The 143,063-nt window shown below is 45.0% G+C and overlaps 5 protein-coding genes across 18 annotated transcripts in view; 2 read left to right on the forward strand and 3 right to left on the reverse strand.

The window, feature by feature from the left end:
* CD8B (CD8 subunit beta) overlaps positions 1 to 11,657 on the reverse strand; it is a 15,416-nt gene extending 3,759 nt beyond the window's left edge. The window contains exons 1-4 of the mRNA XM_047851344.1: positions 11,536 to 11,657; positions 8,026 to 8,385; positions 4,255 to 4,344; positions 557 to 646 (exon numbers count right to left, since the gene is read on the reverse strand). Coding sequence (XP_047707300.1) covers positions 557 to 646; positions 4,255 to 4,344; positions 8,026 to 8,385; positions 11,536 to 11,578 — 583 coding nt within the window. The 5' untranslated portion in view covers positions 11,579 to 11,657. The remainder of the gene's footprint in view (positions 1 to 556; positions 647 to 4,254; positions 4,345 to 8,025; positions 8,386 to 11,535) is intronic.
* Positions 11,658 to 29,630: 17,973 nt separating this feature from the next.
* Positions 29,631 to 46,820, reverse strand: KRCC1 (lysine rich coiled-coil 1). Of its 4 annotated transcripts, none has more exons than XM_047853688.1 (3): positions 46,649 to 46,820; positions 34,585 to 34,697; positions 29,631 to 31,088 (listed from the first exon to the last, which is right to left on the reverse strand). In XM_047853688.1, exon 3 carries the CDS (start codon positions 30,989 to 30,991, stop codon positions 30,218 to 30,220), a length of 774 nt encoding a protein of 257 aa, XP_047709644.1. In that variant the 5' UTR covers positions 30,992 to 31,088; positions 34,585 to 34,697; positions 46,649 to 46,820; the 3' UTR covers positions 29,631 to 30,217. The 4 variants fall into 4 exon arrangements, with proteins under 4 accessions (XP_047709644.1, XP_047709645.1, XP_047709646.1 ...); XM_047853689.1 differs by having other exon boundaries at positions 29,631 to 31,013; positions 46,649 to 46,819; XM_047853690.1 differs by lacking the exon at positions 46,649 to 46,820 and adding an exon at positions 45,630 to 45,800.
* A 155-nt stretch (positions 46,821 to 46,975) lies between these two features.
* On the forward strand, positions 46,976 to 97,734 carry SMYD1 (SET and MYND domain containing 1). Of its 3 annotated transcripts, XM_047853684.1 has the most exons (11): positions 46,996 to 47,095; positions 51,716 to 51,847; positions 69,967 to 70,143; positions 73,604 to 73,817; positions 79,109 to 79,239; positions 81,585 to 81,623; positions 84,536 to 84,725; positions 89,530 to 89,622; positions 91,752 to 91,915; positions 93,185 to 93,353; positions 94,655 to 97,734. In XM_047853684.1, exons 2-11 carry the CDS (start codon positions 51,771 to 51,773, stop codon positions 94,811 to 94,813), a joined length of 1,413 nt encoding a protein of 470 aa, XP_047709640.1. In that variant the 5' UTR covers positions 46,996 to 47,095; positions 51,716 to 51,770; the 3' UTR covers positions 94,814 to 97,734. The 3 variants fall into 3 exon arrangements, with proteins under 3 accessions (XP_047709642.1, XP_047709640.1, XP_047709641.1); XM_047853686.1 differs by lacking the exon at positions 51,716 to 51,847 and having other exon boundaries at positions 46,976 to 47,095; XM_047853685.1 differs by lacking the exon at positions 81,585 to 81,623.
* A 5,718-nt stretch (positions 97,735 to 103,452) lies between these two features.
* On the reverse strand, positions 103,453 to 109,415 carry FABP1 (fatty acid binding protein 1). Its single transcript, XM_047853483.1, has 4 exons — positions 109,349 to 109,415; positions 107,569 to 107,741; positions 105,380 to 105,472; positions 103,453 to 103,503 (listed from the first exon to the last, which is right to left on the reverse strand). Exons 1-4 carry the CDS (start codon positions 109,413 to 109,415, stop codon positions 103,453 to 103,455), a joined length of 384 nt encoding a protein of 127 aa, XP_047709439.1.
* A 30,672-nt stretch (positions 109,416 to 140,087) lies between these two features.
* THNSL2 (threonine synthase like 2) overlaps positions 140,088 to 143,063 on the forward strand; it is a 16,173-nt gene continuing 13,197 nt past the window's right edge. For 2 of the 9 annotated variants that reach the window (XM_047854092.1, XM_047854098.1), the window contains exon 1: positions 140,258 to 142,097. In XM_047854092.1, the coding sequence (XP_047710048.1) occupies positions 141,875 to 142,097 (223 nt within the window). In that variant the 5' untranslated portion in view covers positions 140,258 to 141,874. The other 7 variants (XM_047854096.1, XM_047854095.1, XM_047854094.1 and 4 more) reach the window with 7 other exon arrangements.

A 143,063-nucleotide genomic window follows, 5' to 3' on the forward strand; every position in this document is an offset into this window, starting at 1 on the left:
ATGAACCCTGGGAGCCCAGAGCAGATGATCTCGTCTCCAGAGGGGCTGAGAGAGGCAGTCATCTCTGAATTTCCCTGCAGCCTCACAGAGAAGGAGGAGTTCAAGTTTCTGGGAACATAACCCAAACCCTACTGCAATGTCTTCTGTGTACTGTTTCTGTCCCAAGTGCTCATGGGAGTTCCCGCTTATCTCATGCCAGGCACTTTGGGCAGGACTTTACAAACAGCAACCCTGGGAGGTACGTAATATTGTTACTCCTGGGTGGGGCAGTTGAGGCTCAGAGAGGCCAGGGCATGTGCCCAGGGTCACTAGATCCAAGAATAGTGGAGTTGGATTCAAACCCAGGTTTGTCTGACTCCAGAGACAGGGTGGTGGTCTCTGACCTCTGCAGAATGGCCTCGGGCCAAGAAGCACCTCTGGAACTACCAGATGGGAAGGTGGGTATAAACTTCCACCAAACTGCCATCTGTCCTGCTTCCCTAGAAGAGGAAGGACCTCAGGGACACGTCCAATGGCAAAAGGAGTCGCCATCGTGGCCCAAGAGGCCACAACTTACGGTATAGGTGGATGGCCACACCCAAGGACACCAGCAGAACAAGGACTCCAGCCACCAACAGGCCGAGGGTGAGGAGGCCACAGGATGGGCCTGGGAAAGACACACGTATCAAACATTTGAGACATGCAGATAAACTACAGAGGGAAAAAATCAACTGATCAACTGGAAGCCCCACCTCCCAGAGAATACCACTGCTGCACATTTTTCTCTCGTTTTTTCTAGGCACTTCAAACATGTTGAGATAATTTTACACAGAACATTTTACATCCAGGGGTGCCCTGGTGGCTCAGTCAGTTAAGTATCTGACTCGCGATGTCAGCTCAGGTCATGATCCCGGGTCGTGGGATGGAGCCTGCCCCTCCCACCCCACCCAGCATCAGGCTCCACGCTGAGAGGGTGGAGCCTGCTTAAGATTCTCTCTCTCCCTCTCCCTCTGCCCCTTTACCCTGCTTGTGTGCTCTCTCTCTGTCAAAAAATAAAAATTAAAAAATAAAATAATAAAATAAAAAAATTTTATGTCCCACATCATCATTTTAAAAATTAATTAAACGCAGGAGCTACTTATGTTCTAAAGGAGATAGATAATTTTCATGCCTGGTAATGAGATTTTTACTATTTATTTTTAAAAATTTATTTTAATTTCACAAGAAATAGCTGAATATATTTTCATTGTAAAAGATTCAAGTATAGGGTTAGAGTGTTCCTTGGTATGCTAGCTCCTTCACAGAAATAAATGCCATGGTTAACGTGGTACCTTTCTCTTTGTATTTATGCAGACACATACAGGTTTTTTAAAAATGTTTTGTTTAAATTTATTTTTTGAGAGAGAGAGACAGAGCGCGCATAAGTGGGGGAGGGGCAGCGAGCAAGGGGGACGGAGGATCCAAAGCAGGGCTTTGCATTGACAGGCTGATAGCAGTGAGCCCGATGTAGGGTTCGAACCCATGAACTGTGAGATCATGACCTGAGCCAAAGTCGGACACTCAACCAACTGAGCCACGCAGGCATCCCCACAGTTTTGTTTTTGTTTTACAGCATACAGTGGCTTATATTGTACAAACTGTTTTGCAAACCATTCTTTCTTTAAATATATCAGCACACTCCTTTTTCTAGTAGAGTCACATTTGAAGTATGGACATAGCATGGATTATTTAGCCATCAGTGGGCTTTTCGTTTATTTCCTATGTTTTACTTTTATAAATAACAGTGCAAAGAACATCCTGGTACATTTTTCCTAATGTGGGAGCCTGCCCGAGGCAGATATTGAAAACGGAAACTTCCAAACCATAGACTATGTCCATTTAATGTTGTAACAGACACTGTGAAATGCCTTCCAAAAAGGCCGCACTGGTTTTCAGTCCTAACCACCAACTGTGCACCTTGCCGACCCTTGGTATCAGAGTGTTTAGTTTTTGGCCAGTCTAGTGGGTGAAAAATGGTGTTTGTCAACTTCAGTCTATTTTCATATATTGGCCACTTGTATGACCTGGCCTGGCCTTCCTTGCCTTGCATGGGTTTCGGAGTCTGCTGAAGTCTGAAAGTCACCACGTCGTTCCTGACACAGCAATTTAGAAATTGTCTCAGAATCATCTCAAGGGACAGCCCTAAGCCTTAGGGAGCACGTCCTTCCCCAGGGTGGCCGCGTGGTTTCATTCATGATGACAAGTTTTGAGATCTATCTGGGTGTCCCCCAAGGTAAGTGCTTTGCATATAGCATCTATTTAATCATGCCTTCCCTTTAGCCAGGTAAACACCCCTAGTTTACACATGAGGAAACAGGTTCAGAGAGGCTGAATCACTTGACCAAGGTCACACAGTATAGGCATGGTAGGCAGAGTCAGACCTAAACCTGGCTGACTTACCCCAAAGATACCCTGTCTCATGGCCCCCACCCCCAATGCAACCTCTACTTCTCCCCGCCAATCCCCACCTGGCCACTTTCACACACAACCTGGTTATTCTTAATAACCTACTAATGTTGGATTTGCATTCTTGCCCTGGGATCTTGTTGGGGGTCGACATAAGGAATGATGCAAGAATCTCAAAGACCTTTGTCCACATCTCTTACAAAAGTGTTGCTCTACTGAGTTCACTATTGTTCAGCAGGCCTTACAGAAGGATGAACAGAGCAGACTTTTTCTAGAATTTAACACTGAGATGAAGGCTTTGAAGCCGGGAGCTTGGGGTTGTTTCTTTCTATCACCGTGGGGGGCAGGGTTTGTGCGCCATGTTATTTGGAGTATTGCCTTTGGTTCAGCTGGTTTTGCCGTTGCTCTAGAGTCACAGCACAGACCCAACTCTGGCACCTTCAACGTAACGGACCTGTTGTATTTGCCTTTTGTGTTGTTTTGTTATTGTTGTTGTTGTAACTTGCCTAAAATCCTTTAGGCGAAGTTGTGGGGTATAGATACTTTATAAAATGAGGTCAATCTATCTCTACCTTTATGTTCACCAAGACTTTGCCCTTCTGCATTTGGGTTGCGATTTTTTTTTTACTGGGACCTCATGGGGTAGCTTCCCGTTCCCATTCTCCCAATCCCATTAGATGCCTGTCCCTAAGCTCTGTTACTTTATACATTTAAGACAAAGCCAACCCAGCAGCACGGGGCAGCCCTAGTGGGGCAGCTTGTCATTTGTTCCACAGGTGGGAGCACATGACACTTTCTGTTTGTCACCAGTATCTTTTGGGGAGCAGAGGTCAGTATTTTTCCAGAAACACATTTGCACGTTTGGGCTAATGGTTCCAGGAAAGTGCATGTGCGTGTGTGTGTGTGTGTGTGTGTGTGTGTGTTCTCCAGCTGCTGTGTCTGGTGTTCATAGCACAGAGAAGCAAGTTAGGTCACTCATTAGCAAACAGATATTAGCACATACTGTGTGTTAGGCCCTCTGTTAGGTATTAAAACTGAAAAACTTTAAAGTTCTGGTCCCGTGGGTTGGTTATTTTTGTTTGTAAACAGTCTTACTGAGATATACTTTACATACAAAGTTCACCTGCTCCAAGTGTATAATTTAATGGTCTTCAGTATATTCACAGAATTGTGCACCCATCAAGCACCATGATCTAATTTTAGAACATTTTCATCTCCCCTCCCCCACCAAAAATCCTGTACCCATTTTAGCAATCTCCTCCATACCCTCCCAACTCCCCAGTCTTAGGCAACCACTAATCTACTTTCTGTCTCTATGAAATGTCACATTGTGGACGTTTCTTATCAATGGGATCACATAATACATGGTTTTGTGTCTGTTCTTTTACTGTGTAATATTTTCAAAGTTCATCATGTTGTAGCCTGTATCAGTATTTCACTGTTTATTATGGTCAAATAATATTCCATTGTATGGACAGTCCACATTTGGTTAATCTATTTACCAGTTGTTTCTACCTTTTTGGCGATTATGAATAATGCTGCTAGGAACACTGGTGTGCAAGTTTTGGGGTGGACATATCCTCCATGAAGTTTTGCTCTAGGACAATTTTCAAGCGTGTTCCTCATTAGACTGTGAGCTGTTGGAGGGCAGCACTGTGGTCACACTCAGCTTCCCTTCTGACCCCAGATTGGGTGGGGCCAGAGAAACAGGCTAGAGTCCACACATGGGAAGGGAAGGGAAGGGAAGGGAAGGGAAGGGAAGGGAAGGGAAGGAAAGAAGGAAAACTTCCTGCTCTGTTTCTGAGGGTCCAGGAGAATGGGAGAACTCACCCTTCTGGGTCACTGGGCTTGGGGGCCGGCACATTTTCTTCCTGGGGGTGGGCTTCTTGGTGGGCTGGGCAGTGGTGGGAAGGACATCAACTACAGAAAGCAAGCAAGACACATGTCTTAGCCAGGTAATCAGTAGGTGGACTTACAGACAAAAGTTAAAGCCTCATGTCTTCCATGTAGATATGAAAGCCCTTATGACTGTTCCCTGGGCTGCTGCAGGGCTCCAAGGTGATAGAGTAATCAAGTTTTCTATGTGCTTCCCCAACTCTCAGACCTATCTGAGAGTCGAGGCAGGGGGTCACTTTGGTGTCTGGGGAAGAGAGGGGCTCTGGACCCACATGGACGTGAAGAGAGCCCCAGATGCCCTGATTAACCACTGAGTGACTTGGGGCAAGTCCTATCACTTTTCGGTGCCTCAGTTTTCCCATCTGCTGAAATAAAGATGACTCCCAGTTCTTTCTTGGGGTTGTCGTGAGAATTAAAGGGGACAGCATGCCCAGCAAATGGTGCAGTAGAGATGGCTCCCCCTGGCCAAAGACCCTGAGCAGAAGCTGGAGTCTCCAAGTGCTCGACGAGACCAGCCCCTCAGCCAACCTGCCAATCCCTAACCGGGTGGAGGAGGCTCACAGAAAGGAGGGTGCCCTTTAACACACATACGATACCATGCAGGTTGCATATATGGGGATTTTCTTTCCTTCTCAAGTGTCTTTACAAGTCATCTACTATCAGAGCTGGAAGGCTCTAGTCTCAACCTTTACTTTCAAAGACGAACACCAGTGATGTAAGGCGCCAGCCCCTAGGCCCCACGATGCCAAGCGCCTGCCTGGACCACCCCAACCCTGTCTCCTGACTCGTGGATGGGTCACTCCTCTCTTTCGTTCTACGCCAGTGTCACATGCTGACGTGACGGGGCAGGGCAGTGGGACAGGCACACAGAGTGAAGGGAGACACCTGAGGTTCTGAGATGCTAGGGACAGGGTGGTGAGCACTGGGTGCTGTTGAACCCAGCCCTGGTCTCTGTGGGTTGAGCAAAGACATTTCACAAAAATGATCCTCTGCAAAACAGGAGGAGAGGGAAGATAACACCATCAGTTTAAACTCTAGCATCGGGAGGACAGGGAGGGGCAGCCAACCCAAATGGTCACTTCAGGGCTGGCATCTTCCACATAAAGAGTGGACACTGTGGACCCTCGCCGACCCGAGTCTCCTCCGGGAAGCAGAGATGACACGATCTGCCTGCTTCGTGAGGTTTCTGGGAAGAACCAACCACCAAGAATGAACCCTTGCTAAGTCCCGCCAGAACTGAGAACTAAGCAGCTCAGCTTAAGCGTATTCAACCCAACCACTTTGGCGATGGGAACGAGTATCTCCATCTAATCCCCGAGGAAGCCCAGGCGCAGAGAACGGAACTAGCTTGTCTGAAGTTCAAGAAACCCTAAACAGCACAGCCGGGATCTGAGCCAAGAGACCCCGATTCTAGGCTCTCACTAAGCCACACCACCTCAGGTGCACATGCTTTTCGACAAAAAGGCCCGTCGGGTCAAGGGCCTCGGCCGTGGGAATGCGGAGGGAAACTAGCATAAAAGGAAAAAAGGACACTAGCCGTGGTGCTCCCAGAGCATGTGGGAGCCTGGCTCTCTGCTCGGGGTGACCCAGCATGGCTTTCCCCTTTACTCCTTACGGCCCTGGAGGTGTCCACTCCCTTTACTTTGTACACGAGGAGGCGCAGATGTCTCTCGGCTGGTCGGTGGGAAGCCTGCAAGGGAGACAGCTCTATAGGACCTCAGGGTCTTGGCTGGGCTCAGCGGTCGGGGTTCGATGAGGGGTTTGTGGGAAGGCTTGTTCCATTTTAATTTCTTCTTGCCCAGAGCTGGGTCCCCTTGATTCCTCCTGACTCCCCCAGCTCCCCATTCAAATCTACCCGCTTCTCTCCTCGTTGAGCGGGACAGGCCTTTTGAACCCATAGTGTGATTAGCCCCCAAAAGGCCGTTTACCCCCCCACCCCAATACTTTCTTTACTGCCCGAGCTTCCCCTTTCAGTATGCGCTGTCTTCCGCAGGAGGGCCGGGGCCTGGCTCTTGATACCCTGACTCTGGGGAGATGTCGCAGTTGCAAGCACATGCTTTGGGGAGGGTCAGCATGAGGGGTTTGGAAATATCAAAGCCAGGAGTGGGTGAGTGGTGGTGGAGGTGGAGGGGGAAACTTCTAGAAACCAGTCTTACTTATTTCATCATCTATCTTTCTCAGACCCCCAAATCTAACGAGTGGGAAAATGCGGGGCTTGTAGAGACAAAAACAATAAACCACACCCAAACCCCACACCCCCCAAAACCCAGTGCTCAATACAGGAATCAGTCAACTCCCTGCTGAGAATGCCTCAGCTTCTGGTCCCAGAGATCTCATCCCCCAACCCCTACCTTCTGACTGAAGACCCAAAGCTGGAGAGATGGGAGAGCAACCTCACTCTGGTTTTTGTCTTCCTAATTGTGCTGCTGTCCTAGCTGTCCCTGCACCTTCCCATGCTGAGTGACCTAATTCCTGGGGGGGGGGGGGTGGGGTGGGGGGGCGGTGTTGGGGGGGACTTGGCATTCTCGGTGCCCCCAGCCTGAGAAGAACCCAGGTGAGCGGGAAGCAGGACAGTAGGAGGACCGCAGTGGGGGGTTGGCCGGCCGTGGGCTAACCTGGGGAGGGGGCTAAAGCCAGACCAGGCCTTTTGAGAATTTCTGCCATGACTCCTTCACGCCTCTCACAGCTTAATCCTCACTCTCCAATACTGCAGCCACCTGTCGCCTTGGCTACCGGCCAGTCTGACTCGAGGTGTGCTGTATGCGTGAAATGTTAAAAACACATCGAACGTTTAGTATGGAAAGGGAATGTAACACATTCCAGTGATAATTTTTATATTGATTATAAGGTAAAATGATGATACTGTGGGTACACTGGGTTAAAAATATAGTATGTAAACTAATTCTACTCATTTCTTTTTCCTTCGTTAAACGTGGTATTCGAAATTTTTACATTTTATCTGCGGCTTTCTATTTCTATTGGGCATGCTGATTCAACTCACAGAACTACAGCTTCTCAGGGTGGCTGGCGGGGGGTGGGTCGTGGAGGCCAGCAGCAGCCCCATGATACAGATGGGAAAACTGAGGCCAGGGAGCAGAGGGACTGGTGCAAAGGCACACAGTGAATATGCAGCAGCATGTGCAGCTAGGCCTGGGCGCCAGTCTCCTTACTCCCTGTAACTCCGGGTGTGGGTTTGAGCCATAGGCCCCTGTTCAGAATGTGAGGGCATCTGCCCCTCCACTGGCCCTAGAAATGCTTTCACTGGGTATGTCCAGGCAATGAGGACTTTCTTTCCTGGGATGCACACGTGGTGGGAATTTCTGAGACCACGGTCAGGTCTGGGGACTGAGGCCAATCTAGGCATAGCCTCAGGTAGGCCTGATGTGGCGGCCAAAGGACAGCACTGCCTCGTCCCCAGAAGAAGTAGCAATGCTTCTAAGCATCCCATCTGGAACAGGACTCAGTTCCCTACCTCCCCGGGTAGATGGCAGCATGAAGTGAAATGACTACATAAAACACTTGTGTGTGCTTGGCCCTGGCTAGGTCTGTTCCTACTAGCCGTAGCTCTATGGCTCATGGCTGGCACCCCTCCCCCCCGCCTCCTGCAGAGTGGGGCTCGCTGAGAGTGGGGGCAGCTCTAGTGTCTGCCATGCACCCAGAACACAGTAGGTGCTTCATATTGGCAGCACTGAGGTACTTTCTTACCCACACTCAGCCGAGTTCCCTTCCCGAAGGTCAGCTCGGGCGACCCAACGGTCATGCAGAAGTAGATGCCACTGTCTGCAGGCTTCACACTTGTGAGATTGAGAATGGACCGGGTTGCGTCCGGAAACACAGTTAGCTTCTCTGGCTCCACTTCCTGTCCATACACAATCCCTTTTATGGGATCCCAGTAGGCCAGGCACTCGTAGTGACTGTCCGGGCTTGGAGCCTGGCGATGTCTCAGCCAGTAGATGCGCGTGCTAGTGGGCGAGGTTTTGGCTTCGCAGGACATTATCACCATTCCATTGGTCTGAACCATTACGGACCCAGGAGCCTGCTGGAGTACGGAGCTGCCACGGAAAGCTACGAGAAGCAGAAGGAGCAGACACCATCAGCACATTTTCCCAGCCACTGTTGCGGGTCCTGGGAGTCACACTGAGTCAAGCACTGAAGGAAAGCTGTGGAAGAACCTGCCCAGTTGTGGGGTCCAGGGGCTGTACTCAATGCAGCTAGTGGCTCCTGGACTCAGGAGACCATCTGCAAGGCAGGTGTTTCCTATGTCCAGCTTTACAAAGGGGATGGGGAGAGAGCTGCCATTTCTTGATTGCATGCCTATAAGCCTGGCTCTTTGCATAAATTATCTTAACCCAATCTCAAACTTATTTGGGGATTTTTATCCCCATTACACAGACGAGGAAGCTGAGGCATGACGTTATTTGTTCCAAGTCCCATCAATAGCCAGTCAGTGATCTGGGATTCAAACTCAAAGATTCAAAGTCTGAAGTCAAAGCCTTTCACCTTGCCTTGCCGCCACTCTATGTACAGACCTTCAACAGGCTTCAAGCAGGTGTAGGAGACTCAGGTAGCCCAGGGGAACCCAGAATCAGAGGCAGAACACAGGGCTGGTCTGGCCAACCACCCTTTCTGGACAGTGATGACAACAGCAAGAGGAACTCACTGTTGCTATTGGTGCAACCATAGCCTATCACTCCTCAGCCCAGCAAGTGATGGGTTCCTGGATCCCCATTCTCGAGGGGAAGGACAGATACCCCAGAAGCAGCACTTGGATTTCATTTTAGTCTCAAGATGGGAAGCACGGACAGGCAGGGGATTGCTCATGGAGAACGAACTAGACTGGAACTCAGAGACCCGGCCTTCAACCCAGCTTCTGCCTCATACCAGTGGTGGGACTGCAGGAAGTCAAGGAGCCTGTCTCTATCCTTTAAAAGGAGGGCAGCTTGGGGTCATTGTCCTGCTTGCCTGCGAGGGTTAGAGCATTTAAGAAAACGCACTGTAAACTCTAAAGCAGTGCACACGGGTAAATCATTTTCTACGTGTCTCATACATCAGAGGTTATTACTGGCAGCAGATGAAATCTTAGGAAAGATTTGAATGGGTCCTTCGCAGCCAAGTCCAACAAACTGAATCTGACCTGGCAAGCCTTCCATTTTAGCTGTGGGGCAGAGAGAGACCCCACAGACCCAGGCAGAGACCCAGGAACAGCAAGGCACAAAAGGACATAGACTTGGGTGGGCAGAGGAGGCCAGAGAGAGAATGTGTGTGTATATATATGTATCCCAGGGGAGCTGGCTTATGAGGTAGTGGCCTAAAGGCACAATCCTGCTGATGTTTGTGTCTCAGACTTCATGGTTCCAGAATGGGCCGTGAACTTGAACTTTTTGACTCTACTCACAGGCCACTCTGAGCTTCTGCTTGTATCAAGAATGAAATGGTAGGGGTGCCTGGTGGCTCAGCTGGTTAAACATCTGATTCTTGATTTCGGCTCAGGTCATGATCTCACAGTTTGTGAGTTCGAGTCTTGCATCGGGCTTTGTGCTGACAGTGTGGAACCTGCTTGGGATTCTCTGTCTCTCCCTCCCTCCCTCTCTGCCTCTCTCTCTCTCTCAAAAATAAATAAACATTAAGAAAAAAAAAAAAAAAAGAAGAATGAAATGGTACTTGGGGTCCAAGTGCCTGCTGGCCCTTCTCTTTTCTCCCCAAACACCATACTGCCTTTTCAGCAGAGTAGAGGGTCTTCATTGTTTGGGGTCACTGACATCTTGGGGGAGATAATAAGAATCGATGATGCCAATATTCACTGAACTGTGCCCAGCATGGTGCATGCATTATCTTGCTTAATCCTCACCAGATCCTGTTTTATATCCATACTCATGAGTAAACAGAGGCTCAGGAAAGTGAAGGACGTGCTCAAGGCCACACAGCCTGTATGTGGTGGATCCAGATTCAAACCCAGGTCTGGGACCCCAGAACCGGAACTTTGAGCCACTCCCCGAATCAAGGAGACCTGTGATCCTCTCCTGGATCACTGTCATGTCATTGCGTGCACACAGTGGGTCTACAAATACACAGACTCCCGAAGTTCTTCCAAGAAAGCCCAGAAGTGACTCCTAAAGGGGTAAAGGGGCCCAGAAGGACCCTGGGTTTTTTGTGTATGTTACCCCTGCTGTGTCCTGACATGCAGACTTCATGGCTGCAATATACCCTGGTCTCTCTCTTATGTCCCTGGAGACTTAATGCCAAGCTCTATCTGTGTGCCAGACACAGAGCCAGGCCTTGCTACCTATGCGGTCTCATTTGATTCATCTGACTCTCTTCCAGTGACCCCCTTCTCAGAGGGGCCTGCTGTTTCTAAAACGATCAGCATTAACTACTAGTTTTGAATGGCCCCGACTAACTTCTGCTTGAGATGTGGCTGAGCTCGTGGGTCAGAGTAGGGGGCTGGCAGGTCTTGTCACCTCTGGCAGGTGGCCAGCTTTGGGCTTTTTGGGTAAGAGAGCAATCAACCACAGGTCAGTGGGCAGTTTGGTGCGTGGAGGGGCCTCTTCCAAAAGGCAGTCTGGCTGGGCTTATGAGAGGGACAGCGGAGACTGCCTGCTACATTCTAGCTCCAGCAGGGCTCCCATTGGAGCCAAGCTCCACAGCACACACAACCCAGGGACAGTTGGGGTGGGGGGTGGGGGTGGAAACAGGGAACCCTGAGGAAGTACTCTGCCATAGCGGTCTGGGATCTGGCAATAGCCTGGTGTTTGGCAGATTGCCCTCCGAATACTTTCCCGGAAGTACTAAAAATGTGTCTACAGAACCCTGGGTGAAGTGCAGAATACCAAAGCCAGAACTGAGCCTCTGGAACCTTCCTGGGGGCACACCCCTGGGAGGGAACCCTAGACAAGGGCATTTTTCCTTTTACTCTGCACTTCCTTCCCCTCTTTTCTTCCTTCTTGACTCCTGCCCTCCTTCCCCTCCGGGCTTTTGGGCAGAGCTAGCCTCATTCCCCGGGGCTCCAGGGGCCCCTGGGGTAATGAGCTCTGGGGATGAATTTCCTCGCCACCCTTAGGGACTGTACCTGCCATGCCGCCTCCCGAGTGCGCCCCCAGCCCCGGCTTCTGCATTCTGCCGGGACAGCCTTTGTAAACTCTACAGCTCAGGCTCTTCCCGGTCCCGGGGAGACCACCTGCTCCAGCCCCGGGCGCCCCACAAATCTCCCGGTCTTACCTGCCAGCTGCGTGGCCAGGAGGAGCCAGAGCCCCGGCTGCATCTTGGCGAGCCCAGGACACCTGGTCCCGGCGGGGCTCTGCGGAGACAGTCCTGGCTAGGGGTGGGTGGGGAGCGGGACTGGGCGGGGCAGTTTGGATGGGGGAGGGGAGAGGGGGGACGGGAAGGACGAGACCGGGCGGGGTAGGGGAGGGAGTCCAGTGTGAGGTTGGCAAGGTCTCCGCCCTCATCCTCCTTGCATTTCAAAGGTCTTGGGTGCGTTTCCTAAGAGCCCACTGGGACCCCTTGCTTTCTTTCCAGTGAGGGGGTGACACCACTGTCCTGCGCCAAGCAATTGCACGTGTGTGATGGACGCCTGCCCTGGGAGGTGGCCAGGACAGGGTCATGACTCCCTGTGACAGTTGAGGCAACTGAGGCTCACAGAGGTCAGGATATCCAAGGTTCCCACGGAAGTGCAGGGTGGAGCTGGACCGTAATTCGGGCTTTTTTTTTTTTTTTTTTAATTTCTTTTCTTTTTGAGAAACTCGGTGGGGCCTAGAGTGACCAAGACCCAGGCCTTGCCCTCAAGGACACACACTTGTGAGGGATGAAGGGCTGCTCCCACAGCCCAGCCAGAGGCCAGAATCTCTCAACATTTTCATTGTTCCCATGAACAGTGTGAGGCTGAGCATACACTGGACAGACAACCCTGGGGACACCCTTGGCTGGCGTGAGCTGTTTTCTTTTTTTTTTCTTAATTGAAGTGATATTTACATAACACAAAATTAAACACTGTAGAGGGTGCAATGCAGTGGTATTTAACCACCTCTATCTAGTTCCAAAACATTTTCATCTCCCCAAGAGAAATCCCTGAACCTGTTATGTAGTCATCTTCTATTGCCCCCTCCCCTTCTCACTACCCCCCTCCCCCAATCATCCTTTTGTCCCTATGGTTGTACCTATTCTGGACATTTCATATAAATGAAATTGTACAATATGTGGCCTTGTGTGTCTAGCTTCCCTGGCTTAGCGTAGCATTTTTGAGGCTCATCCAACACGATGGCGTGTATAAGTACTTCAGTCCTTTTTATAGATGAGGACTATGTCGTTGTACGTGTATGAGACAATTTGTTTAGAGATTCATCTGTTAATGGACATTTGGGTTGTTTCTCCTTTTGGCTATTGTGAATAAAGCTGCTACAAACATTCTTGTACAAATATGTATTTGAGTCCTCGTTTTCAATTCTTTTGGGTATATTCCTAGGAGTCTAATTGGTGGGTCGCTTGGTAATTCTATGTTTAACTTTTGGGGGAACTGCCCAACTGTTTTCCGTAAGAGCTGCACCATTTTACATTCCTGCCAATAATGTATGAGGGTTCTAATGTCCCACATCCTTACCAACACTTGTCACTTTTTTTTTTTTTAATATATCCATCCTAGTCTCTGTGTTGTGATATCTCACTGTGGCTTTTATTTGCATTTTCCTAATGATTAACGTTAGACATTTTTTCATGTGCTTATTGGCCATTTGTGTTTCTTCTTTGTATGTCTATTCAAATTCTTTACTCATTTTAAAATTGGGTTGTCTTTTTGTTACTGAATCATAAGGGCTCTTTGTACATTTTTGGATACTAGACCCTTCTCCGATACATGATTTGCAAATATTTGTACTGTTGCAAATATTTGTACTGTTGGTTGTCTTTTCAATTTTAATGTCCTTTGATGCATAGGACTTTTCAATTTTCATGAAGTTCAATTTATGTATTTTTCTTTTGTTGCTCATGCTTTTGGTGTCATATCTCAGAATCCATTGCCAAATCCAAGGTCATAAATATTTGCCTTGATGTTTTCTCTTAATATTTTTATAATTTTAGCTTTTCTATCTCAGTTGTTGATCCATTCTGAGTTTGTTTTTGTATATGGTGTGAGGTAGGAATACAACTTCATTGTTTTGCATGTGGATATCAAGTTGTCTTGGCATCATTTATTCAAGAGACTCTTCCTTGCCCATTGAAGTCTTTGCACTCTTGCTGAAGGTCAATTGAACATAAATGTATGGGCTTATTTCTAGATTCTCAGTTCTATTCCACTGATCTATATGTCCGTCCTAATGCTAGTAGCACACCGTTTTCATTGCTGCAGTGGGATGGTAAATTTTATGCCAACTTGGCTAGGCCATCAATGCCCAGATATCTGATTAAACTTTATTTCTGGGTGTGTCTGTGAGGTTGCTTCTGGAAGAGATTTGAATTGGTGTACCAAGTAAAGCAGATGGTCCTTCCCAATATGGATGAGTATCATCCAATTTATTGAGGGCCTGAATAAAACAAAAAGGCAGAGGAAGGTTAGATTTGCCTTCCCTCTGCATGTCTGCCTGAGCTGGGACATTGATCTTCTCTTGCCCTCCACACTTCTGGTTCCTCAGGCCTTTGAACTTGGATTGGAATCTACATCAATGGCCTCCAGGCTCTTAGGCCTTCAAACAACACCATCAGCTTTCCTGGGTCTCCAACTTGCAGATTTGTTGTTCATGGGACTTCTCAGCCTCCATAATTGCATGAGCCAATACCTTATAATAAATCTCTATATACATCTCCTTTTGATTCTCTCTGGAGAACCCGGACGACTACATGTAGCTTTGTAGTAAGTTTTAAAATCTGGAAGTATGAGTTGTCCAACTTTGCTATTCTTTTTAAATGTTGTTTTAACTATCTGGAGCCCCTTATATTTCCATATGAATTGGAAGATCATCTTTTCCATTTATGCAAAAAAAGACTGTTGGAATTTTGATGGGATTGCATTTAATTTGTAGATTGCCTTATGTAGTACTGCCGTCTTAAAAATATTAAATTTTCTAACCCGTGAACACAGAATGTCTTTCCATTTATTTAAATCTTTAATTTCCTGCAACAATATTTTTTAGTTTGCAGTGTACAAGTCTTTGACCTTCTTGGTTAAATTTATTCTTTGCTCTACAACTGTGGGATGGTACCAACCAGCAAACAATGAATACTCCCAGAACCTGCAAGATTCCCAAAGTCCTTCCAGACCTACCGCCAGGTGAGTTATCTACTCATCATGACCTAAGCCAAGAAATGAGCTCCATCTTATACATCAATAAAGCTTTCCTTTCTCCTTTCCATCTTTGTATTTCACTTATATTTCATCCTCTGCTTTATCTTAGTACCTAGAATAATGACTGGCATTCAATATCTGTTAACTAAGTGGATAGGTAGGTGCCTATTTTCCTATTGGGTTGTTTATATTTTCTTATTAATTGATAGATGCTATTTGTCTGGGAGGGCTATATCGGGGCTCAATCAGAAGACAAACCATTCCAGTAACTTAAACACAGAAAATTAAATATAAAATATTTTAAGCAGATAAATGTTTTTTAACTACCAAAAGTGGTACAAGGAGAGTCTGAGGCAGGAATTGGCAATTTTTTTCTGTAAAGAGCCAGGTAGCAAATACTTTAGGCTTTGTGGAATATTTATATATCACAATACAGAATGCAAACCTCCACAACCTTTGTCTTGATAAAATTAAAAATATAATAGTAACTGAGCAAAAACTTTGGAATAAAGTTCTTTAATGAGAAGAATGGGATCCATTTTGTTGGGATAGCATTTTGCTTAGTTGGGGTTCAAATGTAAGAACCAATCTTAGATAGAGGGCAGCACAAAAACAGGCAGGGGGCTGAATTTGGCCTGTGGGCTGCAGTTTGCCCACCCTTGGCCCTTGAGGGAGGTAAACATGGAAGGAAGTGAGAAACTTTGAAGAGGGACTCTCCGCATGACTGAGATTCGGACTCTGCAGGGAGAATCTGCACAGGTCAAGCAGCTCACCAGGGACAAAGAAATATGTCAGAAGTCATGGACTGCACCTAGATCACACCCTCAAAGACAAGGACTCATTGCCAAGGGAAACTGGCAACCTTGGGAAAAGGGACAAAAGTTCCTCCTATTTCCAGTTTACAATGTCCTTCCAGCGCCCTCTATTGGCCGAGACTATAGCATCAAGCTCACTGGCAAAGGAGAGCAGTCTCCACCATCCAGTTTCACAGAGGGGCAAAGAGGCAATAATTTGATAACTGACACAAAAGATATAGAGTGTTACAAATATTTTTCCCACTGTGTTTCTTGCCTGTAAAAAAATATTTGTTTATTTAAAAGGTAACAAGCTTGGGGAATCTGGCTGACTCTGTCAGTGGAGCATTCGACTCTTGATCCTTGGGGTTGTGGGTTCCAGTCCCACGCTGGGGGTAGAGATTACTTAAAAATAAAAAAATCTCGAGGGGCGTCTGGGTGGCTCAGTTGGTTAAGTGGCCCGACTTCGGTTCAGGTCATGATCTCAAGGCTTGTGGGTTCGAGCCCTGCGTAGGCCTCTGTGCTGACAGCTTGGAGCCTGGAGCCTGCTTCAGATTCTGTGTCTCCCTTTCTCTCTGCCCGTCCCCCGCTCACTCTCTCTCTCTCTCCCAAAAATAAACAAACATTTATTTTATTTTATTTTTTTTAATGTTTATTTATTTTTGAGAGGGACAGAGACAGAGCGTGAACAGGGGAGGGGCAGAGAGAGGGAGACACAGAATCTGAAATAGGCTCCAGGCTCTGAGATGTCAGCACAGAGGCCTACGCAGGGCTCGAACCCACAAGCCGTGAGATCATGACCCGAACCGAAGTCGGACGCTTAACTGACTGAGCCACCAAGGCACCCCATAAACATTTAAAAAATAAAGTAAAAATAAAAATCTTAAAAAAATAATAAAGGTAATAGTCTCAGATATTACAAAATTCAAAATAGAAAGAAATGAACACTTTGAAAAGTTAGTCTACCTGCCTGCCACCTCTGTCCCCTACTCAGTTGGTTTTTGTCCCCAGAGCCAACAGTTCAGCAAGTCTTTTTGGAGGTGTTCTATTCATATATACAATGTTTATCTTTTTTTTTTTTTAATTTGCAAAAAAAAAAAAACCCTTCTGTTGTACAGATTTTTTTTTCATTTTTTAAATTATTTTTTAATGTTTATTTATTTGTGAGAGAGAGAGGGAGAGTGAGTGAGCAGGGGAGGGGCAGAGGGAAAGGGAGACATAGAATCCGAAACAGGTTCCAGGCTCTGAGCTGTCAGCACAGAACCCAACATGGGGCTGGAACCCATGGACCTCGAGATCATGACTTGAACCGAAATAGGGCACTTACCTGACAGAGCCATCCAGGTGCCCCTGTTATACAGATTTGAAATGTTTCTGCAAACACATTTATTTTTTCTTTTTTATGGACCCTGACTCTTGCGTCTCATTCAGGAAGACCATTCACACTCCAAGATTAAAAATAATTTTCCTATGCTTTCTTCTAATAGTTTAAATCTTTAAATTTATTTCTATTTTTTTTTTTTTTTAATTTTTTTTTTCAACATTTTTATTTATTTTTGGGACAGAGAGAGACAGAGCATGAACGGGGGAGGGGCAGAGAGAGAGGGAGACACAGAATCGGAAACAGGCTCCAGGCTCCGAGCCATCAGCCCAGAGCCTGACGCGGGGCTCGAACTCACGGACCGCAAGATCGTGACCTGGCTGAAGTCGGAGGCTTAACCGACTGCGCCACCCAGGCGCCCCTAAATTTATTTCTATTTTAAAGAGAGAGAAAGAGAGAAAGAGAGAGCAAGCAGGGGAGAGGGGCAGAGGGAGAGGGAGAAAAAAATCCCAAGCAGGGTCTAAGTCTAGAGCAGAGCTTGACACTGGGGCTCGATCCCATGACCCCGGGATCATGACCTGAGCTGAAATCAAGAAGCAGATGCTCCACTGACTGAGCCACCCAGGTGCCCCCTCATCGTTTTATATTTTAGCTTTTACATTTACCTCATTAAACCATCTGGGTTTTATATCTTAACAGAGTCTGAGGTGGGGATCAAGTTTCATTTTCTTCGAGGTGGTGGCCACTGAATTGCTTCAATGTCATTGAATCCAGCCTTTCTTACAGCTTCAAGTCATTTCATATCGGGGCCCCAAATCCCCAACATCAGTAACAGCTGCCGAGGATAGCTTCATCCCACAAGTCCCTCTCCTGCGTGCTTTCTTTGCCCGGTTGCTTCTTCTCTCTCTGGGACCTCCTTCCCTCCTTTGTGGTGTCCTGGTTGCTATTCTTTCTGTGTTTGGGCTTCTCTGTGCTGACTGGCTGCACCTTGGCCTTTTTCTTGTTCTTTTTGTGGGAATCTCCATCCTCGCCGTGCTTCGTCTTCCCCTCTACCTGCTTCTCCTTGCTGCATCCTCCTCTGCCATCCTCCTCCCTGGACCTTCTCTGGCCTCGATCTTGATCTCCAGCCTGATAGGCTCTGGTGTAACCCTCCTCCCGCAGGCGGCTGGTATCTTCTCTGCGTTGTGCAGCATGGGGGTCGGGGGGCTTTCCTTGCACAGGTGGGCTCGGAAGCCACAGGTTCTTGAAGAAATGGTCGTGTTTTTTCTGATAGTGGTTTAGAGATTCCAGTCTTTGTCTGGGGTGATGTAGGTCAGACCCCGGGAGTAACTGGTTGCCCACTGTTCTCTGCCTTTTGTGGGAACTGGGGAAGGCGTGGGACCTCCTGAAGGGGAGTCTCCACTCCCCCACTAGAGGTTGGGGTGGAGCGTGTCCCCTTTCTCTGCACGCAGAGTTTTCTGTCATCTTTCTAAAGCAAACCTCTGGCTGTAATCCTCTGGCTTTCTGCTTTCTAACATAATCCTCAAGTTCAGGTTGAAAAGGGTCATAGATCCTAGAATTTTCCATTCTGTTGACTATGGACGAATCTCTGCTAAGGAAGATAGAGGAATAACTTTCTGTTAAATGCATTCTTTTGCTACAAATGTGTTCTTTGTCCTTGAAAAGATCGAGCTTTCAAATTTCTAGCGGAGATTATGTTATGCTCATATACTACAAATACCAGGTAGCCATTGATATTGAAAGTGTGTATTTTTGACATAGGCTGAGAATCCTAAAATATAACAGACTAAGGAAATGAGTCTTGAAACACCGTGTAAATTTGAGGATTGGAAATACATAATGAATGTGTAAAATTTATCAGTGGTTATCCTTAGGTTTGAGGATTATGGATAATTTTAGTCTTTCTTACTTAATTGTATGTTGTGATTTTTTTTTGTCATAAATACTACTACTTGTGTAATGAAAAAAAGAAAATGGGGTTATTTATGAGAAAACAAAAACATACCAAGCAACGAATTTAAACTAGAATCACTCAAAAATTCTACAAAACCAGAACTGGCTTGACCCTGTGCTTATGCCCGAAGAAATAATAAGGGTCATCAAATATTCTCTCCCACACACACTATGTGTATGTATATAAACGTGTGTGCGTGCGTGTGTCTGTATTTTAACCTCATAGTTGGCATGAAAGAACACAGGAAGATGCTATTAATTGTGGTAAATGTGGACCTATCATTATTCCTTTTTTTGCAAATGAGGAAACTGAGTTACAGAGAGTTTAAATAACTTAAGGTCACATGGCTAGAAAGTGGAAGGGCCAAGATTTGAACCCATGTGGAGAGGGTCCAGAGCCTGCTCACTTGACCACTCCAATAGTGGTACCAAGCTTACAGGCGTTGTGAGGTTTAAAGCATGATTACAAATGAAGGGCTTGGAACTGTGCCGGGTACAGAGTGACTGGTCGGTGGCTGTTAGCGATGACACTCTCAGAGGGAGGCTGGAATGACACGGCAGCATCTAATGGGCTACGGGTGGTCTGTTTGGAGACCTTGTATCTATTCTACCTCATTGTGTTGTGTCTTTCCATTTAATCAAAATAAATACCTGTTTGTGCTAAACGTAAACGCCCAAAACAAAAAAACCAAAAAACCAAATCACAGCGACAATTATACACTGCAAAGTCACATTTCCCCGGCTTCCCCCTCCAGAGATAACTACTGGGTATATTACTGTGTTCCTGAAGCCTTTGTATCTAAATTCTAATCCAACAGATGTGAGGTCAGATGGTGCATTCTGGTTCTCAACTCAGCTTTTCTTCCCAAATAATGTATTTAGATCCATTTCCTATTTCAGTGCACAAAGGGTTTACCTCATTTTAAAGAGGACCGCTTGCTGTGACAGAACAGGTGTGGACTGTGATTTAAAAGCAAAATGCGATCCCTGCAAATGTAGGTGCTCCTAGTTTTTAGCTGACCAACAAAGCAGCAATGTTTCGCACACACCCAGTGATCTGGGCCCACGTGTGGCTGTGCACACCCAGAGGCTGGGCTGTGGGACCAGGACCCTCACTCATCTTTGGGAAGGTTGGGCCGGTCTGGCCCTAAAACGTTACTGGTCGGGAGGGAAACCTCTTTCCCTAAATAGAACCTAAAGCGAGACTGAATTTGCCAGGAGAGGCATTCAATGTTTTCTGGAGGGTGTTTTTGTTTTTTTGAGAGACAGAGGGCGTGAGTGAGCCAGGGGTAGAGAGAGAAAAAGAGAGAATCCCATGCTGACAAAGCAGAGCCTAACTGGGGCTCATGTTCAGCTGATGCAGGGCTCAACTCACCTCATAAGAGGCTTGAACTCACGAACCCTGAGATCATGACCTTAGCGTAAGCTGGGAGCTTAACCGACTGAGCCACCCGGATGCCCCTTGCGGGGGGGGGGTTTAAATCAATTCTGGATCTTGGCAAAATGAAATAATTTCAGAGAGGCCGCAGGTCACTGCCTCAAAATGGAAGAATGAGGAGTGAAAATTGGGCCGGTGAAGGATTTACTAGTACAGGCTGGCAGTTAAGATCCCAGGGTGCCTAGCCCAGCCTAAGAGAGGAAAGTGCCAGAGTGTGTTATAGGGTCCCCATCCCCCCGGGGAGGACTTATCCCACAGGCTAGGGCTGGGGCTGGGTTTCACTTCTGGTAGGAGTGACTTCAGCCAGGTGACAACCGCAGGCAGATGTGGATGTGGAGCCAGGCTGGTCGCTTGCTCATGTGTTGACTTGCACGATTGTCTTATTCTATCAGGGTCCCGGTTTCCTCATATGTAGTGCCCCCTGTGGTGCGAGGTGCCAACTGGTGTGATATTGTTGTCTGCCCATCCATGACACATGCCCAGTTGGGCGTGCACCCTCAGCCAGGTGCTACGCTTGGTATTGGGCAAGTATGAGAACTAAACGGACATGTTCTCTGCCTTGGGGAGGCTTACGGTCTTGTGTGATGGCCGGACAATACCCCTGCCCCCTCAATAAGCAAAACAGCCATGACAAGTGCTGGGAAGGAGAGGAGAGGTCCAGGCCGTGTCCTGGGAGGCGGACGGTGGGGGAAGGGATGTTGAGCAGAGCGAAGCAGGCTCTGCTTGAAGAGGACTCAGGTGCCGGCAGAAAATGTCTGTATCGTGAGACCCATCAAGTCTGGCCTATTTTACCTACTAAACACCCTGGGGAATATACCCCTGCCTTCCGACCTCGCTGCTCCATCCCTTGTCTGAGCCCCGTCTTCTCTCACTTGTGTTACAAATCAGCCTTCATCCACTTGAACACACCCTTGAATCATGCTCCAGGAAGCAGCCAGAGGAATTATTTTTTTTTTCAGAGTAAATTTTTAAAAGTCAGTCTGGTTATGCCTCCTCCAGCCAAACCCTCGTGTTTACTATTGTTCTAAAATAGTCCTTAGTAAGTCCCCTAGGCCACCCACGTCTGGTCTGTTACCTATTCCTCAGTCTCCAAGTACCAGCCACAACAGCTGTCCCCCATTTCCCCCAACCTCTGTAAAAGCCGTGCTCCCTCAGGCCACAGAGCCTCTGTTCAGGCCATTCTTGAGTCCTTACCTTAACTACTACTTTTCTCCATAGCCTGCTAGGTTGTCACATCCCCCCCTACTTCTTCTCTGCCTCGTTTCTGCCTCTCTGGCTTTGTTTTCTTAGCTGGGGTGCTCTATATTAAGACAAACGTGGCTACACTATACAGTAGAAAGCAGAATTTGCAAAATAATGTGCAGGTGAAATCAAATTCTCTAAGGCATTTCCTTCTGCAATAGGGCTCTCACCCCAGACCCAGGAGACTCCGGTCCATGCTTCTCCGAGGAACTTGTGGGAGGTTAGGGGAGCCTGCTCTTCCGGCAGGCTCTTTCTTTATGTCCTTTATTCCTGTTCCTCCTTCCACTGCTCAGACCAGAGCCACAGGAGACACCGCTGCTCCCTTGCTTTTCTCATGTGGCACACACAGCACGTCAGTTGGTCCCCCGTGTTCTACATTCAAAATACACCCCGAATTGGAGCACTTTTCTTCACTCTAATGGTTCCTTCCCCGGGCCAGACCCCATCTCTGCTGAATCAGGCCTGTCAGCTGCTAACTGGTCTCCCAGCTCCTGCTTACTGAGTCTATTTCCAAACCGGCTGCCAGAATTAATCCTTTAACTATAATGTAATCCTGGCTAAAAGTCACTCCTCTGCTCAAAATCCATCAGAGGCCCTCCCTCACGCAGAAGGGCCTAGAAGTACAGGCACTATTGGTTGTCCCACTGCCCTGAGGTCTCGGCTTCCTCTGTGACAGCAACCCCAGTGCTCCTGCCTTCCAGCTACACCATTCTCCAGGCTGGAGGGGAACAAGCCAGCACGCCCTGCCCTCAGGGCCTTTGTCCGTCTCCACCTGAAGCCAACAAAGCTCTTTATTTATCTCCTGAAGACTCCGCCTTCCTAGGCCTAGATACGGTGTCACCACCCTATGCCCCTTCCCTACTTTGTTGCTCTGCGTGGCATTTTCCATGACCTAACACGGGGCTTCCAGATATTGTTAAAAAGCTGATTCTGAATCACTGGTCTGGAATGGGGCCTGAGATTCTGCATTTCTACCGACGGCCCAGGTGATGCTGGCATTGCTTGGACCCAGACTACACGTTGAGTAGTAAGGATCTAAATGCAATTTAACTTTTTGAAATTTGATTCATTTTCTATCCCCAACACTCAAATATAAGTTCCTTACCCTCTCGAAGTGTGCGGGGCATAAAGTAGATGTTTCATAAATACTGCTGAATGAATACACAAGCCAAGGAAGGCCCGGACACTTTATCGCCAATGTGCGGGTCCCACTGATGCAAGAAGTCCCACCTGCCTCGGCCGGGCCTCCCCGCCCCCTCCTCCAGTTCACACCTCAGCCGTCCTCCCTCTCAACTAGCGCCACATGCCACCCGCATGTTTGGCTCACCTCTTACCTGGAACGCATTAGCTTACTGAGAGCAATTTCCACAAACGGATGGAACCCTCATCTCGAGCTTCCAAGTCTTTGAGGTCGTGGTAAGTAGAAGTCCTGTGGGCCCACAGAGAGCAGAGGCCTCTGGCTAGACTCTCGAGGGGAAGTAAGGAGTCTCGGGCGGGGTGCAAGTTTCACTCTGAGCTCCAGGAGAAGTCCAACATTCTCACTGCTCAGCCTTCTCAGCCAGGCCCCTGGGAGCCAGGGAAGCAGCAAGCCACGCCCCTTCCCTAGTCTCCGGCTTTTGAGTTTTAGACCTCATCGTCCTACAGAGCCAGGCTCTCCCATCACAGTTTTTAAGGCGATTCAGGAACACTTAAGCCACCTTGGAATGCAATCTGTCTCTAACCTAATCGACATCATCATATCCTGTTTCGAGTCTATTTTGAAAAAAATTTTAAATAAAATACGCCACTCTTAAATTGCAAAATAAACACATATGCAGAAAGTATGCACAAAACAAAAATATAAGGCACAATGATTTATTACAAAGGAAATGTCCAGCCAACTACATTCAGGTCAGTGAACAGAATGCCGCTCACACCTCAGAAGTTTGGCTCCTTTTCCTCCTCATCCCAACTGTGGGGCCCTACCTTGGCTTCTGTGGTAATCTCGTCCTTGTATAGCTTATCACTTAAGTAGACATCTCAAAACATGATAGTTCAGTTTTCGTGTTTGAACTTTACCTAAGCGGAATCATACGGCATACTTTAGTTCAACACACTTCTGAATTTCACTACAATGTGTTCCTTTTCATGGTTGTGTGGTATTCCATTCTATTCAAAAATATATATAATCACAGATCATTTATCCATTCATGGGCTTATGCATGTTTCTAGCCTAGGGCCATTTTAAACACCACTGTCATGAATATTCATATATACATCTTCTGAAGCCCACAAGTCTGCATTTCTAGAGGCTGTTTGCCTCACAGTGGAATTTCTGTGTTAACATGGCATTGTATACTCAGCTTTAGCAAACACAACAACACCAAATATTTTTTGAAAGAGGTTTTACCAATTGAACTCCTCCCCCAGAAGTGTTTGGGTGCTTCTGATTCTTTCTAATGCTTGGAATTAAATTCTGTATCTAATTATAATAATTAAAGTGAAATTCAGAATAAATGAAAACAAACCACAAAACAAAAACAGGCATTTCCCTGTTTCCAGTGATACTGAGTACCTTTCCTAGTATCTCCTGGCTTTGGGGGGTTGCTCTCTTGTGAGAGAGTACGCGCGCACAATTTGGGGAGGGGCAGAGAGAGGGAGACAGAATCTCAAGCAGGCCCCACGCTGTCAACGCAAAGCCCCTTGTGGGGTTTGAACTCACAAACTGTGAGATCATGACATAGCCAAAATCAAGAGTCAGTTGGACGCTTAACTGACTGAGCCATCAAGACACCCCAAGAGAGAGAGGATCTGAAGCCGTCTCCACCACACGCAGCATTGAGTCCAACACGGGGTGCTCACTCCCACAACCCCGGGATCATGACCTAAGCTGAAATCAAGAGTCAGCTACTTAACTGACTGAGCCACCTAGATGGCCCACTCTCTTGCGAAGTTCTGGTTGAGGTCTCTTGAACATTTTTCTGGTGCATAGTTTGCATTTTTTCTATATTCTGCAGATGAGTCCTTTGCTGGTTCTTCTCTCTCTTTTTTTAATGTTTACTTATTTTTGAGAGAGAGAGAAACAGAACTCGAGCAGGGAAGGAGGAGAGAGAGAGGGAGACACAGAATCCGAAGCAGGCTCCAGGCCCCAGCTGTTAGCACAGAGCCCTATGCAGGGCTCAAACCCATGAACCGTAAGATCATGACCTGAACTGAAGTCAGGTGCTTAACTGACTGAACCACCCAGGCGCCCCTCCTTTGCTGGTTCTCTGGGTGTGAGATCTCCACTCTTTGCCTTACATTTTCATCCTCTTGGTGGCATCTCTTGACAGACAGCTCATGATAAAGTGTGAAATTTCATGGTGCGTGGCTCCTTTCTCCCCATCTGGAGGGAAATCTTCCAGACCATCCGGTCCAATGTCCTCTTTTTATGCCTAGAAACAACCCGCTACCCCTTTCCTATCAGACCAAGACTATCATCTTACTTTTCAAGGACTCCAGCACCTTCTGTGCCCTCACATTCTCTGCATATTCTATGAGGCCTTCTGAGCCCTTCAACCTTACTTTTCAAAGCTCTCACGAGACCTTCTGTGCCCTCATATTCTCAGCATATTCCCTCATACATGCTGAGGTGACTTCCTCCTTTCCTTCAAAGTCTATAGTAAAACTGTTTCCTCACTCTTGGCCCCTCCAGGAAGACCCTAGATTCTCTGAAGTCCAGCCAGTACCCATCTGCCAGCTACCCTCACCCACCACACTTTCTCCTGCAATCTATTGCAGCTCCCTAAAGGGCTGGCATTCAAACCTCAAATCTGGGAGGAGACAGGCCTGGGCTCCAGGGTAACCCTGGACAAATTACTTTGAGTGGTTGTGGGGATGAGATGTACAAGAATGTCAAATGTCTGTTGTGAGTCAGAGCCCAGTCAGCATCAGACTGTTATTAGGGTCTCTGGTCTCCAGGCAATCCACGATACATTTGGATAGCCACACTGCCTATGAGAATTGTCCTTTTCTTTGGTTTGTTTCTTGTCCATGGAAGTCTATACTTTATGCTCCTGGAAGAGCCAGCCGAGTCCCCGAGTGCCCTTGCATCCATCGTTTCCAGGGCAGATAGCCTGGGGGCAGGTGGCAGGGAAAGCCTAGAGTGCACCCTCTTTCCTCCATGATTAGTGCTGCGGCCCAGGGTATGCACCTTCATACCTCCATCTCAGCTGCCAGCTCTCTCACATGCTTTCCTCTGGCATTCTGGGTATAAGGACTGCCTACAAAGTACTAAAGCAGTGTGCTCAGCCTGAGGACTGCCCCATTCCAGCCTGCGGAGGTTGTTTGTTTTTATTATGCTGAGTATTTTATGGCGTGTCAGGCACTTCACATATATCTTCTCATTTAATCTTCGGAAGAGCCCTGCAAGGGTACTGGTCTCATCGCCATATTACCGATGAGAGAACTGAGACCCAGAGAGATTAAGAAACTCACCTAAAATCACACAGTATATAAGTTAGTTTTTGCTGCATCACAAACCGCCCAACAGCTCATGATTTCAAACAGCAAGAAGTTTTCTCACAATTTTGTGAGCTGGCTGGCCTGGCTCAGTGGGGGTTGGATGACCCAGGTGCCTTGTGTGTGGGGAAGAGGAGGAGTCAGTTCAATGTCAGCTGAGTGATGGAGACATGGCCACGAGGCTCTCATTATTCAGCAGGGCTTGTACCCAGTGGCTGAGTTCCAAAAGTAGCAGGAGTAGCAAGCACAGGCACTTTTCCAAATCCAGCTTGCATCATATTTGTTATTCTCCCGTTGGCCAGGCCAAGTCCCACGGCCAAGCTCAGCAGTACGGGAACGGACTACCTAAGGGGTGGTACAGGGAGGAAGAATTATCGCTGCCATTTGCCCCAACAGAGAATGTGCCATACATAGCTTGTAAGTGTACAACTGGAGTTCAAAACCAAGTATGTCAGATCTGAAAGTTCAAAACTGTCTTGGGAGTTATTGCCCAGGGTCAGAACGCTGCATGCATTGCCTAAATAAGTCAGCCACCTTTTGCATGCACACCTGCAACTGTTTTGCAAATGCACATACATGTTGCCATTAAGAAACACAAGTTACACATCACTAAACATAGCTTTAAGCGTCTGTTCTGCTTCACTGATTGTTTTCTTCCTTAGAGACTCCAAGTGTATTTGAGTCTCCTTTGCTTATCTTTTATCCTTAATCACCTTTTTTGCAGGTCTTTTGTATTTTTTTCCTTACTCTTGTTGCCTTATCCTCATTATTCTCCTTTCTATGCTTTATTTCCTTTTTCTATATTGTCTATGCTCGCTTCAGCCCTGTTTGAAGTGTTAGGTCAGAGTTTTCATCTGCTTAGTGTCTGAATTCTTCTGGTGTCTTCTTGTCAAAATATGTGCGGTTCATTTTTTCTCTTGTAATACCTTATGCGTGGCTAGATCACTTTCTCCTCTTTTCCAAGATTGAAATGAAATGTATTAACCTTGACTACTGGAAGGTTCCTTTCTGAGAAAGGAATGACCTAGGGTACCTTTCACAGCTTCACAGCTCAGGGCTCCCTCTTTTGTTATTGTGAAGGGTACAAAATACTACTTCTCTGCCTTTCAGGGCTAAGGCTCGTTTCAGAAAAATCTACTCTATTTTCTATTGGCCTACAGGTCTTACCTGCCAAGGCGAGAACCTTAGTTGCTGTATTTTGCTATTACAGCAGTTTCTGGGTTTTGTTTCATCTGGGACCTTTTCCTGCTCCCTGTTTGAACATTCTCTTCTCCTTACTCCTAGTGTTACTTCCCAGCTCAGTTTGGTTTCTCAACCCAGCAGATTTTTTTGTTTTGTTTCATTTTGAGGCAGGGTTTTGTCCTTCTGAAGGAAATGTTTGCTGGGTATTTCTGAAATCCTCAGGGCTTAGATGGCCATAACAGTCATAGGTTGCTGGGTGCCTCTGGTGCCTGTTTTGCACTCACCAATTCAGAACCCATGATGATTTCTTCCAGTTCTGCAGCTCTTTGCAGACTTACTTGTCCTGTTTAGTGCAAGGATAAACGATGTTTTGGGATAGGATGGCCGTCAACGAAGATGCAGAGAAGTGGACAATAGGAGAGATTATGTGATGGTATAACCAGGGGGAATTACTGATGGGCCTGATGTAGGAGAGGAAAGGTTGAGCAATGGAGTTGGTGTTGTTATTCACAGAGATGGGGAAGAGTGGACGGTGAAGAGGCGGGAAGGAACGCCTGATGATGAGGGAAGCGAGTACTCTTTTGGGTTTCCAAGTGGAAATATCAACAAGTGCAGTTGGCTATGAATCTAGAACTCAGGGAGAAGATGTAGCCTAGAAATAGAAATTTAGAGGTATCTTAGATAATTTGTGTTGCTATAACAAATTACCATAGACTAGGTGGCTGATATAGCTCTGGCCTCTTCTTATAAAGGCACTAATCCCATTCCTAAGGGCTCTACCCTCATGATCTAATTCCCTCCCAAAGACCTCACCTCCACACACCATTACACTGGGGATTAGATTTCAACATATGAATTTGGTGGGTGGGGAACACGTAGTCTACAACATCGATATACAGGTACATTTAAAGCCATGGGCCTGGATCAGATCACTTAGGATGTGTGATTACAGAGTGATGGTCTAGAGCTGGTCCCTGATGCACTATACATGATGATGCATTTCGAGGTAGGTGGAGAAAGAACCAGTAAAGAAGCCCATGAGGAGGAGGAGCTAGGAGGTAAGGAAAATCAGGCAAATGCAGTGCTATGAAGGCTGAGGGAGGGGCATTTCAAGGAAGAGGGGCTGACCAGGTGGAAGCTGGTGAGAGGCTGAACTGAATACAAATAAAAAATATCCATTGGATTTGACAACACGGAGGTCATTGGAGATTTTGACAAGAACAGTTTCAGGGAAGTGGTAGGGACAGAAACTAGATGGAAGAGATGGAGGAGAGAATGAGAGGTGAGAAAGTGTAGACAGCTGGCATAGACAAGTTCTTTTGTGGAAGAGAAAGGAGGTAGCTGAAAGACGATATGGGGGTCAAGGGAGTTGTTACTGTTTTTTGTAGAGGGGAAACAGAAGCATGTTTGCATTCTAATGGAATAATCCAGTAAAGGTGGAGAGACTCATGGTGCAGGAGAGATGAAGACCTTGAGGAGGTGAAAGGGTGTAGGATCCAGTGCATGAGGGGAGAGATTGGTCTTTACTAAGAGCAGGGACACCTTAACTGTAACAGGAGGGAAGACAGAGAACAGACTACCTGAGGGAAGTTTATCAGTCTGGTGGTACCACAATGAGTTATAATCCCCTCTGAAGACTTCTCACTGGAGTGTGAGGTGAGGTCATCAGCTGAGAAAGGAGGCCTTATGGGAGGCACTAGGAAGGGAAAGTTTTGAGGGAAGAGAATATAAAAGTGGTGTCTTTGAGAGTGGGAAACTTACTATGGAAACTCAATGGATTGGAGGTTTGTGGTCATTAGTTTAAAATAAAATGGGTCATCTACCCTCTCTTCCTTCCTCTTCCCCTTCTTTCCTTCTTTGCTACTTGGGGCCTAGGCAGGTAGGAGGCTAGGCAGGGTGGTGATCCAGAGAAAGGCCAGGGCTGAGTAAGGCAGCAGCCCAGCAAGGGTAGGGAGACTGGTTACATGCAAGAGGATGGCTGTGTGTGTGTGGGGAATATATGGAGTGATTTATATGATACATATATATCTCTCATATAACATATATATGTGTATATATATATATATATATATACACACACACACCTATAAATATTTATATGTATTTTAGCATATAAGCTAAAATCACCTTTAGCAAAATAATTCTAAAGTTAATATTAAAATAGACATGTAAGACATGTAAGCCCAGCATTGTGGAAAGCAAAAAGAGTTTTCATATCACAGAATCTTGCTATCCAAGGCATTTTAGGGGCCAATCTTTCTAGTCATATTTGATAACGAGGAAAATGAAGTTAAGTGACTCCCCCAAAGTCACATAACAACTTGATGGCATAGCTGAGACTTGGATTCTGGGACTCAGTTTCCCAGGCCATAATTTTTTTCTACATAAAAAAGGGAATTATCAATTTCAACTATTTGGAAAAATTATGGTCATTAATAGATTTCTATCCTAAAAAGTGGATTGAAATATGAATAAGCAAGGTAGAGAATTTTTACAACTGTAAAGTGTGACCCACCCAAAAGATCTTCCTCGCAAGTATAACTACTCCATTATTTCTCTTCCAAAAGAAAATCATCACTGAATGGGAACATATAATTGACACAGAACGACAAAATGCAGAAATTAGAACACTTTATTATAAATATTTCCAGAATATAAACTGATTTTATATCAAGACTCTTTGAAACTTTTAAAACTATATGTAACCTTAGCTTATTATTATTATAATGTATTTCATTTTCCACTTTGCAATCTAGAAAATACACTGCAAGTTAGGTCTAACAAAGGAAAAAAAAAATCAGTCTAAATTGTGTCAAAGAGAAAACTAATGAATATAAAAATATCCCACCCCAAACTAAAACAAACCTAATCAAGAAATAGATTCTGCAAAGCCCGTTAATACTTCAATTTAAAATAAGTGACCTCCCAAGGGAAAAATACTTTACTATCATAGCATTTTGATGAGTAAAAGCAGTGCCACTCTCATTAAGGAAAATTACATCGTATAGAAGAAAAATGTAGGGATGCTTTCAGGAAATGAGGAAAAGTAATTTCCGTGCTGGAGAGTAACCACATTAAATACTTTCGGTTCACTCGGCCTGTTGTTAGAAATTAAAGTACCTGTTCACATGAAAAAATCGATATGAACATGGACATCATAAAACCAAGCTCCTCAACTATTTTTTCAATTTAACCTCAGGAGAACCAACTCAGGATCTTCAAAATCCAAGGATAGACTGGTCCCAAAGCATTTCCTCCTCTGTCCTCTCTTTACCTTGTTCCTTTTTCTCTTTTCTACGCTTACGTTCCTCTTTCTTAGAGGCCACATCTCGGCCTTTTTTCTCCTTTCGATTCTTAAGCTTTTCTGTACTGACCCTGACTGTTTCCATTTGTGTTAGATTTCTTTGGAAGTTCTTGTGTTTGTCTAAATCTATTTCCTCACAACCTTTTTTCCTCCTATGCTTGGGCCGCTCCTCCTCTACTTTTTCTCTGGCTTCCTCTGGGTGCCTTTTCCCCTGCTGATGTATCTGTTTATGACTGGCTTGATGGGCGCTGGCACTGTTTTCTGAGGAGAGACGCTTGTAAACTCCAGATTCCACACTGTATGGGCGACAGTTATACGCCTGCTGACTAAGGTTCAGGGGTCCTGGTTTTTCTGAGAAACAGTCCCTGGTGAACTGGCAGTAGCTCAGAGAGTCTAGTCTTAGCCTGCTGTCATGAGCTGGTAGCCACTGAGGTAACCGGTTTTCCACCTTTGGTGAAATAGGGCATGATCTCGGGTAGGTCTGGACAGTCTCAGATGAGAGTCTGTGATCAAACATTCTATGCCTCGGTCTGTAATCAACCTCTTCTTTGTACCCACAAGTTTCCAAACAGTCCTCTCTCATCTTTCTGAAACAAGTCTTTGGCTCTAAGCCTCTGGCTTTCTGCACTTTGATATAATCTTCAAGTTCATCTTGAAAAGAGTCATATGTCTTCTTTGAATGCTTCATTAGGTTGACAACAAGGGGTTCTCTGTAGAGAAGATGGGAGAAAATTCTTCTTACTAGATTATTGTATTCTGAATATTTCCTTTGCTCTTGAAGAGAGCTTCAAAAAACAAAACAAAGAAGCCCAGACAAATTAAAACCTAATTCAGCAAAGAAGTTAAATATCATGACATTATACACCAAAATGGTACATTAGGATAGTCAAATATCTCCCAGGCCACTCACAAGTAGGTTTATCATTCTCAGAAGTGGGATGAAGAGGGCAGAGAGCAGATGACATATAGGGTTCTGTTGTATGGCTAAAAATGTAAGGCATATAGGGATGTGTGGTTAAGGGCCACACATCCCTGATAGGTGGCTGATAGTTTTCATAGTTTTCCTAAAGTTCTGACTAATCAGTTTCTTGTATATTGTTTTTTAAGAGAAGTAATAGAACCATAGAGAAGTAATTTTTAAAATCTTCAGTTTACTCAAACAAAATAAAATAAATACGCCTACTTACCTGACTAGAGTACCATAAGACTTAATAATAAAAGGATGTTTATAAAATGGTTTGGGAATGCTGGAAATTGGAAATTCTGCTACGAGATGAAACTACTGTTTTGTATAGGGCATGAGGGAAGATGAGGGAACAGAGTTCTGTATCTTCTGTCCAGGGCTTGGATTTCATTCCATTACTTCTGATTGGTAAAAAAAGCATTCTAGAATGTCTTCTGGTTTGTCCTCTATTAAAGTACTGGTGGGAGGGTTAAGGGAGGAATGGAGGTGAAAGCGGAGAGGGGGTCAGACTGATGCAGAGAAAAGTTTTAGAAGAAATTTAAAGTAGAGACACTAATTTTTTGTTGGCTTGTTTGATTCTTTTGGTGGGGGCAGCACTATTTCTGATTTCTTTCCCCTATCTCAAATCCTGCATTAAGTACAAATGTAGCAGAAAACATCCTTACTACAAGATCATGTCCTATGTAGTTTTGATGATATACTTTGTCTCTAAAAATTAGGAGGTGGCATACCCACGGAGAACAGAATGTTCTTCCCTTTAACAGAAAGAAAGAAGCATGACATAGCACTCCAGAGTCACTAATGATCAGCTACGTTTTCTGGAAATTTTAGATCAAAAAATAAAGTCTAAATGAAGTCTAATTTGGTGAATCAGAAAATTTAGCTCCTATTCAACTTAAATAGTACAAAAATTCTCACGAGAATAACGCAACAAATATTTGATTATAGGCAAAAGATTTGAACAGACAATTCAGAAAGGAATATATACAAAGGGCCAATGAACACATGAAAAAATATCAACAGTCATCAGGTCAATGTCAATTAAAACCACAATGCAATTCCACCACGCACTCACTAGAATGACTGGGATAAAAAGAATGACACCCGCAGTGTAGTTGGTGAGGATACGGAACAACTAGAATTCTCACACACTGCTGGTCAGGGATAGAAAATGGTACAACCACTAGCAAACAGTTTGCTGGCTTCTGAGGAAGTTAAACATACACCTACTGTACAATCTAGTTATTCCATCCCTCAGTATGTCCCCCCAAAGAAAAGGAAATATATGTCCTTACAAAGAATGATACATGAATATTTATGGTAATTTTATTTGTAATAGCCCCAGAAAGGAAAAAACAGAAATGATGATCAACAGGTGAATGGAACTATCAATAGTGGTACATCCATATAGTGAAATACTATCAGTGGTAACAAGGGAAGAATTATTGGTTATTGATAGAGTCAACAATATCGATGCATCTCAAAATAATTATGCTGAGAGAAGCCTGACAAAAGAGTACATAACATATGATTCCGTCTGTAGAAAACTCTAGAAAATGCAAACTAATGTACAGTAACAGTGTTTGCTTGGGGATGAGACAGGAAGGGATGGGAGGGATGATTATAAAAGGCACATTATGGAGTCTGGATATGTTTACTATATTGATCATTTGATGGTATACACATATATCTGTCAAAACTCAAATTTTGTATTTTAAATATGTACAGTTTATTGTATGTTAACTATATCTCAATAAAGCTGCTTTTACAAAGTCACTAGCAAGATGAAAAAGATGGTGATAACTGTTGAAGCTGGATGCTGGTATATGAGGGTTCGTTATACCATTTTGTCCACTTTTATGTTTAGAAATTGATACTTCATGCCCACAAGGATGGCTATAATAAAAAAGACAGGTGAGATTCAGTATTGGCAAGGATGTGGAAAAATGGGTCATTTCATTCATTGCTTGTGGGGATGTAAAATGTGCAGCTATTTTGAAAAATAGTTTGGACTTCTGGCCCCACGCACACAGGTCTGAGCCTGCCTAGAGCCAGGTAGACCATCACCATGAAGTTCAACCCTTTTGTGACCTCGGACCACAGCAAAAACCCCAAATGCCACTTCAGTGCTCCCTTGCACATGCGCAGGAAGATCATGTCTTCCCCACTCTCCAAGGATTGGTGGCAGAAGTACAAGGTCTGCTCCATGCCCATCCACACAGATGATGAGGTTCAGGAGGTTCAGGAACACTATAAAGGTCAGCAATCAGCAAGGTAGTCCAGGTGTTTAGAAAGAAACAGGTCATCTACATTGAACAGGTTCAATGTGAGAAGGTAATGCCACAACTGTCCATGCACGCATTTACCCAAACAAGGTAGTTATCAGCAGGATAAAACAGGAAAAGATCAGGAATAAATTCCTTTTTTTTTTTTTTAAAGACTTTGTTTCTTTTTTTGTTTTAAAGTTTATTTACTTAGAGACAGAGACAGAGAGAGGGAGCAGAGGAGGGGCAGAAAGAGAGAGAGGGAGAGAGAGAATCCCAAGCCCTGATGCAGGGCTCGAACCCATGAACCGTAAGATCATGACCTGAGCTGAAGTCAAGAGTCAGAGTCAGATTCTTAACCAACTGAGCCACCCAGGCACTCTTGATCAGAAAAAAAATCTTGAATGCAAAGCCAAATCTCAACAAGTTGGAAAAGAGAAAGGCAAATATAAGGAAGAACTTATTGAGAAAATGTAGGAATGAGTATAAACTGTTAAGCAACCATAGTTTAACTGCAGATTTTTAGCTTGGTATATACTTCTTTGAAACTTTTCAAGATGTCTCTTGAACGTTTCATTTCCTTCCTGTTTTGTTATTGGCATGTGGCTCTGTAAATCAACTTTTGCTGTTTTAATAATTTTATGAATAACCATTGGAAATGTTTCCTAATTAAAAAGAAAAAAAAGAAAAACAGTATGGCAATGCCTCAAAATGTTAACAGTGTTACTGTATGACCCATCAGTTTCACTCCTAAGTATATGCCCAAGAGAACTGAAAACCTATGGTTACACAAAAACTTGCACACAAATGTTCACAGTAGCAATATTCATAACTGCTAAAAAGCAGAAACGAGTCAATGTCCATTAACTGATGAATGGATAAATAAAATGTGGTATATTCATACAATGGAATATTATTCAGCAGTAAAAAGGAATGAAGTACTAATATGTGGTACAACATGGATAAATCCCGAAGGCATGCTAAATGAAAGAAGCCAGTCCCCAAAGCCCACATATCATGCAGAAATCAATGAAGAGGTGAATGGAAACTTACCTTTATCAGGCTGGGAACTTGGTGAAGAAATCTGATCATATTCCCCCATTAATTGCTTCAGTTTTCTAGCATGGACTTTCCCCAAATGGTGAGACCGTGCAACAACCAGGAAGCTAAAAAACATGATGCAGAGATCCCAAAATCTATTTTTGTCTAATATTCCACTCCCAGTCATCTGAAACCAAGTACAATCTTGTTACAAAGATTAAATAGTTCAAAGTTTAGACTCATACCACCAACATAGATCCAGTATCTGAAAATTCACAAATCCATATCCTTTTTTATCATTTTACTTCCTATAAACCTGAAAGTTAGGCTAACTTTTTGAGCATATATTTTACTCCGGGAAAATAAATAATATTTTGTTTCACAACACAGTGACCCCAAATGTCTACCTCTAAATTTGAAAATAGCTTTCATGATTTTTAACACATTTAGTCTGAACTAAAAGTTTAAGGACAGAGTTGTGTTTGTATTCAAATCAAAGTATCAGCTTCAGTAGAAATTATCCTATGATTCAGAAGATCTTTATTTTCAACCTCCCTCATAATATGAAATCCTTTGCAATTCAAACTATATCACTACTTCCCATATACCTTTTACAAAGAGTATGTGTAAAAGCTCAATATTTATTCATTCAATGTGGTATCTATGAATAAAATAAAGGGAGGGAAGATTGAAGATCATATTAAACATTTAAGGTAATATTTTCAATCTGTAACTAGATATCACTTCACATACCATCTCAAATCTTAATTTCCTGAGTGCTTGCAAGACTATCTACTAACTTTTTGCTAATTAGAATGAAATTTCAGTATGAAAACATTTAGTAAGGCTCTACTATTTAATGTGGTAGTATATTCTTATTTAGTCCAGAATATATTCTGAAAGGGAAGTTACTGGGTCACCAGTAGGAGTCTGGACTTTATGGAAATGATCTGCATTGAAAGGCTGGGAGAAGATATCTGGCCTTGGCATTTTTGTGTTTTATAGCAGACAATTTCAAGAAATAGTCTATTTTAAGATAGTTACTGATTCTAGCTGTATCTCAGGTCATCTGGGAATCACAGAGAGGAACCACAAACCATCTTTACCTGTGGTGGGCAACAGTCCTCTATAGTTGTACAAAAATGATCACAAGCAAGTCTCCCTAAACAAGGCTCAGATAAGCCACTCAAAGCTATAGTCATATTCACATATTAACTTCCAGAACTTTTGCTCAAAGTGTTCCTCACCTCAATAAATAATCTACACCAAACTTACCACATGTATACTATCTAAAGTTTCTAACAGTTGAAATGTATTTTTATTGAAATTTACTAGTTTATAGTCAAATTATGGGAAGAGCCTAAATGTCCATCAACTGATGAATGGATAATACTACTCGGCAATGAGAAAGAATGAAATATGGCCTCTTGTAGCAACGTGCATGGAACCGGGAAGTGTTATGCTAAGTGAAATAAGTCATACAGAGAAAGACAGATACCATGTTTTCACTCTTATGTGGATCCTGAGAAACTTAACAGAAGACCATGGGGGAGGGGAAGGGAAAAAAAAAAAAGTTTGAGAGGGAGGGAGGCAAACCATAAGAGACTCTTAAAAACTGAGAACAAACTGAGGGTTGATGGGAGGTGGGAGGGAGGGGAAAGTGGGTGATGGGCATTGAGGAGGGCACCTGTTGGGATGAGCACTGGGTGTTGTATGGAAACAAATTTGACAATACATTTCATATATATATATAAAGAAATTTACTAGTTTATAAATATGATACCAATCATAGAACGTCAAAATTGTACTTCCTATGCAGCCACTTAGGTGAATATGAATTGGAACCACATGTACTGTCATGGAGAAAAGTCCATGATATATTAACGGGAAAAAACAAGATGTGGAACTCTATCTATCTACCTACCTGAGTACCTATCTGTTGATCAATCTGAAATCCAATTTTGGTATAAAAACACAACACAGAACCAAAAAATAAATATATTCACATGTATTTATTGTAAGGAAGGAGTTAAAGGAGCTGGGCTGCAATCCATTCACTTCCTTTCTGAGGGTGGGGGGAGAGGGAAGAGGGCAGGTGACTTCTGGACCTCTGAGAAAAGAGACCAATGATACTGGCTAAAAGAATAGGAACTTATCTTTGAAATGCCCTTAAGCAAGATGTTCCTGGCTAAGGATGATCTACAGCAAATAAATTCAGGACCAATGAGGCATAGCTCTATGAAGAATGTCGCATAAGCAAGGGTATATAAAATGATTCATAATTTAAATACCCACACTGTGTGAGGTGATCCTTACTTAGAAACCTCATCTATCTATTATTTTGGGTTAGAGATGCAGGTCTGAGGAGCCATCTTTCATGTCCTAGAGATCTTTGCTTCTTTAGAGTTGCTTGATTGCCTGTATCCTTGAAATACTTAGAAAGCCTTGATACTAGGTAATATTACTGATTTGTGTTAGTGTGATTTGACAGTCTGATCTTGTATATCTCAATACCCATAGAAAAAAAAATCTGAAAAGATATACACTTAATGGGGCTTGGGATATGAGTTTAGGAAAGGAGTAAGAGACAATATTTAACATTCTGCTCTCTGCATATGTCTGTACTGTTTTAATTTGTGCAAAAAAAATTACTTTGTAATTAAAAACTCCATAAAAATTGAATTTAAAGGTTCTACAGGTTAATTTTCAGAACAAGTGTATAGATTAAAAAGGTTTGGCTCAAAATATTGAGTTCAAGAACTGTAAATGATAAACTTTTTAGAAAGGATGATGAATATTTAAAAATGTTTCTCTAATATATATAGTATCTCTCTGAATTATTTCTGAGTCGTTTTAATGTATGTAATTTACTTATGACTCTAAAATTAAAATGAAAAGCAAGCCATAAAGTAGGAGAAAATATTCCCATCTCATATATCAGACAAAGGACTTGTATCTAGAATATATATATAACTCTTATGACTCAGTAAGATAAACACAAATTAAAATGGATGGGCAAAAGATTTTAACAGACACCTCAAAGAGTGTATGTGTGTGTGTGTGTGTGTGTGTGTGTGTATGGCTAAGTAAATGCGAATTAAAACCACAATGAGATACTACTACACTATCACTGGAAATGATTAAAATTAAAAGGACTAAAAATACCAAATGTGGGTAAGGATGTTGAACAACTGTAATTCTCATACGTTACTAGTTAGAATTTAAAATGGTACAACTTTACAAAGCTGTTTGATAATTTCTTTAAACATTCAACATCTATCATATGACCCAGCCACTTCACTTGTATTTGCTCAAGAGAAACAAAAACATATATCCATGCAAAGCCCTGTACATGAATGTTCATAGCAGCTTTATTTGTAATAGCCCCCAACTAAAACAACCCTAATGTCTGTCAATAGGTTAATGGATAAACAAAACCTCGTATATCAATATAGAATTATTCAGCAACAAAAAAGAAACAAAATAGCAATATATACACAACACGGATGAATCTCAAAATCATCATGCTTAGTGCAAGATATAAGAGTACCTACTTGTATGATTCCCTATTTGCAAAAAGTTCTGGAAATATAAACTAATCTATAGTGATAGAAAGCAGATTAGTGGTTGCTGGGGACAGGAGTAGAGGGAGGGATGGATTGTAAAGAGGCATGAGCAAACTCTGGGTGTTGATGGAAATATCTGGCATTTTATTTATGATGGTTGCTGAGTATATACCTGACAAAAACACATTGCCTTGTGTACTTTAAATATGTGTGTATTTTAAGTAAAGTATATCTCAATAAAGTGTACTAGAAGAGCTTAAAGATCTATTAACAGATGTTTTTGGAAAGTGAAATAATTTTACCTTAATTTGTTAAACTGGACTTTTAAATGTTGGTTTTTTTCCCCCAGAAAGATTATCCACCAGGCCAATTCAACTATGCAGAACTACTGCCCATCATATTGTGTCACTTATCTCGTTGCTCTTATGAGCCAGACATAGGGACTCTGGAGCCAGTTATTAGCTGTGTAAGCTTGGTTAAATTTCTCACCCTCTCTGTGCCTTAAGTCCCTCATCTCTAAAATAGGGATATAACATATACTTCAAAGAGCTGTTGTGAGCCTTAAGGAAATTAATATGCATAAAATGCTTAGAACAGTATATGGTACATAGCAAGTACTGAATGAATGAGCTTTTATTGTTACTCAGGATTTCATCCATTTTACTGACCTAGTGAAATGTTCTCCCAGCCAACTTTTCTCGTAACTACAGAAAGCCAAATAAAGGAAAGGTTATGTGTAAACAGAGCAAGAGTGCCTGACAGGAGTACCTAATTTTTTGTATTTCAAGATAACTCATGTTTTAGAGGATCTTTTTAGTACTTATTTTTTGAAATGTTTATTTTTGAGAGAGAGAGCAAGTGGGGAAGGGCAGAGAAAGAGGGAGGGAGAGAAGCCTAGGCAGGCTCCACGCTGTCAGTGCAGAGCCCAATGCGGGGCTCAAACTCACTAAATGTGAGATCATGACCTGAGCTGAAATCACAAGTTGGACACTTAATCGACTGACTTCAGCTCATGATCTCACAGTTGGTGGGTTCCAGCCCCACACTGGGTTTTTCGCTGACAGTATAGAACCTGCTTGGGATTCTCTCTCTCTCTCTCTCTCTCTCCCCCTCCCCTGATCACACTCTCTCAAAAATAAACATGAAAGAAAGAAAGAAAGAAAGAAAGAAAGAAAGAAAGGGAAAGAAAGAAATGAAACGAAATGGAAATGAAATGGAAATGAAATGAAATGAAATGAAATGAAATGAAAACTGGGGGCTCCTGGGTGGCTCAGTTGGTTAAGCGTCTGACTTTGGCTTAGGCCTTGATCTTGTAAGTTCAAGCCCCGCATCCATCTCTCTACTGTCAGTGTGAAGCCCACTTGTGATCCTCTGTCCCCCTTTCTCTGCCCCTCTCTTGCTCTCACTCTTTCAAAAATAAACATTAAAAAAAGAAAGAAAGCTGAAAGTTAGACTTGATCATTATTGTGTCTTCTGGCTGCTCTATTTTGAACCAATTCTTTGAAGATTTCAGTTTATATCCTGTGTTAATTGGTGCCATGTCTACTTTAATACCCAAAAGAGTATGGAATATCAAGCAGAAACCTCTAAGGATACTAGCTAATTTTACTACTTACAGGCTGGTATTAGGTCCCAAGCAAGAAATAGCTTGTCTTGACTGAAACGTATCTGGAGTATTATTTTAGATTTACCTTCTAATATTTTTTGGAAAAAATCTAGCAAAATTCTGAAAACTTTTCTATTTCTAGAAATAGATCTCATGTCCTGATCTGGTCATCAGATCCAGCCCTGTGTTGGGCTCCAAGCTGAGCAGGGAGTCAGCTTGGGATTCTTTCTCTTGCCCTCTCTCTCTGCCCCTCCACTGCTCTTGCAAGCACGTGTACTCTCTCTCAAAAATAAATATTAAAAAAATATATTAAAAAATGGAAATTGCAAAGCCTGAGCTTTTGCATTGTATAAAATGTTTTTAGTAAGTCTCAGTTCTGATGAATAAATCAACTGAATTTAAGTGAAAAATCTATTTAAAAAATTTCATGCCCCACCGCACATCATTTCTGTTGTGACACGGCACTTAAACATTATACAGCATCTTTTTTTTTTTTTAATTTTTTTTTCAACGTTTATTTATTTTTGGGACAGAGAGAGACAGAGCATGAACGGGGGAGGGGCAGAGAGAGAGGGAGACACAGAATCAGAAACAGGCTCCAGGCTCTGAGCCATCAGCCCAGAGCCTGACGCGGGGCTCAAACTCAGGGACCGCGAGATTGTGACCTGGCTGAAGTCGGACGCCTAACCGACTGCGCCACCCAGACGCCCCTATACAGCATCTTTAAGAAAATGTGTATTAAGTATCTCTGAAGAAAAAATGAGCAAAATTAGGATGTTAATTTGGTTAGTTTTAGCTCAGTTCTTTCCCTTTAATAAATACACCCCCAAAATGGTATGGTCTTATACTTTGTTTTTTTTTTTTTTTTTTTTTTTAAATTTTTTTTTTTTCAACATTTATTTATTTTTGGGACAGAGAGAGATAGAGCATGAACGGGGGAGGGGCAGAGAGAGAGGGAGACACAGAATCGGAAACAGGCTCCAGGCTCTGAGCCATCAGCCCAGAGCCTGACGCGGGGCTCGAACTCACGGGCCGCGAGATCGTGACCTGGCTGAAGTCGGCCGCTTAACTGACTGCGCCACCCAGGCGCCCCTATACTTTGTTTTTAAAGTTTATTTATTTTGAGAGAGAGAGAGAGAGAGAGAGAGAGAGAGAGAGAGAGAGAGAACGTGAGTGGGGAAGAGAGAGAGAATCCCAAGGAGGCTCCACATTGTTTGCTCAGGGCCCAATGTAGGGCCCAAACTCACCAACTGTGAGATCATGACCTGAACTGAAATCAAGAGTCAGATGCTTAACCGACAACTGAGCCATCCAGGGGCCTTACAGTCTAATACTTTTAAATTTAACTCAGTCAGAAGTATTAGGAGACGTTTTATATTTCCCCATTATTTGCATTTTTCTCTCAGCCATGTTATGTAGCATTCTCTGTATTCCATTAAAGCTATCTAAAAGTATTTTGTTTTTTGATGCAGTAGTAAACAGTATTTTTAAAAATCTGAACTTACTGTTTGTTGCTAATATTGAGAAATACAATTGATTTTGTATATGGAGCTAATATTTTGCCCCCTTGCTAAATTTATTCTAGTAGCCTTTTCTGAGGTTCCTTGGCATTTCCTACATAGATGATCATATCATCTGCAAATAGAGAGGGTTATTTCTCTCCAATCTGAACATCTTTTGTTTTTCTTGTCTGACTGTACTGGCTAGGACCGCCAGTACAATACTGAACAGAAGTGGTGAGAGTGTATAGCCTCCCCTCATTCCTGCTCTTGAGTTTTGCAATCTTTTAGCATCATTATAATCTCTGGAAAGGCTAAGCAGAGCATAGCATTACATTTTAGAAGACTAGGTAACTGACTGTTATCTTTGCTATCTTTTGTAACTATTTGCTATCTTTTCAGGTTTTTTTTTATTTTTTACCTATATAAGTATTTTTTAGAGATCTTAATTGTGCTAGACATGCAACCCTGTAGCTGTCAGCCTCATAAATACTCCTAGCTATGTTGGTTATTAACCTTGTCTTTTCAGGAAAGTAGATTAGTATCTGATTTAGGAGTTTGCCAAGCTCTAGCTATTTCACACTAACACAACAATCACAAAAATAACTAAGGGTTTACTATTATGGCAAATTTCCAATGATAAAATACAAAAGAATTAACAAAATCATTAATTGGGAGTACTACACATTTAATATAGTTACACATTTAATATAAAATTTGTGTCTTTATTTAAACTAAGTCTTTGAACATCAATAATTGTAAGTACTCTGTGGCTAGCTAGCTCAAGGATCATGCTTGTGAAGTTAGTTTTACTTGGACTCAAGGCAGACATCCAACATCAGAATGCCAGCAGAGGCATTCCATTCCTTTCAAAGGATTAGTAAATGTGAATGTGAATGGGTCTGTAAGAAGTGGGGGAAAGCCCCAATGCTTTCACATAGATGCCCTAACATATATGTGATGAATATAGTAGGGGAAATCTTTTTAGCCATTTTAACATGCTTAGTCACTATTTTCACACACTGACATCTAATAAAGTCAGCAGATCTGCAACTAACAAATAATCATCAGTGTCTCTCCAGAGATCTTCCTCCCCAACCATTCTACCCATCTGTCAACACTAGATTTACAACATAACGTGCCCTGGTGTGCATGTAGCAAATATGTCTTGGACAGAGCACAGCTTTATACAAAACAATGAACTACTCCTGATTATCCCAGGAGTCCTGGCTAATCTACATTTAAGACTACATTTTCTCTAATGTGTTCATCCTGCTATTTCTTACCAATTTTAGAAGTTGTCAATTAACCTGTTTCCTCCCCACTCCATGGAGAATTTGACTGCCTCACACTACTATCCCACATTTCCTCTGCAGCCATTTCAGACTAAGAGATAGAAGTTGTGTGTCAGGAAGAAGAAAGCAATCATGCCAGCTCTGGAGCACTCACCATTAATGTAATTTGAGAGATAAATAAACTTTTATTGTGTTTAAAAGAACATAAAACCCCCAAACTGCATTTTGTTTTGTTTTTTCTTTTTCTAATTTCACAAAAAAACATTAACTACTAAGCTCTTTAAAAGGGCTGTGCCTAATTCATCAGTATATCCTTGGGACTGAGCAGAGTACCTGATACATACCAGGAGCTCAAAGAGTGTCTTCTGAATAATACAACAATGGCTATTAGCTAGATTTTTCTGTCATTTGACCCAAATCTCTGCTTACTATCATGAAAACAAAGGAAAACATTTTTAGGTAATGCTATGTAAATGGGTTACTGATTCAATAAGGAGTCAAAAATGTCCTTCATTCTAAAACCAAGTTCATTTAATTTCTTGAAAAGAAGCAAATAAGCTGGAATTGATTTTTGTGGTTTTGTTTTTACTAATCCTTCAGGAATATGATTACTTAAAAAATTTTTTTAACTGTCAAAAATACTTGAGAAACCAAAAAACATTTTTTGAGAAACCTCACTGAATGAATTAGAGTGTCCTGGAAAACGTTATGACAACTTCACCATAAATTCTATATATATGTCTTTTCATAGAAGTCTGGTTATGCGGTATTTCTTTGGGTTTTTGTGAGTTTAATTTCTCAATTTCCTATTTGTAATCTGACACTTTCTACATATTCTCTGCTTGCCAATATTTAATCCTTACTGACATCTGTTCATTATCAAGCCCATACAAAGGAGCTCCTCTCAGTGTTACAGCTATAGGTGAAAATGGTTTAGCAGATGTTCTTCAAATCAGTTTGAATGGTCCTATCAGGATCTTGACAGTGACTAGGATTTTAGTAACTGGAAGCACAATAATTCTTTCATACATTTAAGGTAAATCTCCTAACCAAGTCTTTTAAGGAAAAAAAAAAAATGCTGGGTCAGTAACAAGCAACATTTTCCCCCCTCTTGTTTATGTACTGTCTTACCTGGCAATTATTTAAGGCTTTTACAAATATCTCAAGTAAAAATATATGACCTCTACTAGTGTTTTAAATAGTATAATATGCCACATATTTACTATTTGTTAGGTAGCAGTTAACTGAACAGTTAATGAAGGATATTTACCCAAAATAATGTCACAAGAGGTAATTTTTAGGTAGCGAATTATATTTTGTTTTTCATATCCTCATGAATAGTCTCAATCTTAACTCAGAGATTTCATCACTCTTTGAATGCCACCTGACGGCCATTATAGGTCGAGGTTTCGTGTTTTATGAACTACTTACTCTTCCAGTACACAGCCAGCCCATGGAAATATCAATACCGAACTGTAAAGCCAGTTAACAATTTTAAGGACCTGAGTTTGGTTGGTGCAGAGGTCCTCAACCTCGACACTACTGACATTTTGGGTAGGAGAATCCTTTGTTGGGGTGGGTGTGGGACTGCCCTGTGCATTTTATTTCTATCAAATAGATGCCAGGTAGCACCTGTGCTCACCCCGTCCTTCCTTGCCCAGTGGTGGAAACCAAAAATGTCTGCCAAATGTCCTGTGGGGTAGGGGTGCAAAATAATCCCTGGCTGAGAACCACTCAATTGGGCTAATCCCATTCCCTCACCCCACAGATGACAAAACTCAAAACGGAAGTTTGGGACTTCGAAAGTTTGAAAAAAAAAGTTTGGGACTTACTCAAGTCATACAACTAGTGGACAAACTAGCACTAGAACCTAGTACTAGTCAAGATTCCTATTCCAGTATTCTCATTATACCACCTTGAAGTCATATAGAAAGGTTACTGCTAGCATTGTGTGAACTGACATTGTACAAAGTCTTAAGAAATTGCACATATTTAAAGTCATCACACACACGAAAAACAAAAAATGCCATCTGGCAAAAAACTTGTTTTTCCATGAGAAGCTGTTTCCAAATCTTCCTGTGATCTGGCTGAGAGCCAAACTGAATTGTATAAACTATAAACCGTATAAAAATTATAAACTGTATTACAAATTACATAATCTATAAACTGCTCAGGCTTACTTGTTGGTGAGAGGCAATAAGTCGGGTATGAAAACTAAATCCAGAGTTTATTTTTGACCTCAGAACAATGATAACTGACCTAGGCTGACTCAAGACGTTAAATCTAGTCTTCCGAAGGTTGCCTTCATTCAGAGATTTACTAGAACATCATTTGGTTGCAATGACTTCCTCATTCCATTTTTAGTGCATGGAATTTATATAAAGTGCTTATAAAAATGTTTTAAGAAACGTATACTTTTTCTTTTTTTTACTTTGCCATTCCACCAAAGTGAAATATGTAAAAGATTATGGAATAGCACAGAAAAATAGAATATATCACGAAAAAGGGTAAAAACAAAATTATTTTCATGAGGTTATTATATTGATGCCTCTCCAGAAAAAAGGAATCTAAATGATTCTACAATATTTTGGCTTCCACTGTCTTTTCCCTCTGGGGACAAAAAGCAACATAAGTCAACACGATAAGTACTAAAAATGATGAGACTGAAGATGGTGAAATGTTTTACTGAGACCTGCAACGCGATCAAGCTCCACCATCTAAAATCCTTTCCTAAACTGCCTTACAGTCTTACCTCGTAGTTTGGGACAAATAGGGTGTTCACAGGCATATAGTACTTGTAGGAACTTAAACATCTGTTAGATCGAGATGATGAAGAAATAGCTTTTTGTGTTAGGGGAAATGTGTTGGTGAGAACTGTGAAAACTTGGGCAGAAACACTCCTTCCAAACTCCTGCAGGGAGACTTGACCAAATTTTAACTTGGCCTCTAGCAGCTTAAGGCTGAATCCCAGCGATGACCCAGCCCCCTTTGGAGCTCCTGCAAGAAAAACCTCAGGGCTGTCAAAAAGAAATCTGTTTTTAGAGCCAACACCTGATAACAGGTCCCCATCTCTCTTTTTAAGAGTACTTACTGAATTTGGATTGTGAATCCTTCCTGTCTCTGAGAAGGATGTGTCCCTCCTACAACTCAGGAGTGTCCTTCTCAAAGACCTGAAAGCCATTCCATTGAAGTGTAATCATCAGGAAGGAGACGCCTAGGTCTCCCAGTGGCTGTGGGAGGACAGAATCCTAAGGTCCCTCCCTACTTGCCAGCAGCCAGCCACAGCTGGCCTAACAACATCCCCTTTGTAATTCCTCACTTCCTTGACTCTTCTGGAACCCCCACCTCTCCTCCAGTCCCTCATTTTCCCTTTGAAACTCCCAGTCACCTCTGCGCAAATGCAAATGGAGCTCAGCTCTTTCCCCTACAGTCGGGAGTGTCTGGATAAATTCCGTTTTTCACCGCTCTCACTACTGTCCACTTTGCTACCTTTGACACTGATCTGTAGATCCCTATTGAACTCAGGCCACTATCAAAATAGGCCTATAAATCTCAGAAGCTTGCTTTATAGGGTGTTATCCTCAAAAAGCCCCGGAAAACTCTCCAAAGGGACCTCTCAACGCCCTCGCCCCTCCGCTCTTCCCCCAGGGCCCGGACAGTTTTAAGCTCCGGAGCTACTTCCTGCGGTGGGCAGAGTCCTAACTCCACTTCGGCCCAAGTGTCTACTTCCCCGGATGTTCAAGTTCACCCCGCCGAGGTTTCCTCGCTTCCACGTCTCAGGCCGTTTCTCTCCTTATCCTCGGACCTGCCTCATCCATCCTCCTTCCCTTTCCCTGCCACTCCTGTCAAGACTTCTCCCTGGACATCTCTCTGCCCCCTCAATCCTCAGCTTCCTGAGCTTGCTGGGGTGTCCCTCTCCCCTCCACGCTCCACCGGGGGGCCGTGGCGCCCCTTTCCCCGGGCGGCGGGTGGTGAGGAGGGCGGACGGACTCCGGCCCCGACCCGGTCGGCCATGGCGCACGCTAGGGGCGCGCCCAGCCTTCACTGGGCCGCGGAGGGAGCTGAGGGGCTGAAGACCGGGCCGCCCCCGCCGCCGGGGCGGGAACTCACCTTCTCTGAGGCAGGGGCGGGCGTCTACAACTACTGTCCCCCTCCCCGCCAACGCCGCCGGCCGGGGGATAGGCCGGGGTGGAGGTGGCGGAGAGGCAGGGACAGGCGCTGCCGCCACCGCCGCCTCCGCCGCCGAGCAGGCGGGGTGAGAGGAGGAGGCGGAGACCAGGCTTCCTGAGGGGAAGTCTCCGCCACCACCGGCGGCTTACTGGACGGCGCCAACGCCATGGCGGCAAGGCGCGCTACTGCGCTTGCGCGGGTGCCTCCCTTCCAGGGAGGCCCTTTAGCCCCGCCCCCTTTAGCCCGGCCCCTTTCGCTGGGGTTTTTTTTGGTGGGGGGGTCTCGGCTCTAACTGTGGCTGTGTCCCCTCCGTCTCGTGTACTTTCCCCGGGGACTTTCCCCTCGTTGTCGGAGGGAAGGGAGAGCGCGTGGGGCCGCTCGCCTGGGGTGAGTGAATCTAAAACCGACTAAGAAAGAAAAAGTCTGGGAACCTCCGGATTCTTCCTCCAAAGTATCTGAGAAATACGTCATCTCCTTTATCTGTCTTTCCTTTGTTAGGGCCTTTATTGCAGAGTTAGAGTAAGCAGAAGCCTTGGTCCTGATACGTTGTCGTCACTGGTCCGTAAATGACTTTTGTCGCCCTCCGTCAATATATGCCTATATGCGCGCACTCACACGCACAGCCAAACTCACCTCATCTCATTCCCCATCTCCCAGAGAAATCACCACCCTCCTTTGTAGTTTCTTTTCATATCTATATCTTTATTCCATACGTATGCGGCCAAAACCAGTTTGGATGATTCTTGAATTTCATAAGATTTGTATCTTTCTCTATGCAGTATTCTGGAACTTGTTTTCACTCAACATTTTGAGGTTCATCCAAGCTGTTGCCTGTAGGTGTTTCTTTCACCGCTGCACAGTATTCCACCCATTTTCCTGTTGAGGGGCATGACTCCTGGTGCAGGGTGCCAAAGTTTCTCTTGAATGGATTCTCCCTCCCTGTCACACTGCCATTGCCTAATTTCAGGTGCCCATCATCTCCTGTTAGAACCATGGCAAGAGATGCCTAACTTATCCTTCCGACTTCACCAGCCCAGTGTCCTCTCCGTACTACTGCCAAAGCCTTCTATGTAGAAGTCATTTTGGCTCTCCGTTGTCTGTTGGAGAAAGTCAAACAGGAGTACTACTGGGCTTCTGGGCACCCTGATCTCTGTCTTTCTACTGCTCACCTCCCCACCCTGCTTTCACTTTATGATTTAGCAACGTGAAACCTTTACTGATTCCTATAAATACCAAATTACTGCGTAACTCAGTTTATTGTATATGCTGCTCCCTCTTCTGGAATGCCTTCTCCCTACTTCTAATGAACTCCTCCTCCCTTCGAAAGTAAATTCTGTCCTGAATGCAGCATTTCTCATTCCTATTCATTTCTTAATACTTTTGCTACATACGTGTGTGTCCCCAAGGAACAAGAAATATTGCTTTGCATGATTTAAAACTTTACATAAATGTTATTATACATACTGTTTATTCCCTCGCAACTTTTTTCACTTATTATATTTTGATATTGAGGTATGCTGAGATGTGAGGTTCTAATTCATTTACCTTCACAGCTTTAGAGCATTCTGTTGCATGAAAACACCATGAACTAGCCATTTGACAGACATTGAGCCTGTTGTTCATTTTTGCTTTTATAGACAGTGCTGTTCTAATGTACTTGTGCAGTCTCCCTGTGCATACATGTGAGAGTTTCTCTGGGGTTTATACTTATGAGATGCTGCTGCTTTTTAAATAGAGGCTTTGATAATACCCACTTCGAAGGGTATTATGAAAAACATACGAGGTAATGTTAATAAAACACAATTTCAGACATTCGTACATTTATGTTAGAAAACTTGCAAACGTATATGAAACAGTGGGTCACAAGGGCAATAGTCTGGTGCTAGAATGGTGAACAGAGGTATAATATGCGTGCTCCTGTAGCTCCAAGGTACCCAACCTATTGTAGGTGTCTGTATGTCTGCCATTTCTTTACCTCCACACCTCTGCTTGTGCTGATGTGTCCTTGGGGCTGAAATGGTCTCCTCCAGTTCTGGTTGTCTCACTCCCTTCTTATCTTTGTTGGCTACTTCTCTGAAGCCTTTCCTGACTCCTCAGGCTGCCCTGGATATCCTTTCCCCTCCCTTCCTGTATCTCTCTCACCATCTTTACATGCTCTTCCATAATCCTTTCTAAATGGTCAGTATCTTAAAGACAGGGGCTGCGTGTTACTCGTCTTTTATCCAGGCACTGAGCACAGTGCTGATAAATGTGCTGATAACTACACAGGAGTGGACTTAGGAATTCTTGGGAAGAAAGCAATTCGCAGCCAAGGATTTCTTGGAGCCAAAAGAAGAGAGATGGAAGCAAGCATGCTCTTTTGTTAGGAACACAGAGACCGGAGAATTTGAAGGGGTTTTTTGGAGGCTTTTTATTTTTTTTTTTTTAATTTTAGAGAGAGAGGGAGGGAGACAGTGGGGGAGAGGGGCAAAGGGAGAGGGATAGAGGGAGAGAGAGAATCTTAAGCAGGCTGCACACTCAGCATGGAGCCCAATGTGAGGCTCGATCCCATGACCCTGGAATCATGACCTGAGTCAAAATCAAGAGTCAGATGCTCCACCAACCAAGCCACCCAAGTGCCGCGAGGGTTTGAAGTTTTGCCAATGATGTAGTTATATAGGATATAATGGACTGTTAAGGAGGAGACCTGCCCCTGTCATTCTGGAATGTGAGAGCTAGATGTAGGCAAGAACTTTTTCTTTGAATCTGTCACTCCTAGGGATTATAAAATGAATGAATGAATCAGCCAGTGAATTCACTTGAAGGCAGTGAGCAGCCCCTTGCTTATTTAACATTGCCAGGCTTTAAACTGTTATTAGTTTAAAGCAGGCGTTGGCAAACATTGTCTGTAAAAGGCCAGATCGTAAGTATTTTCAGCTTTGTGGGCCATATGGTCTTTGTTGCAAGTATTCAACTCTGCTGTTACAGTGTGAAAGCAACCATAGAAAATATGTAAACAGAATAGTATAGCTGTTTTGTTTTTTTTTAAGTAGGCTCTGTGCTCAATGTGGAGCTCAAACTCACTACCCCGAGATCAAGAGTCCCATGGTCCACCAATTGAGCCAGCCAGGCGCCCCTAGAATAGCTGTTCTTTAATAAATTTTATTTATGGTCACTGAAACTTAACTTTCATATAATTTTCATGTATCACAACATATTCTTTTGACTTTCCCCCCCAACTATTAAGGAAGGTACAAACCATGCTTAGTTCACGGTTTCAAAAAAAACTTGTTGACCCCAGGTGGAAATGAACCTTACTTCCAGGTACAAAGGGGGTGAAATCCAGTGATAAAGGACTGTTCTTTTACTAAACAAATCTTGCAGTTCTCTTGATTTACCACTAGATGGTGGTCCCTTGTAGGTGTGTGGCCCAGCCAGTGAGTCTTTCCCATAGAAGGGAGGATTGAAGTTTTTCCAAGTATAGTAGATCAGCCACTGCTTTGTTAACGCAGGCATACGAACTGTCCCAGGCTTTCAAAAACCATTCTTCTGGGTTTCATTTATGTGTCCACCTTCACACTTATTTGTACAAATTCCTTCCATTGCAGCAGATCAAACTGAAGGGAACGCAATCGCTCTCAAGTCCTCTGAGATTATTTGCTCGAAGGCTCAGGAGGACAATAATTGAATACAGGTTATGGCTGAAGATTGGGGAGCTGCAACTTGGATCTGGGAACAGATGTTACCTGAGATACAGATTAATAAGTGGAGCTTATATTGAGACGATAGTTGAAGCCCAAGTGTTGATACTTAAAACTCCAAAAGCAGCCCCCATTCTTGGCCTCTTCATGTCACCTTTTTCTACCCTTAAGGTGCCCAACTGGGGACCCAACATAGCCCTGGCTTAGCATCTTCTGCAACAATTTTCTCACACCTTTCTTAGGGTATGGGAGTATTTGGTAGCCATAGTGACGTTCTTGGCATGTATGTGTGGCCTGAGGTGCAAGGGAAGTTCAGCCGAAATAGAGGTGCATAGAACCATTGTGATTATTCCTGTCATCCTCTTGTCTGAAATCTCCCAGCTTAGATCTCTCTTCCAGACTAGGAGTCCCCTGGCTTGAGCTGTCCCATTTGTCTCCCTTTCTCACCACCCTTCTTTATCCAGACACACGAAAGAAAGAGACTGGATGGCTATTAAAATTGTTAACAATGGGAAAAGTTTGCATCTTCCTGGAGCAGAAAAGGGCTTGACAGAAATATGACTTTGAAGGTCCTTGAAGCTCAAGTCTGTGACCCTAGCCACCACACCACACTGTCACATGGTTATGTCCACTCTGCCCCCTAGTTGGATCTTTCAGCAAACATGGAATAAATCTGTTTCTTCCACACCTCGATATACGATGTTGAAGAGAGCTCTTAGGTTCTTCCTGAGTCTTTTCAGCTGAGCATCTCCAGTAGAGCAGTAAGATATCCTTCCAAAACTCTAGATGGATTTTTCCTGGTCAGGAAGACCAGCAGTTCTCATGAAGGCCGTTCCACTACTTAGGGGCCATTTTAGAAATGTCACGGGGCGACTCCTGGTTGTGCAGTGGTGCTGGCATGTTGTGCGCAGGACCAGGGTCACAAAGAAGGTTTTGGGTCCCAGTGGAAAACAAAACGGGAGGGGGGCAGATGGGAAAAAACTATTATAGAGGATTTATGTTGATAAGCAGTATAGCAGGGACATGTACCAGGACATGTCCTTGTCACCAGCCTAATAACGGGAGCCAACATCCCCTGTCTCATTGATCCTGGCCACAGATGCAGGATAGCTTGGGAAGAAAGGAATAGTCATACATTGAAGATTCTTTGCCTGTCCTACACAGCCTCAAACATACAGATGTACATTTTAGGTATATGAAACTTTGTTTATAATTATCAGAGTCTGGAATTCTGTTTTATATATAATCACAGAATCATTTTTAATATATCCTAAATTTTCCAAGGCAACCTCTTGTTAACTGAAGGATTATGCTTTCTTTCATTCAGAACTTGACTAAGTAAGAGTCATTCACCATTTCAGAAAATCACATCACAGACAACCATGCCCTGTGTGATATTTGTGTCCCCAGAATCAATCTACATTTTCGGCTCTTGCTCTCACAGCGATTCTACTGGAAGGTACAAACATATGACCGCTGTATCATGTTTTCTACTGTAGTTGTGCCCAAGCATATGCATAGTGAGTTCATTGACATATTTAATTTAGCATGATTATATATTATTTTATTATAGGCTAACTTTCACTTTATCTCTCCCTTATTAGGTTAGGTAAATGTTTTAGTCCGTACAGGCTACAATAACAAAATACCACAGACTGGGTAGCCTATAAACAATAGAAATTTATGCCTTACAGTTTTGGAAGCTGGAAGTTAGAGATCAGGGCATCAGCATGGTTGGGTGAGGATTCTCTTCTAGATCGTTCACAGTCTTCATACAACAGAAAGACCTAGGGACCTCTCTGGAGCCTCTTCTTCACGAAGGCTCCACATTCATAATTTTTAAGCACCTCCTAAGGGCCATACCTACTAATACCATTCATTACCTTAGAGGGTGAGGACTTCCATATTTTGAAATTTGGGCTGGGGGCTGAGGAGAGTGAGATACACAAACATTCAGACTACAAGATATAGTAATTTATATTTTTTAGGTATAAGAGCTGGTAAATTATGTATGCCATTTCATTTCAGAGTAGCAAAAGGGATGTTATAAAATATTTACTAGAATGAAAAACTATAATATTTTATATATTTGTTTCCTGGTTTTGCCATAACAAATTACTTAGTGATTTAACATAAATTTACTATCTTACCGTTTGGTGGTCAAAAGCCAGAAATTGGGTTCACTGGGCTTAAATCAAGATGTCACCATGGCTGTTTTCCCTCTGGGGGCCCAAGGGGGTGAAGCTGCTCCCTTGCCTTTTCCAGTTTCTAGAGACCACCTGCATTTCTTGTCTCATGACCCATCCCTCCATCTTCAAAGCCAGCAATATAGTATCTTCAAATGTCTCTCTGACTCTGACCCTCTGCCATCATCTTACAAGGATTCTTGTGATTCCATTGGGCCCTACTGGACAATCCAGGATAATCTCCCTCTCTCAAGATCCTTAACTTAATCACACTTGCAAAGTTTCTTTTGTCGTGTAAGGTAGCATATTCCCAGGTCTGGGGAGCAGGGCCTGGGCATCTTTGTGGGGGGTGGGCCTTTATTCTATTGACCACACTTTATTTTTTTTCATTTTTCAAGGTTTTTTAAAAATGCTTATTTATTTATTTTGAGAGAGAGAGAGAGAGAAAAAGAGAGAGAGAGAGAGAGAGAGAGAGAGAGAGAGAGAGAGAATCCCAAGCAGGCTCCATGCTCAGCATGGAGCCCCACGCAGGGCTTGAACTCATGACCTGAGTTGAAGTCAAGAGTCAGATGCTTAACTGACTGAGCCACCCAGGTGCCCCCTATTGACCACACTTTAATATAATGCTTGTTCTGATAAGGTCAAGACCCACAGATATAACTAAAGCATTGGGCTTGATGTTCCCTCTCTTTCTGTCTTGGAGCAGCAAGATTTCTTTCTTGACCTTGGCTTGGGCTGAACCTATTCCAGGGGTATAGTGTTTAGAGAACAGTCTACTCCCTTCCTGAGGGGAGCTCCAAGTTGCCAGGCAATGGGAGTCCAACCTGGATTGAAGAGCTCTTTTTCAATCTTTTTTTTTTTTTTTTTTTAACCATTGGGAGCATGTGATGTTTACTCTTTGGGGCATCCAGCCTTGTTTTATTTATTTATTATTTAAAAAAATTATTTTTATTTTATTTCTTTTTATTGAAGTATCATTGACATACAATGTTAGTATTAGTTTCAGGCATACAACATAGTGATTTGACAACTCTGTAGGTTACACTGTGCTCACAAGTGTCACTACTGTCTGTCACCATACAAGGCTATTACAGACCATTACTATATTCCCTATGCTGTACCTTTCATCCCTGTGACTCATTCATTCCATACTGGAAGACTGTGTCTCCCTCTCCCCTTTTGCCCATGCCCCCACCCCTCTTTCCTCTGGCAGCCACTAGTTTGTATTTGTGAGTTTGTTTCCACTTTGTTGGTTTTGTTTTTTAGATTCCACATATAGGTGAAATCACGTGGTATTTGTCTTTTCAACCTTGGGAAGAGCTGTCTGGCAATCAAGAAGAGTGGCATTTAGAGGCACCTGGCTGGCTCAGTCTGTAGAGTTTGTGACTCTTGATCTAGGGGTTGTGAGTTCGAGCCCTACGTTGGGTGTAGAGTTTACTTTAAAAAAAAAAAAAAGAGTGGCATTTAGGTCAATGGACACTTTAGAATTTTCCCTCCAATGTCCTTATTCCTGGGAAAGAAGAAAGAGCATGTTGGTGTTCTCCTGGCAACAGACACAGTTTAAGGGAGATTTGATAAAAAGGCAGAAATGAGGGTTTTCATTTTCAAGGCCTCTCTCCTCTCCTAGCCTGCGTCCAGCACCCCTGTATCATCAGGGGGCTCCCAGACCTCTGAGCCCTGCGTGGGGGTGCTGTGGGAGTCCCAGGTAATACTGGAGAAGAGGGATGTCACTTGGAGCCTAAATAGTACTGTTCTGTATGTGCGAAGGGGGTCAGTTGGGCATCTGCTGTATTCTGCAAGCAATCCACCTATGGGGGAGGGGAGAGGGGGACAAGGGGCCCATCTCGCTTGAGAAAGTATGAGCCTGACAGCTGAAGGTTCCCAGAGCAGCAAGCATCACCTCTTCTCTTGGACCATTTCAGCTGTCTGCTTGGAATTGACAGAGGCATCTGGCTGCTAAAAATACCCCACTGACCAAGTGTTCCCTATTCCAACTGAAGCTGAGCACAACCGCCATCCAGGACTGAGCTGCTTCTTGCAAAGGAATTTTGCAAAAATTTTCAGGTCCAATTCGAGAGGTGCACCAGCCCGTGGTCATTTCTGCTTTGCCAGCTTTGCTGGTGATGAATGTGACCCTTCTCGGATCACCGTTCTCTTGCCTGCCCCATTCCCACCTCCAGGAAGCGTGGCAGAGGGGGAGGTGAGGGCCCCATAGCTGAGAGGGGGTAGGGAAGGGGAGGTGCTTGTCCATTTATAGGCTTGCTCTTTGGGATGCTGAAGGTGCTGAAATAGCAATGACAGGGGACTTGGCTCCGTGTTAAATATCTGCCGAGCTGCCTGAAAGACTCTGAAATGACAATAGGGAGAATGGAGAACGTGGAGGTCTTCACTTCTGAGGGCAAAGGCAGGGGTCTGAAGGCCACTAAGGAGTTCTGGGCTGCGGATGTCATCTTCGCCGAGCGGGCTTATTCCGCAGTGGTTTTTGACAGGTATGAAATGTGGGGTGTTGCCTTCTTTTCTCTGTTGGTTTGGCTGGTGCCAAACTCTAAAACACTTTGCTCTCAAAATCTTCAGGGAAAGGGATAGAAGCCATTTGATCATTTTTAACAAAACGGCACTTCTGACAGCTGTTTTCTGGAATAACTTTTTCTGCAAAGAGTCATCACTAATGTGATTTGCTCTGGTCCCTAGGAGGGTTGTAAAGGTGAGCCAGGGCGCTGGGGTACTTTCTCACAATACCATTGAACTTGGCTGAGTGGGTGTGCTGGAGCCCACTGGAGAGGTGGGTGTGGTACTATAGGAAACATCTTTCTTTCTTTCTTTCTTTCTTTCTTTCTTTCTTTTGTCCGTTCTTTTTTTTTTTTTTTAAGTTTATTTATTTACTTAGAAGGGGAGAGGCAGAGAGAGAGGGAGAGAAAGGATCCCAAGCAGTCTCCATACTACCAGCACAGAGCCTGACACAGGGTTCGAACACGTGACCTGTGAGATAGACCAGAGCTGAAACCAAGAGTCAGATGCTCTACCGACTGAGCCACCCAGGCGCCCCATAGGAAACATTTTCTTACAAAAGGCTCCATGTTTTTAGCTTCTTGAGTATAATAAATATATCACAGCGTAAAGTAATTGCTGAGACTTTTAAAAAGTAATTGTAAACATTACAACCCATTTACATTTGGAACATTAGAATATCACCGTGAAGCCGAAATCCCTTTTTACCGTTCCTACTCCCAATCCCAATCTCCTGTCTTTCCTCAGAGGTAATACTTGTTATGATTTTAATGTGCTTCCTTCTAGAATGTTCTTGTACCAGTACATACACATATCTTCATTTATCAAGAATGTAGCACTGTAGTTTGTCTTTTTCTTTTTTTTTAATAGAAGCGGTATCATACTTCAGATGTCATTCTAGAACTTGCTGTCTTCACTGAACATGTTTTTGATATCTACCCTCATGGGAACTATAAGTCTATAGATAATTCTTTTAAATCCTCAAAGATCTGTTTCTTTTACCCCCACGTAGATCTATCCGTGTTGATCCATATGCTATGTGGATCGCCAATTACAACTGCTGTGGATATTCTACCCAATAAATATATGAAAACTTATTTATCCACTGCCCTAATGAGAGACCTTCAGTGGTTTCTAGCTTTTCACAAAAACAAACATTTCTGCAAATAAAATCCTAGACCATGTCCACTTGCACACGGGTGATTATTCTCAAGGATATATAGCTAGAAGGGGAATTGTTCCAGAGTGTGCTGTTTCTATTTTAATAGGCCCTCCAAAGTGGCTCTGTTAAATTTACATTCCCATTTCCCCACAACCATGTCTATACTTGACCAAACTTTTAAATTAGTATTAAATCTTTATTTCAAAACAAAACAAAACAAAACCTGCCTAGTGATTAAACTATGACAATGTTCCCTCCACCTAAAGCTGGGTGACCTGCCTGACATTGATGTGATCTGAATCAAGATGGCCTCTGATATGTAGGCTTTGTGGTTGGCTCGCTGTATAGACCATCCTGGGAACGGGCACTGCTTTTCAGAGATAATTCGATTAGCGTTCAGATCTTCGTTTCTCCCTGCCTACCAGGACCTGCAGGGAGAGGGCAGTGAATGGAGTATGTGGCTGACTGCCACCTGCGGAATGTGAGGGGGCTGAGGAGACAGTTATACCTCTTCAACAGGAGTCTGTCTGGCTTTATTAATTTACTTGTATGTGTGTCGTGCATGGAGGTGAGTGTGGTAAAGGAGTCAGTCGGGTTCAGAATAAAGACAAAAAAGTTAGAAAACAGAAACTCGGAACACTCGTCTTGATGCCGCCGCTGAGTTGCCAACACTGCCTTGTATAGAATACCTCCATTGGTGCCTCTAGTTCCCTAAAAGCTAATATAGCCAATTAGTGTCCCTTTTAAGAGTGGAGTTGAGTGGGTTTTCCTTCCATTATAAAAAGAAAACTAAGGAAGAAAAAAAATCTTTAGTATCTTCACACAAAGATACTAACTCTAAACACTCTCGTCTGTTTCCTTACCATTTATTTTAAAAGGTAGGTTTCATTTGCACTGCACAGCTGGGACCTTATTACAGAAACTATGATGTTTTACGTTTCATAGTTTAAGTACTTCTGGGTGACTGTACTCTCTTCATAAACATAGTATTTAATGGCTGCGTGTTCTCCTACAACTTTTTTTTCTGACTGATGTTTACATGGTTTTCTTGGTATAAATAAGTCATCATTCATTAGAAGTAATCATTACAAAACAACTTTAGTGAACATTGCAGATAGAATGCTAGCAAAATGTTATGTTATTATTACAGTAATAAAAATTGGGATGATTGGGGTAAACGATCTTTAAGATGATTGAAAAAAAGTCTAAAAGAGATACTTTTAAAAAGTGATTTTTCCCAAGTATGTCACTGCAAACATGAAGGGGCTGCGCTTTGGGTATACCAAAGATAGCTTGGAAAGGCATGGGAGGAAAGCTTTGCCCATCCTGCCCTCCCATTGTGGCCTCCTGGGGAGACTCAGCCACTGTAGATGAGAAACCTGAGGGGGGAGGTAGGACTGAGAGTGACCCACAAAAGAGGCACATGTTAATCATTCTATAGGAGAGATACATCCTAATCCATGTTATTGCAAGCCAGGCTTCCTGCCCTACCCTCCAAACACAAATATGAGGAAAGATTTTATTTTTAGTTGAGCGCAACGTTTAAATGAAAATTCTTTCAAACAACATATGACTTGTATGTACCTATATATGTTATGAAGCATAACAAGAAATGAACACCCATAAAACCATCATCCTGTTTAGCTAGAGTATGTGATTCTATTGTATCTTCTGTATCTTCCCCTATCCTGTCCCCAACTTGTCCCAAAGGTAACTAGTAGCCTGAATTTTATGTTATTTATTCCGTTGCCTTTTGAGGAATAGTCTTACCACATGTGTACGTATTCTTAAACAATATATAATTTACTTTTTTAAAGTTCATTTATTTTGAGAGAGTGCAAGTACATGAGCAGGGGAGGGACAGAGAGAGGGGGAGAGAGAGAATCCCAAGCAGGCTCCATGCTGTTATGCAGAGTCCGACATGGGGCTCAAACCCACAGACTGTGAGATCATGACCTGAGCCAAAATCAAGAGTCAGATGCTTAACTGACCGAGCCAAATATTTTAGCATTTAAAAATTCTAAGGAATGTTTAATGACTGTGTAGTATTCCTTTTGACTGTTATATATCAGATTAGCAAGTGCCATCAAACTTGGATGTCAAAGTTGTTTCAGTTTTCCTAATAGATCTCTCTGTACATCTCTGATTATTTATTAAAGATAAACTCCTAGAAGTGTATATTTTGGATTGAAAAGACAGTTTTGAGTCTTTTACTATAGATTTCCAAATCACCCCCCACCCCCGAAAGAGGATTATACTAGTTTTTTCCACGAGGGTTATAGCATTTGCCTCCTTATCCAAGCACTGGCTAACACAGAAAACTAACTTTTACTTTTGTATTTTCCGACTTCACCTATAAAAACTTAGTACTATTTTGTTTTGAATTTTTTGATTAAGGAAGTGAGATTTTTTTTAAAAAAATCTGTTTATTGATCATTACATCCTTATTTTGTGATTTGTCTATTTTCTATTGATGCCCTCATTTTAAAACTTTATTTGTTTATTTGTTTTATTACTCCTCATTTGTTTTATTACTCCTTAATAAAACAAAGCTCATTTGTTTTATTACTCCTTAATGTTCAGAACTTCTAAATTGTTTGAATTCTTATGAATCATTTTGGTTTATTAGCCCTTCTGATTTTAACTCTTTTCTAGTCCTCAGTTACTTTTGACTTTCTTTATTTTTCATGTCTTTTATTTTAAAACCCATTCATTTTTCTATCATATGTGTATATATATTATATATATATGATATATATATTAAAATTATGCCTAAGATTTAAGTTTCTTTTTTTTTTAGTTTATTTTTATGCAGTTACTTATTGTCATTGAATTTGTTCACTTTCATTGAATTTTATTCACATTCATTTCATTGAATTTATTCACTTTTAGCTTATTTAGTTCATTTTCTGTCAAGGGGAATGAGAAGATAAATGGTTTTAGCCGTAAGACTGACTCAGGCCTTCAGTAAGATTCAATCCTTATCTTTTCGCTGTTTGGTCTTGAAAGGACCCTTCCAGTTCTCTGAAGTAGAACCTTCATCTTTTGCAAACTATAAAATCAGTTGGTTAGCCCAGTGGACCTACAGACTGAGGTCCGTGGGGCGCCATTTATCACACTGAGTACAATTCCATTGCCACCATCACCATCACCGTCTTCAAACAAAACCCACAAACAAATAGATTCATGGCCAATGTGGAATAGAATCAGATTTGACCAGGATAGGAATTTGAAGCATATTTTACAATAACATTGGAGGACTTCTTCTCCTAAAAGCCATCTACAAATAACAAACTGTCGTTTGCAAGACAGAGGGTTCTAAACTTTATTTTTGTACTTGACAGAAGGGTGAGAACCAAGCACCTTGAGCAGAAGTTATTTCTGGCCAAAATGGGATGTGTGGTGGGGAAAGTGCTAGTTAGAGCTCAAGACATTTAAGAATGAAGTAGGCCCTGGACACCTTTACCTTTAGAGGTTCCACCTCACAATATGTCAAAAGGTAGTTTTTGCTTACCACTTCTGAGTGGGTTTTTATAACTTTGCTATTACAATTGTTATTAATTTCCATTTTGCATTTTTTTTTGTTTTAAGAAAATTTGGGGACTATTCGAAGGTGTGATGAATTCCAAACCTTTTCCTGGGTCACCTGTAAGCTTTTAGGCCCTTGACACCGAACCTCTGTTGCCTAATGGGAGACCAGGGCTACCAGTGCTGTCTGGAGATGGGAAGCTATTTCCAAGGTTTTGTAGTTTCTGGTGGCAACCTGGCAGAGATGATGCCCTTGGGGAGTTGGGGAGTAGAGGGGAATTGGGTCATTTGACCCTGAAGATCTCTTCTAGCGTGAGATTCTATGGGTTTCATGATTTCTTCAGTACATGTGAAGGATTCCGGTGCAGCAACAGAGGGGTGCTGGACTAATATAAAATGGAGCTTGTTCTGGTTATTTTTTATTTTAGCATTAAACACAAGACATGGCATGAGAATGGTGCTGATGAGCAGTTCCGGGAGCCAAAAATGCTATTTGATGGTTCCTTTTTAACATTCCCAGACGTTATGAATTTAGAGTGCATCTAGGCTTTGGGTCCATGGATCCTTAGCTAAGGAGAGAACTATATTTGAAAGATCAAAGTTTATGTGGATGTGCATCTGTGCTTTTTATTTCTGGGGAGAAAGTGTATAGCTTTCATCACTTTCAAAATCACTTTCAACCCAAAAGAAGGTTGAGACCCATTGGATATATTCAGTCCTCTCTTATAGATCAGGAAGCTGAGGCTTAGTGAGGAGACAGGCAGGCCATCCCAGGTCATACATGGATGGACAAGCCATAGGGCAGGACTAAGATTCCTGAGATCTTGTCCATTTATCACTGCCCCCCACCCCAAGTGGGTCTGGCATCGCTGACTTAATTTCTTCTTTCCTTGTCAGTCCAGCTAATAATATTTGGTCTTAATAAAGGAAACGATACTCATCCATCAATTTCAGAACAATCAAAATCTGGTTCTGGGACCTGAGAATGGTTAGATTCAGAGACTCCTAGGTAAAAAACAGGAATATACATGTGATTACACAGGAGACTTCCTGCCTCCTTCCTATAAGGACCCTTGCAATTGCATTAGACCCACCGGGATGTTTCAGGATTATCTCCCCTTCTCAAGGTCTTTAACCTTAATTACATCTGTAAAGTCCCTTTTGCCATGTAGTGTAACATATTCACAGGTTCCAGGGATTAGGACCTTGACATTTTGGGGGGAGCTATTATTCAACCTACCACAACCAATAAGATGAATTTCCTATTAATCCAATTCATCGCAAAAAAAAAAAAATGTTAAGAAGGAGCAAGGATAGTGGATGTTTACAAAAATTTCTTTAAGTAAAAACTTGACTGGTTCCTAAGTGATTCTGTATAAGCAGTTGAAAGTGTCTAGGAGATTATGCACACATATGTAGGAGTAAACAATGATAAGAACATAAGAAAAAGTAGAGTACTTTAAGAGAAATTAATGCCAGCCAGGCTTTTTTTGAAAATTGGACCAGTTATGAGCTTCAGGTCCACTGGAGACAGCTGGGCTTTTAGCCAGTGTAATTCTATATGGGCTTGTGGGAACAGCAGGATTAGTGTGGCATACACAACCAACACACTGTGGCCTTTAATCTGATAACAGCTGGTGGGGGGGTGGGGGGGAGCAAATGATGCTATAAATGGAAATCATTTAATAGAAGGATTAGGGAAATTCCTGAACAGTTAGTTCAGAAATGAATGAATCACTGTTTATTGTTCAATTTACAGTGTTAAACATTTACACTCAATGTTGCGGATCACCATAGCAGATTTAAAACTATGTATTTTATTTTAAGTAAGCTCTGTACCCAACGTGGGGCTTGAACTCACAACCCTGAGCTCAAAAGTCACATGCTATACCAACTGAGCCAACCAGGTTCGCAATGTCTTTAGTTTGACACTTTTAGTTGCAGGTGCAAGACGTGGTGACATGTCACATGCCCCGTTACAGGTTGTATTGCTACATTTTATGAAACGCATTTAATCCTTGAATGCAGAAGTTTGCAAATAATTGCTTTTTAAATATAAATGAGATCAAATGCCAGGTTGTCCCCACAGTGATTTCCTCTTCAGTCACGTGCATCTGAAGATGTGTTTTAAGCATGGGAAATGAGGTGTGGTCACAGCTATAGTGTTGGAAATGCAGACAGGTCTGAGTTGGGAGTGTGAACTTCTTCGTGTGAGTTGTGGCAGAGGAAAGCTCGAGAATTGCTACTTGAATATAGAAGAGATGTTAAAAAATAGGCAATACCTAGATCTGACCTAAGGAAGCAGTATCACCTAACTTCTTTTTTTTTTTTAATTTTTTGTTAACGTTTATTTATTTTTGAGACAGAGAGAGACAGAGCATGAATGGGGGAGGGTCAGAGAGAGGGAGACACAGAATCTGAAACAGGCTCCAGGCTCTGAGCTGTCAGCACAGAGCCTGACGCGGGACTCGAACTCACGGACCGCGAGATCATGACCTGAGACGAAGTTGGCCGCTTAACCGACTAAGCCACCCAGGCGCCCCTTAACTTCTTAAGCTAAGGTCTGTATAGTGCAAACATGAATCCAGCGATGCCCCTCAGGGGTTGACATGGGCCATTTCAAAACAACATTAAGTAGATGCCATGGGGAAAAGAAAATGAGCCTTCCAACTCTGGGTGGGTGTCTCTTCTCTGCAGGAGCCTTCAGTGGTTCCCCCTTTGCCTGCAGAATAAGGACATACTACTGAGAGTAGCATTCCAGGTCCCCTCGCCTCTGGTCATTGTTCCAGCATCATTTCCCAGTGTGGTGCATCCTATGATCTTGTCAGATAGCTACTCCCGTCTCTCCTGTATGTACCTGTGCCCCTATATGGACGCCTTTGACTCAAGCCAGTGCCTCTCCACGGAAGAACTGATGGTCTCTGAGTACAAACTCAGCCCATCTTTAGAGGGTCAGAACAGTGCCTCCTCCCTTCACAGATGATTGCCTTCCCAGATTCCTCGCCTCCCCCACCTCAGTGGGAGTTAGGCTTCCCTTGAACCCTGCAGGAGTTACCTGCACTCCTAGATGGCATGCCTCACCTTGCTTTTATATGTGTTTATGCCCCAGCTCAGCCTAGGGACCGCTCAAAGGCAAGGTTTGTGTCTTGTTTATTTTTAAGGCCCTGTATTACCAAGTTCAACACACAGCACATAATGGATGCCCAATAAATACTTGTAAAAGGAAAGTAGAGTGGAAGGGACAAGGAAGGAAGGCGAGAGGAATTTAAAATATTGTAAAATCCTCTGGGTACTTGAGGAATGCGGGATGTTCTTTAGGACGTGCCCCCTTCCCCCTTGGTTTTTGAGGGGACAGCTCCTGGCAGGCTGAGAGTCTTTAAGCAGTACAGAAAGCGAGAGCTGTTGGTTCAGTCCTTTCTGGCTGTGTTTTTAGGCGGCTTGTCCACCTTGCAGGCGCCTTCTCTTGGCATTTATCTGTCCAGCAACTGGTTATTTCCATATAAGGAGTTGAGCAGCAGCTGCCCTTCTAGCCCTCTTGATTCTGACAGGTGACATGACCCAGGGCAGGGCTGCAGAGCAAGGAGTGAGTGGGGACCCGCTGGCCAGGGCAAAGAACTCTCAGGGCTGCAGACAGAGCCCAAAAGTGGGCTTTGGGGACTTCCTCTGTCCTCTGTGCTGGGCGCAGTGGCAGACATGAGGAACCCCTATAAGGATCCTCATATCCCCAGGAGGGTAGTAATCACTACTCCTAAGGGTTGTTGTGAAGGTTTAACAAAGGAGAATTGCTTACAACATCTCTTTGAAAATTGCAGGGACGGGGAGCCTGGGTGGCTCAGTCGGTTGAGCGTCCGACTTCAGCTCAGGTCACGATCTCGCCGTCCGTGAGTTCGAGCCCCGCGTCGGGCTCTGGGCTGATGGCTCAGAGCCTGGAGCCTGCTTCCGATTCTGTGTCTCCCTCTCTCTCTGCCCCTCCCCGTTCATGCTCTGTCTCTCTTTGTCTCAAAAATAAATAAAAACGTTAAAAAAAATTAAAAAAAAAAAAAGAAAATTGCAGGGGGTTGTGTAGGTGGGAGTTAACATCCTCTGTGGGCACTGGGGAAAGAGACTAGGAGGAAAAATGGGACTTCCTGAAGGCTGCCTGGCTAAGCCTGGCTAGAAGAAGCATCTTTCTCCTGCAACCCAAAAAGTGGTTTTAGGACTTCCTGTCTTCTGGATTCTCTCTCTCTCTCTCTCTCTCTCTCTCTCTCTCTCTCTCTCTCCCTCTCATTGGGGTTAGTAAGAATGAGGGGAGGTATTTCTGTCAGAGAATTACCTGCCCCTCCTATAGGGGTTCTCTTCTAGCCTGGAGGTCTTTCTCGCTGGTGGCTGCCTGAGAATTAGTGGATGCTGGAGGACAGCAGGAGCTCTGAGATCACCTGGCCCAACCTCCCCATGTGACAGATGGGCGGGTAGACCCGGCTGTCGTCTACTGAGCACTATCTTGTGCCAGGCTCAGAGCTGGCTAACTTTACATTTAATCTGATAGTGGTGGGATTTGGGAACTTCTTTGTACTCTTCTTCTTGCTTGAATTTTTAAAAATAGTAAGCATGTTTCACTAAAAAGTAATATTTGTCTAAAAGATATCAAGATCTAGGTGTTGTTATGGGGCGCCTGGGTGGCTCTGTCAGTTAAGCATCTGACTTTGGCTCAGGTCACGATCTCATGGTTCATGGATTGGAGCCCCGAGTAGGGCTCTGTGCTGACAGCTCAGAGTCTGGAACCTGCTTTGGATTCTGTTCTCCCTCTCTCTCTGCCCCTCCCCCATGCATGCTCTGTCGCTGTCTCTCAAAAATGAATAAATGTTAAAAAATTTTTTTAAAAAGGCATCAAAATCTAGGTATTATTATTCCCATTTTCACGTATGGAAATGAAGGCCCAGAGAGGTTAGGGTACTTGCTTGAGGTAGATACTGGAATCCGGAGTTGAATCCAGCTCTGACCGATTCCAGGTCTGACCTTCCGTAATACCCATCCCACCACTATTAAAGGAAATGGAGACCAGAGAGATGGGCTTTTCTTTTTTTTAATTAAGCTTCCCCTTTCTGCCTGCCTGACACTTCCTTGCACACCCCACCAGAAGGAGCAGGTTTTCTCTCATCTCTACATTCTTGCTACTCAAAGTTACAGCTCAGCATCACCTAGGAGCTTGTTAGAAATGCAGAATCCTGGGCCCCACTCCAGACCTACTGAATTGGAACCTGAATTTTGACAAGATCTCTAGTGATGTGTGTGCACACAGAAGTTCGAGAAACCCAGCTCTGCTTCAAACTTACCCCCCTCGTCTTTCCTGGTTCCAGCCTCATGGCTAAGCTTTACTGGCAGGTGAGGTAATGGAGAGAAAGGTCAGCCTCATCCTAAGGAGATCTAAGTTAGGAGATAACTCCCGATGCTTTTTCACTAGCCTTTAAAACTTGCCTCCAGGCCCTAGCAAAATTGTAGGATGGGTTATAAAACAGGTGGGTAAGCCTTTGGAAATAGTTTGCATAGTTGGGTGGCTAACATTTGGAACCCACTATGAGTTCACTGTAAGAAAAAGAATCATTCAAAATTGACCACATTTTCTTTTTATGAAAAGTAATTAAAAGTTTATTATAGAAAAGTGTAAAGACTCTGATGAGACAAGATGATGTGAAATGTTGAACTGATGAATTGAATTGATGGTAGCTGAATTGATTCAAGGACTGATAATTGATTGTATAGTGACTGGAGAGGTCTCTCTATCATCCAGTCTGGGGTGAAGTCTTTACACTGTTAGACTGCATTTGTGAGAAATGCAGAATCCTGGGCCCCACTCCAGACCTACTGAATTGGAACCTGAATTTTAACAAGATCTCTGGTGATGTGTGTACACACGGAAGTTTGAGAAACCCAGCTCTGCTTCAAACCTACCCTCATCGTCCTTCTAGTCTCCAGCCTTCTCCTTGTCAAAATGGTTGTTAGTGACTTGGGAGATGTGAGGGGTTTTCCACTAGAATTTCTTATGGACATATTATAGCTATAGTTCATGGCAGATTGATTATCCTATAATCAGGCTCCATTAAGAAGTGTGTTAGGTCAGTTTATGGGGGCCTGGATGCAGGCTCCAGGACAGATGTATTGTCCCTCTATGAGCCAGACTAAGAAAATTTGAGCCTCACAGGCAGCGTGGACGAAGGGAAGGGCAATGCCAGAGGTCCAACCATGGAGCAGACAGTAAGGGGGCATTGTCCACACAGAATTTAAAAACAATAACAGAACTGACTTTTAAAAACCTGACTAAAAGATTCTGTTTTTATTATCACCATGCACCAGTCATTCTAAACAATGTCAGGGATAAAAATACTCTTCCTTGGGAAAAAGGAAAAACTGTGTTTATCTAAGTTCTAAACAATTGCCGTGGCATAAACTTCGAACTGGCACATTTTAAAATCACATAACCCTTAATAAACATTGTATTCTGCCTGGGAGCTAATCCAGGAGACTCTCAGTTGGCCCCTAACACATGTTCCCAAACACTACATGTTTGTTGCAAGAACAATTTCTTAAGGTTCACAATTGCTTGAGCTATGGAGGCCACAGCTCATGTCTCCAACCCCTATGCTATTTATCTCTTCCTGAAGTTTAAGTGTATTAGAAATAAGCAGACCCCAGGGGTGCCTAGATGGCTCAGTTGGTTAAGCGTCTGACTTCAGCTCAGGTTATAATCTCATGGCTCATAGGTTCAAGCCCTACATCAGGCTCTGCGCTGACAGCTCAGAGCCGGGAGCCTGCTTTGGATTCTGTGTGTCTGCCCCCCGCCCCCACTTATGCTCTGTCTCTCTCTCTCTCTCTCTCTAAAATATAAATATTAATTTTTTTTTAATTTTAAAAAAGAAATAAGTGGAGCTCATAAAGATAAAGCAGAAGAACTTTTGTCATTCTAGGTGACCACCTGGAGTTTGTGGTCCTTTTTAAAATGTGAAACAGTGAAGGGGCGCCTGGGTGGCGCAGTCGGTTAAGCGTCCGACTTCAGCCAGGTCACGATCTCGCGGTCCATGAGTTCGAGCCCCGCGTCAGGCTCTGGGCTGATGGCTCAGAGCCTGGAGCCTGTTTCCGCTTCTGTGTCTCCCTCTCTCTCTGCCCCTCCCCCGTTCATGCTCTGTCTCTCTCTGTCCCAAAAATAAATAAACGTTGAAAAAAAAAATTAAAAAAAAAATGTGAAACAGTGAAATGGTGCGAGAACTGCAATGCATAATATTTGGTAGGTGTAAATTCCAGTTTCAACACGAAAGATGTATACGAATGTGAATATATGTGTACAGATAAAAATATGAGGATATAATGCTTGAATGTTCTAAAAATATCAGTTTGGGTATAAAATGTTAGCGCAGTTCAGTGCGGGTTTGTTCCCTGATGGACATCCCTAGGGCAGATAGGCATGGAGTTCCAAGTGACAAGTCACAAATGGCAGCCTGCATGATCACACTTGCTTCTAACTCTCCCCTCTCCAGACCATTTCCCTTTCTTTCCTGCCTTGGGTTTGTATTCCTGGTCTGAGTCCTGATACCCCAGAGGCGAGAATCTGCTCCTCCTTCCCCATCCCAAACTAAGAGATGCTCTCAGACTTGGAGATGACTCATGGCTTAGCATACTGTTATAAGTGATGAAAAACTGAAAGCTCAAAATGATTTTGACCGTTTGGAATACCATAAAGGTGAAGACCCCACTTCAGGTTAAAAAATTCAATGTCATGAGGAAATTTGGGGGAATGTGGATAGGTTCACTGTCTTGGTCATGTTGATGGTTTCACAAGTATATGCACATGTCAGAGTCTACCAAATTAAAGATTTTGGATATGTATGTCAGTCATACTTCAAGCTATTTAAAAAAGGTAGCATCATATGGACAAATGGAGGGAAGCTCTGATTTGGCCGTGTGCCTTTGAGAAAACCTGGGACGTACCAGTGACTAGATTTTTAATTTTATCTCAAATAACTGAGTTTTTTGCAGGAAAGCATTTATAGCACCACACCTGGATACCATACTCTGTTCTTGGCCTGTAATTATAAAACTCTGTGACCCAGTATCCACCATTGAGTGGCCAGGAGACAGGATTTGGAGCCTCACTGGGATCCAAATTACTTGGGTTCTTCAGCAATTCAGTCTCTGCTCAAGAACTTCACATTTCTGCCAGAGAATGCCATCTTGACTTGAGGCAGATACGAGAAATTCATAGCTCCCCATTTCTAGGGGTTTGAAGATTCCACGAAATGGTCAGGGTCCTGCATGAGCCTATCTGCTCTGTTCTGCTGGAACGCTCATGACAAATGACCTTCTCAAGCAGGGAATACCCTCTGTGGTATAGCTACGATGGGCTGCAGATTCTGTGCAAATATAGCATATTCTAAATATGCTAGTGTAATTCTACTCTTCCTCTCCCATTGGGAAAGCTTAAGGGATTGCATGGGAGTGAGGAAGACATTATTAGGGGGATAACTTTGAACCTGCTCTAAACTTATAACCACTAACCTTCCATGCCCATGAGTATTTCATGATTAGTAACAAGTTATAAGCAACATACCTCACAGCAGATGGGGACACAGCAGTGTGTTGAGTTGGCCACCCAGTGGCTGAAAACTGGACTCCAGGAAGCCCAGGACCTAGCTTACAGCAATAGCCTGAGCAGTGCCCTCAGTTTGGCTCTCTACCTCTCTCCATTTCTTGATGCCCTCCTGGGGCCACAGGGCCTGACCTTTGGTCTCCTTGAGCCCAGCGCCCTAGCATTGGTCACTGAATCTTGCTTGATTGCCCTGTTGCACCCACTTTCCTTTGGCTACAGGGACCCACTGTGGGCGCATCAGAGACCGGAATAGGACTGTTGAAGGAGCTGGGAGCGAGAGGGCGAATGAAAGGGAGTCACAGCAGCGGTCTTCAGATTCTTGCATCACTGACCTACCTAGGCCTGTTCCACTGGACAAGGATCCAGAGAGCCGAATTCGATGATAGGAGTATGTTTCTCAGGAAGGCAAATTCAGGCTGAACTCAAGGAGGAAATCTGCAACAATTAGGACTGGCCAACAATGGATTAACTGTTCTTGGAAACAGTGTACTCTATTTCACTATGGGAACTTAAAATGTGCAAGGTCAAGGATGGACACAGGGATTTCTGTGTTTGTATGTTCTATTGAAGGTTCTTTCTTCAGGCCCCAGCCTTCTGTGATTCCAAAAGCTCCTATTTTCCTATACTTTTGAGATGCCTCTTTAGACCGTAAACTCCAGTCTGAGTTCACATACCCATTTTTTCCCAGGGAGCTCAGCGTTTCTGTGCATACTGCTGAGCTTGTTTTCATCATTTTTCTGCTTCAGTGGCCAGGGTTTCTTTTCTCCACATTGCAGAGATATTGAGATATTGCGCATCACGCCAGATTTCACTCACTCTTGGTATTAGGCTTCCATCATACTAGCCTGTGCTGTTTTCTGGCTGAAAGACAGCTCTAACCTGGGAGACACGAAGCTCTCTCTTGGGAACACTGGGGGGTGGGAAATACGGGGTAAGGAACCTCATCTGCCTATTCATCTCTCCCTCTCCCACTGAGTGGGCAGGCATGACCTTCCATGTCACTTCCACTCTCTCTCTCTCTCTCTGAGTCAGGAGAATACAGCGGGTAACCTCCGTGACATCAGTAACCTTGTAATTGTTACTCTTGCAAAACACACGGAACTGTGACATACATCAGAATGCGCAGACCCCATTTTGCAAAAAATACATCATGTTTCACGTCCCATCATATTGTAGGTAGTTATGAGTTTTATTCTTCAAGGGAAAGGGGCATTGCCTTTCAAGAACAAGAGGGTCATGTCACACAGAGTGCTATGGTACCAGTGACCTGTGGCTTTTGGCAAGGGAACCATGAGGAATTTCCACCTAGTCCTTTGGCCTGGAAGACTTCCTGGGCTCCTCAAGTGTCTGTTCCAGTGTGTTCCAGGAACACCCCATGGGGCCGCTATCATAGCTTTCTCATGCAGGTTATGTATTCCCAGTGCCTACCGCATATGGGTCTAAATCTACACTTGCAGAATTAAATTGAAAGGCTTATATGCAGCGTGCAGTAGTGTCCCCACGTTGGGGTCCAATGTCCAGTGCAGTCCCTGTTTGCTGTGCCACCCCCAATCACTTGTTTCTCCCTTCGTTCCCAGCCTTGTTAACTTTGTGTGCCATACCTGCTTCAAGAGGCAGGAGAAGCTTCATCGCTGTGGACAGTGCAAGTTCGCCCAGTATTGTGACCGCACCTGCCAGAAGGATGCTTGGCTGAACCACAAGAACGAGTGTTCGGCCATCAAGAGATATGGGAAGGTGCCCAATGAGAACATCAGGTCAGAGCTGGGCCCCGGGGCTAGTGTTTGGAATTCCCAAATGTCAGGTGGGGAAGGTGTTAGTGACAAGCATTCCCAGGCCCAGGGAAGCCAGGCTGAGTGCAAATCAGGGTAGAGCCTCAGAGAGACTGGATAGGGGCATCTCTGTGCACTCCCTTTAGGTGTGGGAGCCCATCTAGAACTGGGTGTCTGTGGCCATGGTTTTAGTCCACAACCCGTCTAGACTTGACTGCAGACCTGTTCTCAATGGCTCCCTAGTGTTTAACTTAAAAAAAAAAATTTTTTTTTGATCTGCCAATGTTTAAAAAAATTGGAAAATTCCACATTAAAAAAGTTAGGATTTCTGGTTTCTCTTGAAAGAAAAAAATCTGAAGATTTGGCAAAATGAGCTAGAGCTCAACAGCAGCTGAGCTATTTAATTCCAGCAGAATTAAACACACAAAAAAGCAGAGCTTTTTTTTTAAAGGTTTTATTTAAATTCTAATTAGTTAACATACAGTGTAATATTATTTTCAGGTGTACAATGTAGTGATTCAACATTCCCCTACATCACCCGGCACTCATCACAAGTGCGCCCCTTGATCCCATCACCTATTTCATGCACCCACCACTCTGGTAACCATCACTTTGTTCTCTGTGGTTATATAGCAGCATATCTGCAATAGTCAAATTACAGAAACAGCTCAAGTGTCCATAGACTGATGGATGGACAAGGAAGATATGGTATATATACACAATGGAATATTACTCAGCCATCAAGAAGTGAAATCTTGCCATTTCCAATAAAATGGATGGAGCTAGAGAGGATTATGCTAAGTGGAATAAGTCAGATTTCACTCATGTGGAATTTAAGAAACAAAACAAATGAACAAAGGGAAAAAACAGACAGGTAAACCAAGATAAAATGCAGAGCTTTTCAAGTAACCATAGCCCACTAGTCCCTTGGCTTGTGCACACAGCCCTCTGCACTCATTATATGCGAAAGACATTCACAACAGTTAGTGGCATCCCCAGGGCAGCTGCGGCCAGGAATCTCAGGGCCAACACCGCAAGATAGGGCTGCAGGTGAGTGCTTGGGAGGTGGTGTTGGAGAGCAGAGGAGAAGGGGAAGGTGAAGTTGGGACCATTTTCAGTGGGTAGGGTGGGAAGTTCAAATACAGAATGGAATCATCATATCCTAGTAATTTTTAGGAAACTACAAAATGAAATGGCTCAGTCAGCCTCCCCATCCCCGTAGTTCCACCTGTTGAAATCCTGCTTCTTTAAAAACATGTTCTTTTGCAATTTTATTTTATTTTCATGTTTTAAAAATTTCAGCTTTATTGAGGTACAATTGGCATATAAGATCATAAGATATTTAAGGTGTACATAATGATGATTTGATGTGTGTATACAATGTGAAAGGACACCTCCCATCTAGTTAATTAACATACCTATCACCTGACATATTTATCCTTTTTTTCCCCAAGTGAGAACCTTTATGTTCTACTCTCTCAGCAGATTATAATTATACAGTACAGTGTTGTCAACTGTAGTCACTATGTTTTACATTAGATCCTCAGACCTTATTTATCTCCTAGCTGAAAGTTTGTGCTTTAACTAGCCTCTCCCTGTTTCCGCCACTACCCAGACCCTGGAAACCACTTTCCTCTGTTTCTATGAGTTTGACTTTTTTCTTTTCTTTTTTAAGATGCCATACATAACTGATACCATGCAGTTTTTGTCTGTGTCTGGTTTGTTTCACTTAGCATAATGCCCTCAAAGTCCATCCATGCTGTCTTAAATGGAAGGATTTCCTCTTTTCTCATGACTGAATAGTATTCCATTTTATACATATATATACTGTATATATATTATATACACATGTATATTATATATATTTATATTATATAATCATATATTATATTTATATATTATATATACAGTATATATATGTGTATATATATATCTACACACACACACACACACACACACACACCACATTTTCTTTATCCATTCATCCATTGATGGACACTTAGGGACCATTTCCCTAATATTTGGAGGCAACAGACACCCTACTGGAGCCTTATTTTCTCCAGTGCTGTCCTGAGCTCCAATGTGGGGATACCTCAGTTCCCAGGCACCTGGGATTGCCAGCAGGGCATCTTTTCAGAAATAACTCTGTGACCCAAACGAGAGGAGAAACGGGCCTGTTATTTGCCAAGGAGGTCCCTCAGGGACAAGATCTGCCTTAGGCCCCCACCCCCTTGCAGGTGCTTGGCCAGCATGCATTCAATGAGTAGCCGAGAGTTGCCAAAATGCCCTCAGTCATAGGCTTCATCTAGTGGGCATAGGCTACCATATAGATAACCCTCACTGTCCTCAAGATGAACTTCACCCTTTTGTCTCACACTCCACACTCTGTGCTCTCCAGGGCTCCCTCCTATCCCACCTTGCCTCCCCTCCTCCTTCAGAGCCCTCTGCTTCAGCCACGCCAGCCCCCTCCCCTCCCTGCTTCCTGCATATGCCAAGCCTGTAGCTGCCTCCGAGCCTTTTCTTATATTGTTTCCCCACCCAGATTGTCTTTCCCACCTCTTTCTTTAATCACTAAGACTACAGATAAGTTCACACACATGTAGACATCTGTTACACCACCTTGTCTTCCAAATATTTTGTCAGGGGATATGTATTATCATCTTTTCCTGGCCCTTAGATAGGTCCAGGGAATTGCCCAAGGTCACATAGTAAGTGGAAATGGATTTGAACCCAGGTTGTTAGACTCCTTCTCTAGTGCTCATCTCACTTAGCCATATTATCAGGAGAGACCCAGGCTGCTATACCTCAGTGTCCCCAGATGCTTTTTCATGGTCTCATAGACCCCACATGACCTGACTCCGGCCCACCTCTCCATCTTTATTTGCTCTCCACTCCCTACTCACTATGCTCCACCCACCTTGGACTTGCTGCTGTTTCTCCATCATTCCAAGCCCATTCCTTCTTCAAGGTCTATGTACTCACTGCTCCTTCCCATCTGCACAGAGCCAGCTCCTAGTCATTCCATTTTCAGCTTGAGTATGATCCTCAGTATCACCTCCCCTAATCACCTTGGCATCCCTTCCCCCAGTCACCCTCTACTATGTTTTTATTCTACCCTATTTTATTCTTTGTGTTGCACTTAACGCTAGTTTAAATTATTATTTTTTAAACTAAGGTCTCCCCACTATAAAAGGGAGAGTGAGGGATGGGCATTGAGGAGAGCACCTGTTGGGATGAGCACTGGGTGTTGTATGGAAACCAATTTGACAGTAAATTTCATATTAAAAAAATTAATAAAAGAATAAAATAAAATAAAGGCTCCATGATAAAAAGAAATTCCATATATGTAGGTCAGCCCTGTGCCTGACACGCATTAGGTGCTCAGTAAGTGTTTGTTGAATGAATGACTGTGCTGGGGCATCCCTAACCCTGCCCCTCTCCACAGGCTGGCGGCCCGCATCATGTGGCGGGTGGAGAGAGAGGGCACTGGGCTCACAGAGGGCTGCTTGGTGGCTGTGGATGACCTGCAGAACCACGTGGAGCACTTCGGGGAGGAGGAGCAAAAGGAGCTGCGGGTGGACGTGGACACTTTCTTACAGTACTGGCCGCCCCAGAGCCAGCAGTTCAGCATGCAGTACATCTCACACGTCTTTGGCGTGGTATGATCCCCCATAAGGTGGCGGGGGTGGGAGGTGGCAGCTAGGATTGGTCAACCAAGAAGTATTCAGAAGCTACCAGGCTGGAGTGGGGGAGGGGAGGCCGAGAGAAGGACCAGAGGGGTCAGAGGCCCAAAGTGAAGAAATTTCATCCCATTTCTGTTGTTCTGGCCTTGCTTACCAGAAAGTCATTCCCACCCTATCAGAAGCAGGCATCCCACACACAAACTGTTGGTTATCCCTGCGTGGTAGATTCGGATAGGAATTGACCTTCTTATTTATCTGTGCTTTCTACTTTCTCTTGTTTATACTGAGAGCAAAGACCCAATCACCATCCCTTGTTGCCCAAGTCACTCTGGAAATGAGATCCTTCCTTTTCCCAGGTATAGTAGGCAGGATAATAGAGAGCCTGGAGTTGTGTGTTATGGACATTAGGGAGACGAGAGGAAGGACTTTTGGAGAGAGCTGCCTTGGAGCAGCAAAACCAGAGCTCTTGTAGCCATAAGAGGCCAATGCATGGGGGTAGGAGCTTCATGGATCAGCAGGTTCAGGCCTTGGGTTCTGGGGGTAGATGTCTTCCAACTGGCGGGTCTTCCTTCTGTGGTGCTGATGAGTGGGCTAAGGGGGGAGGTTACTGTAATAACACCAATAGCATGATCATACTCTACATCTCCTGTCCTCACCACGTGCCAGAACTTCTGTGATAGAGCGCTCTAGAGAAACAGAACCAATAGCGCACGCACGCGTGCGTGCATGCATGTGTGTGTGTGTGTGTGTGTGTGTGTGGAGAGAGAGGGAGGGAGGGAGGAAGAAGAGATTTGTTTTAATGAATTGGCTCTTGTGATAGTGGAGACTTAGTAAATACAAAACCTGCTGGTAAGCTGGCAGGCAGGGGGCCCGAGAAGAGTTGCAGTTCAAGTCCAAAGGCAGTCTGCTAGCAGAATCCTTTCTTGTTTGGGGGAGGTCAGTCTTTGTTCAGTTATAGACTTCAAAAAGGAAAAGAACCATATCATCTTGTCAATAGATGCAGAAAAAGTATTTGACAAAATACAGCATCCTTTCTTAATAAAAACCCTCAAAGAAATTGGGATAGGAGTAACATACCTTAACCTCATAAAAGCCATATATGAAAAGCCCACAACTAAAATCATCCTCAATGGGGAAAAACTGAGAGCTTTGCCCCTGAGATCAGACAGGGATGTCCACTCTCACCACTGTTGTTTAACATAGTGTTGGAAGTCCTAGCCTCAACAATCAGACAACAAAGTGAAATAAAAGGCATCCAGATTGGCAAAGAAGAAGTCAAACTTTCACTTTTTGCAGATGACATGATACTCTACATGTAAAACCTGAAAGACTCCACCAAAAACTGCTAGAATTGATGCATGAATTCAGCAAAGTTGCAGGATACAAAATCACTGTACAGAAATCGGTTGCATTTCTATACATCAATAATGAAGCAACAGAAAGAGAAATCAAGAAATCGATCCCATTTACAATTGCACTGAGAACCATAAAATACCTAGGAATAAACCTAACCAAAGATGTAAAAGATCTGTCTGCTGAAAACTATAGAAAACTTATGAAGGAAATTGAAGAAGATACAAAGAAATGGAAAAACATTCCGTGCTCATGGATTGGAAGAATAAATATTGTTAAAATGTCAATACTACCCAAAGCAGTCTACACATTCAATGCAATCCCAATCAAAATTGCACTGGCATTCTTCTCAAAGCTAGAACAAACAATCCTAAAATTTGTATGGAACCACAAAAGGCCCTGAATAGCCAAAGTAATGTTGAAAAAAAAAAAACAAAACAAAACTCAAAGCATGGGGCATCACAATCCTGGACTTTAGCCTCTATTAGAAAGCTGTAATCATCAAGAGAGTATGGTATTGGCATAAAAACAGATATTACAGACCAATGGAATAGAATAGAGAACCCAGAACTGGGCCCAAATATATGGCCAACTAATCTTTGACAAAGCAGGAAAGAATATCCAATGGAAAAACGTCTCTTTAGCTAATGGCGCTGAGAGAACTGGACAGCAACATGCAGAAGAATGAAACTGGACCACTTTCTTACACCATTCACAAAAATAAACTCAAAATGGATGAAAGACCTAAATGTGAGACAGGAAACCATCTCCTCCTAGAGGAGAAAACAAACAACAGCTTCTTTGACCTCGGCCACAGCAACTTCTTCCTCGACACGTCTCCAAAGGCAAGGGGAATAAAAGCAAAAATGAACTACTGGGACCTCATCAAGACAAAAACTTCTGCACAGTGAAGGAACCAGTCAACAAAACTAAAAGGGAACCGACAGAATGGGAGAAGATATTTGCACATGACATATTGGATAAAGGGTTAGTATCCAAATTCTATAATGAGCTTACTAAACTCAACACACGAAAAGCAAATAATCCAGTGAAGAAATGGGCAGAAGACATGAATAGACACTTTTCCAAAGAAGACATCCAGATGGCCAGCAGACACATGAAAATATGCTAACATCACTCATCATCAGGGAAATACTTCACACTAGTCAGAGTGGCTAAAATTAACAACTCAAGAAACAACAGGTGCTGGTGAGATTGTGGAGAAACAGGAACCCTCTTGCACTGTCGGTGGGAATGCAAACTGGTGCAGCCACTCTGGAAAACAGTGTAGAGGTACCTCAAAAAATTAAAAATAGATCTACCCTATGACCCAGCAACAGCACTACTAGGAATTTATCCAAAGGATACAGGAGTGCTGTTTCATAGGGGCACATGCACCCCAATGTTTATAGCAGCACTTTCAACAATAGCCAAATCATGGAAAGAGCCCAAATGTCCATCAACTTATGAATGGATAAAGAAGATGTGGTTTTGGGGCACCTGGGTGGTTCAGTCGGTTAAGTGTCCAACTTTGGCTCAGGTCATGATCTCATGGTTCGTGAATTCGAGCCCCATGTCGGGCTCTGGGCTGACAGCTCAGAGCCTGGAGCCTGCTTCAGATTCTGTGTCTCCCTCTGCCTGCCCCTCCGCTGCTTGCACTCTGTCTCTCACATTGTCTCAAAAATAAATAAACATTAAAAAATATTTTTAAAAAAGCTGTGGTTTATATATACAATGGAATACTACTTGGCAATGAGAAAGAATGAAATCTGGCCATTTGCAGCAATGTGGATGGAACTGGAGGGTATTATGCTAAGTGAAATAAGTCAGAGAAAGACAGATATCGTATGTTTTTACTCATATGTGGAACTTGAGAAACTTAATAGAAGACTATGGGGGAAGGGAAGGGGAAAAATAGTTTTAAACAGAGAGGGAGGTAAACCCGTGAGAGACTATTAAATACAGAAACAAACTGAGGATTGATGGGGCAGTTGGGGGAGAGGGTAAAATGGGTGATGGGCACTGAGGAGGGCACTTGTTGGGATGAGCACTGGGTGTTGTATGTAAACGATGAATCATGGGAATCTACCCCCGAAACCAAGAGCACACTGTATACAATGTATGTTAGCTAACTTGACAATAAATTGTATTTTTTAAAAATGTAAAAAAAAATACGGGCTTCAGCTGATGGCATGAGGCCCACCTATACATTATGCAGGCTAGTTTGCTTCACTCAGAGTCTACTGATTGATTGATTGATTGATTTAAACTTTTTAACGTTTATTTATTTTGGGGAGAGAAAGAGAGAGAGAGCTAGCAGGGGAGGGGCAGAGAGAGATGAGACACAGAATCCAAAGCAGGCTCCAGGCTCTGAACTGTCAGCACAGAGTCTGATATGGGGCTCGAACTCACAAGCTGTGAGATCATGACCTGAGACGAAGTTGGACACTTAACTGACTGAGCCACCCAGACACCCCTAGACTACCGATTTAAATGTTATATACAGAATACTGTTTAACTAAATATCTGGGCACTACAGCCCAGATTAACCATCATAGCTTTCCATGTATTTATTTTATGCAATCTTTAAATACAAGATGAAATCATTGCTTTTAGCACTCCAATTTTATAGAATAGGAAGCCTAGGCCTGGAGAAGCTATGTTATCTCCAAAGCCCACATAGTGATAATGGGCTGGTATCCAAGAAAGGAGTAGAAGCAGTCTGGCAGGTGATTCTAGATTTTTTACTCTTAGCAGTTATGCTCTATAGCCTTGGGGTGAATGGGTGTCACAGACCGATCCTGGGTATCCCTAAAGTGGTCCAGGGACTAGAGTCACAGGACCACATAATCACCAAAGTGCGGAGCTGAAAGAACTCTTAGAGATCATCTAGTCCAACCTACAGATGGGAAAACTGAGGCTCAGGGAAGAAGGAAATTTGCCCGAGGTAACAGCTTGTTAGTGGTACTGACAGGCTTGACTTCATGTATTTGCTGAATGACTGGCGAGATTGAATGGAGAAAGGGACATTCCTGCAATATCTATGACACATAGCCACGTGAGTGCATGCATGCATATGCATGAGCACAGTGTAGCACATGTTTACATACGTATTTATGCAGACAGCAGACGTTTGTGTGCAGTGGTTAATGTATTCTAGGTTGTATTTATTCTTATGCATTTTTTCGGAAAAGGTATTTGGAATTTGTTTCTATAAAGAATAAGTGATTTGGGGGGAAAGGAAATCAATAGAGTGCCACATAAGTTGTAACCAACTTGATTTGTCTTGCATTCAAAGATATATGTTAAGTGTTACACTCAACAGATTTTAAAATTGTGAACAGGAGTAAAAAATATCCATCCACCAGACCCAAAACAATCAAAAAGAGATGTCAATTTTATGAGCAGCTATAGGAGTTGAGGGTGGGTAGGCAAAGGAAGCAGGGGAGGCACACAGCCCTCTGTATCTACGCGTGCACGCGCGCGCACACACACACACACACACACACACACATGCGCATGTGCATGCACACACATACACAGAGTAAGGCAGAGCAGGTCACGGAGAAAAACCAAAATAGATACTGGGGAAAACTCATGTGAGACCCAGAAACAGGAAAAGAGGGAGACTTCTCAGAACCAACGTTTCCGTCTTTGGCCTTTTTAGAATACAGCTAACAAAAGCTGCCAAGGTGGCTTTGTTTTTTGGCAAGTACAGTACTCTCCCAGGGTGCTCACCTTGAGGGTCCTTTGGAGTCACCTAGAGAACAAGAGATTAATTGTTTTGTTGCAGACTCTCTAAGCATCTCCAGGATTAGACTAAGTCCTCTATTTTCTTGAACTTTGAACAGCCAAGATGTTCTGTCCTTGGTCTATGTCTGTTAATCGACTCTTTTATCTTTTCCTCTGAGTAGATTAGCTGCAATGGCTTCACACTCAGTGACCAGAGAGGCCTGCAGGCAGTGGGTGTGGGCATCTTCCCCAACCTGGGCTTGGTGAACCATGACTGTTGGCCCAACTGCACCGTTATATTTAACAATGGCAAGTGAGTATGTCTTTAACTGGGGATGGTATCATGGGGATGTGGACCCTATTGTGTTTTCTCTACTTGACCTAAACCAAACTGTGGAACCTGAACTAGCATGGATTTTGACTGGGCAGCAAATAGAAATTTTGTTCTAGGTGCACTTGGCTGGCTCAATTGGATGAGCAAGCGACTCTTGATCTTGGGGTCATTAGTTCAAGCCCCACATTGGGTATAAAGATAACAAAAAAAAATTTTTTTTTAAATAAAAAACATTTCATTCTAGAATAATTGTGGATAAGAGAAAGGTAATGAGAAGGCAAAGGATTCCACATGGGTAATAACTGAGTCTTTGCATGTTTCTTGAGGCTGTCTAGATGTGTTAGGTAATTTATTTATTTTGAGAGGGGTAAAGGGAGAGAGAGAGAGAGAGAGAGAGAGAGAGAGAGAGAGAGAGAGAATCCCAAGTAGATTCCATGCTGTCAGCACGGATGTGGGGCTCTGTCCCACGAACCATGAAATCATGACCTGAGCTGAAATATAGAGTCAGATGCTTAGCTGACTGAGCCATCCAGGCGCTCCAAACCTCTACTGTTTTAAAGCTCAAAGCCTGGGATTATCTATCAGGCAGTCATTGCAGAACAACATCAACTGAGAAGGTGCTTGGCAGAAGCATATATTAGTCAAGGTCCCAGCAGAAATCAGACACTCAGTGTTTGCCCAAAGATAATTTAATAACAGGAAAATTTACAGAAGTAGGGGTAAAGTTTAAGAAACTAACAAGGAATGGTGAGGTGTGCAGGGTCTAGCAATAGTATGAAATCATTACCACCTCCAGACCTGGAGGGGCAGGTGGAGGAAGTACTGTTCCTGCATCTGGTGAGAGCTGTAGCATGGGAGAGTTCCGTTTCTCCACTCCCCACCCAGTGGCTTGGCTGTCCTGGTAGAGAAGACTGGCGCTGCTGGAACCATGGCCAGGCAGAGAGGGAGCCAGGAGAATTAAATACCCCAGCCTCCCTCTCCTCCCATCTTCTGATCCCCTCCCACTGGCCAAACTCCAACCAGAAGCCAGAGAGCAAAGGACTCTGGGTGATGAGGCTCCCAGAGGTCATCCCCCCTCACCCCCAACTCCCAAGGCACAGATCAGGGGACAGAAGGACAAAGAATGGATCTTGGGATGGGCATAAATGGAGAAGTCAGCAAACAGAATGAGAGCCTGGCTGTCCATGACTCAGGGCTGGGGGAATTTGGAGGACGAGACCTAAGCAATATTACTTATTTTGCTCTTAGAGATGAGACAAGATTTTATGACAGGTGTAAGTCAACTCTGAGCCATCAACAATGAGCTGCTTTGCCCCCAAACATCCTGGAAACCAGAGACAATGGTTTCTGGTTCTCAGTCAAGAATCAAGCCTAAACCCCAATATAGCAAGGACTCTGATTTCCCTTTTCCTTCCTATTTCTGCAAACAAAGGCCTGCATGACACCAGGCTCTAAGCAAGTGAGAAAGTTACTTAAGACAGAGAAGTTTATTTGGGACCCAGATCATTTTTCCCCGGAATTTGCATTTCCCTTGCTAAGCCTCTTGGGTCACTGACGTGGACCTCATAGAATACTCCTCAGAGGGGCTGTTGTCCCAGGTTAGCCTGCTTGGCTGAGAATCAAATTCAGCTGGTCTTTTGGGACACCACTCCCCTAAGCAGTGATGACCCAGGGCTCCCCTTGTCACTACATGTAACAGCTGTAGGAGCCCAGGAACCTTTCTTCAGATCAAATCTGATGTCTGCTCTGGCTTCTTTGCATCCACTAATTTTGAGCAGCCATATTTACCTGGCTTCTTGGCTGTTGTGCAAAATAAGGTGATTTTTCAGTCATAGTCTAGCTGCCTGCCATAGTGGAAAGAACCCAATTCTAACCCAATGGAATTTTACATACTACCTATGTGACCGAACCAACCTCCATTTGCGGTTCACACAGTCCCCAAGATAGACATCAAAGAGGCCACGATGCTTGTGAGTGAGATAACAGCACCCATACAGGGTTTAGCACCTATTATTAAATGCACTGTCTCATGGTAGTCCCATTACCAGGCTGCAGTTGAGGACAGTGAGCCCAGGAAAGGGAAATAACTTGTCCAGAGCTGAGGACCTTTGAACCCAGAACTTCTCATTCTAAATCCAGTGCACTTTCCACTATAGCAGTCTGCTTCTTGTCAAGTGAGCCCCCACTGGAAGGGGCTGGGGATAAAGGTGGTGGTGATGGCCAAAGCTTTCATTGCATAAGCTGGAATGCTGTGCTCCTTTGCTAGCTGTACTGGACCAGCCAATGGTAATGATTTCCATTCGGGTGTCTGTTTTGTCTTTCAGTCATGAGGCAGTGAAATCCATGTTTCACACCCAGATGAGGTGGGTCAGTCCTTGCAAGCATCCCTGCCCCTCTGACCCATCTCCCTCACTTGCCTGGTTTGCTGGGGCCGCCCCCTCCCGAGACTCCGAAGCTGCTCTCTGGCTGTAATATCCTTCCACAGCCCAGAGTCTGGTCTTTGCTGAATGCTATATTTTAAATGCATATATATTAATCGTTTTGTTCCTCACCCACCCACTCCCCACCGTGCCTTTGCTTCTTTTCTTTCCTGTCTTTCACTCCTTGCTTCTCTCACTACCCCAATCCCAAAGCATGCCAGTCCCTTCTAGTCCACATCACCTTAGCAAAACCCACGCTGTCCGTCGAAGTCCTGCTTATATAAAATGAGGATGCTGATATTACTGACGTACTAAAGGGACTGTGTTTATGTATAACCCCCAATTTCTCACCCAGACTGTCTTCTGAAAATAGCACCCATAGCTGCAATCTTTTTGATAAATATTTATTTACGCTGTTTGTTCAATGTTTCTGGCCAACTATGAATTAGTGGTTTAGGTAAGATTTTGCTTTGACTTTTCTTAGTGACAAATAAATGGCCCCAGGTGGATCTATTTCTCAGGCTGGGTTTGAAAGTACTTGAAATGCTCTTTAGATTAAGAACAAAACTCTGCATGGGAGTTTGGGCTCTGGGAAGGCAGGGGTAGGAGTGGTTGCTGCATTGGAGTATGTGTTGGTCTGCATTACATGTGACTTTGGATGATTCCCATCATCCCTTGGGCGTTTGGTCCCACATCTGTAGAGCAAAGGTCAAGATGAGCACATCTCTAGGGACCTTCCTAGTTTTAAGTCTCTGGGGCTCTGCACTGCATTTCTAATCTCTCTAAGAAATAAATACATTAAATAAGTTGCCTATGTGTGCCTCAGTTAGCTGAACTCCAGAATTGCAGGCATTAAAGATGGAAAAGGGAGAATGGACTGATGGTTGCTATTCATCCCCTGACCCCGAATCCCAAGTAAGGTGAAATGGGGCATGCATATTTTCATATTTGAGGGACACTAAGTTCATTTGGTTTTGAAAATTCTCTACATAATTGAGATAATTTGAGATACTCTGAGACCTTGCAAGAACTGACTGAGCCGTGATAGGAAGAAAGGCTGTTGGGAATCCTCACTCAGTTGGCATTGAATCACTGTTGAATGGGAATATGTCACAATGGAGCCGTGTGGGGGTGGTGGGGGCAGAATTACTTACCTTACCAGGACCAGATGCCAGAGATCCACACTCAACACTGGCCCAGGAGTTGTTCGCATGGAACGATTTAGAACATTGGCAAAGCTCTGAAGTCAAAGGCTTTGGTGCATTTCTTTCCCTGTGCATGGCAGACCTGGGAGGCAGACTGAGGACACTCTAGGGAGAGGATTATATTGAGGTGAAGTGTGAATGGCACTCGATTTTTCGTCTTGACTGTTGCCAAAGTGCTGTGGGACCTCATGGGGGGAGTTCCTTCCCCTCTCTGGGTGGCGGTGCCCTCCCTTGTGAAATGGGGATGTTGATCCCCTGCAGCTGAGACTATTAGGATTCTAAGCTGGGCTGTGAGGAGAATCATACAACTCACCTCTCCCTCTTGCCTTTCACCATGGCAGGACAGCTGCTGCCAAAAATTGGGGTGGGGGAGAAAAGAAAGGGGTCCCATGGGCACGTGAACAGGCACTGAGACTTTGCCAGGCTCCCTCTGAATTGTTTGTATATATTATCACATTTATTTGGCATGTCAGGGTACCCCGATTTGGGAGAAGGCTTTTTTACCTTAAGTGGTCACCTAAGATACTTGGACATGCCTGTCACTTCCAGTCAGTGGTTACTCACCTGGTTGTCACCTCAGAGTGTGTGGAAGGGGCTGCCGGTCACATGGTGTCTGACTCAGCCTCTCTGGGAGGTAGCGGAAATAAACACAGACCTGTCTGCAGATGTTCTCCCCAGCCCTCTGCGTCCTGCCACCCACTCTCTGGGTGATGGCTTCCCACTGGGCAGTGAGAAGATCCTGGAGGGACACAAGAGCACAGCTAGGCAGCCAGCTTGCGGGGCTCCCCGGTTGTTCTCTGTAGCTCCTGGCCTTGTGGTGGAGGGTGCATGATTGAGAGGCCCACGAGCTGCTCTGCTTCTTTGGCTTAGCTGGATGTCAGCTCTGCAGTGAGTGGGCTTTTGTCCTCAGCACCTTCTGTATCTGTTACCTGGTAAGGTGGTAGTGCTGTAGGTAATGAGAGGGTCAGGTCTAGGCTGGAAGGGGATTGAAATGCCATCTGCTGTTGTTACCTACCTTCAGCCAAAACCCACGTCCCCCGGTAAATACAAAATGAACAATGCAGCAGGCTAACAGAGCCAGCCTTTGTTTATTCGTCATCAGCGATCTCCAGGCCTGTCTCTTTCCATAACGTAGACCAGAACCAGTGGACTGAGGGGTAGGTGAGGGAGGGCTTAATGTTGAACCCAGAACAGGCCACAATTGTGGGTAACTGAATGTACGTACTTTCAAAAGAGTAGTCTCTAAACTAAGCAGAGGCAACTGTTGAGTCTTCTCCTATTTGGAATGTTTACCTTATTATTTCTCCCTTCCTTTGTTGCAGGCAGCCAGTAGCTAAATGCACAGGGATAATTGCAGGCGGGGAAGCTACGTATGGCTTTGTGACCGTGCCCAGCCCTCTCCTGGGAATCCATTTAATTGGATTTCAGAGCAATTAACTGAATGGAGCAGATTTGATTGTTATAATGTGTAGAGCAGAATTATCCAGAAAATTGTCCTTTGGGTCCTTTGGGGGTGGGGGTGGGATTGGGAGTTTTCTTGGAGTGCTAGTGGGAGTTGTCTTGAAGACTCAACTCCCTGAGACCTTGGAGAGCAGAGACCCCACTCTGAGAGCCCTGGATTTGATTTACTCTTTCCTCTACCTTGTCCAGAATTGAGCTCCGGGCCCTGGGCAAGATCTCAGAAGGAGAGGAGCTGACCGTATCCTATATCGACTTCCTCAACGTCAGTGAGGAGCGCAAGAGGCAGCTGAAGAAGCAGTACTACTTTGACTGCACGTGTGAGCACTGCCAAAAAAAGCTGAAGGATGACCTCTTTCTGGGGGTGAAAGATGACCCGAAGGTACTTGTAGTCCTGCTCCTGGGGTGTCTGCGGCCATCTTCTCCGGGAGCCAGCAAGGGTGGATTTCACAGCTCATCCGTGCAGAGAACCAGCCTGTGACTATTAGAAAGGTGCTGTGGGGTGGTGGACAGGGCATAGAGGAAAGGTCCCAGCTAGCGTCCTGGGGCCACCACTTGCCAGGTGTTTGCGTTGGTGAAGTTGCTCAGTGTTCTCATCTGTAAAATAGGAATGATGGCACCCGCCAGAAGGGGTTGCTGTGGGGACTGAACAAAGTGATAAATGTAAAGGGAGTGGCATACAGAGTGGACACTGAGTAAATTTTAGTTCTTCTCTGTGCCCTTTTGCTGGTTAAGTAATGCTGAGAGTTTCATATATTGAGAGCAGATGGGCAAAGAGATCATTTGCCTGGTTATCACAAAGATATTCCTAGTCCCATGGAAATGGGCAATGTAGGGATTGGGTAATGTGCTTAAATCCTGAATAGCTTGCTGCCTGGTTGCTGGTGAGACCACCAAGCAGCTAAAGGATTCCTGAGGGGGATTTCAGGAGCTTGGCTGAGCTGGGAGAGAGCCCAGCAATGGTATAAACAAAAGGCTAAAACTGGACTCCTCTTGTTCCATTTTCCCCCATGGAAAAGTGCACAGGTGGAGGGGTCAGGTGGGGGTCTTCTCCCTGCTGAGGGGCTCAGCCAAAGGGGTTCAGCAGTTTTATGGACCTGAGATGGGGAGAGGGTGGAAGAAGCTGTGGGGGAAGGGCTAAGGGTAGAAAAGTACTGGGTACCAATTTGGAGTGGGGGAGAGAGTCTTCAAGGTTCCCTCCTCCTCCTCTGGAAGGAGGCCTCCAGAGGTCAAGGCCTCAGGTAAAGAGACCTAGGAATGAGGGCTCCTGGCTAGGAATACAACCACGCAATATGTGGCTCTTGGTTCTCCTCTCTTTACTTGAGATACGTTGCTACCAGCTGGTGACGATATGCCCACGTCTTCCAGTGTGGAATTGCAGAGTTGGCGTCTCTCTTGATATAAAAGATTGATGATTTCTGCTTGAACCTACCTGGATTCAAAGCAAAAGCTTTCTATTGTTTTTATGTAAAATGTGGTTTCTCTATGAAAATAAATAAACAAAATAAAAGTAACCCAAACCAAAATTAGTCAACCAAAAAAATTCATCAGAAAAAAATTGAGTTTAACCTATTTTTATTTTTTTAAATGCTTATTTATTTTGAGAGAGAGAGAGAGAGAGCAGGGGAGAGGCAGAGAGAAAGGGAGAGAGAGAATCCCAAGCAGGCTCTGCACTGTCAGCGAGTGTAGGGCTCGATGTCACGAGTCATGAGATCATGACCTGAGCCAAAATCAAGAGTCAGACGCTTAAGCAACTGAACCACCCAAGTGCCCCAAATATTGAGTATAATTTTTTAAAAAGCAGTGCATCCTAAGGCAAATTCAAGGCCATTATAATGTAGTAGAAAGAATACTGGAAAATGAGCCAGGAGGCCAGTGTTAAGAGTTCGGGCTATGACACTGAATGTTTCTGAGTGTGGGCAAGCATCTTCCTTTTGAGCCAGTGTCCTCATCTGTAAAAAGGGAGTTGCACTGTTAGCAGTTTTTTCAAGCTTATCCTATCTATGTGGTTGTCAAAGCTGCTTTTCTTTAAATGCGTTTATAATGCGTTATCTCAGCCTGATAAGCCCTGTCCAGTAATCCAGGCTTTGTGACTCCTCCTCAAACTTTTGATTCGCATCAGAATGCCTCCTGACTCCTTAATACATGTATGTGTTAACTCGTTAATATGTCTGCGTATGTTAACCTGGATCAAAGTCAAAACCAAATATTTACAAAATGCGAAAATAAAACCAAAATGTTTAACATTCCCCTCAACTGTAGCTTTGGGCCCTCCTTGTTTGGATTGCTTAGGTTTTTCTTTTTCTGTCTCCTCAGTTCTCACCCCTGGTTTTCACGATAGGAATATGCCAGTTTTTCAACGTTGGGGAACCAGTATCCCTCTTTCCCTCTTCTCTTCTACTTCTGGCTCCTCCCACTCCAGTTGGTCCTTCCCTTCTGATGATTCCTCCCCATCTGCTGACTTCTCCCCTTCCTCCTAGTCTTCCTCCTCCTCTTCCTCTGGCTTCTCTTCCACTGACGTTTCCCTCTGCTTCAGCTCTTTACTCTTGTCCTCCTGGTTTTCTATTTATTTTGTGTTTCCGGGGAGGAGAGTCTCTCTCTGCAGGGTTCCTAAAATCCTATCTGCAGATCATGTTTTCCTGCCTTTACTCTGAAAAGTGGAGCCAAATGGAACTGCCCTATTTCCTTTCTCAGAATAGCTTTATCACATGTTGCACATGCAATTAACAACCTACTAGCCAGGTTGTTTTGAGAATCTTGGCAGTTGCCTCCTTGAGCAAATTTGATTCACTTCCAAAGCTTGAAGTAACACTCTTCCTTACAACATCAAATTGAACAAGACTTTTATTAATACCTGACCACTTGGTATTCTCCAGCTCTACCCTGATTTCTCCAGAAGATTCCCTACGAATTTTGAGTTTTAAAGGTGATGGAACTTACTATAGATTAGCGATTAGTGCTCATAAGCTAGAAGTGCTTCAATGAGCCATTATTTGAGCAACAAGCTGTGGATGAAAGGAAAAATCTAGGTTTGACAGATTGGTGGTACACCTCTGGACTACCAGTTACAGAACTCTGCCCAACCAGATGAGACATAGACCCCCTCTTACTTATGTGCTTGATTCAAATGAGTTTAGGAAAGCAGATATGCACTTAAATGACCTGTCTGGAACCAAGACACGATCCGAGTTAACAGAAGGCGAAGAAGTACTCTGGGGCTAGAGGGTAGCCAGAAGCCAGAAATCTGAGCCACATCAAAGATCAAGACAAAGGTTGGGTCAGGAGTGAGGCCTGTGAGCAGAAATCAGAGCATTGGTGGATGCAACACTTGTTGGCGTCAAGCCACGCAAGACCCCAGAGATGCAGAAGGATTCCAGGGAGGCCAGGTGCAGAAGGAAATGAGAGTAGTCAAAACCGTAGTGTTAGTTAACTAACACTTTAGTTAGTTAAGAACTCTGCGGAAGCCGAAGTGCAGTGCGTAGAAGAATAAATACAAAGGCCATTCCTTACAAGATCCTGACCCTGAAGCAAGCTGTCCTGGCCAGGGCCTCTCATACTGCAAGGTGGATACTCAGTATAGAACTGGCTCAGGACAGCTGGGAGACCAAGGGAAGATCCTGATCTCCATCTATTAAGGGACTGTATTTTTATGGGAACAGATGCCCATCCTCTTGTTACTTTTTGGTGGTTTGGTGAAGGTCATGATCTCACAAAACAACGTAAGCAGCAAATCGAAATGGAGCCATTGGACCCAATTCCTTACAGTGAAAAAATTGGAAAACTGGTTGAATAAATTATTCTGGCTTTATATAGTGGAAAAGTCTATAATTATTAAGCGTGGTGCTGTATTTTTATATTGACATGGGAAAATATCCATAACCTACTGAGTGAAAGAAACAGACTATAGACGGAAATCTGATACTATTCCAATTAGAAGAAATATTTGATGCTGTTGGCATATACACACACGCATGTGCATATGTACAGGCGGTTCAGCAAGGATATACTGCTAAGGCCGTATAAGTGTATGGCTGCTTATGGTCAGTGTCTGTTCTGATTGGTCAGTGCCTTTCCTGTACCAGTTGTTAAATATTTTAAATATTATTCCTGTATATATGCATTGGAAAGTGTTCCTCAAAATGCTATGTTCATCTTTGGGTGGATTCCAAGGATTTCTGTTTTTTCTCCATGCATTTGTCATGAGTTTTAGTTTTTTGGGTTTTTTTTTTTGTTTTTTTTTACAACTTCTATATATCATTTTTATGGTCGGAATAAATAACAAAGTTTTTTTTCATTTTGGAAAAAAGTTTTATCAGATTTGTGTAGGCAAAAAAAAAAAAAAGGAAAAGAAAAAAATTCTTATTTTTGTATTCTGGAAAAGAGTTTCTGATATGGATGAGCCCAGCAAGTAAACTTTTTCTTTGGACACTGAGAAGTTTGGCACTTCTTATTCAAAATTATGATGCCCTCGTGGGCTTTTAATTATGGTGCCTCCTTGCCTGAAATATCAAACCTTGGTTTTTGAAAAATAAGATCACTGGACCATGTAGGCAAATGCGGTAAACCTGATGAGTCTAGATTTCACAGAGACAGCTGACAAATTCTCTCATGATATAATTTGGTCAAAACAAAGAAATATGAACTAGGTGCAAAGATACTTTGGAAGGGTTTGAATGCCCACAACCACAAGTCCCTTCTATAATGAGCTCAATGGCAAACTGGAGCACGATTTTTTGGTTAAGCCGTAAGCTTCTGTCCTCAGTCCTGTGCCAGTCAGTATTTAAATCCATGACTTGTGCAAAGACTAAAATGCGAGGGCATTACCTGTAGAACACGTGGTTGACTTGAAGTAAAGACAAATAATGGAAGATACTTTGGGTGATAGAATGAGAATGTCAGATTCTGCACTGGGGTTCCAAAACCCAGGCATGAGCACCAGGTGGGGAACAATTGTCTGGCAGCAAGGTGCTGGGGCTTGGTCAGTCGAAAATGCATGTGAGTCAGAAGCATGATGAGGGAGCTGGAAAAGCTATAGGGATCTTAAGCAGCATTTATGGAAATGAAGCATTCAGAATGAGGAAAGCGTTAATCTTGTCCTACATTGAATGTCAAAGATGGCAGCTATTCAAAGATGCAATGGGTTGCTTCGTGAGGGGGTCTCTAACTCAATGTTCCTTTTTTCCCAGCCCTCTCAGGAAGCGGTAAAGGAAATGATACAGTTGTCCAAGGATACACTGGAAAAAATTGACAAGGCTCGCTCTGAGGGTTTATACCATGAGGTAAGAATTCATTTTTATAGGGATGGGGTGGGGAAGAGGGCAGAAAGATTCTCTAGTATGGGAGGGACATGGGGAGGGGTGGAGATGAGGAGGCTACCCAGCAGGTGGTTTTTCTGGAGGATAGCCCTTGGTTTGCACCATGACTCTTCTTGCCCTTAAGCCTTTAGCATCTCTTGGGGATATGTTCTCAGTGATTGCTCAACCGACTGAAACTGGGTCTGAGGAGAGCACAGGCAGCCTGGCAAATGTTCCTGGGGGGTCTGTGATATCTCAGGTTGGCGTCAGAGGTGGAGAAATGGAAATGGCAGTGGGTCGCCTGCTTTTTCCTAATTGAATGCATGCCCTGGCTACAGCTTCCAGTCTCTACCAACTGAGCATTCAGCCCTGGCTCTCGAAGCAGCAGGAATTGTCAACTGGATGTACACTAGAATCGTGGAAAACTCCTGATGCTCAGGCTCCGACCCAGGACATTTTCACCCAAATCTCTTTGGGGGTAAAACCCAGATGTCAGGATTTTTAAAACTCTCAAGTGATTCCAATGTGCACCCAACATGGAGACCCACTGCCACACACTGACCTGCAGAGTACTTGCATCAGATTTACCTGGGCAGCTTGTTGGAAATGCAGATTCCCGTGTCTCGCCCCCTAAGATATGATTCGTCAAATCTGCAACAGAACACAGCGACTGTGAATCAGTGTCTTTCCCCCAGGCTCTTTCAACAACCCAGGCATGTAGCTGGGTTTGGAAGCCACCAAGGCATGGCAGTGAGAGATGAATTTGTTTTCATTTCCACCTGCTTCTCCTTTATTTTCATCCTCTTCATTTACTCATTCATTGCACATTTGTGAGCCCTTACTGGTGGGGTGACCAACGTGAGACATGCTCCTTGTCTCCCAGGAGTTCTCATGGGTGGGGAGACAGGCATGCCAGCAGGGTGTTACTGTACAATGTGGAAAACCTATGTCAGAGGCACGACGTAGGAGCTGAAGCAATCAGGAGGGCTCCGCTGGTTCCAATCTTCTGACTTCTCATTTCTCCCCTTCCATTCAAACCTAACAGGACCAGGTGTAGACCTGGACACTGGCCCCGTGGGGTTAAGAGGATTGTCTTCAGGATGGATTGATGGTCAGTCCACAGTTGGTCACACCCCCCACCCATGGGACTCTGGGAGAGTCTCAGAGCAAAATTAGTTTCCACTCATTTGAGATGGAAGGAATTGTGTGACATTTCTCCCATGACAGCGGCAAGCGAAGGGGGAACAATGAACAACTAAAATCTAGAGACCATCTGACTTTGTAGGATGCAACCCAAGCCCATGTGGACACAGGAATCAGAAAAGCCTGACTCCAAGCTCAGTGGGGTCAGGCCCATCTTATTCCTTACCAGAACCAAGGTGACATCCTCCTGGTGGGTCTCCCAGCCTCCTGGGAGCCTCCCTTTCTGCCAGCTCATCTTGTATGCTTCCATCGGGGAGTGATTGTCCAAACTCTCTGTGCATAAGGACCACCCAGGAGCTTATATACCCTACAGTTGCCAGGGTCCGTCCCCCAGATATTTGCTTTCAATTGGTCTGGGGTAGGGTCCAGACACTGCTGTTTTTAAAAATGTCTCCAGGTAATTCCAGAGCCCAACCAGGGTGGAGAGTCACAGGAATGGTGGTTCAGATAAAGCCCGGCTGCTTAGTTTGAATTCTTGCTCCATGTTTTACCACCTGCATGACTTCGGCAAAGCACTTAACCCTTTCTGTGCTTCAGTTTCCTCCTCTGGTAAAACGGGAATGTTAGTAGTACCTATCTCATTGCATTATTGTAAGAGTCAATCAATCAATCAATCAATCAGTCAATCTCTCTCTCTCTCCCTTTCATAACTCTCTGCTACCTACTTATTATGAAAACTCATTTTTGTCATATGTCAGCCATATCTCCCACTGTCACCCTTTCCATCCCTGCATCATAGCCAAATAGGGCCATTTTGCTATTCAGATCACAGACTGGTGCCCCTGCACCTCTGTCAGCCATTTCCTCGGCCTTAAAAGAATGAATGTCTAGTGTCATCGTGGTGCCCCCATATGTGAGCTAAGTGCATGCTGTGATGCCGTGGTCACGGACAGGTCCTGTGTCTCCTCCAGGTTGTGAAATTGTGCCGGGAGTGCCTGCAGAAGCAGGAGCCGGTGTTTGCCGACACCAACCTCTACACGCTGCGGATGCTGAGCACTGTTTCGGAGGTCCTCTCCTACCTCCAGGCCTTTGAAGAGGCCTCACACTACGCCAGGAGGATGGTGGATGGCTATATGTAGGTAACAATGCTGGGTCTCAGAAAGTCTCCTGGAAAAGTGTCTATTCCAGGGATGGCAAAGATGGCACCCATATTGCTGTCTCTCCCTCCTGCACCCATGGGAGGCATCAGTAATCGACCATGGTCCTCTTTATGTTTAAGTTTATTTATCTTATTTTGAGAGAGAGAGAGAGAGAAAGCATGTGTGTTCGCATGAATTGGGGAGGGACAGAGAGAGAGAGAGAGAGAGGGAGAGAGAATCCCAAGCAGGCTCTGCACTGTCAGCGCAGAGCTTGATGCGGGGCTCGAACTTACAAACTGTGAGATTATGACCTGAACCGAGATCAAGAGTTGGCTGCTTAACTGACTGAGCCACCCAGGTGGCCCAGTCCTTTTTATCTCTACAACTGAGTCTTTTTACCATGGTGCTCTGAGTGGTACCGACCGAATGATCAGAGTTAGTACCTGAGATGATACCTATGGGTCATCCCTGGTCTTTCCCAAATCCTCTAGCACATCTACCACTTGGGTGGCCCCTTCTGCGTTTGGTTTTCTTACGGCTAAGTTCAGCTTGCTTTTAAGTGCTTCGAAAGGATTTCCCCCTGGCAGTCAGCACAGGCAACCCTGTGACCTTTCTTTTCTTAAAGAAAAAAAAAAAGGTGTTAGCCATCCTTGCTTATAAATTAGAAAATGCACAGTTCCTGCCTTTCCTCTGCCAATGTCTTTCTCTTGCCTTCCATGTCCACATTGGCATGTGAATTTGTATCTTTGACCAAATGAGTATGTTGGCACAAGAAGGTACATTTTTTTTGGAGAGAATGTTCCTCATAAACAAAAGCCAGGAAGACTGTACAATATGCTGAAAGGAAGCTCTGTTAGGACCGTGCCAAGGAGGTGAGAATACAGTTCTGTCCCAGAAAGGACATTCAAGTTATTTTCATTCCCCTGAACGTCTACTTTGCAGGGAGAAGGCTGGGGTGCTCCTGAGAGCTCCCAGCCTCCTGTCCTCTAGTTCAGAGTCCAATCCTGACTCCATTTCCCCATGAGGACTTGCCTTGGTGACCCAGATCAGAGTCTCAGCTCTCACAGCCTCACCATTCGGTGTGTTTGGTCACTGCCCGCCTTCTCTGTGGCTCAGGCCCTGCCCAATGGGCTGTAGATGCCTCATGGTGCTGATGGGAGAGCAGATGGACTGAATCAATGAGGGTACATGGTGAGCTGTCAAATACCGTGCACCTCTCAGGAAGGTTGGGATGATTTGTACAATTATTTGCTATGCCCCCACAGGAAGCTCTACCACCCCAACAATGCCCAGCTGGGCATGGCCGTGATGCGGGCAGGGCTGACCAACTGGCATGCTGGGAACATTGAGGTGGGGCACGGGATGATCTGCAAAGCCTATGCCATTCTCCTGGTGACACATGGACCCTCCCACCCAATCACCAAGGACTTAGAGGCAAGTAGCATCTCAGAGATGGGCGTCCTTGTCTGATCTGAGCTCTCTAAGGATGGGAGCTGCAGACCCCAGAGTTCTGGACTCTGCATTTGGGGAGTCCCATAGATTGCCTGCTGGAGCAGAAGGGAATTCAGAACTGCTTTAGTTCACCAACCCCCTTGTTTTACATCCGAGCAAACTGAGGCCCCGGGAAGGGGATTAACCTGTCTCTGGTCACGTAGTGAGTGGATGGCAAAGCTGAGGTTTGAACCCTGAGATGCTCCAAGCGTGGACTGGGAAAGCCTAACCAGCAGTATGCGTGCGGCCACGTACATTAGAATTTGTGCCGCATAGAGCAGAGCTGGGGAGCATAGGCCCTGGAATCAGGCTGCTGAGACTGAACTCCAGCTTTACCACTTTCTAGCTGTGTGAGTGCAAATGTGGAATGTGTGGGCCCCAGTCTCCTCATCAGTAAAATGGAGAAAAAGGATAGGGTTGTGATAAGGGTTCAGTGAGTTAATGTGTAAAAAGCACTCAGAACAGTGCCTAGCAAATGGCCTGGTCTTAATAGCTGGGGTTTCCTTTGTGTTTGGAAGAGCTGGTTTATTTGAGGGTGACAGGGTTCAAAGGACGGTCCTCATTCAGTATGGTACAGGGAAAGAGGACAGACTTCAGTGTCATAAAATGTCTGAGAAGACTAACTTTACGTATAGTATATTAAGTTTGCCAAAGGCTCTGCCTTCTTCACTGCTGTATCCTTAGTGCCTCAATGATGCCTGGCCCTTGGTAAATGTTTCTTGCATGGAAATATGGGAGCATAGGGGCTTTTCTATGCATCACAAACTGTAATCTTCTTGTTCCATTGTGACGTATGAAGGAATCTCACCCACTTTATGTGTGAGGAAACTGAGGTCTGAAAGGAGGTGTCATTTGCCTAAGGTCCCACAGTGTTAGTTGGGACCTATGTGCAGGATCCAGGGTTCAAACCCAATCCCCACTTGTCAGTTCCTGTGAACAAGCATTCTCTGCTGTGAACAATCCCTCAAGGTACTTTCTCAGGGGTCTGCCTCCCTCTCCCTACCAAACCGAGCCCACTCCCAGGACTTCAAGCCCCCAGAGGATGTGTGTGTGTGTGTGTGTGTGTGTGTGTGTGTGTGTGTGTGTGTGTATCTGTGTGTCCTCTGAGTGGGAACAGCTGAATCTCAATGTCTGGGAGTCATTTACCCCATTGTCTGCCCTTTCCAAAAGGGCGAAGGTAGGTCAGAGGCCAATACGTCCTGGTGACCTGTCATCACCGTTTATCATGTATTTATGTCCCACAGGCCATGCGGATGCAGACGGAGATGGAGCTGCGCATGTTCCGCCAGAACGAGTTCATGTACCACAAGATGCGTGAGGCCGCCCTGAACAACCAGCCCATGCAGGTCATGGCAGAGCCCAGCAATGAGCCAGCCCCGGCTCTGTTCCATAAGAAGCAATGAGGACCGGTCTGGTGGGGGAGGGGCACCGTGGCTGGGGACCTGGGGAGACGTTCTGGAGGTGGTAGGTTTCTGGGAAGACCCTTGATGAGGAAGTCGGGGTCATGTTCACGCTTGTTGCTGTGGGAGTATACTGCTCTATGTTCCTAAGTTCATTTTGGTCCATTTAAACTCAGTTCGATTCAGTTGAACTCTACCCCAGCCCAGCCTAGCCTAGCCCAATTTACCCTGTAAATATTTATTGGGTGGTAGACCCAAGGGATAAAGAGGCTTCAAATGTAGCTGGGCAGACAAAATGTAAACAATTAAAGCACAGTATAATAATAAATGCAATGGTAAACTATATGGGGGGGTGCAGTGGAGGGCAGGTGGCTGGTGTGTGTGTGTGTGTGTGTGTGTGTGTGTGTGTGTGTGCATGCATGTGTGCGTGTGTGTGCGCACACGCATTTGGAGGAGTGTCATGGAGGAGATGATATTTGAGCTGAGAGGGTGGCAGGTGCCAGGAGTCTCAGGTGACTGCTGACCCACCTGTGCAGGTATCTCAGGGACTGCTGGTCTTACTCATGGTCTGGAATACTCAGGTCTTGTCCGACTAGGATGGATGATGTCTAGTTTCCTCAGATTAGTGTGGGATTATAAAGAAGGGGTGATGTTTGGGCCATTTGAGTTCTACTCAGAGAACCAAAACCTCTTAGTAAATATGAGAATGAGATGAATGTGCAGAAATAGGTGGGGCTTTGCCCAAACCACTCAAGGCCTCAGTTTAAAGTCTGGATTCCAAGTATTATTCTGAAACTATTTCTAAAACACACAGAGAGAGTGTCTCCCCCCACCCATCCTCACTGTCAAACCTTGATTCCCTGTGATGTGGGTGCTACTTGAACAATATCTGAGATTTTATTGGCCACTGGTCAACCAGGATTGAAGTCTTAGCAGGGTGAAGCTGAAGGAGAAACTTGGAAACACACATACCTGATGGTCATGGGTTCAGCAGAATTGGTTTTGGGAGGTTTTATTTGGTTACATGTGCCTGGATAGTCTTTACTGGCTTAGGCGTCATCATAGGCCCCGAGCAAATTTCTATTCCTAGTAAGGAATAATTATGATTTCTCTTGCTTAATTTCTCTCACTGCCCATCCCCCGAGGCCTCTGCAAGTCTCACCAGGGGGAAAGTCTAATCCGGACTCTGCACGCCTAGGTTAGGATCTCCTTGGGGATGTGACTGACTTGTCATCATTTCCTGGGAGGTTGCTGTGGTTTCCACCCAAGAGTTAGGGTCTTGGGATCAGCCAAATCTAGTTGTCCCATTACCTTCTGGGGTCCTAAACTTATCACCAGTGTTTTGGGGGAATCCTGGAGCAAAGCTATCCATTTGGGGAGTGTCACCAACTCTTCTATACCACCCGGGGCCACCCTTGACCCCAGAGCTCTAACCATCTGGAAGCGATGCCACCAGGCCCCATATTTGTCATCTCTGCCTAAAGTGTTGGTTCCTCTGTTCCTACTTTTTCATCCTCAAAACCACCCACTGCCTCCCTCTTAACCTTTCCAGTGGCTCTGCAAATATGCCAAGAAACTGTCCAAAAGCTCTGTGAATGTGCTACGTCTTTGCACAATATTCATGTCCGGCATTTGGCTCTTCTCAAGGATACCCCCTTCTCTAGAAGCTTTCACAGGAAGATTGGCCATTCTTCCAAGCCTTCATACCAACAGACCTACAGATGGCACCAGCATTCTTCCAGGGGCCCAACTGCACATTGAAATAATCACTTCTCTGCCTCCTATAAAACCTGCCCCCCCCCCCCACTACCCTTCTCTGTCACTGTCGTCTGCCATTCCGCCGGTCATGCTCCCATATTCATGGTCTTATTTTCCACCCCTCTGCCTCAAATTTGGTGTATTCAATGTCCCCTCACAAAAATCATCTAGTCCTCTTGCTTCACAGATTCTTTATTTACTCAGTTACAGATATCTTTCCAGTTTTTCCATTAGCACCCTCTCCTGACCATAGTTTCTCCATTCTTATTTTATTTTAAGTAAACTCTACATGCAGTGTGGGGCTTGAACTCACAACTCTGACCTCAAGAGTCACATGCTCTACTGACTGAGCCAGCCAGGCACCTCAATTTCTCCATTTTTGATGTTTAACTTTCTGGTCATTGCTTCCTACCTTTTCGCCTCTCTTTTTTCTCCACCCCAGATTACTATATGACATGTATACTGGAGTGTTTCACCCTGCTACTTTCTTTGCTTCCTTCCAAATAAGCTTCTGCCCGTTGTCCCTTTCTGCCTGGCAGAGTCTCAACCCTGGATTAATTTGGCTGTCTTGTTTTCTGTCTGCTGCTCCTGGAGATGCTAAGAACAGTCAGGGAGAACAGTGGCTCTCTGAAAACATGCACTTCTACAGACTCCTTGCCAACCTCAGCTGGCCTTTGGGCACAGCCCAGAAGTATTTCATGTGCTCTTCATTGGCCGTCTCTCCCTTTTGCCCAGTAGCTATTTGAGGCCTTCGCTCCTGTCCTCGAGTCCTCTGCTTTCAGCAGAACCTCATCTCCTGCTTCATGGAGAAACAGAGGCCAGAAGATGGGACTCCCTCAATCCTCTTCCCACATTCATGCACGTCTTGTCTGTGCTTGACCTTCTTTTCCTCCTTCTCACACTCGTGGAATGGGAGCCCCTCTCCTCCCACAAAGCTAACTCTCCACCTGTGCTGTGGACCTCTTCTCCTCTGATGTCCTCAGGGCCTTGCTTCACCTTTCATTCCCTCACCACCATGGATCCTTGACATTCCTCTGTCCACTGCCTTCTTCAATGCCGTCAACAAACGTGCCAAGGGCTCTTTGATCATAATCTTCACAGCCGAGTATTTTTTTTAATGTTTATTTATTTTGAGAGAGAGTGTGCAAGCAAGGGAGGGGCAGAGACAGAGGGAGAGAGAGAATCCCAAGCAGGTTCCATGCTCAGTGCATACAGAGCCCAACATGGGGCTCAATCTCATGATCATATCATGACCTGAGCAGAAATCAAGAGTCAGACACTTAACTCAGGAGCCCACGGAGTACTTTTTTTTAAAGGACTTATCTCTCAGGGCACATGTGTGTCTCAGTCAGTTAAGTGCCCTACCATTGATTTTGACTCAGGTCATGATCTCATGGTTTGTGAGATCGAGCCCCGCATCAGGCTCTATGCTGACAGTGTGGAGCCTGCTTGGGATTCTCTCTCTTCCTCTCTCTCTCTGCCCCTGCTCCCACTTGCATGCTCTCTCTCTCAAAATAAATAAGTAACCATTAAAAAAAATAAAAGACTTGTCTCTCATAGTTCTTCTCTGCCTTTCTTGACTTCTCATTTGTTCCTGAACCCACTGCAGGCTGGCTTCCTGAACTCCACTGAAATGGCTCATACCAAGGTCAACTCTGGTGGGCAGGTACCTTAGTCTGTATATTATTTGGCCTCTTTGCACAGTTGACACTCCCAGCCCTTGATATCTGGATACCACTTCTTGTGATGATCCTCTGGTGTGGTTTCTCTTCTTCCCCGACCCCATTTCTCTACCTGCCCCGGAAACATTGGCGTATTTCCTGGGATCCGGTTTGTTCCTTCTGGTCATTCTTGGTCCGTGCTCATCTTGCTTTGCGCACTCCCTGCATGAGCCCAGCCAGGCCTTTTGTTTAATCACCACCTTGAGGCTGATAGTGTTAAATCTGTATTCCCAGACCTTGCTCTTGAGCTCCAGCCCCACATACCCCCTCGAATATCGTCCAGGCACACCACCCTCAACACATCCAAAACGAAACTCTTTATCTTTCCTTTCTCCCCTCCCCCACATCTGCCCCTCAGACTGACTTCTGCTCTAGCTACTTGCTTCCACTGCATCCTAGACTCCAGTCAAACCCACTCACTCATGGGTCCCTGAGTGACCCATGTTCTCCTGGGCCTCTCTTTGAATTTTGAAACATTCTATCTAAAATATCTGAAACCTGCCAACTCCTATTCATCTTTCAACATCCAGTTAGGAAGTCACCCCTTCTGTGAAGCCTTCCCTGAGTGCCTTGGATTCTGCTGGCTGCCTATCTCAGTCTCTCACATCACCCTTGAATCCCCCACCATCGCACTGTCCTCATGACTAATAATTGCCTTTTTCCTTGTCTGCCTCCTCCATCAGATTGTGAGCTCCTGGAGGGCAGGAGCTGTGTCCCTTTCTTTGTCTTTCAATCCCCAGAACCTGGCACAGGTCCTAGGACTAGGTGGTCAGTTAATATGTGTTGAATGAATGAATAAGTGAATGACTTTGCTCATCTCAGAGCAGAAGAGACAAGTAACACTGCGTATTTTTGAGTTTTTATGTTATAGCGGTCAACAAAGGCCATTAAATCATCCATATTTCCAAGCAAATATGTGTGGCTTCTTTCTTTCTGATAGTCTGTTTAGAGCAGCACTCTCTGATAGAACTTTCTGTAATGATGAAAATATACCATATCTGTGTTGTGCAGTACCGTAGCCCCTAGCCCCTACACCTTTCAAGCTCTAGCAATGTGTCTAGTATGAGTGAGGAGCTGAATTTTAAATTTTATTTAATTTCAACTAATTTCAGTTTTAAAAGCCAACGTGGTTACTGGCTGCTGTATTAGACAATGCAGTTTTAGGGAATAGTGTGGTTTTTAAGATTATGGATGCGGAGACAAGTGACGTTCCTTTCTCAGCTCTCCTAAGGTTAGCATGACCTTGGACTGGTGATTTCACCCATGCCTCAGTTTCCTCATTTCTACCTACCACACAGAGTTGATGTGAGAATTAAACTTTTAAAATGTGAAAGCTCTCTGAATGGTGCCTGGCTCATCCTAAGTGCTTCGTGGGCACTCCGGCCATGGTGCTGTCCAGGGTCCCTTCCCCTAAGAGGAAAGTGAAGGTCAAGGGTAGATGCAAGCAGCAGTATGTGGGAACCAGCTCTTCCTGGCCTGTGAGAGCGGACTGTGCACATCTCTTCCAAACTCTGCATTCATCAACATCACGTCGATAGCTTGGTATTGGCCATGGTGGGAATATTTATACCGGGGCAATTGGCTTAACTTTAAAAGAACACATTCATTTGTAGTGTTGTCAGTCTATTAAAACGCGGTCCGCTACATACGAGTAGCAGAACGAGTAGTTAAAAACGCCATTAAAGAAATCTTTCCTGGGGCACCTGGGTGGCTCCGTTGGTTAACCATCAGACTTCGTTCGGCTCAAGTTGTGATCTCAGGACTTGTGGGTTCAAGCCCCATGTCGGACTCCGTGCTGACAGCTCAGAGCCTGGAGTCTGCTTCAGATTCTCTATGTCCCTCTCTCTCTCTGCCCCTCCCCTGCCCATGCCCTGTCTCTCTCTTTCTCAAAAATAGATAAACATTGGGGCGCCTGGGTGGCTCAGTCGGTTGGGCGTCCAACTTCAGCTCAGGTCACGATCTCGCAGTCAGTGAGTTCGAGCCCCGCGTCGGGCTCTCGGCTGATGGCTCAAAGCCTGGAGCCTGCTTCTGATTCTGTGTCTCCCTCTCTCTCTGCCCCTCCCCCATTCCTGGTCTGTCTCTCTCTGTCTCAAAAATAAATAAACGTTAAAAAAAATTAAAAAAATAAATAGATAAACATTAAAAAAGAAAAAAAAGAATGCAGGAGGGAATCAGCATAGTTGGGGCATGTAGCAGAGAGAAGAGGAACATATATGAGGGCAGTCAGAGGTGCAAGCTCTTGGACTGAGGTGTGCACAGTGCTGATGATAACATCCAGTGCGTGAGGGTTAACAGCACCTCTGGAAGCTGCCTTGCCCGCTCCCTGCCCAGCACTACATACAAATCCCCCAATCTCACGTTGCCCAGGAGTACCTCATCAGTCTCAGAGAAGCACAACACGCAGCCTGACCACGGGCCACCACATGGGTTCAATAACTCAGAGTATGGCTATGCAACAGTTTATCTAGCCCTTTCTTACTCGTGGGCATTTTTATATATGTGTTCAAACACTTCTCTAGGAAGACATACAAGAGTGGCATTGCTAGGTGTTAGGGAACTTAGAAAATATTAGTAGATACCGTTACACAATTTACATCTCTACCAGTGATGGGAGAGCCATTCTTGACTCATATCCTTGCAAACGCTCCTTATTATCAATCTTTTTACTTTTTACTAATTTGATTTGTAATATGGTATCTCCTCTTAAAACCCTCCTCCCTGATTACTTTGAGACTAAGCATGTTTCACACTGTGAATTGCCCATTAATGTGCTCACCCCACCTTCCCATTGACTTGTTGGGCTTCTTACTGATTTGGAAGAGGTTTTTATATTGTGTCAACCTCTGTTATGTAAGTCACAAATAATTTCTCCCACGTGGTTGCTTGTTTTGGAAACTGTGTCTATAGTCTCTTTTCATACAAACCTTTGTAATATGGATTAATCTTTTTCTTCATGGTTTTTGCACCTATACGTCAATATATACTGATTTATCTACTATGTCTATTTTTAATGTTTCACATTTATTCATTTAGCTCTTTAGTTCATCTAGAACTTATTTTTGTGAATGGCATATTGTAGTGTGCTTTAGGGTTTTTTATTTTTCTTGTATCTCCTACCTCTGAATTCTTACTGAAGCTCTGAAGCTCTTTCCTTAAGTGTGCCTCAGTTCCCCAAATTATGGGCTCCCTCTTTTTCTAAGACCCCACTCCACATATGTCAAATACTGTAGTGCAAGGCAGGAAGAATTTCATCCAATAAACTGGTGTAGATAAAATGCCGGAGGGAGGGAAAGAGTACTTTCAGCTGTGCAATTCAGGAAGTCTTCTTGAAGGAGGCGGCACTTAAATCGCTAGGGCAATGAGAGATTGTTTAGCTTGATTGGAATGTATATTATAGGAAAGGGTTGAAGCTAGATAAGGCAGGGCAGGCTATAATCAAGCAAGGGTCAGCAACCTACAGTCCATGGGTCAGATCCAGCTGCCACTTGTTTCTATATGGAACTGACTGAACCACCCAGGCACCCGGAAATGATATGAAATTTAAATGTCAGTGTCCATAAAGTTTTGTTGGAACACAGTCATGCCCATTTGTTGGTGTATTGCCTGGGCCTGCTTTGTGCTATAAGAGCAGAACTGGGCAGCTGTGACAGGGACTGGATGGCCCATAATGCTGAAAATATTTACTCTCTAGCTTTTTATAGAAAAGGTTTCCTGCCTCCTGATATAGAGACATGAATGCAGGTTGAGGAGTTTGACTCATGTGAGAGGCAATGAATTAGGAGGCTTTATGATCAGTGCTATTTTTATGGAAGAGGACTATTAGTAGGGTGGAGATTTGTAGCTGAGAGAGAGAGAGGGGTGGGGAGATGCCATGGGGCCTGTGCAACCATCCACATAACAAGTTACGGGGTTTCAACTCCGGAAGTGGGAAGAGAGGAGGTGGGAAATGTGACAGGTTCATTCATATTTAAGGCAACTTTGTTGAGAGTGCTCTGTGGGCTGGTACCATTTTGAGGCTGAAAGACATGATGAAGGTAGACGTGTCTGAGCTTGGCAGTTCTTTGGATGTGGAGAATGAGCACCGTATCAGCTTGCTAGGGGTGCCATTTCAAAGTACCCCGGACTGCGCAGCATAAACAACAGAAGTGTATCATCTCACAGTTCTGGAGGCCAGAAGTCTGAGATCATGGTGAAGACAGGGTCATGCTCCCTCTGAAGGAGGTAGGGAAGGATCTGTTCCAGGTCTCTCTCCTAGATTCTGGTACATCCTTGGCTTGTGGCTGCATAACCCTGATCTCCGTGCGGCACACTCCTCGCGTGGATGTCTCTGTCTGCAAATGTCTCCCTTTCATAAGGACACCAGCCATAATGGATTAGGGGTCCCCCTTACCCCAGCATGACTTCCTTTTAACTTAACCAATTATATTTGCAATGTCTGTATTTCAAAATAAGGTCACAATCTGCCGTCCTGGGGGTTAGGACTTCAACATGTGAATTTTAGGGGGGCGGGGTGCAACTCAACCTATAATGGCTACCGGAGCCTGATACAAAGTGCTGTTCAGAGAAATCCTTTTTCCACATTCTGCCTTTGCCCATAGCACAGAGGGAATGTCCACCTGACCTTCCTCTGTCCACTTCTGGTGCCTCCTGCTAAGCTCCTCCGTCAGCCCTTCTTCGGGAGAGTGAATTGTTCATTTGGTGGGTCAGAGCCTGGTCTTTTGGTTCATGTCCCTTGGTGGGCGGGGACACCGTGACCATACTGACAGGCATAGCTCCCCTTTGCCTGTGAAGCATTCCTGTTCTCTGTCCCCACAGGCAGCCAGCACACCCTCTTACTCCAGCTCCTTGCCTGTCTGGATGACCAGGAACGTCATTCCAGGGCTGCCATACACATCCAGCCACATCTTGGGTTCCCTGTAGGGTCACCTGAGTGGGCAGCCTAGGGTCCACTTTCAGGGTGAGAATCACCCTTCAGACTTGACCCAGCAGGATGGAACCTGCAGATGATCAAGGTTTACAAAGATATAGGTGGTCAATGCACACTGATACTCAGCACCATCAATGACAGGCTATCGAGAAGAAAAGACTTTTTTTTTTTTTAAAACAAAGTTCACTTTATTACATTAATTTTACACAGTAAAAGAATATGAAATGCAGACTTGTCTAAATTCGCTTGCTGATTCTCTTGAAGACAATGTTATTCAGTGTCATGGTCTGAAAGTAAAAAAAAAAAAAAAAGAAAAAAATCACAAAATGTTCATCTGATGTGGAGTTGCAAAAGGTAATTAAGGCTACAAAATCATCCCAAATATGCTAGCATGAGAAACAACCCGAAGTTTTCTATAGGACCAGAGGAAGGGTTAGCAGTCTTTTCTAAAATCCCATGCCAGATCTTGGTCACTTCACTTCCTCATGTGGAGAGTTGTCCTGCCTTTTAGTGAATTCCTTTCTATATCAATGGCAGTTAGGGCAAGACCATCCAAATGGGTCCATTCCAGTCCAATTTCTCAGTTCCATTGAGTGCTTGCTTACTACGTAGCAAACACATGTTGAGGACCAAGAGCACATGTGCATGGAAACACACGTAAGCACGTAGCCTGGAACATAGTAGGTATTGCAAAATTTTCCTCCCAAAGAGCTATGAAGCATATAAAAGCATTGGATCATTGGATTAACCAGTTTTTGAATTTTTGAGGGACGTTCCTTTCTCCCACACGACCCCACCACCACTGCCCCCCACTGGTTCTCTTGAACAGGTCTGTGACCATGACACAGGGTAATGTCATCAGGGTTACAAAGGAGCCCCTTAGCTTCAGCAGCAATGGAATAGAATGGAAAGAACTAGGTTTGAACCATGGTTCTATAGCTCGTTAGCTGGGTGACCTTGGACAGGTCAGCCTGTCTATTAAATCCCTCAGCCTGCCTCCCTCGAAGCAGAGGGAAAGATTAGGGGAGCTATCAAATGCATATCAAAGTACAAAAAAAGCCTATCAAAGGACTTTGGCCAGAACAGAGTCTAGGCTCATCTCCCTTCCTCCTTCTGGCACCTTCCTGATGTGCTGTGAATGTGTCCAACAGGGGTGGGACCACATGTTTCCTGGCTGACTCTCACACCCTCCCTAGTTGAGGGATTTTTCCCACTTGAACAGGGGTGCAACAGACTCCCTAGGTGGTGTTCTGCCTTCTGTTACTCCCCAAAGCAAAGAAGAGCCACGGGAATATAACTGCAGGAGAAACACTGTACTATTCACCCCCAAATCAGGGATAGGACATGGTCGACAGTCAGGCACCAAGGAGGATTGCACAACTGGTGTGTGCCATTCTGATAAGCTGCCACAAAGCTGCTATGAATATGATTCTCCTCGTAAATGCCTGTGAGCAAGTCTTGTGGCCACATCCCAGTGGCGACTGAGAAAGGTGGGCCACGCACGAACAGTGGCTCGTCCTACCAAGCACCTCTTGTTCCCCCATCCCATTTGGGTATGGGTGGAAGAAAGGAGACAGCAATGAGGAGAGAAGGAAGAGCGGGGGGTTGACCCCGACCTGGAAAGTGGGGATGGAAGGGCAGGCTGAAGGAACTCAGGAGAGGCGGAGAAGCACCAGCTGGGGCCCACCTCCAACACATGGGAGGTCTTGGGTGAATTAAAAAAGGACGCCCCTTCCTCAAGATACTATACTTCTATCTGCTGGGAAACTATCCAAATACACTGCACTAGTTTTGTCAGAACAAGACGGTTAACTGACATGCACTTCAAGGTGGTAATAAGAATACAAGTCTACACCATCTATAATGGGAGCGGCTCCTTGTAGGGTTGTGCAGGGTACAGCTGTGGAGGACAGCCCTGTGTGACAGGCCCCGATCGGAGGAACCCTAGTTCTGCCATTCCCTGGCTATGTGTTGCCTCAGTTTCCCCACTTAGAAAACTTAGGGTTGTTGGGTAGATAGAATGTGTGTAAAGTGCCGAACATAACGGGTCCTCAGTAAGTGGTAGCAGAGACTGACAACAGGAAAGGTGATAGAGCTCCTCCCCACTCTACCTCTCCCCTCCCCTCAAGCACAGGGAACCATAAGCTCAGAGGGCCAACTTACGTTGGTGATTATGTCGCCATTGAGTTCGGTCACAGACTTGATGCCTTTGAAAGTTGTCACCAGCTTATTGTCACCTTCCATCTGAACCACTGCCTGCAGGAGACAGAAGAGGTGACCTGTGAGGAACGTCTCGCTAATGAGGCTGGCTCCTCCCCTGCAGGGGTCTCTGCTTACGGCAACCTCAGCCTAGCATACCCCCTTGTTCTCCAGCTCTAAAGATGGGAGGTTCATTTAAAAGCTAGAGAAGGGGCGCCTGGGTGGCTCAGTTGGTTAAGCGTCCGACTTTGCCTCAGGTCATGATCTCCTGGGGGTTCAAGCCCTGCATTGGGCTCTGTGCTGACAGCTTGCGGAGCCTGGAGCCTGCTTCAGATTCGGTGTCTCTGTCTCTCTCTCTCTCTGCCCCTCCCCTGCTCACGCTCTGCCTCTTTCTGTCTCTCAAAAATAAATACAAATTAGATAAAAATTTAAAACCTAAAGAAAATGTCAGGGCTCCTTTTGTCAAACTTTTATTTTTTTAATTTTTTTTTTAACGTTTTTAATTTTATTTTTGAGACAGAGACAGATTGCGAGCTGAGGAGGGGCAGAGAGAGGGGGAGACACAGAATCCGAAGCAGGCTCCGGGCTCCGAGCTGTCAGCACAGAGCCCGACGCGGGGCTCGAACCCACGGACCGTGAGATCATGACCTGAGCTGAAGTCAGCCTCTTAACCGAAGGAGCCACCCAGGGGCCCCAAAAACTTTTGATTTATGATATGTGAACTAGAAATGAGCATAGGACACCGAAGTGGCATCAACTACAAGCACTAAAATAAAATCGGTAAAATCTTAATTGTCCAAGCTGATGGAAAGAGGTAGTAGCAAAATGCCAACTAGTGGCCAGTTGGGGAAACACATATTTAGCTTTGGCATGTATTCCTTCTGGCACGTTTATGTTTTCTCTCGTGGTCTCTGTTTCAAGCCTTATGTGTCCAGGAAGAAGCAACAGAAACCCAGCAAGTAACAGAAGACCCTGGCCAAAGTTAGAAATTTGCCTCCAGGATGGACAATTGGAAAAAGACACCGTGGGGGCGCCTGGGTGGCGCAGTCGGTGAAGCGGCCGACTTCAGCTCAGGTCATGATTTCGCGGTCCGTGAGTTCGAGCCCCGCGTCGGGCTCTGTGCTGACAGCTCAGAGCCTGGAGCCTGTTTCGGATTCTGTGTCTCCCTCTCTCTGACCCTCCCCCATTTGTGCTCTGTCTCTCTCTGTCTCAAAAATAAATAAACGTTAAAAAAAAAAAAAAAAGACACTGTGGTAAAACCCATAAGGGCTTGCCCCTTACTATGGGCCTCTCAAGACAATTTCCTGTTACAGATTTCCTGAGCTGTGATGTTATATCTGGAGAAGCGGAAATAAGAGGCCATCAGAAGAGGTAAAAAGGCCAGCATGCTGAGGCCGATGCATAAAGTTGTCTGGAGGGGAAGGGTAAAGATGGCTGCTCTGTGGCGTTGGCTGTGCTGGGGTGTGTGGACTTTCCCAGGGAGGAAGAGAGGTCTCTAGTGAGGAGCCTCCTGCCCCCTGGATTTCTCTGCCATCTCCTTCTGACCACTCCCATAGTCTACACCTAGCTCTTACTGCACACCCTGAGCCACAGCCCAGCGGAATGATGGTGCCCTGCCCACTGCCTTCAGTCAGGGAAGGGTATCTGTGCCCATTTTACAGATGAGGTAGCTGAGGCCAGGGGCCCGGACTCAGTCTGAGGGCCTGCCTGGGGTCTTGGTATTCTGGTATTCTTGATATTGCCAGCCCCTCCTCCAGGAAGTCTCTCCCCATGACCAGCAGCTCTAGGCTCAGCAAGGCCAGTTTCCTTTGGGCTCAGGGATGACATCACAGCTCTGCTTAGGGTTTTTTGCTGACTCCTGCTCGTCTGGGCCTGGGAGAACTTGTGACTGGTCCCCCCCATATTCTCCACATGGGAGAGCTCGGGTTCTTGGGTCAGAGCACCCACCCAGTCACAGGAAAACAGGAAGGGTTTCCTTAGAGCTTCCTCCCTAGAGCTGTCTTGTCTTTCTGCCTCCCAGCCCAGAGGTGGGTTCAGAGATAAGGTATCCGTGGTGGGGACTGTGAGGTGAGAGCCTGGTGGGATGAAACCCTGCGGCCAGGTTCCAAGGAAAGTTCCAGAACCAGAGGGTGGCTCGAGGGGGCACCTCCTACCTTGACCTTCTCCCCAGTCATGGTCTCCAGCTCACACTCCTCCCCCAAAGTGAACTCATTTTGGATCACTTTGGACCCCGTGGTGACGGTGAGCTTGAAGTGCTTCCCGTTCTGCACGATCTCCGACACCCCCTTGATGTCCTTCCCCTTCTGGATGAGTTCGTCAGGCAGACCTGGTGGAAACCACGTGAGGTTCAGAGACGAGCAGAGGTGGGGATTGCCAGGCGACGGTCACAGAGAAACTTTGTGGCGCGGGGCAGGGGGGGAGGCGCCGTGCCCCCCCAGAGACCGCAGGCACGAACCAAGTCCTGTGAGCAACATGGGCTGACCTCTGAAGGGAAAGGTTGGTGGCCTGCCTCGGTCTGACCTGGCGGTCTGCTGTTTTGCCAGGAGGGTTGTAAAGAGGACACTCCTGGGTCCCGCAGAACCTGTCCTCTGGTGAGCACCCTGGTTCTCGCTCGCTCTCCCTCCTCACGCCAGACTTTGCTCTCTGAGTGTCAGCGTGCCATTCTCCACACCCAGACTGACCACACGGTTCGTTTTCTGAGCCAGGTCCCTACTGAGAGTGAGAGGAGCAGCTACGAATAAGGTGCCGGGGCAACACTCACAAGCTGGGGGTGTGTCCACAAAGCCTCCTTCCCCTACCCCTGCGTCAGCCTCTGCTGTCGAGGCTCTTGAGGAAGGCACAGTGGGAGTCCCTCACCCTGGGACAGAGCTTCACAAATTTCAGGCCATATCTATACTGTTAAACAAATTGAGGTCCACGTGCAGTGTCAGTGGGGGTGGAGTGTCCTATGGCCCAGGTAAAGGATTCGAAAGAGAGATTATATGACACCCTATAGGAGAAGAGCCTAGCCCTTGCCTATCCCTGAGGGTCCTCCTCTCCTGCCTTCTGTCTTCCCCACCCTGTCCCTCCTGGGCACCCTTCTTTGGCACATCGACCCTTTATTCAGAGGGTTCCCGCTACCTGGAGCACATTCCCCTCTCCCTGTCCCCTAGGGGACATTCGCTCATCTTCCAAGACCCAGCCTAGGCTCACCTTCACCACCACCAAGCCTTCCATCCATGCCCTCCCGCGAGCACCTCATCCTTCTGCACATGACTCTGGGAGTCACAGGGGATTAGAGTTGGGTCTCTGGAACCAGCCTCTACTTCAAATCCCAAGGCAGACACTCCTGCCTGTGTGAACTTGGTCAGGATCACTTAACCTTCTTAGGCCTCAGTTGTCTTGACTGTGAAATGGGAAAAATACTAGTACCCAACTTAGAGATTTGTGGTGAGGATTTATTACATGTGAAGGGCCTAGCACGGTGCCTGGCAGTGAGTCAGTGCTCAGTACACATCAGGGGATACTTTATTGCATCTATCTCGTCTCTTTGTCTGTCCGTAAACTGTGACTTGGAAATGTGGCTCATGGTTTTCTGTCTCCCTGGTATCCATCCAACATGGCATATGATTGGAGTTGAATCAATGTTAGAAGAATGAATGAATGAATGAATGAATGAGCAGGCTCACACAGTGCGGTACCAGCAGAGATTGCTTCGATCCAGATCAGCCCCTAGCTCGGTGCTTTCCACTTGCCTATGAAGTAGCCTCGTCCAGTGAGTGATACTAGCACAAGCCGCAAATATCTGCAGAGGATGCACCACATGGCCTCTGGCCTGTGCAGAGCCTGAAACTTTCCTCCCATCCCAGCATCGAGACTCTGATTCGCTACCCCTGGCAGGGCCAGACCCTCATCGCCATGACCCTCAGCCTTGGCGTCCCGCCCAGCACTTACCGACTGCCTTCATGAAGGCCTCAAAGTTTTCCTGGCTCTGTAGTTGGTACTTGCCGGAGAAGTTCATGGTGGCGATAAGGCTCCCTCCACAGCTGATCTGCAGCTCTGTGGGCTGCGATGTCCAGTGTGGGCTGATTTATAGGGGGCTCCTTCCGCTTCGAATGTTGGCCATAGGTCAGCAGCTGTCGACTCCTTTATGGCCAGGTTCAAACATTAACTGCTAGGAGCAATGGTCAACGATAAAAAAACCAGGATGGGCACATCAGTGGTTTGCTCTAATTCAGCAAACATTAGTGGAGGTCAGTCAAGTGCAAAGCCCTAAGTCCCCGCGACTTTAATGTGCTAATCCTCCATGAAATGTAAATTTGTGTGTACATGTATGCTTACATATATGTACACACATATATGTTCCTGCATGCACAGGTATGTGTGCATATGTGTGTGCGTATACATGCGTGTGTGTTGAGATGTAGATACACAGAAAAATACTGAAGAACCCCTTTAAACTCAGAACTTCACCTTATTGGGCGTCTGGGTGGCTCAGTCATTAAGCATCTGACTTTGGTTCAGGTCACGATCTCAGGGTTCGTGAGCTTGAGTCTCACCTCTGGCCTCACTTCTCTTTGTCCTTCTCTCCACCCTCACTCACTTGTGCCCCCCCTCTCTCTAATAATAATAAAAAAGGAACAAAAAACCTTCATCTTATTTACATAACCTTATGATCTCTTCCATTTTCATCATTACACAAACTTAATTTTTACAAAGTTGTCATAAGCCCCTAGAGCTATTTTGTATTCTGGTAATCCTCTTGATAATTGTAAGCTCTGCACAATCCACGTCAGTCTTCGTTTAAAGATTTCAAAGTACTACGTACTGAAGGGCAGATGGGAACCATTGAAATGGGGTGTATGGAAATTGAGATGTACTTTATTAGGCAGAGACGAGGTAGGAGAAAGAAAGCAGGTAGTACGTGCTGGGCTGTACGTATTGACAGCTGAAGGTGTCGGGGCGCCCATGCCCGGGTTTGCTTTCCCGATGAGACTCTGCCCATCCTTCACCTCCACCTGTTCACCTCCTCTTAAACCATCTGGGCTCCTGGAGCACTTCACAAATACCTATCATCCAAATCCTACTGGGATTATTTCTCTATGTATTCGTTTTCATTTCTTCCTTGGTATTCCCAATACCCGGCACATAGCAAGCATCCAATTCATGATGAGTCAGCAAATAAAAACCATCAAAGGATAATGAGGCCATGGATCTTCTTGTTAAAGGAAAATAAGAAACATGGAGTAGTCGGGTTGGCCCATTATCCCCTCAAATCACTGAAACCCTGGGGCTGGGCAGCCAGGATCAGGGTGTGTGTGTGTGTGTGTGTGTGTGTGTGTGTCTAACCAGGCATGTATGCCTAGATGAATCTCCAGTGTGAGAGGAGGTGAACAGGGCTGGCAACATGTGACCCCAGACCCCAGGGCCAGCCACTGTCTTCCCATCCCTGCCCATTCTTTCTCCTTCTCCTGCACCAGGAGAATCTACTCTGCCATTCCAGCCTGCACCAGGGAGATCACAGCCAGAGTCCTCTGTTTCCTGGAAGTGCTCTCCCCTGCCAGGAGATCCTGTCTGTTCTCGTCTGCAGCACGATCCCCAGGAAGCCTACATGCTCACTTACCCACCTGCCAACTCTGGGCTCCTGGGGGTCTGCTCTGGAGACCCAGCAGCCCTCAGGTTCTGGTTGTAGATGAGCCAGGGGACAGGTGAGTGGACGAAGGTTCGTGCCAAGGACGCAGGAAGACAAACCTAAGGAGGAGCACGGCACTCATGCAAGTGCGTCAGCCCGCAGTAGAGGCGCACTCTTATTTCCAACTCCCTCACACATCCTCTCCCAAACCTCCAGAATCTGAGACATGGTGATCCGGCAAAGTACCTGAGAAGTCCTCTCATCCACCCATGTGCTCAATGTCAAAGTCCTCCTCCCTTCTGTGGAGAGATCACTCCCTTCTGAGCGGCATGTGCAGAGGGCACTGGTTGCCTGCCATCATGTGGATCCTAACACCAGTCAACCTTTCCCTCCAGCGCAGAGAGGTGCTCACCTCTGCCCTCTCTGCTCAGTCCTCCTCCTCTGACAGTGCCCAGGACACAAAGTGCTTTCCAGGCCACAGGTCAGGATGGTCCGTGGCAAACACTAAGCAGGCTTGTATGTCCAGAACTCACAGGCATTTTTAGCTACCTCAAATGCCCTTGCACCTAGCTGGCAGTGAGAGAGTGGCTCACAGGATGACGGGCACATCCTCTCATCTTGTTCTGAACCTTGATTATGTACCTTTGTATATGTCATTGTATTGAGGGTGCCCATAGTAGACCCTAATCTCCTCCGTGTGGGACAATGATTTTTTATTTTACATATGTATATGTAAGGAAGTCAAAAATCCAGTGTCTTAAGAATTAGCATCAGAATTCCTCTCTGATATGAACTGTGTGTGTGTGTGTGTGTGTGTGTGTGTGTGTGAATGGCTAAAGAAGCTGCTTGGGAGAGAGTGAGTGAAACCTACGGTCTGTGGTCAACCAGGGCTAAGATAGTGATGGGGAAGGACTTCTGGGTTGTGCAGGACCCAGGGAGAGGCTTGGTTGTGTCTTCTTTCTCCACCTGGACATCAGGGAAAGGAAAGAACAGTGCATCAGGCAAAAAGGAGGGGGAACCACTGAGTGGGTATGGGGTGATGGGTCACAAAGACACCCCCAGTGACAGTGAGGCACTAAGGGCTTCCAGGAAAGCTAATGTTGAATTTGAAGCTGCTCATTGGCCACAAAGTGAATCTCTATCCATTTTTTTTAATTCTCTCCCCAGCTATCTCAAATGCTTCAGTAAATTATAATTCATAAATCAATACATGTGCAAATAGAAAATGATGAAGGGCTGAGCTTCATTTCCAGATTGATGTGCTGGAGTTGAAACAGTATAGAACTTCCTCCACTTATGATGGTGTCACATTCCACAAACCCATTGTGAGCTAAAAATGTGTCTAATCCACCTGACCTACTGAACATCGTAGCTTAGCCCAGCCCACCTTACATGTACTCGGGATACTTACATTAGCCTACAGCTGGGCAAAACCATCTAACACAAAGCCTATTATATGATATAGTATTGAATATCTCATGTATTTTATTGACTACTGTACTGAAAGTGAAAAACAGAAGTTTGCCTGGGTACAGAATGGCTGTTAGTGTATGGATTGTTTAACTCTTGCGATCCCATGGCTGATGGAGCCAAGGCTCTTTGTTGCAGCCCAGCATCACAAGAGACGATCGTACTGCATATCACCAGCCTGGGAAAGCATCAAAAGTCACAAAGTACGGGTTCTATTGAATGAGTATCACTTTCACACCATCGTAAACTCAAAACCTCCCAAGATGAACATAGGTCAGGGACTGTCTGTATCAGAGAGTAGAGTGTCTATGGGAGTACAGTCCCTCCAAGGATCCCCAGAAATCTTAGCGAGGGGGTTGGGGGAAATTATTCTGATTTTATCCAAATCCCAGAGTGCCATGTGGTCTGAGATGGCATCTGTACGACATAGGCTAATAGCAACTGACTAACAGCTAGTGTGTGTCTGTCTAATGGCCATAGTGACTGAGTGCTGGACTAAATTCAAGTCATGCTTGAGACCCCACCCACCCCACCTCACCTGCCACCTACCCAAAGAACTTTTCAAACACTATTCAAGGAGTAAATCAGTAAAAATTTGCAGCAGTGGGGAGCATAGGAGCTCTGTAGTCTAAAGCCAATTAAATAACCACTAAGAAAATGGCAATGATGAGGCCATTTAACCCCCCACCCCCCAGCCATTAAGTGTTCCATCTGGGAGGATCTCCTGGCAGTGCCTTGGATACACCATGCTCTCTTGTGCCACCACTGGCTGCCCAGCATCTCTCCTCAGATAAAGGGATACCTGGGTCTACATCTAGACCCGCTCCCCTTAACCACAGATGTCAAATGACACACCCCATAGTGCTGTTCTCTGGGCTCCAAGGTGGAGAGCAGGAAGGAAGGTCATGAATTTTTCTCCTTAGAGGAAGTTAGCACCCATCCCAGAGCCCTGTCAGGAAGCCTGGGATAGGAACTCCTTTTCTGGTATCTGAGAGCTGACTCTTTCCAGACCCTTCTGCCTGCCTCTGTACTTCTTGCCTACCCAGTCCAGGCAGCACCTGGGCATGATTCACTCAGAGGCTGGTCAATGGACTGGCACAACAGCGAAGACCCACCAGCTTTTGGAGCAAAGAGCCTGACAGACATGAGGCAAGGACCTCCTCTCTCCCCAAGATCCCAGAGAGGGCCTTCTCAGGCAATCGGCAATGGCCTCTTTTGACCCCTACCCCCCATTTTTTTTAGTGAGTCTTGGGGCCAAGAAGGTTAGTGGCCATTTCAAAATCTAACACTTGTAAGTAGCTTTCCATAAAATTAGGAGAGAGTTATGATATCCCCTGCCCACAAGCTAAGCAAACACAAGAAGAGATAAGCTTAACTGCAATGACAAAGTTCAAGAAGAAGAAGAAAAAAAAAGACTCACTTCATGGGAGCAATGTGTGATTTCTCAACCCTCAAACAATAATGCCTTCCCACTTCCCACTAGACATCCCTTCTCATGCTCCCTCTTCAGATGAGCAGTGTGGAGGCATGGGAGAAGGGGAGATGTGCTCTTGGTGGTCAGAATATGAATGGCATTCATTTTAAGCCAGGTACCTCTACAGTTGTATCTGATCCCAGGGTGTCCGCAGTGCCAGCGCGCCCATTCCAGGGTGTTCCAGGAGGTGCCCTGAGCTGCCCATACTTCTGCAAGAGGCAGGGCTGCGGAGGGGAAGGACTTGGGTTTGGGCCCGGATTTCTCTCCCTGATGTGTGATCCTGAACAAATCACTCAGCCTTATGGAGCCTCTACTTCCTTTTCTGTGAAATGGTCACGGCATTCTCTGCCTTGTGAAAGCACTGTGTAAACTGTCAAGTCCTTCAGGACCGTGAAGCTCCTATCAGAGGGGGCCAGAGCACTTTGCATTGGCTTTTCCAGGTGTCTCAGAGGTATCTCCAGCCCAGGACCAATTTTTATGTGTACCTCTTGGCTTGGGACAAGCTCCTTCACATCTCTCTGGGCTGGTGGGTAGTGCCTTCCAACCCTGCCGGCCATCTCTCCCACTTTGTGTATTTTACGAGCCCGAGGCCCCATCTCCTGCTCCTGAGGGCATGGAAACCTGCATTCTTGGCCAACAGGACTTATTTCCAGGTCTGGCCACCCCTCCCCTGCAGGCACCCCAGCCTCATCAAACTGCTTACTGTTCTTTCAGTTTCCTCTGTGCTCGTGGAACTTGGGGATTTTTCTTTCTTTTGTTCTTGTGACCTCAGCTGTATATCTGAAAGACTGTTAGGGTTCAGCCTGCACATTTTTGCCATGCTGAGGGAAGAGCTTACATCAGCTCAGTTGGCCACGTCATGGGACCTGGAAGACTTGTGATTTTATTATGTGCTGTCTTAAATCCTTTTGGTGGGATTCCGGGATGCACATTTTTCAACAAAAAATTTTTGAAAGACATTATTTTTATTTATTTATTTATTTACTTTTAGAGACAGAGTGAGCAAGGAAGAGGCAGAGAGAGGGAGAGAGAGAATCCTGAGGGGGCTCCAATGCTGGCAGCACAGAGACCTTAACCAAAATCAAGAGTCAGGTGCTTAACCCTTAACCCACTAGCTGAGGTGGCCCTGAAAGACATTCCTTAAGCTTTGCTTTTCATATGCTTATTCTATCTCGAGCATTGCATTTCCTTAAAGAACCCTCTGTAAATGACTGTCCAGTATTTAGAATGGAATCTGCCTTAAAACCATCCAATATCCGTGGCATTTTTAGACGTCTGCCTGCTTGAAGAACCCAATGGGGCCCAAAAGTGCAAATATGATAAACAAACTTTGTGGGTGGTGGTTTGCACTGTGAAAAGAATCACACTACACAGACTGCACTGAAAAGTCCACTTAACAAAATTTCCCTTTATAACTTTTAGGACTATCCTTGTTGTAGAAAGGGAAACCTTCCTGTGATTTATTTAAGCCACCCCTCCACCCCCGCCCCACGAGTTCTCCTTTACTGTGACACAGTGGAGTGGAAAATCCTGTGGATTCTGTGGCAGGCAATGGGGATGATTTGTGAGCTGATGTAATCAAGAGACAACTCAAAACTTATCTGTAAGTCTTGTTTATTAGGCTCCTATTTTGGCTGTGAAGCTAATAGTGTTTGCTTGTCCTATGTCCCTGTGTCCTTGTGTCCCTTGCCCTCTGAGGGTTGAAAGCTAGTCCAGTTGGCCTCAAAGTCAGCCTGACACTTCAAAGAGAAATCTCGCCAGCCTGTCACCTCTGCCCTGCAACTCTGCCTTCTCTCTGCTTTAGAGCCATGAGTCACCAGCCCTTCAGAGCTGGGACGGCCACTCCGCTGACATCTCTCAAGGTTCAGCTCCACGTTCCCTCACCATACAGCCCTCCTGAGGTCTCTGCTTTCTCTACTCCCCTAGACCAAAGTACCCAATGGCAATTTTTAATATGTTCCCTTAATTCTATTGTATTAATAGTGATAAAATAGCAGCTTCTATTAACTGAACACTAAGTAGATAGTCTTTCTGTGCCATCTCATCAAATTCTCAGAACAATACTATAAGGTAAGTGTTATATTCCCATTTTTCAGATGAGAAAGCTAAGGTACAAAGAGGTTAGTAACTGCTTCTAGGTACCAAATAAGAAGTTGGTAAAAAGGAACATGAACCCAGTCTGTTGGGCCCCAAAGCTTATATTTTTTACCTTTATTATTTCCATATTATAATTTTTAAAGGTATACCTTGCTTACTTTCCTGAAAATTCTTCTACACCAGAGCTTAGCTTGCACGTTCCATAGAGTGTGTGTCTAGAAAATGTTGGTAGGACAATAGTCCAGATGCCATTGACCTCTTGGGTCATTCATGGTTGACTTACTGTTGGCTCAGAAGTGTCCTATTAGTCTAGACCAAGTAACCTGACGGTCCATGTGTATGAAGACAAAACTCAAAGAAATGAAAGATCCAGAGGTAGCTGCTGGGCCCTTGTGTTCAGGAGAGGTACAGGGCAAAGCATATTTCACTAAATTCTAATTCTTTAATGGTATGATCTATAGTTCTTCCTATATTGGTTTTACTGGAATATCCCATATGGGTCACTCTGTAAGCACACCCCTGTGCTCTATAGTGATCATGCACATCATTCTGTTCCCTCCTTCAGGGTTTCCTGGGAAGCCTTTCCCCAGCTTCAATCCCAACAAAGCCACAGGCATCCAATGATTCACCTACTTGTCAAGTATTCACTCAGCAAGCATACACTGACCTACTATGTGAAATTGTTGAGGGGAGAGCTATGTTTTGAATCCACAAAGGAACTCACTGTGTAGTAGGGAGCACAATGAGAATTTAAGCTGCCTTTTGACTAGGATGGAATTTGAATAAAATTTCAAAATAGGGGTGTCTGGGTGGCTCAGTCGGTTAAGCATCCAACTCTTGGTTTTGGCTCAGGTCATGATCTCACAGTTTCTGGGTTTGGGCCCCGTGTCGGACTCCATGCTGACAGCATGGAGACTGCTTGGGATTCTCTCTCTCCCTCTCTGTCTGTCTCTCCCCTGCTTTCTCTCTCTCAAAATAAATAAAATAAACTTAAAAAAAAAACTTCAGAATGTAGGGAATGATTGAATTAATAAATGAAGGAATATTCTGGTCAGAGAAGGAGTCAAAATACTTTCATGAATAGAGAACAAAGCATGCAAAGACATGGAAAAATAGGCTGCTGTTGAACAAAGCATGAGGTTCAGGGAAAAAGAGTAGAGAGGAAAAGGGAAGAGTCTCTGTAGGCATACTGGGGATGGAGGCCAGAAAGGCAAGGCCACAGCCAGATTGTGAGGGAGAGATTGGATTGGATCCCCAGATGAGAGTCTGTATATACCCAGAATGGAGTATGTATCAGCACAGGAGATGATTTTTAGATGGTACATGGATGAACACTTTTATGTTGATATATTAATATTAATAGTTATGCATGGAGTCTAATATAGATTTGGAAAATATACACCAACTTATGACCTCATAGATGTTATTGCTTAGGACAAGGGAAAGTTGTTTTTTAAGGAGCAACTTAGAGAAAAATAGTACATCACTAATAGTATGGAAAACAGAAAGTGCCCTAGGCATTTCAAATGAGGAAATTTAATACAGGGGATTAGTCATCAAGGTTTTAGAAGAGCTGGAACAACCAAAGAAAGGAGGTTCAAGGATATTTATGCCCCTGGGCTGGGCTCCAGAGGCCTACACTTGCTTCTAGAGTGTTGGAGGTTACTGGTGCCTTCAGTGCTGGATTCAGTAAACGGCTGCCACCTTGGCTCAGGCATGAGTGACTGACAGAGGGCCACCCCCAGCCAGGCTGCTGGAATCTAGAGCCCCTGCATTCCTGCTGCCACACCAGCAACCACTAGAATGTCCAGCAACTGCTGCTAAGCAAGATTGCCTCCTCCTTCTGATTTCCACTTTCCTTCTGATTGGGTGATCGCCATGCCTGAGATCCTAACGGGAGGCAGCTGGCAAAGGAGTTCAGAAAATGTAGTTTGTAGACTCCAAGTCCCTAAAATACAGAGCATAGTGGTGAGTGAGGGTAAGGGACTGAGAGACATGGTCAAAAAAACTGGCACAAAGGTACCTAAAGATATGACAAAAAGAGATAGTGAAGCTGATGTGCTAGTGACAGCATTTTGGATACTGCTATGCTAGGTGATGGACAGCCAACAAAAGTTTTAAGCAGAGGAGAGGTGTGATTGTGGTTTTGGAAGATTACTCTGTGGAGGCAGCAGGAAAGACCGGCTTGATGGGGAGACATCTGGAGGTGGAGAAATGAGTTCGGAAACTTCTACAAAAATTCTGGCAAGAGAAGAGGGGGACCTGATCTCAGGAGGAGGTGGGTGGGTGGGACTTGGAACGCTATTGTGTAATTAAATGTAACACTACAGTGTTTGGGGGTCTACTGTAGGTGCACGGATGGGGGAGGGGCTATAGACGCTCCCGGAAGCTCCAGCCCCGGTGACCATGGGAGTGTCAGTGCCATCCAGTGGGTAATAGCGGGAGATCATCCTCACCTCTTCCCTCTCCTCCTTCTCCCAGCTGGAAGTATGTCCTCCTCACTCTGAACTCTCTTGACTTTCTATGCCTCTCTCACTGTTTGTACCACTCTATCTTCTAATCTCACCTAGCTTTATGTCTTCCTTTCCCTCTGGATGGTAAGGTGCTAGGTAGCAGGGTGCAGTCATTCACCCTTGTCTCCCTGACTGGACTTTCATTGTCCCTGGCAGAAAGAAGGATCAATGTATGCCCGAGGAACAAGGTGGCTGTAATGATGTAATGATGTTATTTGTGTATGTTCATGCTGTACAATCTCCTCTCCTCTCCACCCCTCTTCTGTTCCTAGTAGATTGTTTGTGCACTGTCATATGTCCATGGTCCCTTAAAATCCTGAGGGCAAAATCCAGCATCCACATCGACAGCTCAACAGAAACAGCCAAAGCTTGGTGAACATCGTTTAGAGGAATTCATTCAGGCTGCCTTGTCACTCAACCTCTTACCTGATGGGATTCCCATATACATAGTACAGCTCAGTAAATTATTTATTTGTTTGTTTGTTTATAGGCTTTGCACCCAGTGTGGCGCCCAATGCGGGGCTTAAACTCATACCCTGAGATCAAGATCTGAGCTGAGATCAAGAGTTGGTCATTTAATCAACTAAGCCACCCAGACATCCCTAAATACCAAATTTAAAGTGTAGCACCTTCTCATTTCAAGGGTCTGTGGTCTCGAATATCCTTAGTCTGGAAGTTGTGTGAAGGAGGGTTCATGAAGGAATAGCCTCCATATTGGTACTTTCTTTGTAGTACCCAGAAAAAGGGGTGTCTTGAGAGGGATTATCAGAATATCTGCCCGTACAGGATTGCCTACATTGATTATGGTCCATCTGTGACTTGACTTACTGTATAGCCATTGACAAGCGTGAGTGACTTGGAAATATTTCCAGAGATGGACTGTTAAGGTAATAAAAAGTGGTTACAGAAAAATATAGAATGATTTCATTTGAATTTTAAAAGCCCAATAGCCATGATTATGTATGCACATACACCCACACGCATGCAGAGAAAGTCTGGAAGGGCACACCCCACGGTTCACAGTGGTTACCTGAGAAGAGAGCAGTGGGAAGGGAAGGAGTAGCAGAAAGGTACTTTTTACCTGTGTTCATTTGATTTTTTCACAGTGGATTGCTTGTATTAGATTTCTGACAATGGGGCCATCATTGCCACGTGAGAAATACTCAGGCAGTGTCTCTCTCCACTACAGAAGGATGGGTCCTGGCTCCTCCTGTAGCTGTGGGAAAAACCAGTCACTTCTGGCTCTAGACCTCAGTGGGAGGTCTCACCCGGACTCACAATGGCACCGCTTCATGGCCCTCTGGTATGTCGTTGCTGTTACAGCTAATACTTCCTGGCACTCACTGGTACCAGGCACATTTATATGAATTATCGTATTTCACAACACATTAAAACCCATTTTAGAGATGAGGCACAGAGAAGTTAGGAAGTTTCAGCTCCACGCAGATGAGAAGCAGAGGAAGGAGCCAGGATTCAAACCCACGGACTCTGGCTACACCGCCCAGACCATTGATTCCAATGCAAGGTGAGAAGTCAGATTCTGTCATATTTCTCGGTGCATCCTGATTCACAGGGATCTAACTACACTCACCAACTTCATAGGAACCTTGAATGGAAATCAGGACAGAAGGATCTATTAATGTCAAAACCATCCTGATCCTCCCTTTGTTAATACTGGACCTGGGAGTGAGTCCGCTTAGGAGGAACCATGCTAAATTCTTCATCAGGATACTTCCCACAAACGTTCTCCAAACACGTGCGACTGCCTCACATGTGCGACTTTGGTACCTCACCAAATGCTCTGCAGGATTTTTGAGCCTGCCAACGTCTCAAAGGGTGGTAGGTTTCAAAGTGTAACCCTGAGCTATTCTGCAGCACTGTCGACAAGCACGGGGATACCCAAAGCTCCATTTGGTCTGAGGCTAAACGGAAAATCTTGGGGTTCCCTGAATTGTCATCTCTCCCCTTGTACCTCAAGCTTCTATTGAACTATTACATTGTAAACTTTGTGGAAATTTGATTAAGAAGCAAAGTTCCTGGGGTGACTGGGTGACTTAGTCAGTTAAGCGTCTGACTTGATTTTGGCTCAGGTCATGATCTCAATGTTCATGAGTTCCGAGCCCTAAATCGGGTTCTGTGCTGTCATCACAGAGTCTGCTTGGGATTCTCTCTCTCTCTCTCTCTCTTTCTCTCTCTCTCTCTCTCTCTCTTTTTCTGCCTCTCTCTCTCTGTCTCTCAAAATAAATAAATAAACTTTAAAAACAAGAAGTAAAGTTCTCAAAAAACACACACAAAAAAAATTCCTACTGCTTACTTTCAGTTTATCGATCTATGGGAGGATTTCAACTGTTAGGGAATGATCATCATAATATTAACTCAGGAGTAAAATGGTACAGTTGGAGAGTTAGGGTTTGTAACCCCATTTTCTATTTCTGTTTTGTTTATTACTTGTAACTTTCTTGAGGGCAGGGACTATGTTGTTATGTGTATCTTTAGAGCTTAGCAAAATCCCTTAGAGTAGAAGGCACTCAGGACATGCCTGGCGTGTCAGTGGAATAGCCGAGTGAACGGATAAGAATAAAAAAATGTCACAAACTTGGCTTACAAGTGACAACTCTTCTGGCTTTTGCCTCCTGGCAGGATCTTCCGTTACCCAGGGAAACAAACGCCTTGCACGGAGTGAAGATGTAATTAGAGATCTATGAAAAAGGGCCTTAGGTCTGTTTAAGCAACATCCTTATAAACAATTCATAGAAACACTAGAGCCCCCTGCTCTTGGAAAGTAACATGGAGAAGTACAGGATTCCATGATGTGGGCAGAGCTCATGACATGCACATGGTCCACTGGGAGGAGGGATTGCCCCATCTTCTGAAGGTGTGTGTGTCAGGGGTAGGGACACTTGTAATCACATGTCCATCTCTGGCCCAAGTCCCTGCTTTGACCAAAGCTTTTGACAATATGGTTAAATTTCAACTAAATATTATTTGACTAAACTACCCCCCTTGTAACTTAGGCCCCTGGAGTCTGTCAGCTTTCTTTGCTGTCTTTGTTGAAAATAGCCTTGATAGAAGTTGTTTCCAAGGTCAGGGCAAAGTTTCCCAAGGAGACTCTGGTGTCTTGAGAAAGGGCAGGATTAGCTGAGTTAAGTGGGATTCAAAGTTTATTACAAAAGTGTGTGGCCAGGAGAGCCTGCACGGCTTAGTCGGGTGAGTGTCCAACTCTTGGTTTCAGCTCAGGTCATGATCCCAGGGTCATGAGACTGAACCCTGCATCAGGTTCCGCACTGAGCGTGGAGCCTGCTTAAGGTTCTCTCTCGCTGCCCCTCTCCCCGACTTGTGCACGCTTTCTCCCTTTCTCTCTCTAAAAAATAAAATAATAATAATAATAATAATAATAATAAAAACCAAAGATGTGTGGGCCTGAGTGGGACCAGTCAAGTGTCTCCAACCATTTGCTTGACTCCCAAGTGGACAAACTCTTGACCCTGGGTTGGGTTGATATTTTTCACTCTAGTTGGGGAGACTGATTCAAAGAGAATCCAGATCGCCAAAGGTTAGAATAAATTGTTGAACCATAATCTGCACAGCACAGCTCAGCAGGACTTATGCATTCCCAATGCCCCATCGGGCAGGCATGATGCACGCTACAACTCCTATTTCACTCAGAGAAAACTGAAATCCAGAGACGGAAAGCATCTTGTCTGAGGCTGCACAGCTAGGAAACAGCAGAGAAGGCAGCCCTTCTGGGAGCAATGTCAGAACTGTCTCCTCCGTGCCAGAGGTATCTCCTCTTCACATTTTCATTCTAAATGCAAAACAACTTTGTATTTTAACGAAGTATATATACTCAGAGTTGGGGGAATTTCTCTTCTAGTGCATTACCAGCGAGTTTGGCTACTAGACCAGAAAATCAGAGACATCAGTGCCTGGCACATTGCAGGTGTTAAATAACCATTTATTGAATGAATGAATGAATGAATGAATGAATGAACGAACGAGCAGTGCCTCTGGCCTTTCCTATTAGTTCACCTCAGGCCCAGGCTGAGCCCAGGCAGGAGCTGTCCGGAAAGAGCAGACTCCCTGGCTCTTGGGGTCCAGTCTGTCCCAGTCAAAATTGCTTGCCAGCCACTGAAGCCTACTTGGCTGGCGCTCTCAGAGCTGTGCTGAGTGCCAGGCCCCTGCCCACTCCCAGCACCGAGCCTCTAAGGCAGCAAGTGGTTTTGACCTTGCCTTCTGCTTCCACACCCAAGTGGCAGACATTGCCCTGTCCTGTTTCTAGTGTAAGCCATTTCTTTCTCTCACCCTCAGGGGTGAGGGTGATGATCAGGACCAAGTGATGGGAGTCACATCATCACAGAACGAAGCTTGAGAAAAGAGGGGCACCTGAGTGGCTCTGTCAGTTAAGTGTCTGACTTCAGCTCAGGTCACGGTCTCATAGTTCATGAGTTTGAGCCTTGCATCGGGCCTCGTGCTGACAGTGCAGAGCTTTCTTGGAAAACTCTCTCTCTCTCTCTGTCCCTCCCCTGCATGCTCTCTCTGTCTAAAATAAAATAAAATAAAATAAAATGAGAAAAGAAAAGAAAAGAAAAAAGAAAAGAAAAGGAAAAGAAAAGAAAAGAAAAGAAAAGAAAAGAAAAGAAAAGAAAAGAAAAAAAACAAGGAAAATTCTGTATTTCATTAGTAAAGCATGGCCCTTAATGCTGCCGGGGAAGGCTCTGCTGATGAGGTTGAATGCATTGCTGGAGGCCTCCCTGAGCATCCTGGAATCTCCCCCACTGGCCCTGCAAGTTAACTACCATCCTCTCTGTTCAAATCTCCACCGGAGATCATGGCACGCTGGCCTAAGGACACCACTCTGGCCCTCAAGTGAGCATAACAGGACAGCCCCAAATTGTACCTTGAACCATTCACAGACTCAGACTGCAGCCTTTACAGTTTATTGCTGCCAAATCATCTTCAGTGACCCGTGAGGAGGGTCCCTGCTTCTGACTCCTACCTCTGCTCCCAACCTTCAATGGACATGAGAAATAGGCATTCCCATCTACTGAAAAGAGTGTAGGATTTGTAGCCAGGTATCGTGGATTCCTGGCCCCACCACCCTGGGGGTACATCAGCTTCCCTGGCCACAGTTTTCCCATTTGTAGAATAAGAAGCAATTTAATTACTCACTCATTCAACACATATTTATTGAGCATTTACCTCAAGCCAGGACCTTGCTCATCCAAGATATTAACAAGTTGTGGCCATTTATCCATGGGACGTCTGCAGAGCTTCGATCCTCCCAGGCGTCAGTGCTGGCTGTCCCTTGGCTTTGCTGAGAGGATTGGTGGAGATCAATCATGTGGCTATCTTCATAAAGGACAAGGGCTGAGGATCCAGAGGACTGGAGTTACCTCCTTACTCCCTGGGTGGCTATGCATGAGTTGAAGGTGTAGGAACAGGAGGGCTGAGGAGGAATCAACTCACTTAACCTTCCCAAAGCCTGTTAGTTCAGCAGTTAAATGTGGAACTACATATACTATAGAGATCAAATGGTGTAGACTCTGCTTTTATAAATGATGGTAAGAGGCCAAAAACGTTAAGATATTGACCCAAAGTTCCAGTGCTCTTGTGTGGGGGCTGGTATTCGAACCCTAAGCGCTTGGCTCCCGGTCAGAAACTTTTCCCTGCACCATGCTTAGTGATGCAGCAGACCCTTTTGATTGTTTCCTGACATCTTCCTTGCTAATAAAACCCCCACCGTGTTCAGATGGTGCTGTACTTTCTCTTACTTGGAGCTCTGGGCATTTCTGATAAATCAAGTACTTTCCACACTTATGTCTGTGTCTACGTCAATCTACAGACACTTGTCATCCTTATAATATTGAGTCATCCCATCAAGTGCATATCCTCTTGGATTCTTTCATGGAGTTTAAAATTTTCCCCACGGAGGTGTCACATGTTTTAAAAAGTCAGTGCCTAGATGTTTTGTGATTTGTGCTGATATTGTAGATGCTATTATATTTTCGAACTGATTAGTCCTGGTATAGGAAGGTGCCTTTTTTCTTTTCTTTTTTCTTTCTTTCTTTCTTTCTTTCTTTCTTTCTTTCTTTTTGTTAACAGAAATCTGGCCACCTTGTTGAACTATTTTATACTAGGAGATTAATTTTTTAACAGCTTTATTGAGGTCTAGTCGACATATAATAAACTACACATATTTCCAATGAGAAATTTGAGGGGCACTGGGGTGGCTCAGTCAGTTAAGTGTCTGACTCTTGATTTCGGCTCAGGTCATGATCTCATGGTTCGTGAGATGGACATTGGTGTCAGTTTCTGTGCTTGGAGCCTGCTTGGAATTCTCTCTCACCATCTCTCTCTGCCTTCCTCTCTCTTCCTTTCTTTCTCTCAACACAAATAAATAAGCATTAAAAATAAAATAAAATGTAGAATTTGATAAGTCTGACATATGTATGAATCCCTAGAACCATTACTACAATCAACATAATGAAATATTCATCACAGTCTAGAGTTTCCTTGTGCCCCATTATAATTCCTCCCTCTCACTCCCTGTCACCCACATGCCCCCATTCCTAAGCAACCACTGATCTGCTTTCTGTCACTGGGTTCGTTTGAATTTTCTAGAATTTTGTGTAAGTGCAATCATACCATATATACTCTTTTCTGCATGGCACTTAATTTAGTGTAATCATGCCATATCATAAATAACAAAAACAAAACAAAACAAAAAGACAAAGAAGGCATAATCTCAGACAGAACAGTCGACAACCTTATTCTGCCATGTTATATAATGCGTCATGATGTAGTAGTGGGATACCGAGACTGGGAATGAGAGAGCAGGACAGTAGGCTGATGGGGGATGTAAATATCTTGGGGAGGCCAGTCCCACCAGCCTCCCACGGACGGCCATTCCTCCAGGCTGGGATGGTGATAGGCTTGTGGTCAGGAGTCCTGTGCCAGCACACATGTCCCAATGGGTGGCTCTCAACTTCAGTGGCCCTGAGTTTGCTCTTCCTATCTAAGAACTTGGCACTGTGACCATTGACCAGCTGGCCATGTGCCACAGATTCAATTAATCTCATTGAGATTAGGGAAGCAGCAGGAGCCAATGGTTCCTTCGATTAGACCCGAAATGGTCTGAACTCAGCACTCAATCTCGGCCTCTGATGGCCCTAGATAATAGGCTTCCGTCTGGATGAAAGGTCTTCTCAGGCTTGACAAAGATGACTAAAGACCTTTGGGCCTCACAACTGTACAGGTTGTCCCTTCCCAGGGCATCTGAGCCCACGAACCAGATGAGGAATGAGCACCATGGCCATTATCAAAATCGTTACTTATCTAGAAAGACCATTTTCTCCAGGATCTGAAGGACAAGGGTAGAGCTGAGCCTACTTCCCCAGCTGACCTGTCTTTCTTAGAATCAGTTTTTTATTAAATGCAACTCTTTGAGATGTTCTGATTTCTTATAGCCCTGGATGTCCTTGGTCCCTCATCATTCCCAGCAGGAGACTTAGCCACTAGTGTCTTGGTCAAGGTGGAGGAGATTTATATTTGCCAAGTTAGTGATCAGCTCTTTGAGCCCATAACAGGCAGTGTGAGGTGCCCGTTCAGTGCATGAGACCACCTATGGGCCGTGACTATTAAGTAGCTGTCCAGATGGGAGTCCTGCCCTCTCTCCCCAGCCAGCCTGCCCACAGCCTCCAGAATCCATATCAGCCTTGAACATCAGAGCTTAAAGGGACATGTTCTTGGAGAACATTCCTTCCAAAAGATTGTAACCAAAAACCTAAGGGACCCCGAAATTGTGTGCGAAGTATATCGCATTTCTCTGATAAGACTTACATTAGATCCTCAACTTGAACCTCTCAAAAATCTCGAGAAGCTCTGACCTAATTCGATCCCTTGCTAAAACGGGGAAACAGAGAAGCGAGTGGTTGGCGCAAAATCCCACAGCGAGGGGGATGTGACCTGGAAGACAATTTGGGGCTTAGCTCTATCCTGCCCTCTACCCCTCTCAGAATCTAGAGCAGAAGTGCCCAAGTGGTCCTCTGAACCCCTGTGGCAGGTTAAGCACTCAGACATCTGGGCCTGCGGTGGACCTACTCAGAGTCAGAGGGTGGGGCCGGAGTTTAGTAAGCTCCCTCCAGGTTTTAGGGTTTGAGAATTAGGACCGCCCGAGAATCAAAAAATACACACAAAACACACATAAATGGTAATGTAATGAGGCGATCGCAACCATGTTCAACTCTTTTAGCTTTCTCCCCCCTAGTACTTTTCTCCACATTTCTAAATAGCACTGTTTTATGATCTTTCCTTCCTTCTTTTGTCCTTTTCTCCTCTCCTTACTTTTGTAGCTGTAGATAGTCTCAGCTACGTTTTTATCATGGGCGATTAGGGTCGTGAGACTTGTTTAGGGGTTTCCAGGTGCCCAGCTGGGCTCACGTCTCTCATCTTCCTTGTCAGGGAATGTTCTAGACTCTAGACGTGCTATTGACATACCCATTTCACCTGCCACAGTAAGTCCAACCTCCCCTCCCCTCGGGGGCGCTGGAGAGCAGGCCATGGTCTGTGCGCCCTGTTCCCCTCTGCCTTCACTGCTGATCCCAGCCCCCAAGACACCTGGGAATCCGCCCTAAACCTTCCCTGCAGGCCCTTGTGGGTAAGAAAGAGGATCCTTGCCTTCTCCTGACTTGTAGTGCCAACCCGCGTCCTCTTTGCCACCAGCTCCTAAACCCCAATGCCGGTTTCATTCCTTTGCCTCCATCCTTTTCCCTCTGTATCATCTTCCCCACGTGTGAGAAGTTGACAGAACTGTGCATAAGTTTCTATTTGTTGTTCTTACATCTGTTTATTTTTTTAAAGGTCATTCCTCTATCAAGGCACTTGGTTGCGTAACATCCTCGGCATCCCCCCCTTGACGGGAAATGTCTGCGAGGCTCACACCACCATAGTCAGCTTCGACTCTCCAGCCTCATGCGGTGCTTTGCATCTAGGAAATGCCTAATGCCTGTTTGTTGAATGAATAACTTTGTCTTGCAAAGTATCTGTTGGTATTCTTTAAGAGATCGTTTCCTGGGACACCTAGGTAGCTCAGTAGGTTGAGGGGCTGACTCTTGGTTTCAGCTCAGGTCATGATCTCACCGCACCTGAGATCAAGCCCCTGGAGATCCAACCCCACATCTAACTCTGGGCTGATAGCCTGGAGCCTGCTTTGGATTCTTTCTCTTCCTGTCTCTCTGTCCCTCAGGGCGCTCTGTCTCTCTCTCCTCTCTCAAAAATCAATAATCAAACATTTGATTTTTGAGAGAGGAGAGAGAGACAGAGCCTGAGCAGGGGAGGGACATAGAAAAAATTTAAAAAAAAATTTTAATGTCTGATTATTTACTTTTGAGAGAGAGAGAGAGAGAGAGAGCATGCACAAGCAGGGGAGGGGCATAGAGAGAGGGAGACACAGAATCCAAAGCAGGCTCCAGGCTCTGAGCTGTCAGCACAGAGCCTGACACCAGACTTGGACTCAGGAACCTTGAGATCATGACCTAAGCCCAAAGTCGACACTTAACTGACTGAACCACCCAGGCACCCTAAATCAACACTTTAAAAAAAAAAAAATCATTTCCCTAAAGTTAAGAAAAACAGAGACCATACTGCCTTAGTTAATAAGAAATGAGAATTTTAATCCCATCAAAAGGGGATTACTGAGAAATGAACCAGGTGACTTTGGAGATGAGACTCCCAACTCTGGTTTCCATCCGTAAATTATCAGGGAAGGTCCAAACTATGTTCTGATTCTAACATATCATAAACATTTTAGACAATAGCTGCCTTCCAACCATCATCTACTTAGAGAAAGAAGCTGGGGGAACAGGCACAAGTGTTAGTGTCAACAGAAGATCATGAAAAAAATGAAGTATAACATCACCAATGTGTACACTTGGTACCTGGCCAGAAGGTAAGGAGGACGTGGTAAGAAAAGATCATTCCCATGGCAAAATTCCAGTTTGCCAATTTTTTAGGAAAACATGGAGCAGTGATTTCAATCTACTCTGGAGAGCAATACTCTATTTGCTTGATGTTTTAATCCTTTGGGGGCACATAAATATATATGCCATATACAATTTGATGAATTAAAGTAAAAAAAAATTTTTTTTGAAAATCCTATCACCACTCCCAGGAACTCCCCACCACTCCCACTCAGCTCACCCCCAGGATAAACCAAAACCCAAACTGGGGGTGTTTTTGCGAGAGGGCCGTTGTAGCAGCTCTTTTGACCCAATACTGCCATCTAGTGGCACTGAATGTAAACACTATGTTTTATGACGGATCCAGGAACCAGAGGTGGAGCTCAGGACGTTGGTACCAGGTAAGAGAGAAGGGAACCAAACGCCCTGTATCTACTTCCTGCCTGGTGTGAGTGGGTGAAAAGAAGCCCTCTTCTGTTGTACGTATAGCTGCAAACCCGATTCACAGAAGCTGGACCAGGGGCCACCTCCTCCACGAGGTGTTGGGTTTGACTCCTGAGCCCCAACAATCTGGGCCGAGCCACGCTCGGGCTTGCTCCCTTAGATAAGCGCTTCTCATTTGGGCTGTGCGTGTCCCTCTCCCTCTGCTCCCCACACTGCGGGGTCCTGAAGGGCAGAGGTCTTGTTTTATGTCTAGAGCCTGGCCCAGTGCCTAGAACTTTGTAGGTGTGCAATATATATGGAGTATAATTACACATCATACACCATATGTATAATTATGTATCAGCATTAAAATAAAAAATGCGTGAATGGCAGAGTAAATGTCTATCACCTTCATAAAGTCAGTCCCAAGAGAATGAAACATCTACCCCTCTTAAGTCATTTTCTAAATGGAGTGGATGCGTGATGCTCGGCCCATCTCCTCTTTCAGGAAGAAAGAGCTTCTTCCCCAGCTGCTGGGAACTGCTGGGACAAGGCCTTCAGGCCACAGCCTTCTTTGGGGATTTGTATCAGCTGGAGATACAACTGTGGGCACTGACTGTACCATTCTGGCCCAAGGTCACACCTCCTTCCGGGGCAGCCGTATCCAATGCTTAACCCATGTGGGAGTATAAAGGCCCACATTTGTAGAATCACATGCGATTCCTGAAGATGCTGTGGTGTTCCTAAGGTCTGCCCCCAGGAGCCTCCATCTCTTTCAAGCCCTGACTTACTTGCCCCATTTCTACACTGGGGGGAGCATGCCGCTCTCTCCTCCCCTCCCACAGCTTGGGGTACACGTTGTCAAATGTCCCCAGTCTTCCTACTCCTTTCAGGCAAGCTCAGCTCAGTATCTATGTTTTTTAAGTAGCCTGCGCTTTAAAGTGTTCTCCTTGGGTCGCCTGGGTGGCTCAGTCGGTTAAGCATCCGACTTCGGCTCAGGTCATGATCTGATGGTTTGTGAGTTCAAGCCCCGCCTCTGGCTCTGTGCTGACAGCTCGGAGCCTGGAGCCTGCTTCGGATTCTGTGTCTCCTTCTCTCTCTCTGCCCCACCTCTGCTTGTGCTCTCTCTCTCTCTCTCTCTCATATAATAAATAAACATTAAAGAATTTTTTTTGGGGGGGCGCCTGGGTGGCGCAGTCGGTTAAGCGTCCGACTTCAGCCAGGTCACGATCTCGCGGTCTGTGAGTTCGAGCCCCGCGTCGGGCTCTGGGCTGATGGCTCGGAGCCTGGAGCCTGTTTCCGATTCTGTGTCTCCCTCTCTCTCTGCCCCTCCCCTGTTCATGCTCTGTCTCTCTCTGTCCCAAAAATAAATAAACGTTGAAAAAAAAATTAAAAAAAAAAAAAAAGAATTTTTTTTTTTAAATGAAGTGTTCCTCTTGCCTCTGTGTCCCTATGTGACTTGCATTGTTTCCTGGTCCCAGCGCCTGCCTGCCTTCCCCTTAGCAGGTGATTTCCTGAGTCTTCTTGTGAAGTCCTGTCGTGAGACACAGAGGCAACAAGTTCTGAGTCTCCTCCAGAGTGTTCACATAAAGACTGCCCACCTTTGCCCCCATGACTGTAATTCTACATAGGAAAAATATTTTTTTTTAACGTTTTTATTCATTTTTGAGAGAGAGAAACAGGGTGTGAGCAGGGGAGGGGCAGAGAAAGAGGGAGACACAGAATCTGAAGCAGGCTCCAGGCTCTGAGCTGTCAGCACAGAGCCCGATGCGGGGCTCGAACCCATGAACCGTGAGATCATGACCTGAGCCGAAGTCGGACGCTTAACTGAGCCACTTAGGAAAAATCTTTTAAACCAGGGCAGGCAACCTTTTTCTGTAAAGGGACAGGTTTTAGGCTCTGCCAGCCATATGGTCTATGTTGCAGCCTCCACAGTGCAAAAGCAGCCATCTGCAATACTCAGATGAATGGGCACAGCTGGGTTCCAGTAAAACTTTATCTACAAAAACAGGCAATGGACCAGATTTGGCCCATGGGGCATACTTTGTGGACTCCTGTTCTAGAAAGTCGGCATCTGCTCCCAGCTGAGGCTTAGTCTACCAGACTCATGTTTCCTTAACTTCCTGTCCTATGTTGTCTCAGGCTTGTTCCGTGTGACCCAGACCTATGCCATCCAAATGGCCTGTGTGACACCTGTGTCAAATTGAAGTTCACCTATAGTTTTCTATACCCCTGAGGGAATAAATTCTGTGCTGACCTTGCCTTATTTTGTCTCTCTCAGATTTGTCAAAAACCACACGTAGCCACGCTCAGAGTAGCATTCGTCATTAAAGACTGTTAACTGCTTTTTTTGTATCCACATCAGGGTGGTGGTAAGGACTTTTGGGTCTGGAGGCACCATGAGGAGTTAAAGGTATTGGGGTACAGAGAGGGGCCAAGATCTCCAATATGCAGCCATGGCTTCCTTGACCCTGAAGCAAATATTTTATTGAGCATGTATCATATGACAGGCACTGTTTTAAGCACTGGCGATAAATCAAGGGAATGGAACAGAGCTATTCCCTGCTTTTCTGGAAGCTTTTCTTACGGTGAGGAGAAACCAATGGCCCTCTACAGCGTCTAGTGGTGATAAGTTTCTGCAGAAGAGTAAAGCCAAGCAGGGGGATAATGAACCATTGCTTTAGACCAAGGGATTACGGAAGCCCTTTGTAATTAGGACACCTGACTGCACCAAGAGGGAAGGACTCTCTGGAAAGAGCATTCTGGGCCGAAGAAGCAAGTGCGAAGGCCCGAGCACGAGGTCATGCAATGTCTGATGCACGGAGGAGCTGTCGGGTGCCACGGTGGCCGGAGCAGAGAGAGCAAAAGGGAGTGTGTAGGGGAGGGAGTTAGGACTGAATACTCCGATATTTCTCACTGCCTGTGATAAAGAACTGTCGATCAGTTTTTTCCCTCGGTACAAACCCAGGCCCATTGTCATGAATGATGCCATGCTCGGTATCAAGATTTCACTAGCCCGTTCCTGAACTTCAGTTAGACGTTTTCAGGTGTCTCAACAAGGACCATTGGCAAAGACTATATTGTGAGCGTTATATTCCGTCACTCTTCCTCACCACCCGTGACAGGGTATCCATAAAGAGCCCCCTCTCTACGCTTGCCCAAAGCCTTTTCCTATTTCTCCAGCTGCCATTGGCTACTTTTCTTGAAGGCAGCTTGTTAGCTCATCACTCTTCTTGAGTTTTTTTCTTACAATGGTCAAATGCAAATTTTCTCTAAACATATCAACAGACAATTTGAACCAGAATCACCTGAGCCACTTGTTAAAAACAAAGATTCCTGGGGGGAGCCTCCGGGGCTCAGTCGGTTAAGTGTCTGACTTCGGCTCAGGTCATGATCTCATGACTCGCGAGTTCAAGCCCTGCGTCGGGCTCTGTGCTGACAGCTCAGAGCCTAGAGCCTGTTTCGGATTCTGTGTCCCTCTCTCGCTCTGCCCCTCCCCTGCTCATGCTCTGTCTCTCTCAAGAACAAATAAACATTAAAAAAATTTTTTTTGGGGGCGCCTGGGTGGCACAGTCGGTTAAGCGTCCGACTTCAGCTCAGGTCAAGATCTCGCGGTCCGTGAGTTCGAGCCCCGCATCGGGCTCTGGGCTGATGGCTCAGAGCCTGGAGCCTGTTTCCTATTCTGTGTCTCCCTCTCTCTCTGCCCCTTCCCCGTTCATGCTCTGTCTCTCTCTGTCTCAAAAATAAATAAACATTTAAAAAAATTTAAAAAAAAATTTTTAATAAAATAAAGATTCCTGGGCCCCTCCTACTGACCTTGGGAATCAGGATCTTGGAGATTGAGCCCAGGAATCTGCATTTTAAACAAACTTTCTAGGTACTTGCTATCCAAAGTGTGGTCCTCAGACCTGCAACATGGGTCTCACCTGGGAATCTCAGCCCCATCCCAGATCTACTGAGTTAGAATCCACATTTTAAAAATCCTCAGGTGAAGCTTTTGCATGTTCAAGTTTGAAAAGCATAGGCCTAGATGATATTTATACACCCGGGAGTGTAAGAACCACTGATCTAACACTATCAACAGGTAACAGTATGTATTCTGAGAATAGGGTCTACACTCGGATTGGGGCCACAGGAAATGGTTGTTTGGTTCACCCAGAGGAAGAAAGTTATGCAGCTGCAGGTTCCTTTTCTACATTAGAGACCACTTCAGTCTATGCAGATTTTCTAGTTCTCGATCTGCAAAGAAAAAAGCAAAAAAAACAACAACCCCCAAAACGTGTTCTCATTCTGAAGCTTGAAAATGTCTTTGCTAACCACTGTTTTCCAGGATGGTTAGCTTAGCCACCAATTATGGGATTTTTAAAAGTTTATTTATTTATTTTGAGAGAGAGAGAGCATGTAAGCAGGTGAGGGGCAGAGATAGAGGGTGAGAGGGAATCTCAAGCAGACTCCCATGCTGTTGGTGCAGACCGCAAAGTGGGGTGAGATCATGACCTGAGCCGATACGGAGACTGAGATGCCTAACTGACTGAGCCACCCAGGCGTCCCCAACTATAGAATTTCATATCAGTCTCCAATCAACCTTTGCAGGCTGGCCTTTACTAAATGAGTAACCAATGACATTTAGGTGGCTGACAATTCAAGCAAACCTTTTATTTTCTAGCATTTTCTTCATTCATCCAATAAGCATGTACTGAGTGTGGCTGGTGATTGTTCTAGGTGCCAGGGAGAGACTGGTGGATACGACAAATAAGGTCTGTGTGCTCGAAGAGCTTCTATTAGAATAGAGAGAGGAGAAAACAGCCAAGAAGCACATAAATCTGATGCGGTAAGTGCTACGAAGACAATGGAACAGGGCGATATGATGGTGACAGGGGGAGGGGTGAGCTCTGAGGGTGCTCAGAGGCCATTCTGAAGTGACAAACAATATCTGCCATATCACTCCTAGAAAAGAGAGGTGGCTGTCACACCTACCCAAACTGGCAAGTATTAAGAGCTTGAGTGGGTGGTGCTGGGCCCAGGGTCCAGGTCAGAGAAACCTCTTGGGCCATGTGGGCTCAGAACTAAATTCTAATAGTGACGAGAACTACTGAGGATTAATGAGTCATCTCAATGGGCAGATGTGCCAACGGCCTATGAAACGCCTAATTTCAGGGTTCCTCTACTGTGATGCCAACCCCATGGCATGTGCAGTAACATTGGGTTCTTGCCATGTCCTCCCCCGGGGGTTGGGGGTGTGGGAACTAGTGCTAAGATGCTGCTCTGGCTGCTTTTTCCAGGGAACGATCAACTGTTTCTCTGATCCAGAAAACCCCATGTCTCCCGTCAGGAGATATACCGAAAGTGTGGCAGGCCAGCCTGTGAGCTTCCGGGCAGGGTGACGTCTCAGACCCTTCGCGGTTTCCGACTTAACACCAGGCTAACAAATGAGTCCCAGGGGCACTAGTTGGGTCTATTCTTTATAAAAGCTGTCCTGGAAACTGTCCCAGAGCTTTTAGCTTGTATCTCACTGGCCCGAACTTGGCCACTGGGTCACCCCTAAAGGCAGAGAAGTTTGAGGCACATGTGACGTTTCTAACTGCACATCTTGCCACATCAGAGGAGTAGGTGAAAGTGGGTGTTGGTCAATCATCTCGCGGTGGTCTGTCCCAGGATGTTTGTAAGGTAGCTCTTACACCGCTATCTTTCCCAGACTTTCAGAATTTCTCATCAATGGAAAACATCTTTTCCAAGTCCCAAGCAACTTAGAGTAGTGGCGGGATGAAAGGGAAATTGGATGCTGAATTGGGGGTGAATCCCGGACGTGCTGCTGTCTCATCGCGTGCCCTTAGGCAGGCCACAATCTTGCTGAGTCTCAGCTCCTGAAAATTGGAAATGACGTGGTGACTGGGTAGGTAAATGGGCTAACATATGTGAAGATTCTTAGGAAACGTGAGTCCAGCTGAGAGAGCGAAGGAGCAAAGGGCAGGTCCAGCACCTGTCGGGCAGCATGGAGCCAGGCCCCCTCCCAGAACAAAGCAACAAGAGTCCGCTCCCGTGACGTGACGTATCCAAGTCCATGTACAGCGGGCACAAGACCTCCCATCCTGACAGCCAACGATACCCATGACTGCGGAACTGTACAAGCAATTTATAATTATTACCACTCTGAGAAAATATGCAGAACACACAGGGTCAGTGTGGGCAATGGTCTCAAAATAATGGAACATGAGTCCGGGCTTTTACTTAATTCTGCTTCAGTGGAGATCATTGGGTACGCATGATTTCCTATTTGCATGAACAAAAGTACCTTTGAACTTGGCACAGATGCTTTCATGAACACAGAGCAATGCTCAGCACGGGCCAGGGGGAGGGAAAAGACACGACTGAGAAACCAGCATCCAGTCCTTGTAACAAACATCTCTTATAAATGCACACTCTGCTCAGATGGTAAGAAAGTACCACCTGAAGTGACATTAACTGCAGAACTATTTGTACCCTTTTCAGCATTTTCTGCAGGTTTCCCAAAAGTTATGGAGTAAGACCAGCTATCAGAGTGGTAAAAGGTATCTCTGACCTGCATTAATTATGCCCCATTGACTGCTATTCCAAGTAAATTAGCAATGGAAGACTATATTTAGAAGAGCAGAAAAGAGTGCATACTAACTACACAGAGGAAACTTCCAGCATCGGAAAAGGCTTGCTTGTTCTTTTCTGAGTTTTTAGAAATGATTTCTAAAGTTGTTCGCTGATGGATTAGATTATGTCTGGATCAAAACTCTGATTGTCTTGTACTCCCAGTGGGAACAGCGTGCCCCTTCTCAGGGCTCGGTCTGCCCTGTCATGCCATCGAAGCCTTTCTCTCTGGGCAGCTCTTTTGGATAACGTGCCCTGACTCCTAGCCAATTAGTGTTTATGGTTTTTTGCATTTTTTTTTATTATGATATAATTCACATAGCATTAAAATCACCCTTTTGGGGTGCCTGGGTGGCTGAGTTGGTTGAGCATTCGACTCTTGAGTTTGGCTCAGGTCACGATCTCACAGTTTGTGAGATTAGTGCCCTCGACCGTGGAGCCTGCTTGGAATTCTCTCTCTCCCTCTCTCTCCGGTCCCTTCCCCGGCTTACACATGTGCTCTCTCTCTCTCTCAAAATAAATACATAAACTTTAAAAAACATCACCCTTTAAAGTGTACAATTCAGTATTTTGAGCATATTACAAATTTGTGCAACCATCACCACTGTCTAAATCCAGAACACTTAAATTATTCCCTAAAAACACCCTGTCCTCATTAGCAGTCACTCCTTATTCTCCTTTCATCCAGCTCCTTGAAACCACTACTCTCCTTTCTGTGTCTACGGATTTTCCTATTCTGGACATCCCATATAAAGAGAACCATACAAGATTTGGACTTGTGTGTCTGTCTTTCACTTGGCATAATGTTTTCAAGGTTCATCCGTGTCATAGCATGTTCATCCATGCTACAGTATCTCTTTTTGTGCTGAATAATATTCCATTGTATGGATATGCCACATTTTGTTTATCCATTCATCAGTTGATGAACATTTGGGTTGTTTCCATTTGGGCGTTATTATGAATAATGCTGCCATGAACACTTGTGTTCAAGATGTTGTCTGAAGATATGTTCTCAATTCTCTTGGGCATGCACCTAAGAATGGAATAACTGGGTCATCAGGTAACTCTTTAAACATTTTGAGGAGTGCCAAGTTGTTTTCCAAAGTGGCTAGACAGTTTACATTCCCGCCAGCAATGGGTCTCGGTGTGTGTATGAGGATTCTAATTATTCCACATCTTCACCAACACAATTTCTCCGATGCAAGCCATCCTAGTAGGTGCGAAGCGGCATCTCATTCTAGTTTTGATGTGCATTTTCCTAATTACTAATGGTATCTTTTTATGTGCTTGTTGGCCATTTGTAGATCTAAGTCCTTTGCCCATTTTTAAATTAGGTTGTCTTTTTATTATTGAGTTGTAGGGGCTTCTTATATATTCTGGAGACTCAACTCTCCAGAGTTGACTCAACTGCTGAGTCTGGAGACTCAACAAATCACAGCAGATTTGTGATTTGCAAACATGTTCTCTTATTCTGTAGGTTGCTTTTTCACTTGCTTTTAATAGTGTCTTCTGATGCACAAAAGGTTAGCCCAATTTGTCTGTTTTGTTGTTGTTGCATTTGATGTTGGTCTCATATCTAAGAAGCCGTTGCCTAATCCAAGGTCTCATGAGGATTTATACCATAGTTTTCTTCTAAGATTTTTACCATTGTAGTTCTTACGTGTACGTCTTCTGTCCATTTTGAGGTAAATTTTGCATACGGTGTGAGATAGGGGTCCAAATTCACCCACTTGCATGTAGATGTCTAGTTATCCCATCATCATTTATTTAGAGATTATTCTTTCCCCACTGAAAAGTCTTGGCACTCTTGTTAAAAATCAGTTGGCCTTGGGGCGCCTGGGTGGCGCAGTCGGCTAAGCGTCCGACTTCAGCCAGGTCACGATCTCGCGATCCGTGAGTTCGAGCCCCGCGTCAGGCTCTGGGCTGATGGCTCAGAGCCTGGAGCCTGTTTCCGATTCTGTGTCTCCCTCTCTCTCTGCCCCTCCCCCGTTCATGCTCTGTCTCTCTCTGTCCCAAAAATAAGTAAACGTTGAAAAAAAAAATCAGTTGGCCATATGTGTATGGGTTTATTTCTGGACTATCAGTGCTATTCCGTGGATCTGTATGTCTATTCTCATGTCAGCACCACACCGTCCTGACTACCACAGTTTTACCAGGTTTTCAACCCAGGAAGTATAAGTCTTCTGCCTTTGTAATTTCTTTTCAAGACTGTTTTGATTATTCTGAGTCCCTTGCATTTCCACATAAATTTTAGGATCCACTTGTCCATTTCTGAAAGAAAGGTAGTTGGAATGATACTCGTCAGCTTTCTCTCGATAATTTGAGACTTTACTTGAAACTCTTAGTTACAGAGTCAGGAACTCAGAAGAATGAGGGTGATTCAGAGCACTTGAGCTTAAATATCACCCCCTCTCCTCAAACAACTATTGCACACATTAAGTAAAACAATTCTCAATTTAGGAGGGCAAAATGCTCAGAGATACCAGGCATGTGTCTCTGAATGCCATCTTTTCTCCTCTTTGCCTTGCTGCCTTGCCTCACCAGAACTCCAGAGAAAGCCTGAGTGCTCACCTGTGCTCTGCACAAATGGCTGGCAGGCTTCTGACAGGTCACTTGTTCCTCCAGCATCCTGTGTGTTCTCTAATCTTTACAGAGGGCTCTGGCCCCTAGCTCCTACATCCCACTGCATGGAGACCACGGTAAATCCACTGTGCTCACAGTCTTGTAGAAGCTTCCCTTAGAGGACTTTGTAGGGACACATGGAAGAAAATAGCACTGCGGGGGCGCTGGGGCTCTGCTTTGAAAATCATTGGCTTCAAGGCCACAAATGGCTACGCACTCAAATCTGGAAGGTCAGAAAACAAAATAAATAAATAAGGACAATTTTTCATCTCATAAAAACTAAACGGTGGTCTAGTGTAAACGTCTCCGAGAACGCCCCATTCCTACTATTCCTGCTTAGAATTCAGAATTCTGTTCTCCTCATAGTCCGCACAGAAGTTTTTATTCTCTGTAGCTGCATTGTTCTGAATGTCCTGGGCCAGGAATTCCTAACAAATTAGACCTCTTCTTCCCTGAGCAAAAGGCTTCTCTCCTTTCTGAGGGAGTCGGACGATTTATAGAAGAGCTTCTGGCCTCCCCTTCTGCTTACAGAATAATGAAGAAGTCTTGCAGGCCTCTGGGAGTCTGGCCTGGTGGGAGAACTCTGTGGAAGCTACTTTTGTCCTTGTGGAGTTTTTGAAACTCCATCCTGGTTGGTCACGAGCATTGTAACAAACATAGCGGTGTCTTAGGGCCTCTTTGCCAGGTGCCTCAGTTTCCCTGGCCTTTGTATACCTGATATAAGGGATGGATACCCTTGGGGGTTTTGCCTGGCCTGTATCCTTCTCTGGGAATGGCTCCCTGGCATATATGTGAACTCCATGACCACCGTCCATTAGCTGAACAGGGACTAGTCAGGCTCTCTCTTTCTGGAATCTGAGACCCATCCAGACTAGAATTGGCCAATGGCAGGTACGTGGACTCGTGTAGATATGTCAAATGAGCACGTGTGGGCCAAAGTTTGGAGAGAGGTAACTTGAGTAAGCAGAGACCACAGGGTTAGGAGAATGTCATAGATAGGAGGAAGAAAGGAGGAGGGCAGCCATCCAAGTCCACTGTCCCCATGAGTCCCAGCTGGGCCTGCTACACTGACCAGGCCCAGCCCAGAGGCACAGACTAAATCTTAGCTGACATCTGTCCAGCTCGGCAAACTTTGCCTTCAAAGTGGCTTGGGACTCAGAAGCACGAATATGAATCCAGGGGCATTTGCCATATCTGGAGGACAGTTTTTCAAGCGTCCTGCTTCTTTTAAAAAAAAAAAATTCTTGGGGCGCCTGGGTGGCGCAGTCGGTTGGGCGTCCGACTTCAGCCAGGTCACGATCTCGCGGTCCGTGAGTTCGAGCCCCGCGTCAGGCTCTGGGCTGATGGCTCAGAGCCTGGAGCCTGTTTCTGATTCTGTGTCTCCCTCTCTCTCTGCCCGTCCCCCGTTCATGCTCTGTCTCTCTCTGTCCCAAAAATAAATAAACGTTGAAAAAAAACCTTAAAAAAAAATTCTTTGGGGAGGCACTTCACTCTAGACTAGATCTGTACTTACTAAAAAGTGTTTTCTGACAAATAACAGTCGAGCTAAAACAATGCCATGTGTCCTTGTGGATTCCGAATTCCTAATGTGCTAGCCCCAGTCTCAGGAACAAGGAGTTTGTCCATTCGTCTGATTTTGCAGGTGAGAAGCATAAAGCCCAAAGAAGTTAAGGGCTTCTTCTTTCCATCTTGTTCTGTTTTCTAATCTGAAAAAATAAGGTTCCAGGGCTGCGATGAAGATTAAGAGACTGAATGTAAGTGATTAGCGAGGTGCCTTAAAAACATGCCAAGTGAGCGGCTCCCTCACTGCCTTGCCCTTTGGCGCCCTCCTCCCCCTCTTCCCGCGCCGCTTTTTTCCGCGCTCGGCCTCACTCCCCCGCGGCCCTTCTCACTCGCCCGCAGAAGCCTGAGGCCTGCGGCCAAGTCCAGCGCGCACGGCCGAGCCCGGCCCCGCCGCCCGCCAGCCGCCGCCGCCGCCGCCGCCGCCCGCGTCCTGGACCCGGTAACCGTACCCCCTCCCCCCCCACACACACCCGGCCCAAGCCAGCTGATTCCGGGCCGGGATCCGGGGTGGCGCCGCTCGCTCGCCGCGGTGACCAACCCCCGCCCCAGCGGCCGAGCCTCCCCCCTCTCAGGCCGGATCTCCTCCCCGCGTCGGCTTCTGGCGAATTGAGGCGCCCTCCCCGCGGTAATCGGTAGCGGTCTGTCTGCGCTTTTGAACTTCTCTCGGTTTTGCTCAACCCTGACTTCCGCGTGGCTGTGTCGGCCTCCCTGCCCCCTTCCGTAGTCTAGTTGGGGCACTGTGCTCCGATTTGGAGGACCTGGGAGGGTCGAGGGTTTCCGAGGCTTGGAGCCTTCCGTAGGGGCTCTGCGGTACTCGGACACTGAGAAGTGTTTTCAGAGGCTGGGAGCGTGCCTTATCCTGCAGACCTTATCAAAACCTCCTTCCCTGACCCACGGCCTGGATAGCCGAAGACTGGTGCCCGGTGACCTTAGACAGGCAGGGGCCTACCTTGAGTTTTCTGGAGCCTCCACCCTGAGGGGCCCAGTCTGGGCTCGGAGGGCAGAGACTCAGCTGTTGGGGTCCAAGTCCCGGCCCTGCCCCGCCCTTTATCAGAAAATTTCTTTGCCTCGCTGGGCCCTTCCTGAACTGTTTCCTGGCCTTGGGGCTTTAAAATCAGACCTCCTGAATTCACTGTCATGGTCCAGAGAAAGGTATTCAGAGCTCAGGCTCAGCTCCTCAACATGGCACCCGGCTCCTGAGAAACTAACTGATGTGACATTGTAACCAGAGTTAGGCCTTGGGTGCCCTTGGGCACTCCCCCTGGCCACAACCCTAGTCAGAGTCCTGAACCCACCCAGGGCCAGTCAGCCTTAGCTAGACAGTATTAAGGGTAGCGTTTCAGCACTTCTAACTATTCCAGGGTTAGGCTGAGAAGTAGGGCACTGGTTTTCAATTAGCTTGACCAAATCCTAGTTTGTCTACCAATGAGGGGTTTCCTGGGACAGGGGACTTCCGGTTTTAAAACTGGGAAGGTCGTGGGCAAAGTGGGATAAGTTGGTTCCTGTATTCTTAACCCTGGCTGCACGATAGACTCACCCAAGGAGTTCTCATATAGGGGTTCTAATTTCATGGATTCAGGGAGGGTCCCAGATAGGAATATTTTTTTATAGCTCCCAAGTTGATCCCAACAAACTACCAGAGTGAGGAACCACTAGGTTATGGGCAACAATGGTGTAAAACCATTGAAGGTGGCTATTTTTTGAACAGAAGTGGACCCAGACATTTCTCAAAATGGTGGGCCTCTCTTTATCAAGAGGGCTATCAAAATGGCAGTTGCTTTATTATTGCTATTATCTTTCCCCAGTTCCCTTATTCCTCAACAGTGAGGACCCATAAGCCTTCTCCTTTCCTCAAATGCCTCAGGATCCCCTTTCCCAAGGTCAGCGAATTTGTCTCCTTTGGATTGGAGAGGCCATGATGTGGACAGTTCCGGATGAAGCTGGCATGAGACTCAACAGGGCTCCAGTCTCTCAGTCTGGGATGCCTACCCCAAATGAGTCATGGTCTAGGGGCTAGCCGAGGGTGCTGTGTATGCTTCAGCTTCTCTCTGTGGGGTACTGAGCTTGGAGAGCAGGTGCCTCTGGGACTTTTCCCTCTGCAGGCCACCAGGGATGCGGTATATCAGCACTCGGGGAATGGCCCCCCGGGTCGACTTTGAGGGAGCCCTCTTCTCTGGCTATGCTCCTGATGGGGGTCTCTTCATGCCCGAGGAGCTCCCCCAGCTGAGCATAGAGACCCTGCGTCAGTGGAGTACGCTGTCCTACCCCGGCCTGGTAAAGGAGCTGTGCACCCTCTTCGTCGGCCCTGAGCTCATTCCAAGAGATGTCTTAAATGGTGAGCACCCCCCAGCCTCCCTACTCTCCCACCTAACTCCCCAGCCAAGCCAGCTCCCCCACAGAGCTGCAAATCCATCACTTAACTCCTAGGAGGTTTCTAGTCCTATTTCCCAAACTTCGGATTTTTTTTCCAGATTCTGGAATCCCAGAAATGGAAATCTCCCCAGAGAGTTCATCCATTCCATTCCACCTTCCATCTCCAATAAAATGAATGCCCCGTGGCATCTGCAGAGAATTTTTCCCTTTCATTTATTGTTCAAAACCCTTTTCAAGACTAGACATTTCACCAACATCCTGAGATGTTTGAATAGTGGGATGCTTCCTGCCTGTATGTAAAGCGCTTAGACCCTCAGATTGCTGTTTTATTGCCTTGAATGGTAATTTTAGAAGGAACTTTGAGAGTATCCTGGACCAGCTCCTCTCGAAACTGGAATATACCCATGCGTTGCCCTAGGGATCCTGTTAAAATGCAGATTCTGATTCAGTAGGTCTGGGGTAGGCTCAAGAATTCTGCATTCCTACCAAATGTCCAGAAAATACTAGTGTTGCTGGTCCATGGGTCAAACATGTGATATAATCACAATATAATGGTGAGAGCTTGGGGCTAGGAAGAAGAGGGCCACTCAAAATGTGGTCTCATGGCAGTGATGGCATTGCCTGGGCACTTAATCAGAATTCTCAGACTTCTTCAGGCCTACTGAACCAGAATCTGCATTTAAAGATCCCAGGTGATTGGTTTGCTAATGAAAAGTTTGAGAAGCATTACCTAAGATGGCCTGCCTTAGGTAGGATTATATGTAAACCATCCCAAGGTTCTGGTATCACAGATGTGAGATTTAGTATAGGAAAAACAAATAAAGAACAACCTCTCTTTAGAAAGGAATATTATGGGGTGCCTGGGTGGCTCAGTCGGTTAAGCTTCTGACATCAGCTCAGGGTCATGATCTCCCGGTTCATAGGTTCG

This window comes from Prionailurus viverrinus, chromosome A3 (assembly GCF_022837055.1).
Source record: "Prionailurus viverrinus isolate Anna chromosome A3, UM_Priviv_1.0, whole genome shotgun sequence".
Lineage (NCBI taxonomy): Eukaryota > Metazoa > Chordata > Mammalia > Carnivora > Felidae > Prionailurus > Prionailurus viverrinus.

Excerpts from the sequence above, each read along its gene's own strand:
- KRCC1 (XM_047853688.1), bottom strand. The coding sequence starts at position 30,991 with ATGAAGCATTCAAAGAAGACATATGACTCTTTTCAAGATGAACTTGAA.
- SMYD1 (XM_047853684.1), top strand. The coding sequence starts at position 51,771 with ATGCCCTGTGTGATATTTGTGTCCCCAGAATCAATCTACATTTTCGGC. Across the intron at positions 84,726-89,529 it reads GGGTGAAAGATGACCCGAAG|CCCTCTCAGGAAGCGGTAAA; the intron begins GTACTTGTAGTC and ends CTTTTTTCCCAG. Across the intron at positions 89,623-91,751 it reads CTGAGGGTTTATACCATGAG|GTTGTGAAATTGTGCCGGGA; the intron begins GTAAGAATTCAT and ends TGTCTCCTCCAG.
- FABP1 (XM_047853483.1), bottom strand. The coding sequence starts at position 109,415 with ATGAACTTCTCCGGCAAGTACCAACTACAGAGCCAGGAAAACTTTGAG. Across the intron at positions 107,742-109,348 it reads GGCCTTCATGAAGGCAGTCG|GTCTGCCTGACGAACTCATC; the intron begins GTAAGTGCTGGG and ends GGTTTCCACCAG. Across the intron at positions 103,504-105,379 it reads ATGGCGACATAATCACCAAC|ACCATGACACTGAATAACAT; the intron begins GTAAGTTGGCCC and ends TTTTACTTTCAG.